The 141586-nt window shown below is 51.4% G+C and overlaps 2 protein-coding genes and 1 long non-coding RNA gene across 5 annotated transcripts; 1 reads left to right on the top strand and 2 right to left on the bottom strand.

Moving 5' to 3' along the window:
- Positions 1-23540: 23540 nt before the first annotated feature.
- LOC113986324 lies at positions 23541-45352 on the bottom strand. The gene is made up of 3 exons (XR_005566113.1): positions 45251-45352; positions 40780-40886; positions 23541-24057 (listed from the first exon to the last, which is right to left on the bottom strand). It is a non-coding gene; the product is annotated as an uncharacterized LOC113986324 (long non-coding RNA).
- Positions 45353-47876: 2524 nt separating this feature from the next.
- Positions 47877-66824, top strand: CTPS1 (CTP synthase 1). Its single transcript, XM_027717941.2, has 19 exons — positions 47877-47973; positions 48283-48459; positions 48866-49036; positions 49666-49766; positions 51430-51546; positions 52900-52983; positions 53230-53310; positions 54985-55136; positions 56599-56731; positions 58128-58216; positions 59094-59188; positions 59702-59764; positions 60337-60380; positions 61141-61237; positions 61488-61543; positions 61632-61728; positions 62011-62155; positions 64039-64129; positions 65238-66824. Exons 1-18 carry the CDS (start codon positions 47877-47879, stop codon positions 64121-64123), a joined length of 1884 nt encoding a protein of 627 aa, XP_027573742.2. The 3' UTR covers positions 64124-64129; positions 65238-66824.
- Positions 66825-68620: 1796 nt separating this feature from the next.
- SCMH1 (Scm polycomb group protein homolog 1) lies at positions 68621-138780 on the bottom strand. Of its 3 annotated transcripts, XM_027717937.2 has the most exons (16): positions 138688-138780; positions 123239-123345; positions 120207-120290; positions 117610-117678; positions 111806-111876; positions 110283-110517; positions 107456-107544; positions 106237-106480; positions 87819-88051; positions 87136-87262; positions 85913-86113; positions 85061-85246; positions 79089-79220; positions 73346-73546; positions 72181-72323; positions 68621-70341 (listed from the first exon to the last, which is right to left on the bottom strand). In XM_027717937.2, the coding sequence occupies exons 3-16, from the start codon at positions 120229-120231 to the stop codon at positions 70216-70218; spliced, it is 2082 nt and encodes a 693-aa protein (XP_027573738.1). In that variant the 5' UTR covers positions 120232-120290; positions 123239-123345; positions 138688-138780; the 3' UTR covers positions 68621-70215. The 3 variants fall into 3 exon arrangements, with proteins under 3 accessions (XP_027573738.1, XP_027573739.1, XP_039244149.1); XM_027717938.2 differs by lacking the exon at positions 79089-79220; XM_039388215.1 differs by lacking the exons at positions 73346-73546; positions 79089-79220.
- Positions 138781-141586: the final 2806 nt, after the last annotated feature.

The following is a 141586-nucleotide window of genomic DNA, read 5'->3' as shown; positions in this document are numbered from 1 at the left end:
AACGCTCACTCGGTGCTGGCGGAGGGGAACAGCGAGAGGATGAGTTTTTTCTTGCCTCGAGGCAAGATGGACAGCACTGCCAGTGCGAGGGGCTGCAGGACAACGGCCACGTTGCATCTGGAATCTCCTGTCACAGCTGCTGCGAGGCTGGAACTCGATTTGTTCAGTAACAGAGCAGAGCTGGAAGTCTCCTGCTCAGCACAGGCAGTTAAACACAACTGCTTCCAGAGGTGCTGAAAGGTGTCTGTGTGGTTGTGCTAGGCTCTAAAAATTAAAGGACACTTCTCCAAAGTGGTTTTTATTTCTGCCCTGAGGACAGGACATGTGTGCCAACCCAATCAGCTCACCTCCCCCAGCGTCTGGTTGTGCTGCTGTGTGCAGTGAGCTCAGCACGGGGCTGCAGGGGCTCTGCCCAGCACTGCTGGCACCTCCTGGGTGACCAGAGCCCCTCAGTCTCTGCGCCTGGTGCTTGGTGAGCCCCCGGGGGTGGGCTGGGGGTGCTGCAGCCGTGTTGGAATGTCACAGGAGAGTTTGGACCTGAGGCAGTTGGATGTTCCAGCCCCAGCTCCTCTGGACAATGAGGTTGGATAAACCTTGGATAACAGGTCATCTTTTCTTTCTCTCACAGTCTGATGTGCTCTCTGATGTACTGTTTTCCCCGAGCCTTTCTTTTCATTTTGCTTTCTTGCTTTGTCACAAGCCATATGAGGAGCAGCTGAGGGCACTTGGTGTGTGCAGCTGGAGCAGAGCAGGCTGAGGGCAGAGCTCAGCGGGGGCTGCAGCTCCTCCCCAGGGGCAGCTCCGATCTCTGCTCTGGGGGAGCAGGGACAGCAGCCAGGGAACGGCTGGAGCTGTGTCAGGGCAGGCTCAGGTTGGATCTCAGGCAAAGGTTCTTCCCCCAGAGGCTGGTTGGGCACTGCCCAGGCTCCCCAGGGCAGTGGGCACAGCCCCAAGGCTGCCAGAGCTCCAGGAGGATTTGGACAATGCTCTGAGGGCCAGGGTGGGAATGTTTGGGGTGTCTGTGCAGGGCCAGGGGTTGGACTCAATGATCCTTGTAGATCCCTTCCAACTCAGGAGATTCTGTGATTCTGTGATTGTCTGTACTCATTCTGAAATCTTCCCTAGAATTAGACCCAGATTGGTCTCACTGACTGAGTGGTGGGGTTTTTAGAAGAATTTATGAGAATTTGGTTAAGTGCATGTCACTCAGTTCCTCTGATGAAGCAGAGTGTTCTCCAGGCTCTGGATCTGAGCTGCTCTGGCTCTCAGGGGGCATCAATGAGGTCTCTGCTCCCTGAACTCCCAGCACGTGGATGGTTGGGCTGGTGATGAGTCACTGCATCATCCATTATGTGTGTTGTACAGTTACATTTTAAGGCAAAATGAAATAAACTGATATATGTGTAGCAGGTGAGAGGACAGTCAGGGAGCAATAACTTTGTCATTGATCCTGGTGTCGGCTGGCCTGGCTGATTCATGACTCTGACACCTCTGCTCCAAGGGTTCAAGACCCTACTACAAAATGGTGTCTCTAAACAGAAGGAGGGTGTTGGGACAAGTCACCTTACAGAACACATCATCCATCCAAAACTGAAAATCTCTGCTCATGGCGTGAGGAGACACAGCTGGAGTCATCCACCTTAACCCAGAAGAAGAAAACACAAAACTCTCACACAACCCTTAGTGCAGGAAATCAAAACACCATCAATAGGTGGAGGAAAGCAGTGTGTGGAAGCTGTAAATGGGGCCGTCAACCTCATCTGTGAAGGACAACTTGCAGCATCAGTGTCCTGCAGTAGCCACTACAAGCTGCCCAGCCAGTTTGCTAGGGATCACTCTGGGATGGGTTTTTTCCAGGGGAAAAGAACAGAAGTGCCTCTAATTGCATCAAAATATTCTAATGAAGCCAATGACTGAGACATACATGAGCATAAGTGTGCAGGAGTTTGGAGATCTTGTGCTACTTCATTAATGAGAGACATTACATATGTACGTTGACAGGACAAGGGGAAATGGCCTCAAGCTGTGCCAGGAAAGGGTCAGGTTGGACATCAGGAGGAATTTCTTCATGGAAAGGGTGGTCAGGCCTTGGCAGGGGCTGCCCAGGGAAGTGGTGGAGTCCCCACCCCTGGGGGTGTCTGAGGAAGGCCTGGACATGGCACTCAGTGCTCTGGGCTGGGGGACAAGGTGGGGATGGTCGCAGGTTGGACTCAATGGTGTTGGAGGTCTTTTCCAACCTCATTGATTCTGTGATTCTATTCTATGATTCTGTTGCAACAAGACAAGGGAAAAACATTTCAAAATGTGAAATCTGGCACCATTTTCCAATGATTGATACGTTTCTTGTTCAATCAGTGCTCAGAAATCCCACAGTCTCCAGGTGAATATTCCAGGCTTTTAAACTGGAAGCTGTCCCAGCTGGACCCAGGTTGTCACCATTACCACTGGGCAGCACAAACCCTTGTGGTTGTGCCCTGGGGGCAGCAGGGAAGGAACCAGTATGGGAAAGTGTCTCGGGGTCTCACTAGAACTCAGATGGATTTTCACTTCACAGTCAGAAACATTTTGCACTTTTGGAAGGTGCTCGAGTGAGGGTCACCTTGGCCAAGATAAGTCTCACCTTGGCCAGTGCTTTCCCTGTGACAGAGGCTGATGCTCAGGTTTGCTCCCCATTCCAAAATGCTCTGGCACAGCTGCTGCAGAGCATCCTCTGTTCTAATGAGAACATACACCCTCACAATCATCTGTACTGCCTTCCAATTAAAAGGCTGTTGCTCCATCTGCCTCTGTTTCTGCCCATCCCCCTGCTCAGACCCACAGCAGGGTCAGACTCCACACTGTCCTGCCTTCACAGGCACCAGTGGAGAGGAAGGACAAGGGTGGCTGGTTATTTACTTTGCTGATGGCTCTGCTTAATGTCATTTTGTCTGACTTTGGGTCATGCAGTGAGCAGAAGTTGGTGACTGCAGAGTGTAGAAGAGGAAAAAGACAACTCAGGCCCAGTTTAAATGGAGTTTTATTCTTGAAATAGGAGGAAGAGGAGGAGGAGAAGGAGGAGGAGGAAGAGAAGAAGGAGGATGTCCTTCTCCATAAGCCAGGGAAAATCTTCCAGGGTATCTCACTCACCACAAGTGCAGAGAGCATGATGGAGAGGTGATGTGAGACAGAGCCACCAAGGACATACATCTCCACTTCAAAAAATCTGTTTCCCAGATCAGTTCCTGAGCTCAGTTTCCCAGGCTGGGTGCAAGTCCTTCTCAGTCCCTTGTAGGGACCCCTTTGAGATCCTTCACTTTGCATCAGCAACATCAAATACACCTCAGACTGGAAAGGTGAGCTGCAGGACAACTTCACAGCCTCATGGAGAAGGTACTTGACAAGCAAGGGCAACTCCAAGCATCTCCCTTCCAAACAATCCTTGTAAGAGAGGCGTGAGATGCTCCCTTTTCCCTGCTCTGGGCTGGCTCCAGGGCTGGTTTGGGCATTGCCAAGGTAAAAGCAGCTGCTGCTCCCTTCGTGCACTCAAAGGGGGTGAAGTGTTCCCAGAGGGACCCTGTGGAGGCAGAGGAGGTGGCACTTGTGGCAGGTGACACTGACACTGGCACAGCAGGCTGGGCTTTGCTGCTGAGGATCTGCACTCATGCTGATGTTGCTGCATCTCTGGGTCCAACAGCTAAGGGGATTTTCAGGGTCCAACACACATTCAGGCATGAGCAAGGCCAGGTGGACACAAGTGGACAAGTCCTTTCTGTCTGGCTCCTGCAGCTGCACTGATCAGGGGTTACTACTCTGTGTGTAGGACCAGCCTTTTACTCAGCACTTTAATAAGCTGGTTTTATAAGGCCATGAGTCAACAGCCATCAGAGTTTGTCTTTCTTTTCTCCATGTCTTCATGCAGAGGTGCTGAAGTGTTCCTTGTTCTGTTCTTAGTGGGAGCCACAAGGAATGTGAACAGGGATTATTGCCTACACGATCACTGGCCAAGGTTGGCTTTTTATTTAAATAATACCCTTAGATATTTTTTAGGCATCACAGTAGAAGAGATGGTCCCACATAGCATCTGAGTAGCATTTGGCTCAGCAGTTCAACAGCTGGAGTTCCACTGGCCCCAGTTCAGCACCCAACATCCCTGCTCCAGGAGCTGTCCATGCAGCCTCCCAGTGCAAGTACAGTCCAGGGAACATGGGAAAAAACAGGAACAAACCACGATTTCATCAGGTCTTCTTTATTTTCTAACAATTATAGTCCCTGCAGCCTTCCTCCCAGTCACGAGAGACGGCTGCTTGCTGTTCACTGCCCACAGCTGAGGGGTGTGGGACCTGGCCAGTCCTCGCTGCCAAGCCCAGGGCTCTGCAGGGATGCTCAGGTTGCTGAGCTTGATAATGCTGGTGAGCACCTGGCCAGGGCCTCCTCCAGCTAATCACATCCCCGGATTAAGGGGAGAGAGACAATTACCCTTGTTTGTCTTGTCAGAGCACGGATGTGATGTGTGGCTGATAGTAACCGGCAGCCGCTTTGCCTCGGGGCTGCCCCGGGTGATAATTTACATAGTGCAGCTAAACCTGAAAATTCCACTAACATCCTCTTCTAATGAAGCTCCAGGTATCTCCCTCAAAGCCCCGGCAAGGCAGTATCCAGGCAACAAAGGTGGCTGTCCCTCCACGAGGAAGTGCTTAGATGAACAGCTCGAAAGGCAAAGGATGCTGCTAATTAACCCTTGGGGCAGCGCTGAGCTCTCTGCTCCTAACAAGGTCTGTGCATCCCTCGCAGCACCCTGGAAGGCTCCTCAGGCTCCACCTCAAACCTGCCCTCTGGATCCCCCCCAGCCCTGCAGCTTTGCTCTTTGAATGGTTCTTTGCTGAGCTGTGGAAGCTCAGCCGGGTCTGCCCTGCTGCTCCTTGTGCTCCAGCTCCTGAGCAGCCCCAGGGGCTGAGGAAATTCCCTGTGGAGTTGTCAATACAAGAGGCAGCAGGAGCAGAACTTCAGGGTAAGGCAGAACTGTCCCTTCAGCAGGCAGGGAGCGGGAGCAGCCCTGACCCTCCACAGCCAACTGTGCCACCAGAGAGCTCCTGCAGAGCACAGCTGAGGCAGCAGCTCATGGAGCAGGCTGTGCAGGGCTGGGGATTCCTGCTCCAGGATTGAAACCTGGAGAGGATCTAATAGGTATCCAAGTGCAATAACCAGTCGAGGTGGGGATCTCCAGGTCTCCACAGGCCAGCAGGAATTAGTGTCTCCACATTGGAAAAGCCACCCAGAGCACACTGAGCTGCTGAGACTCTGTGCTAAATAACCTAGAGGAACTGGGCTCAGGGAAGACTGGCATTGGGATTTGGGGCTAAAGAGAGGCAATGCCAGCAATTAACTTTGGAGCTGAGAATAGAACCTGCAGGTGCTTGTGTCTTAATGCCCTCCACAAAGAGATCCTCAGTGAAATGCATGGGACAGGAAACACAGGCTGGAAGAGGTGACATGAACACCCCAGGAGAGACCCACACACTGATGGGAACATCACTCGTAGGAAAAGGGCCTAAAACCCAAGAGAGTGATGCTCAAATTCAGGGAGGGAGGAAGGGAGGGAGGAAGGATGTGGCAGGTGGAGAGCAGGAGCTGCTGCAGCCTCAGATCCAGCTGCTGCCCCAGCTGACCCTCTGGAGAGGGAAGGGTGGCTGCAGGAGGCAGCAAATGGTCCCAGCAGTTCCCCTGCAGGGACATAGGTCAGAGAAGAGATTTTGGCCCGAGATCCATCCTCATGCCAGAGTCACCCAGGAGTGTCCTCTGCAAAGGAACAGAGAGGGAAGGAAGGAGCGGTTTTGCAGGAACTTTCAAGGCATCTGAAAATTTCTCCTTCTGCAGACTTCATGGAATTAGCATTGCAGGGCCTGCTGAGAGGGGGAAATAAAGCCCCTGGCCCATGTCTGGGGGGCTGAGACACGGGCCTGGGCTGAGAGCATGGACAGGTTTGTGAACAAAGCCCAGATTAGGAACAAGTGAAGTGAGAGCAATCACATGTTGTGAGGTTGTGCTGGTTTAAAAGTTAACCAGCAGGGGAAATGAACTCAACTCAAAAGAGAGATTATAAGTCAGAATAACAATTTAATAAAATAATACAATAAGTACGATTATACAGACAAGCAATTTGGTTTTAACCCACAAAACCCAAATGTATAACCCATCACCCTGGGGCATGAACAAAGTGGTGTTTCTTGGCCCCCCCTCCCCGAGTCCAAAGTAAAGGGAGAGGGGAAAAAAAAAACCTGCTGGTGGGAGAGCTGTTGCAGTCTGGTTGAGAGCGGTGAGCTGCAGTCTTCCTCTGGATCCCACGAGTGGTGGAAAGGTTCCGAAACTCCAAGTTTATATATTCTCAGTTCAGGCAGGAATGCTCAGTCCTTCCCTCAGAGCGGGGAATTCCATAAAAGGGTAGGAGGACAGGAACATCTACAGGCCTCTACTGCTAACAATTTCTGGGAAATGGCATGGAAGGCTATAGAATACACAGTTTTGGGTTACACCCATACCATGATGAGCTGCTCTCAGCTGTCCTAACTAGGACAGAGGTCCATCATGGGCAAAACTTCCCACCACAGTAAAATACGATCAGTGACTTGGTATAAAAATCCTCCAGCATATTCCTCACCTCTTTGACCATAGGGGAAGGAGAGAGGTGCAGCAGGCAGGGAGGTGGTTGTGACCCAGCTGGGTGTCTGCCTGGGAGCCTTTGGCCATCGCTTCCCCTTGGAACAGGGCATGAGGAGGGAAGGAGAGGCTCCAGCCAGCTCCTATCTGGGCAGACAAATCCATTTCCTCAGCCATCTGGAAGCTAATCCAGAGATCCTGACTACACCTGAGGTTGGAAATGAATAGTGTCACGAGCCAGGTCCTCAATGAGCCAAGTTTCAAGGCAGAGAGATTTCAGAGATTTCATTGATCAAATACTGCCAGCAACGAGCACCTTCTGTCTTGCCTGTGCAGTGTTTGTCAGGCCAGGCACAAGTAAATCACAGGACTGATACACCTTGCCAGGTCAGATGGACATGGCAGTGCCAAAGCAAGGCTTTGCAATAAGATGGCACAATAATTCTGCCTTCCAGAACTCCCGGTTGTAGGGAAGTGGGTCAGGCACAGTAAGCCCAGGAGAACTGGTGAGAACCTGATGCTTCTCTGAGTCAAAGCAAGGATGAACCTGAACACCCACCTGTGGCTACTGGTCAGAGCACTTGGACACAGCCACCTTGGGGCTCATGAGCCTGGGAGGGAGGGAAATAGGTTTTGTTTAAAGATGAAGTCTCCTCCTGCCACCATTGAGCTCTGCTCAGTTCCTGTGGCTTCTGCAGGGATCTAGAACACCCAGGCATCCAGAGTCGAAGCTTTAGGCACCCACAACATGTGCCTTGAGGCTGAACCATTCCTACTGCATTCACCAAATTGTTAATTTTAACAAAAATCCCCCAAATGGACAATACTTTGTGTCACTATTGCTAAAACAAAATGCTTCAATACTCCAGTTTGATATAAATCCTTTTGCTGTCAGATAAAATATTTTCTTCAACGTATATTTAATTTCCTATACACTGAAAACTAATGAAATAACGTTTTTCAATGTCTTGCTAATCCAAGTGGAAAAAAAAAGAATCAGTTCCTCATCCACCTCTATGAGAACACAGAATAGCCACTGGCAGGGCTATAAAGTCCCCCTTCAGTTAAGCCAGGCTCGGGGTAGAGTCATGGTGAATTTGGCCCTTGATCAATCTCTGGTAGCAAAAACCCTGCTTGAGCAGGGTGGTGGGACCAGATGATTCCCTGTGGTCCCTCCCAACCTGAACCAGTGATCCATGCAGCCTGTTATCAGATGCTGGTTCCTGGCCATGAGGACGGAGGAGTTCAGCCCCCATTTTTGGCAATATTGTGATTTTTAGGGTAGGCAGTGGAAGGTGTGAGTGGACATGTGTACAGGGAGCCTTCAGGTTTGGCAATCTCCAGGTGAAAGCCAAGCCCTAACCTTTGTGGATTGTTTCTTCTTTCAGTACTGATGGAGAGAAGAAGGAGGTCAGGAATTACATCTGCAGTCCTGCCGAGCCCCCTGAGCTGGATTTCAGTTAGAGGCACATATTTAGACCTAAGACATTAAAAGTTTTTCCCTGAAATCAGATAGTGCCCAGATGGAGGAGGAGATGCTGTGATGTGCAGTGATGATGTGATTGGGCTGTGCAAGTCTAATCGTAGGAGCCAAAGGGGCAAATGGAGCTTGAACAACTTTTCAGTCAGTGTCTCTGCACTTTACCTGCTTGACTTTGCAGCCTTGCTGTTCTCATCACAAACTTCATTTCTTAATTTGGACTCCACAGTGGAGACAGAAGGTACGTAGGTCTCAAGGAAAGATTCAGAGTGTGAAGGTGAGAATTTGTAAAGGTGCTCACAGACCACAGGAACAACCCTGACATGGGAGATGTTCCAGTTACTGTGCCCCCCCAGATTTCTCTTGGTGAGTGCTCCTTGGAAGTCCTACCATTGAAGTTACTCCTAACTTGCAAGGTGACTTATTAAAGGCATCAGTAAACTCCTCAGAGAGCCCGGGGGAAAGCACAAGCAGCAGTTCACTTCCTCACACCTGCAAATCCCTCCAGTGCTCAGCAAAGCTGCAGTTCAGCAGGACTGGGTTTGATGTTGGTTTTGGGAGGGGTGGCCTGGGGGCATCTCTGTGTGATGGAAGCTTGTAGCTCTCTCTTTAATCGGAGGTGAATTTAATTTCAGTAATGAGCCTGGCACATTCCAGTTCCTGATTAGATTTGCACAGTGATTAACCCAGCAGATATTCACTTGGCAAACTGCCCACTCCATTCCAGTTGTAGTGGACTGAAACAACTTCTGCTGCTACTCTCACATTGGGGAGCAAGGTCACCTCAAGGTCATTGTGGCAAGAGAAACATAGCAGGGCTCAAGCCATGGTTTTCTAGCACTGTTCTTGGGAAGGACTTGGCCAGCTCCTCTTGGTGGATCCCACTTGGACTGTGGTCCACTGTGGGCAATTTCTGGTGCTCCATGGGAAGGAAGCAGCTCCTTGGAGAAGTTTCCCAAGGAGATAACAGGGTTTCCCTGAGCCCCTGGGGATGCTGAGCATCTCTTGGCAGAAGGTGCTGAGCCTCTCTTGGCAGAAGGTGCTGCCAAGCTCTTCCATCTCCATGTCCTTAAGGTGTGCAAGAAGGTTCCTGTTGTATTCTTTGGTCAAGTCACTCTGTCCTTGTCTCAAAATCGGTGGAGCTGTGGATACCTCCGAGGACATTCCCACCTCTGGACTGACCTCAGCTCCTGTCTCAGAGCAGAGCTGGTGGGAGAAAGGGGCTGAGTTATAGCAGCATATCGTGCATGCAAAGAATCCCATCCTCAGAGCTGTCAGGAAAATGTTCTTTACCCTCACTAAATTCACTCTCAGAATAAAGCAGAAGCTACTTTAAGATGTAAAAGTCAACTGTTGGTTGGTTTGAACCACCAAGTGATTTTCACGTGTCTGCTGAGGAGCTGCCACTGCTGCCCCGGAGCAGAACAAGGTGAGGATCACTGTCCTCTCTGTGATCACTGCCCTGTCCCTCTTGGACAGCAGGTCCAGCTCTGGGGAGGTGGGACCATGTCACGCAGAGCAAACTGAGAAGCACATGAAATGTCAGAGGATTTCCTCTGTTGTAATTCCATTTACTGGTTGCTGGATGTCTCCACTATGATTATTACCTGGGCAGAGAGCAAAAATGGCCACAAACATGCTCTCAAATCTATTGCAAAATCCACAGTTGGCTCAGGAGAGACACAGGGTGGTGCCTGCTCACTCCACCCTCCCTCACACGTGGCTTATAATTTTCTTATGCTCACAAAAGACATTTTTTTCCTTCTTCCGTGGACTGTCTGAAAGGGAAATAAGACAGGATCAAGAGATTAGCATGTGTGGTTCATGTTTATAATTTGGCACTGATGGGATATTATAATGTAGTCCAGATGCCTGGGAAGATGTTTAATATAAGCCAGAGTGATTGACATGTCTCCATACAGGATCTGAAGGCTGTCAGATCTCAGGTTATTGAGTGTCCCACTTACTGAAAAACATACACGGCAGCTAAGTAGGGCACAGATCTCCAGTTCCCTCTGCCCGAGCCCAGACTGTCCCCTGGAGCTGCTTCTGGATGAGCTGTGAGGTGGTGCTGGCATTAGCAGAGGATATTGGCAGTTCCTAAAGCCACTAATGGCCCCAAACCTACAACTTGCTGTTGTGTAAAGGAGGTTTACTTTGGAAAGGACATTGAGTCAAGTGAACTTCAGTAATTCCTGTCAATCCACATCCCTGGGCTGCAGGAACAGCACAAGGACTTTGCCTCTTTGGAGGAGCTCTTAGTGCCCCAGCCAAGTGTCTTGGGCAGAGGCAGCAGGGGTGCCAGCAGGCACAGGTCATGCCAGGCTGCCTCCACCACCACCCTGGCCCTCAGCTCTGCTGGGTTTGCTCTCCTTTGAGGAGCCGCTGGAGTGGATCTGCCTGTGATCTCCCGTGGGGAGCTGCTCCAGGGGGCTCAGGAGAGCAGTGGAGGTGGCACAGTAGGAGAGAAGCTGTAGCACCCACTGACCCTTGAGTGTCAGGGGCACAGGGGACCAGGAGGGAACAGTGAGACCTCAGCCACACCAGGAGCTCCTCGGGTGCTCCAACACTGCAATGCTTTGGGAGTGTTTCTGCACCAGCAAAATATACTGCAAAATACACTGCAAAATATACTGCAAAATATCCTGCACCTGGGCACAGAAACAACTCTGTTAGCATTAGCTTGCTTTTCTTTTCATTGCAAAGGCCAAACTCTGTCAGTCACATTTCCACAGGGATGCTTTTACCTGCATCAGCAAAGCTTTTCTGGACCCATCTGAGCACCTGCATAGCAGGAGCAATGAGTCCAAACAGGTTGGATTCTGCTGCCTTTGGATCCAACCAGATATTTGGGCACCAGGCACATCAGAACAGATTTGAGAGCTGTGTCCTGAGGCTGAGCTCAGACATAATGATTGACCAGGGGTTGGTTGCTTTAACCATTCTTTCCAGGCTGACTTTGCCTTGCTGCAGCTCCACTCAGTGGATCCTGTTGTGAATTCTACTATGAGTTTAACAACCCAGAGGAAATCAATTTGCCATTTATCCACCTGTGTTTGTGATGAGCTGTATCCAGCTCATTTCTTTATTAAAGCCATTTGGTTGAGCTGTTGTAACACCCCTGTAAGTGAACTTTCCTGAGCCTTGAATCACTCCCTTATCTGGACACTTTCCATTTGGAGCCAGTGCCTGATAAAACTTCCGTGAGTACCATCAGAGTCAAAAATAGCTGATATTCCCCTTCTTGGAATGCCAACATTGTGATGGTCTCTCCCATTTGTGTTCTTCCCCTACTGCTGCCAGGAAACTGTAATCCCATAGATCCCAGCTCCAATCTCTCCTTCAGAGCCTCTTCCTCAGCCCTCATCCAAACCACTTTGCTTGGTGAAGGACAGCGCTGAGATACCTATGGACCAGATTAGTCCTCAGTTCATCCTTGGGTCAGGCTCTCCCATTCCTTCTTCCCATTTTCCAGTTGCATGCTGAGCCTTCTTTGCATCCTCCAGGTCCTCACATCCCTGCTAAGAGCTCTTTGTGATTGTTGGGCTAACGCTGTGGTTGTGCTCACACTCCACAGGTTCAGCTGAAGGCTGGATTTCCTCTCTGTGCTCAGGAGCTCCTGCACCAGGTGAGAAGGCAGCAATGGGAGGTGGAGTGTGGCTCTTGGAGGAGAAGCTCAGGAGGAAGCTGATGCTGATATCACACTCTCTTAAGGGGTCAAACACACTGCACCAGTATTTGGTAATTCTGGCTTTACTTTAGGTTTTTAAAGATCCCAGAGGACTGAGGAACAGTTCCCATAGGCACCTGTCCAGTGTCTGCTTTGATCTGCTTTGAAAATCCAACCTACATGACTCAGAAACCCTCAGTGGTAGAGGGCTCACGAGACTGATAAATTCTGACCAAAGATCCTTGCGCGCTTCTCCTGATCTCCTTGAAAGACAAAGAAAATTCATCCTGGGAGGACCTCTTTCATCTGGAAGAGGGTGGAATCGGCACCCTGACGCTTGAAACTGCATTTGAGACCCTGAAACTGCATTTGAGACCTCAGAAGCGAGGGTGAGAGTGTTCAGTGCCAGGGCCACCCTGGACCCAGCCCCACAGCCCCGCGCTCGGCTCCACCAGCACAGGGATGTGCCAGGGGTCGAGCTGTGCTCCTACATGGAACAAAAGACTTCAGCAGCACCTTTGCTGTCAGTCTCCTGGGTCTGTGAGACACACAACAGTGCCCTGTCCTTTGGATCCAACGTAATGGGCTCAGGCAGCATTAACTGGGAGCGGCGTCCCGGGGACAACGAGCAGGTGTCAGCCTGTTGAGTGAGAGAGGATTATTTTACTATAATTAATATTCTTATTTCTTATATTGTTAATTACTGACAGAAGCTCAGTGCTTTAGGGAACCTGCAGTAATGCCTCCATCCGTGCTCCAGATGATCCTGTAGACTTGGAAAGGCCTTGTCAGAGTTCATCAGGTTTTGCAGATGACTGGCTACACAGCAACCAGAGGTGAGTGGAAATATTACAGACACACAGGGAAATTAGTCTTGCAGACTAATCCCCATGAATCATTTTGTTTGCATTCGTGACCTCTTTTATTCATGAATATTTGGTAGAAAAACACTTCTTTCCAAATAAACACTTGTGAAAAACAATCATGTCCTAATTACTTGTGCAAATATTCTCATTTGAGTATTTATGTAAATATATTTGCCCATGTGAGCTCATATATCAAATTACTATGAATATGTATTTCCTTGAGAAAACACATAAATTGAAAAAAAACTTCTGAGTGTTTTTGTTGGCTTAGTGAGGGAGCAGGAAGTGCTGTTTGTTGCCTCTGACTGTAGCTGAAGTTGCAATCACAAGCACCAGGTTGAAAACCCTCAATCAAATGACAATACTGTGTCCTACAAATATTAAATTCACCCTCCAGAATTTCAGGGAAGGAAAAATGATTTTGTATATCTGGAATAAATCACCAGATAGTACTTAGGGAAATAGGATAACACCAGATACTCACAGTGAAAAGCATCCCAAATCCAAATGATCCAAACCTGGGCTCCTCAGGACAGGAGGGTCATGGAGTTCCTGGAGCAGGTCCAGAGGAGGCTGCAGGGATGCTGAAGGGAATCTCTGTGACCAGGACAGGCTGAGGGAGCTGGGGCTGTTCAGCCTCCAGAGCAGACCCTGAGAGGGGCCCTCCCCAGGGTGTGTCAGGGGCTGCAGGGAGGGGGCAGAGGACGGACCAGGCTCTGCTGGGGGGGCCCAGCAATGGCACAGCAGGAACGGGCAGGAACTGATGCCCAGGAAACTCCACCTGGACAGGAGGAAGAACTTCTTCCCTGTGCAGTGACTGAGCACTGAACAGGTGACAGGAGGTGTCCAGTGGGGGCAGGAGGTCTCTGTTCTTGCAGGGTTTTTATGTTCAGCTCAGCAGAGTCACAGCCAGCCCGACTCAGTGTTGGTGCTGTCCTGCCCCAGGCTGTAGCTTGGACTGGGGATGTCCCAACCAACAGGATGGGACACAAAGCCCTGGTGGCTGCATAGAAATCCTGCTCCTCCTCCTGCACTGCTGAGATCAGGGCAGGATTGGATGGAGAACAGCTCTCCTTCCAGACCCACAGAGAAGGTTCAGAGTCAGAGACGGGTCTCCATCCTTCAGTCCAGAGCCATGAGGTCTGTACATGTTCTGAATGATCCCATGTGACATTATGTGGAAGAACTAGACAAACTATTAAACACAAGGCCAGGGAGACCTGCCCAGCCAGTGAGACTATTTGATTCCCACTGCAGCCAGTGAATACGTGGCACTGACCATGAGTTTGTTTTCCACTGTTTTAACAACCCAGAGCTATGACACATTTTAATTTTGACTGCCAGAGCTCAAGGAGTGTTTGGACAATGGTCTCAGGCACACGGTGGGACTGTTGGGGTGTCCTGTGCAGGGATTTGATGATCCCCATGGATCCCTTCCAACCCAGGGTATTCTAGGATTTCGTGATCAATGGCACAAGCAGGACACTGACCTGTCCTCCAGACCCCCGCTCAGGTCCAGGTGCTGCTCAGTCTGTCTCTGTCATCATGGGCAGGCCCTTGGACAAAAGGCCATTTCTTTGCTGTTTCACTAAGAAGTCTCCAGGCAGGAGTTCCTCACTCACACATTTGTGCAACACCCAGCACAACGGGGCTCTGTTCTGGGGCTTTTCTGTCATTTTCTGCAACAGCACAAAGTTTCTATTGTCTTGTGTAAATACAGCTGCTCGTCCAACTTCCATAAAATTCACTTCTTCAGTATCAAAGGACTTTGGTTGGTAGGGTTCAACAATGACTGAATTTAGTATTGATAAACCCCTCAGTAAATTATGATTATATGTGTATGTATCTCTTTAAAATGATTGCAACAGCAAAGGGCTAACAGGGACACGCCAGGAAATGATCATGGTACCTTTCAGCCAGAATTTGGTCCAGCCTATCCAGCTAGAAACCTGTTCTGAAGAAAGAATTCTCTTTCTTGTCCAGACCTGTTGGCACAGTTGAAGTGCTGAAATGCTGATCCTGCCTGCCCTGTCTGCCCTGCAAAGGAGATTTTGCCCTGGGTTGGCTTCACCAATTTTCTGACCCACTTCATGTGAAACCTCTCCAGACTCTGTGGACTTTATTGAATCATTGAGGTTGGAAAAGACCTTTAAGATCACTGAGTCCAACTGTAAACCTGAGACTGCCAAGTCCCAGTCAACCATTCCCTAAGTCACACATCTACACATCTTCTAAGTCCCTCCAGGGATGGTGACTCTGCCGCTGCCCTGGGCAGCTGTGCCAGGGATTGACCACCCTTGCCATGAAGAAATTTTCCTTAATATCCAATCTAAACCTCCCCTGGTGCAACTTGAGGCTGTTTCCTCTTGTTCTATTACTTTTTTCCTGGGAGAAGAGACCAACCCCCATATGGCTACAACCTCCTTTCAGGGATTTTTAGGGAGAGGGAAGATTCCTCCAGATCCTCCTTCCATCTCCTCCTGTAGATAGGGCCCACATTTGCAAAGCCAAAACCAAGGATGAGTCAGGACTGCTGCTAAATGATGGGAAGTGGCTCAGGGAGCCTCTGGCAGTTCCCTCAGTGCCTGGGCTGGGGCTCATCCGGCCCCAGAGCCCTGTGTGAGTCTGACTGGTGGAGCAGGTCACTGACAATTTCCCTTTGGACTATGGGGGATTCATTCTGATCTCCAGCCCCATTCCTGCTCAGGGGGCTGGGTACCCTAAGAACTTGTTTCTTACATGAAACCAGACTGTCCAGGAAAGTGGACTTCCATGAAAGACATCCTTTCCTATTCTATTTCTGGTTTGGATGGAAGATCAATTATAATATTTTCTAGCTTTGGAAGAACCTACTGTCATATTTTAACCTTCTCCTAGTTCTTTTTTCATCTCTTCTTAGTACTTAGAGGTATCCACTGCACAGCAGTTCCTCACAAAATGAACAGGCTCTTGGCTCTTCTGCCACAAACACACTCTTCTCCACACTCAGGTCAGTGATGAGGCAGCTGGGCTCTTCCAGTTACAAGGAAGAAGGCAGGCAGAAAAGTTTCAGAAGTTGGCAGATTTCAGAAAAACTTGTGGCTGTTTAGAGCTTTTCTGATTGACAGTAAAGAAGGCAGAGAAGGGAGGGTCATGCACTCAGCTCCCAGCCCTGCAAGCCCTGCAGTCAGCCCAAGCTCCAGCTCAGATCCCGAGTCCAATCTGGCCATTCTGCCAGATGTGGCAGGCCAGGACTTTGCATCAAGTTTTGTCCCAGTCTCCAGGTGAGACAGAATTTCATCTCTAATTTTAATGTGCTTAAGATTTTTTCCTCTGCATGCCAGGTGAGCTAATGTATATTAGCTGTGTGTGAACATAACCACTTTGTATGAACAGAAAAAAAATACATTAAAAAGAAGTCCAAACCAAGATCCTGGCCTGCTTCCCTCTACTTGTTTGCAGTTTTGCTCAAGTCACTTTTGAAAACCTAGCTGAGTTTCATTCATTTTTCCTTTTGAGATTATGGGTGTGTTTAGACAGGATCAGACCAGCATTAGACTAGTCCAGACACAGAGAGGATAATCTTTTCTAGCCAAGCAATAGCAATAACATTAATTTATAAGTGCATAGATGCTCCTGTTCATTTATCTCCCAGTTGTGCTGCCCCCAAACCAGGCAGTTGCTCTGCCAACATTGGAGTTGTCTCGGCTGAAACATTCCTGCAGCACTGGCTGCACAAAGTTTATGGTCCCCTGTGAGGGAATGGTTAAAACCACTTAATTCCTGTGTCACTGAGGAAACACGAGGGTTTGACACATCCAGATCCACCTGCAGTTGCTGTTTGGGTCACACTGACATGGGAGGTCCTGGGTGTCCCATCAAACGAGGATAAACCAGAGCAGAGCTGAGCTGCAGTTCTCTCATGCTCTAGGGAGGCTTTGCTCAGGGTCCATGAAGCCTGGGCTTCTCTCTCTCCCCTGGCCTCAGCAGAGACCAAGACTTTCCCATGTGCCATAGACTGATGATGGTGAATGATGAAGATTCGCTAATGATAATTACTGAAATGTTGCAGGTCTGGGCTGACCCCTCAGCTGGCACTGCAGTGGGGGTGCTGCACGGGCAGTGCAATCCCTGCCCGCCCCCAGGCTGGGGGGTGTTTAGGTCATGGAATCCATCACCATTCCTCACTCCAAACTGTCCGTGGTGCCGCTGGGACACACGGGATCAGCCAGAGCCCAGCCCCTCCCCTGGAAGGTGGTTGCTGTCTCAGAGCACTCTGAGCACCAGTGTCAGAAGGTCTCAGGGGATGGGCCCCACACTTCATCCTCTGCCAACTGCACCAATCCATGGAGCTACAGTAAATGTCCTGGGAGACTGGGTGCCCAACGAGATGGATTTGTGGCCAAATCTCATGACTGAGAGAACCTTGGGTTGAATGTAAAACCAACCATAAAACACTTAGGCTGGTGGGACCTTCAGCAGTTATCTAGTGTTATCTTCTGCTCCAGGCAGGGATGGCTTCAAAGTTAGAGCAGGTTGCCCAAGGTCTTGTCTAGCCAAGGGCTTGGTGCCCTCCAGGCACTGGTGATGTTAGACAGAACTCACCTCCTTCACCAAGAGAAGGTGTTGCCATAAGCTCCTGGCAGGTACTGACTTACCATCTCTAATTCTTCTGTCCTGCAGTGCAGTGGCTGATGGTTAAATTAGTGTTTCCCATAAGTAAGGCCATTTTGCAAATTCTGGATGATTTTTCCTACTGGAAAACTGTAGGAAATGGACAATTAACTATTGTTTCAGTAATTTAAAGTGTTAATGAAAGAATATTTGATCTCTAACCTTTGCTGGAGGAACACTGGTGGGTACTTGCCTCTTACAGAAACTCATTTTCATGAAATGTGTAGGAATTTGATGTATTTTGGACCTTGATTTCTCTGTGTAACATGATCAGTGTTAGCCAAAACCTTCAAATGTTATTATATGAAGAAAGAGAAGAGGCAGGCACACAACACCCCCGCACGAAATCATCTCCTTCAGACACTGGGGTTATAATTTTTTAAATATGAACATGGCAAAAATGAGACAAACCCACAAATAATTTGTGTTGCTGAGTCTGTACTCTCTTCCTAGAAGTTCCAACACAACATTTTTTCCCAGCTCAAAGACCAGGAGGTCGTGGCATCTCAGACCTAGCCACATATGCTACATCACAAAAAGAAACTGCCCCTTAGCTCCTGGGGGTCCTTGAGCTGTCATCCCCACTCTGCAGCTCTCCCAGACCTTCCTACTTACTTGAGGTTGCTGGGTTTGTCTTTAAAAGGAGGAAACAGGCTGTAGTGCTTTGATTTTCTCCTCTAGACCACAAATCACATTACACACGTAGCCATTTGTACAATACATCAGACTAGGGGTATTTTCTAAATCCTATGGGAAAATGGCTTTAAAAAGCACACAAATGACATTCCCAAAGATGGACTGAGGATAAAGCAGACACAAGAAGTCATTCACCACCCCTCAGTGATAACACACTAGTGATCAGAGCTCCCAGCGGTGACTCTTCAGTGATGAGCATAAATTTAATTTGATTGCTGGGAATAATTGAGTGTTACAGCCCCGTGCTCATTGCAGTGATCTGAGCAAACATAATCGGAAGGGACACGTGTTTTTCCCCGAGTATTCCCTCTGCAGCTGCTGATTAACCTCAGCATTTGAACCTGGTGCCAGCTCTGGGGGAGGACAGACACACTGACCCAGTGGAGTGTGCAGGAGAGCCCAGGGCCCATGGGGCACAGAGCCCAGGGCAGGGGGCAGGGGCACAGAGCCCAGGGCAGGGGGCAGGGGCACAGAGCCCAGGGGCTGTGGGGCACAGAGCCCAGGGCAGGGGGCACAGAGCCCAGGGCAGGGGGCAGGGGCACAGCCACAGCCCGGGGGCTTGGCAGGCAGGAAAGGCTGTGAGGTCCTGCTGAGCCTCACCTGCCCAGGAGAGAAGGTGTGGATCACTGCTGTCAGCCCCGTGCACTGTTTCATTCTGAGGGTTTTTATCAGAGGTGTCACTGGCTGCTCCAGCTCCATGTCCTCCTGTGATGGGTTGTTGCTGATGGACCACTCAGCGCTTCTCACCAGCAGCAATGGCAGCACCACCTCCGTGGTGAGATGTCCCCATGCACCCCAGACATCCTCAAGGGAATGTGCATCCTGTCCTAGCTTCTACAGAATCATGGAATGACAGAACTGCTAAGGTTGGAAAAGACCTTTGAGATCGTGGAGTCCAACCATCAACCCAGCACCACCACTGGTGTTCACCACCAAGCCATGGCCTCCAGGGTCATTTTCACACGTTTTTTGAACACTTCCAGGGATGGTGACTCCACTGTTGCCCTGGACAGCCTGTTCCAATGCCTGCCTTTCCATGAAGAAATTTTCCCAAATATCCAACCTGACCCTCCCCTGGCACAGCCTGAGGCCGTTCCCTCTCCTCCTGTCCCTTGTTCCCTGGGAGCAGAGCCCGACCCCCCCCCGGCTCCCCCCTCCTGTCAGGGGCTTGCAGAGCCAGAAGGTCCCCCCTGAGCCTCCTTTTCTCCAGGCTGAGCCCCCCCAGCTCCCTCAGCTGCTCCTGCTGCTCCAGCCCCTTCCCCAGTACTGTTCCCTTCCCTGGACATGCTCCAGCCCCTCAATGTCTGTCTTGTTGTGAGGAAAATATTGAAAAAGCTATAGGAAAACTATGGAAAACCCAGAGGAAAAAAACCACAAACCTACAGCTATAGAAAACCTATAAAAAAGGCTAAAGAAAAAGGCTTCAGAAAACTCTGGGCTGCTAGATGGGAACCATGGGGACTGGAGTTGGGGTGGGCGTTGAGGACGGCAGGCTTGAACCCCGTTAGTTTCTGTGTTGCTTTCTCTGATCCTCTGGCCTATCCAGACACTTTTTCCTCCTCCTGATGTTCACACCCCACAGCTTTGTCTGTGCAGCTCATGGGTGGAATTCAGGCTGCTTCAGCAGGACAGTGCTGGCTCCGATCTGCACAAATTTTGGGAGAAGCATTTCCAAAGCCACCCGAGGGATTGACACTTTCCTACACCTGCAAACGGGCCTCAGGCACATTGGAGCTTAAAGCTGGGGAGCAACCATGGCTGGGGGCAAAGGCTGTGACAAAGACAGTGCCCCTAAATCACACCTGCATAGAGGAGGAGTGTAACTCATGGTCAGAGAAATCGCACCAGGGAGATTGGGGATAAATGATGGAGGACCAGGATCCTCTGGAAGGGCTGGAAGTGTTTAATGAGTCATTCAGCATGTTGACTTTATTCAGCAGGATCTATTCTTTGGGGTACATGGTTCTGCCATTTCTTTCATTGCTTCTGGGCCCAAGAGAAGAATTTTTGTCCATTAACAAAGGAACCTTTGAACCCCACAAAGGCAATTAAGGGATAGGATCAGTTTTGGCAGCAGCATTTTGCCGCTTTGTCAGGAATGTCTGCGAGTATTTTGAACAGAGACTCCCTCTGCCAGACACAACAACTGCTGTGGGAATAAAATGTAGTGCTTTCTTGGATAAACTCTGGTGCCAAGCAGGAGTAGAATGGAGCAATTACAAGCCAGGTATACCTGAATGTCTCTGAGACCTGCAAAGTGTGGTTGAGCAATAAATTCCCCTTCTGGGACAGTCCTGACATCTCCCTGCCTGGAGCAGAGCTGGCATTTATAAATAAGTCCTGAGCTCTTCAGAGCTGATAGTTTCTCTGCTGGGTGAGAAACATGTCAGAAGTAAAATATTTGCTCAAAAACATCCATGAATCTTTTAGTATCCCTTGGAAATAAGTGACCATCGCAGGGAGGGAAAGTGATGCCTCTTCTCTCCACAAGATACTGCAGAAGAGCAAAAATCCCTCAGGCAGCACATGGTTTTCCCTCAACTATGTATTGCCACTTGACTAAAATACAATTAAATTATGTCAGGCTTTGATGTAACAAAGAGGTTCTCTGTGTGTTTGTGTGGGTACTAACAGGAGTATTTTCACAAAGCTCAGGCTGATGGGGGGGCAAACACTTTCCTGGGCTTGCTCTGTGGTTGCAGAAGGGGTCTGGGCCAGGTGAAGGATCCACCAGCCCATCCCACGAGGGATGTGCAGAGGGGTCAGTGCCATGGAACACTCCACATGAGCCCTGTGGCTGCTGATGTCTACAGGGGGGATTTCAGAGGGTTTCTGTGTTGTCAGTGTGCCCAGATGTGGGAGCACATCTGCCTGCAGCACCTTCTGAGAGTGGAGGCCACGAAGCCCACAGAGCTCTGGCGTTTGTGGGCTGAGCTCTGGCTGGGGCACCAGGCACTGCAGTCAGCACCTTCTGCAGACTCACAAGGGCTCACACACCTCCTGTGCCATGGCCTTGGCTCTCTGTCTTGTGTCTGTGTTCTCTGGACACATTCAAACCTCCAAGAAGGGCTGGAGATCTTCCCAGGGATCAGCAGCAGCGGTTTGCACCTGAAACCCTCAAGCAGAAGAGTCCCACAGCACTGCAGAGCCTGCTGGCTCCACACACCAGCACAGCTGACTTGGCCCTTCCCAGGGGCACATGCAAGGGCTCATTCCTGTTTGTCACAGGTGTACAGATCTCCTCAAACAAGCCCACTGAGGTGCTGGCTTTCTGCAACGGGACCTGCTGGGTACCACAGGGCATCTCCATGTGGATCTTCACATGGCAGAGTGTGCCAGTGCCCCCCGAAGGGACCTCCACCCGGTTTTGAGAGCTGCCTTAGTCAGATGCCCATTCACAAGCCTCCTGCCCTCACTCTGACATGTGGATGTGCTTCAGAAGCATGTAGGAGCATCATGTCCTGCAGAGGCCTGGAGGGTTTATCATCAGCTTGTCAAAGCAGGATTTGATCACACTGTAGATGTGCCCTTTGCAAGGAGATTGGGGGGGAAGAGTTGAGTCACCTCCCATTCACGTGCATTCAAATACCAAAATGTCTATGAAACAACTCCAGAGATGCCTGTTAAATAAACATTTTGGTGGGAGCAAAGCTAAGGTGTTGGTGGCATTTGTCCCACCTAATGAGTGGTCACGTTTGGAGTTTGGGTCCTTTCCAGAGCCTGTGAGGAGAGAGACAGGCACTATCCCTGCTGTGGGATGGACTGGTGATGAGGGACAGTGGTGCAACCCCACTCTGTGCTGCTGTCCTGGAGTGGAGGGCACAAAAACCACATTGGGCAGCTCTCACACTCCCCTTCCTCTGCCAGGGCAGGTCTAAGCCCCACAAAGGAACAGCACAGTGTGGACTTCAGAGATGAGTCATTACGAGTAGAGAGGAAAGAAGATGAAGTATTTTTCATGCCAAAAATATCAATTTTGCAGCAGCATCTCCTCCTCAAGCACCATGAGAAAGTGAGACATCTTTACACCTTCCACCTAAGTGTGGTTTGCACTCAGTGCCCCCTCCAGAAGCTGTTTTTGCCTGGCCATGCTTTGGGGGATGAGTCAGGCTGCAGGGACACCTCAGAGCTGGGCCTGGTGCTCCCTGGTCAGCTCTGCTCAGCACCAGCACCTCTGGCTGTGGGTCCTCATGGACCTTCCCAGCAGCTTTGGGAAGCTCTCTCCCAGCAGAGAGAGGTGAGCAGCCACAGCCCCACATGGTGGCCATGGAAAGCAGACCCACAGGATCTCTGACAGCCTGAAAGGGTTAATGGGTTAATGGGTTCCTTCAACCATCAAGGGAAGCAGTGAGTCTAAGATGAACATGGAGCTAGTTCTGCTGAGACTGTTCCAAGTCAGCAGCAATCCCAGGAGTCCTGTGAAGCAACTGAACACTGGGGCTGCTTCAGGCTCACAGCCCTGGCTCTATGTCCTTCTCAACACCTCCAGCCTCAAGAGGAAGGACCAAAGGCTGCCAGAGGCATTGACTACCTGGTCAGACTCCTTGAGTAAGGAGCAAACCCACCTCCTGTTGCAGTGGCAGGAGAGTCCCTGTGACTGGGAGGAGAGAGGATGCCCGAGGTGAAGAGGACACAGCTCAGAGGTAAAGATGCCATCTGGCAAGGACATGGAATTTCCTCCAAGGTCTGAATAGCCTGTGCAGCATTTCCACTGCTGCACCTGCAGATCTGCTCCCAGCTCACTCTCCCAGTGCCCTGCTCTGCAGACACAGCTGCTCCAAGGCTTTTTGAACAGCTTGAACTTGTGTCCAGAAAAAGTGTCCACTGTGCAGGGATGTCATTGGAAGCATCTTGGACACTGCTCTTAGAAGTGTCTGTAGGTTTACAGAGGAAAACACTGCTACACTGAGTGCAGCAGCCCTGCCAGGGGCACATTCAGGAGCACAGGAGTAATCCCACCAGGATCAAAAGGCAGCACTGCCCGTGCCCTGGGCCAGGGCTCAGCCTGGAAGCAGCTTGCACAGGTACAGAGGGGAGCACATCCCACCTGGGGGATCCAAAGCCCCAGTGATGATTCCCCCACCCTGCAAGCACAGCAGGCTGTTGTTACTGACCCAGGAAGACTTTTCTTTATGATGACCTGTCACCAGAGGGATGTGTTGTGTGGTTTGGCCCCTGCACTGCTCCAGTGCTACAACCTGTAGTATTTCCTTGTTGTGTTTGTGTGTGGATATAGGTAAGAACAGGCACAAAACACCATGATGAAGAGTCTCAGCGTCCTCAGTGACCTCTGAGCAGGTCGCTGGGGGAAGATGCAGCTGAATGGCTCTTGGGAGGAGCAAAAAGAGTCCAGGGTGCAACAGTCCTTTAAGCCCTTTTAAGCCTCCACTGTTAATTGCTGCCTTTAGTCTGAGGCTCAGACTCCAGGAAAGCACCTTGACATGAATCATAGACTATTTTGCAGAATAGAAAAGATGCCAGAAGAGCAAAGTCAGAGAACCAGTGCACAGTGACAGGCTTCCAGCAAGTGTACACCAGTGGATCAGGCTTGGTTCTACCACCACTGGATGTGGCCCACAGTTGTGAAGCTACAGAAGAGAAAACAAGATCCAAAATAAATGAGGTGAGAAGTGAATGTGAGTACATGCAGGCAGATAGAGCAACCTTTGCTTTTCACATAGCATGTGATATGCAAAAAGGTCTAAGAAGGCTAGAGGCTGGTGGGGGGTCCACTAACCAAGTCATTAAAGTAGAAGCAAAAAGAGAAAAGAGAACAATGGAAAGTTTTGAAAGACAAGGGTAGAGAATGGCAGCAGAGAGCAAGGGCACTTCCTTCAAACAGCCATAAGGTGGGTCAGCCCCAAAGGGCAGACACAGCCGCCCAGCAAAATGCACCCTCAGAGGAATTCAGAGAGGAACTGTGGCTGGATTAATCCAGGAGCTTCTGCAGTCCAAACATGACACAAATATTAAATCCAAGGAAAATGTGAGACCCCAGCTGAGCCCTGTGGTTGCTCTTCCTGCGCTTGATTCCTCGCTGATCTGAGTCCTGACAAGGTCTGAAATCAGAAAAAAGAGAGAAGCATCAGCTGGATCACACAAATCATGGAACTGTGCAGGAGTGCTCAGACCCCAAGGGCACCATCCTGATGGCAGCAAGGCCTTGCCCTTGGGTGAGGTGGCACCTTATGTCTTCCCTCGCTCCCACAGACTTCACTAGGAGGATGTCCTTCCTGAGAATTACCTCCTGTCCCTCTCCCTCTATCACCCCTCAGACACAGTCCGAGGGACTGGCTTTTCTCTTTCTTTGTCTTGCTTTTAGTTTAGTGAAGCCAACACTAATTTCACTCACACTGGCTCAATATAAATACAATCCCACCAGCCATAACAGATTTAGACTTGTGGCAAGGCAAAGGGCATCAGGATCTGGTTGTTTCCTTAACTGTTGTTTTTCCTCTCTCCATTTTGAACTGTCTCTCATCGATTAGGAAAGAAGAGGAAAATCTTGTCGTTCCATCTGGACAAAATGAACCCAAACTCCAGCCCCCTACAGTTTCCTCATTTTCAGCCAGTGCTGGAGGATGAACCTCTGATGGATCTCTGCCTGCGCTCCAAGGACACTCCACCTCAGCCTGTGGAAGACTGGAAGGCCATTAATGGCATTTGGAGGGATGCAGTCCTGGGGTGAACATCTCTCCCTTCCCTCACAGCCCGATGTGGGAGCAGCAGTGCACAGACCACGGCTCCACAGCTCTCCTACAGAGCCAGCTTGTGTCTGCCCTGCCCAGAGCATGGGCTGAGGAACCTGGCACCAGGCCTGCCCGTGGACAGACGTGCAGCCCTGCAGCCCTGCCCTGTCTCCCTGCAGGAGTTGGTCCAAGGGGAATTTGGAGCCAAGTGAGGATGGATAATCAGTGAAGGTCAGCCTTGGAGGTTCATCCCGTGCAGCACGTCAGTGCTCTTGGGTGGAGCTCGTGTCCCACGACCACATAAGCTGCTGTGGTGATGTGTGAGCCCAGAGCTGGCCTGTGGTCAGGCAGCACAGCCCCTCTGCAGACCCCCTGGGTGGGTGGGAGCACCTTGTCTCTCTCACATCCCTGTGTCACACTCGGCACCGACCCGTGCAGGGGAAGAGCCTGGGTGAGCTCAAACATCAGCCTTGCTAAACTGAGCTCCCTGCTCACCCAGTCGCTTCATCCCCCACGGCTCCCTGAGAGCATCCCTCCCTCCTCTCCCTCCCCTCACCCCGCTCCAGGAGCATTCCTGCAGATTGCTTTGTGGTAATTAGCACATCGGCGGGGCTGCGAGTGCAGAGCGGGGAAGTGGAACAGGAGGAGAAGCTAACGAGGTCAGAAGACAGCATGTGGCATCCCCGCGAGGAGAGGGAGAGGATTCAAAACCTGCTGCAATCAGAGATGCACCTGCCTGGGATGAATCCCCGGGGCCAGGAGAGCGAAGGGAGAGGGAGAGCATTCCATGCTGTAACAGACGGCGGCGAGTCTTTCTCTCCCGTTTGTTTCAGAGACTAATTAGGTCAATGTTGCCCTTGCAGATTCAGCCTGGAAAGCTGAGTCTGCCCGTGCTGCAGATTGCAGGTCCTGGCAGGCGGGCAGGGAGTGGGCTGGCCCGGGGCACGGGGACAGCGGGCTCTGGGTTTGTACAGGGTGTTTGGTGCTCTCTGCCCTTCAGTACTTGCTTGATTTAAGAGGCTTTTCACCCCCAGATTCGTGGCAGAACAACATTGCCACTTCCTCAGCCTCACACTGGCAGGTTGACTGAGAGGCAAAGCAGATCTGCCTGTAAGCCCCCCATTGCAGGTGGTCACAAGGGTGACCAACACTGTGTCCCTGGGGCTGCTGTTCCCACTACACCCCCAGGCTGCCTCAGCCACAGCCTCTTTCACCGCGATGCTCTCAGTGACCCCGATTCTTTCATACCACAGATATTCTGGGAAAGTTCTTAGGGATCATCTCCAGAAACCTGAATTTAAGGAGCATTTTGCTTCTGTGTTTGCTCTCAGTGGTGAAACACTGAGCTACAGAGTAGAACAGCGGCCAAGGAATGCAGCAAAAGCAGGACGGGCCAGGAAGGATCAGCATGGAAGAGAGAGCAAAAAGATCCATCGGCATCCACCACACTGATCATGGGATTTCTCCAAAAAGATAAAGGTAAAATCAAGATGTTACATACCCTGAACATTTCACAATTTTATTTGACAGTAATATACAAACACAAGCCCTAAATCCCTGGGTATGAAGGTATGAAGCAGCTTGCAGAGGGAAGGAGAGAGGAAATTCTTTCTTACAGGGGTTATTATTGCCCAGAGAAGTTGCTGATCCTCCATCCCTCGAAGTGTTCAAGGCCAGGCTGGACGGGGCTTGGGGCAACTTGGTCCAGTGGAAGGTGTCCCTGCCCATGGCAGGGGGTGGAACAAAATGAGCTTTAAGGTCCCTTCCAACCCAAACCATTCTGGGATTCTATGATTTCATAACCCACCACTGTGAAATCCTTCCTGGCTCCTCTGGAGCACAATGGAGAGCAGAACTGCTCGCTCACTGGACACACCTGTGACCAGATGTCAGTTCCTATGTCAGTTATTACCCTTTGGGATGGCAGTGGTTCCCAGATCTGTGTTGGTGAGGGCTGAGTTCATGACAGACAGGCAGCTCCCAGCAATCCCATTCAGAAGGGCATTTAGCCAGGAGGTGACAATCCCTAGGCAAGTGCAGCACAGTGCTGCTTTATGGGGGAAAAGGAACTGAATGCTGATACCACTCAGATAAATCACCACAGGGTCTCCTGTCCCCTCTCTGTGCCCCTCTTGCACACCCCCGTGCCTGTGTGCACACACCCCATCCTCTCCTCCCACTTTAGCAGGCGCTGGTAAAGTGGGTCACCTTGTGGCCCCAGACAGCTCCTGTGTGACCCCTGTTCCTGTGGGAACACATCAGCCCTTCAGCAGCTGCCCTGCTCATTTTGGGCTGTGCTGTCCTTGCCTCAGCCCCCCGTGGTCTCCCACCCGGGCAGGGAGGGCGGTTGGTTCCCGCAGAGGTTCCTCCAGGCTCCAGTCACAGCATCTCCATGCAAATGACTTCCTGGGAAGCTGGCAGCGTCCCTTTGACTATTCCAGATCAAAGGTGCTTGCTCTGGAAATCAGAGGCAGGTTTTCTTCCCAGCTAGCTTGGCTGGTTGGCTGTTGGTGAGAAACACAGCCCAGGTGCTGACAAAACTTGCAGGGTCCAGCAGGAGCCCTTCACCAGAGAGATCTTCCCTCAGTGGTTCTTTATTTGCGCTCCCTTTCTCTCTGGACTTTTGAATCCTGAATTCCTTCCTCTCTGGCTCACAGTGGGGACTTGTGATAGGAAGGCAGATTCCTCCTTGCCCTGCCCCAACCTGTGGGACAGCCCCGAGGACTCAGCTCCTGGGTGAGGAGAGTGTCCCTGGTTGGAGCAGGATGCCCGTGGGAAAGGCTGGCACCTTGGGCCTTGCACTGATGCTCTTCCCCCTCCTTGCTCCAGGCAGGACCACAGATCTCTCTTCCAGCTCTACCCAGCAGGTCACGCTGCAGTGACAATCCCTGTTCCCTGCTACCCCCCCCTGCAAAAAATCCTCTCCCCACCTTCTCTCTTCCCTTCTCCCCTCTTTGCTCCTGCCCTGGTGTGGCAGGAGAGGGAGTAGGGACAAGCCAGAAACCCTGTAAGAACCTAATGATGGCTGTTGATCCCTCCAGCACTGACCTATCTGGCATTTACATTATCAGTCAGAAGCCCCACAGCTCCCCCAGCCCCACAGCACCTCCACAGTCCTACAGCTCCCCCAAAGCTGAACAGCACCCCACTGGTCCCAAGGGGCAGCTCCGAGCTCTGCTCTGGGGGAGCAGGGACAGCACCCAGGGAACAGCTGGAGCTGTGTCAGGGCAGGCTCAGGGTGGATCTCAGGGAAAGGTTCTTCCCCCAGAGGCTGGTTGGGCACTGCCCAGGCTCCCCAGGGCAGTGGGCACGGCCCCAAGGCTGCCAGAGCTGCAGGAGGGTTTGGACAACGCTCTGAGGGACAGGGTGGGATTGTTGGGGTGTCTGTGCAGGGCCAGGAGTTGGATGGATGACCCTTGTGGGTCCCTTCCGACTCAGGATATTCTGTGGTTCTATCATTTGCTGATTTGTAAGTGAGAACAGTTTAAGACTTTGATTTGTAAAATTCTTTCTCACATGGTTCTGGACAACACAGACTGCTGGCATCTCACCTCTCCAGGTGCTTTAACAGCCAATCTTACACACTCCTGGCCCAGGCTGTGCCCTCAATCTTGTGCCAGTAACAGTCAGGCCACGCCGTCCCAGCAGCTGGCACACTCTGCAGGGCTCAGTGACTCTGTGCCACACTCACCCCTGTATTTAACTGTGCCGTGGCTGAGGGTGGAAGGGAGTGATACCTCAAGAACCACAAACACCACCTTCTGCAGCTGCCAGCTGGGAGATCAGGTCCCCTCTGTGCTGCTGCTGTGTGCAGTTCACTGCTCTGCAGCTGAGGTGGGATTTCCAGGGATAGTTCATATCTCCAGGTAAACAAAGGTGACAGGGGGCAAACCAGAGCAGTTGCTTAAATGAAGGTGTGACCAACCTCCCTGGAGCACTGCCTGACACTTAGCCTGAGGGGCTCTCCCCAGCCCTGGTGAGTTCAAGCTCATGTGCTCACACAGGGTCCATCCCATGTGCTCTCTCCTACCCTGGGTAGGTAGCTGAGATCCCAGCTAACTACCTCTCCATTTCACAAGCCCTGAAACCCCTTCAGACACAGACTTGGGACTCCAGTACAGTTGTTTCCAATCCCATCCACTCACCCATGCTGCTTTTCATCTGGTTTGTTTAGCCTGTCCCCAGCAAGTGACCCATGAGGGGCCTGGCAGTGTTTGTGCTACTGCTGATTAGCAAATCACCGTGTGACCCGCTGGGAAAATCCAAGTCAAGTCCTTGTCTAGCTACTGACCCATGTAAACACCAAGAATTACTCCTGGGGCTGCAGTGACACAGGGCTGAGGTCAGGAGATTAAGCTCCAGGGAGTGAGCCCTGCTTTGCTGCTCAGTGACAGCATCTGCAGAAAGCTTTGATGCCTTACACTGACAGGCACCACCTTCCCTCCTCTGCCTAACTCAGCTTTCCCAGTCCTCAGGAGACAAGCCCAGAGCACCCATCTGTTTGATCTGCTCCCTTCATGGGTCTGGGAAACCAGCAAGAGGTGCAAACAAAACAAAAAGAGGTCAGAGAAGAAGCAGAGAGAGAGAAAACAAACACAAAAGAATGAGAGTCTCCCGATGCCAGGCGTGGGACATCACTGCTTTGGAAGCAATCCAAAGGGAAGAGGGCATCTCTTTTATCCTTTGCATGCTTGGAAGCAATTATTCCAGCCAACTGGCATTCCCAGTGCTGGTGATTCCCAGTGCTGATGATTCCCAGCACCCTGGCAAATATCGGAGCTGCACATGTGAACTGATGGCTCTCGGAGGGGACTTGCACCAGGGGCACAAAATGAAACAGTCTCTGCTCCTCCCGCTCCTTCTGCGTCTGCTCCAGTTATTCCACATGAGGGGCGCAGGTGGAAGGAGAGCAGCTCCTCTCTGATGTTTGCCAGCAAAAGGGTGAGTGGGGCACGTGAAGGGCCAGAGTGACCCAAACTTCATGGATACAGAGCAGGAGGAAAGGGACAGCAGGTAGAGCCCTGGCGTGGCAGGGGTGCACTCTTCAGGATCCACTGGATCTTCATTGGATCCACTGAGGCTGTGGGGTCCCAGCTGGTCTCCATCCCTTTGTCCAGAGGGTGATGGTGTCTGGTGCCTCCTCGCAATGACAATTTGGGAACACTGAACTTCAATCCAGAGTCTCTGTCCAGGAGAGGTGTCAGCTTGGTTTATGGTAATCTGTATTTCTGGGGTTACAGGAAATGGGAGAAAGGAACACAAAACATGGGCTTATCAGCTGAAATTCATGTTTTCTGGAGAAATTTCCTCACTTCCCCACGACTGCACCTGGCTGGGGAGCCAGCTGCTGGGACACTATTGCTCCTGGCACGGTGCCTCAGACAAAGAGGATGGATTTACTGGGACTTAGTGACATTAATAATAGATAGTTGTCCTGAAATAGTAGTTTTGACTCTATCTTCCAGCTCCATACCAAGAGAACACTCACTTCCTGGGCAGCCTGTACCCACATGGGTCCATAACAGAGCTGGGAACAGCACAGACCCACCTGTGCACCAGCTCTGGGTCCTGCTCATGTTGGCTCTGCCACACACACATTGTGCTGCCCTGGGTCTCTTGCCCTCTCACCTGAACCTCCAACCCCTCCCCATATCAAGGGGATAATTAATAAGACATGTTTTCCTTCACCTTCACTGTAAACTGATAACCCACCAGTGTCTCTTACATAGTGGAAACTCATCCTTCACCTGCCCCATGGGCTTATCTGATACCTGCTGCTCACCTTGGCTCAGCATAGGAGCTACCAGTGGGACTCTCCAAGGAGGTGGTTTCCTGGTTTTTGCTGATCTGGGTCATTCATAAATTTAAAGTTGAGTAAAAAGCTGTTTTGCCTGATAAATACGTGCACACGGGATTTGCTTCAGTTCAAGAAAAAGTAGCAATTGCTTTGACTAAAAGTTGCTTGGAAGAACTGTGGCTTATAGAAATTAGTCTTGCAACACCCCCAGCTTGGAGAGCTGCTTTCTGCCTTGGTATGGCACTGCTTTGTTATTCACCTCAGCACTCCGAGTTAATTGCAGAGCTCACACTTTCTCTTGGCTCCCTCACTTCCTGCTGTTTCATGATTCATTACTTGTAAATGAGTCCCTGTGGTTCCTGCAAAGCTGATTCCCAGCCTCACAAAATCCTCAGAATCTGTCCTTTGGCTGAGCTTTTGCTGCTCACGCCTGTGCCTGTGCCTGCTACTGGGGAAACTGTCACGGAGTCACAGGTAGTAGCTGCCCTTGGAAGAATTGTTTCCTCTTCTTGAAAAGACCTTTTCTTTGGAGGTTCCAGGGTTTCCATTGACTTTGGGACTGTGAAGTGAGATCCCTGCTGGGCAACAGCTCCAGGACAAAGCCACCCATCAGCTCCAGACAGGGAGATGGGAGTAAGATCTAGAGATGGTGCAATTGCACTTCCCCACGATCCCCACAACAGTCCACTCATGTCCAGTGTGGATCTTGGCCCAGAATGGTTCTCCTGAACCAGAACACCACCAGTGCCCAGGGACATCCTGATTGTGTCTCTAGGAAGAGTGATTTAAGCATCACCTCTGAACTAGAGCAATGACTGTTGTCATCCAAGATGGACAGAGAAGAACCATCCCAGACTGGAAAAAAAGGATTTTTTTGCAGTTTGCAATTAACCCCCCAATTTCAGGGTGTTTCTCCTGGAACAGATGAAGCACCTGCTCCAGGACTGTGCATATGGTGAGCTCCTGCCACCCAGGAGAGCAGAGCAGGCTGGGATGGGCAGGACACTGAGAACTGGCTTCTTTGCACCGGTCACCACGTTCTGAGTGGGAAAAGCCTCACCAGGATTTGTGTGACTTGTCCATTGCAGGACAGGCACAGCCTCCTCCATGTGCCTCAAACTCCTGTCCTGGGGACCACAGTGGCTGTGGGCAGGTCCCTGACCACCACAGCTCCTGGTCTTGAGGGCTCAATCCCAGGATCCAGTCACCTGACACCCAGAGCCTGACACCTCTTTGCTGTTCCCTGGGGAGGATGTTGCTACAGCAAGAGCTGCAGTCAGGGTGAACCCTTCCATCTGTCACAGTGGCTGATGCCCTCTTCCCCTCAGAATACCAGAGTTTAAATTTCTGGAGAATCATAAAATCCCAGAAATATTTGGGATTGAAGGGACCTTAAAGCTCATCTCATTCCAACCCCCCTGCCTTGGGCAGGGACGCCTTCCACTAGATCAGGTTGCTCCAAGCCTGGCCTTGGACACTTCCAGGGCTGGGGCAGCCACATCTGCTCTGGGCAACCTGTGCCAGGGCCTCATCACCCTCACAGGGAACAACTTCTTCCCAATATTCCATCTATCCCTGCCCTCTGGCAGGGGGAAGCCCTTCCCCCTTGTCCTGTCACTCCATGCCTATGTCCAAAGTCCCTCTCCATGAAGAATGAGGCAGTCATGGTAAGGAGCACATACTCCTATGACAATTTTTAGCACTGCAGAGATGATACACAAGACACAAACCAGCTCAAAGAAGGACTCCTTGGATCATCTTCCCTGGGCCCATCTCCATCTTCCCAGAGGTGAAGTTTGAGGCACAAAGGCAGAGCAGGTCACCCCGTGAAAGGTCCTCCCAAGCAAATGGAGCAGGAGCACAGGAATTCCCAGCATTGGCAGGGCACCAGCTGAGCCAGCCAGGCACTGGTGTGTGAGGACAGGATGGTGCCTGCCATGGATGTGACTGTAGGGACATTAACAGGACCACAGACCCCTGTTAGACCTCCTTGAAGTAAAAGGAGGAGGAGTTTGTGTTTTCACTAGACAAGAGTGCAAGGTAGGAGTAACCTTCTCAGCCCAGGGTTAGGACTGCTTCCAACTAATCCACCACCTCCCAGCAAGGAGTGAAGATCAGGGATCAGTCAGGAGTTTGTGACACAACCTGGCAGTCATTGGGGGCATCTTCCCTCTTCCTGGGGGAACATTTTAAAACAATCTGCCCAAAAAACGGGTATATGCACAGCTCTGCTGGTGAGTACCATGGGAATGGACCATTTGAGGGTGGGTGACACAGCCCTCTGTGCTCACAGCCGTGCCCTGTTCCTGCAGGGATGTGCACAGACTGCTTCCCCCTCTGGAGCAGGTCCCAGGCAGCAGACAGGCATGGCAGGAATCTTCATCTCTGGACCAGCATCCTTCTCCTTTGTAGTCAGACAATGACAATGATTTCAATTTTGTTTCACTTTCTTCCTTGTCAGCAACATTTCTTTTGTCCCTTTCTCCCTTTACAAATGTTAATTTCTGTCTTTGTCTCAGCTGTAGCTGTTTCTTATAGCTGTTCATTGTCTTTTGCCAACTGAAATGAAATCCTCCTCGATAGACAGATCTGAGAATATTACCATCATGCTGCGACTTGAAACAAGCACAGCTGCAGCAGCTGCTCAGCTGAAGAGAAAGAGACACAAGAACAACAGGACTGTTGGTTTGAAAAGCACCTCCAACCCAGAAGAGCTTTGGAGCCATACTCTGCCTGTGTTCATCAGTGGTGTTCCTTTATCATCTGAAGCCAGAAGGAATGCCTAGGGACAGAGCTGGGCAGGGTTTTACATTCCTGATGAATTTGCATCAGTTGGGGCAACGAGAGGACTGGGAACTATGGGCCAGTCTCCTGTCAGTGCCTACATAGGTCATGGAGCATGTTTTCTTGGAGTCCTTATCCAAACATGTGAAGGATGGAGAAGCAACCACAAAGAGCCAGAATAGGTTTACCAAGGGCAAGTCATTGTCAGGCAACCCCACCTTCCACTGCAGGCTGGGCAAACCTGCACGTGGGCGGCTGAAAACTGGCCAGACCACTGGATTTAACAGTGCTCAGCACAGACTGACAGCTGGTGGGCAGTGAGGAGGGAGTGACCCCAGGGGGACAGCAGGGTTCACATCTTCAACATTGAATGGTGACAGAGGGCTCACCCTCAGCAAATGCACAATGCAGAATTAGGGCTTGTGTCAAAGAAGGTGGGATCAACCACAGGGACCTGGCAACAGGACCTTGCAGGGGTCAACAGAAACCTCACCTAAAAGAGTTGCAAACTTGTGGGGCAGAATAATCCCGAATATCCAGTGCAGACCCAGCCGGACGAGCGGCACACTGGGAAGGGTCTGGGTGTCACGGTGAGCATGAGGTTGGGGGTGACCCCACAGGGTGAGCTCTCACTGCAGATAAGGGAACCACTGTGTCACCCTGGGGCAACATGGCCAGTGCCCCCAGTGCAGCCCAGTGACCACCCTCCTTCCTCAGCACTGCTGAAGCCGCTCCTGAAGTGCTGCTGGACTCCCACCTGGAGAGGGGATGTGGGGAACCCAGAGAGGGGCCAGTAATGGGACACCAAGGGCCTGGAGTACCACAAGAAGAGGTCAAGGAGGCTGGGCTGCATTAGTCCAGATGAGAGGGTAAAAGACAATGTGATGGCAGTGTGGGGACTCTTGAGCTGAAGTTAGAAACAACAACAGAGCCAAAATCTTTTTGCTGGGGTGGGGAGGCCCTGGCACAGGCTGCCCAGAGAAGCTGTGGCTGCCCCTGAAATCCCTGGAAGTGTCCAAGACCAGGTTGGATGGGGTTTGGAGCAACCTGGGCTAGTGGAAAGTGTCCCTGCCCATGGCAGGAGGGTGGAAAGAGATGAGCTTATAGGTGCCTTCCAACCCAAACCATTCTGTGATTCCATGATATTACAGGGGGCAGCAGGAAAAACACCTATCCAGCTAATATTGCTGAGGATCCATAGCTACATGTTGGACTCTGAATAACTCACACTGTTGTAGGAGCACCTGATTTCTGAAATGGTTTTGCTCATTGTGGATTCTCTGATGTCTCGGTAGGATTGTGAAATTTTGCCATGGGTGGAGCATTCAGAGTGCAAGCCTGGATTCCCTGGCATGCCTTTCAGAGGAAATAATTCACGTAGTTTAACTTTTCAAATGAAGCAATGTCACAGCTACCAGAGAAAGGCAATACCGCAATACTCTGTTTAGGCTTGGGACCTTCCTGAACTCCAAACTGTGGGAGGTTGGAGCATCCTGGGGATATGTGTCTCTACACACTCTCCTGGGAATCTTCTGTTCTTTGAGAGGATCATAAGAGGAACTTTCAGTTAGACCCAGAACAGCTCCATGGGTGTAATGAAGCATCTGCTCAGTCAGGGACCACGGGCAAGAGACACCTTAAATCCAGACTGGCTCCCTGCTGGTTGCACACACGACTGGGATCACTGGTCTCTTCCTCGGCCGTTCACTCTCTGCCACACATGGGCACCTGTGGGCATTTTATTCATCCTGTAGCTGACCATGCTCTGAGCAGGAGGTTGAACTAAAGACCTTCTGCCAACATCTCCCAGGGTCATTGTTTCTGCTGAAACCCCCCTTGACTTCCCCCTCTGCTCCTCCCGGAGGGGCTGCTGCCCTGGGTGATCCAGGCAGGGACCACGTGTAACATCCCTGCCAGGAACAGCCTGTGTTAGTAGGGACACACTCAGCACAGCCTTTCACCAATGGATCTTTTATCAATGGACAATGCCCTCAGGCACATGAAGGGATTTGTTAGGGTGTCCTGTGCAGGGCCAGGAGTTGGACTCGATGATCCTCGTAGGTCCCTCCCAACTCAGGATATTCTGTGATCCTGTGATCTCAAGACCTTTTACAAAAGTGTTGCTCAAAAACCCCCTTCACCACCGGGGAAGAGGGGGACGGGAAATGGCACAGAGTCATATCTCAAAAGGGGACAGGTGCTTTGACTTTTGGGCCAGCTGGTCCCTTGTGTCCAGATCTGCAAAGTGAACAGCAACCTGGATCCCTCCTCTGCTTGGAGCTGACCAAATTTATTGGTAGTTGGCATGTGCTGGAGAGCAGAAAACTGTGAATTGTGTTTGGAAAGTTGGCTCTGAGGAATTTTATCCCATTTCCCTGTCTCTTGACTCTCTTGACAGCAAATAACAGAAACATGGCTTGAGATAAAGTTTCAACAGATCGGTCTGACAACCAGTTTCTCCAGTTTAAGTACAGAATAGGAAGAAAACACCACTTCTGCTGGACCTGAACCTGCCATAATTCAGTTGGATCTGCCTTAATTTGTGTATCACAAGGAACAAGAAGGCTGGAGAGGGACTTTGGATAAGAGCCTGGAGTGACAGGATAAGGGGGAATGGCTTCCCACTGCCAGAGGGTAGAATAAGGTGTCCCTGCCCATGGTCTCATCAAGATGAGATGGTCTTTGAGGTCCCTTCTAACCCAAACCATTATGTGATTCCAGGATTCTATAAAAATGCAGACCTGCCTCTGCTCCCTTGTCTCAGGACTTTCCCGCTACCATATTGCCATTCACACCAATCTGAATAAGACCAGAATGAACCAGAAAAGGTTAGAGATAATCCTGTCAAGTTTTTGGTTCTACATGTTATAGTTCAGCAACTCAAATTTACCTGAAGGGCAGTTATTACCTTCCAGCTGCATTACATCCTACAGCTCCAGTGAGGACAAATGCAATGAACAAAGACTGAAATCTCTCTGGATATTGTATGACTTTGAGAATAAAAACTGAATATCTTCCTAGGCCACCGAGACAGATGGCAGAATCAGAGCACAACCAGCTGCAGCTGCAGAACCAGGACATGAAGGAAAAAAGACTTTTCAGCACTTTTGCTTCCAAAGTAAACTTTCTCCCTCAAGCTGAGTAGAACAGCACTCAGAGGCCTGCAAAAAGGGTACTGATCCCTCAAGCTTCCAGCAGCCACCACTCCAGGGATTTCGGAGGAGGTTGATGGTATTTAGTTGTTTACAGGACTGAGTCCAAATGGACTGGAAAGCTCAGACTCTGGGAAGCTGACTGATTATGTTGTGGTAACCAGCAGAATGTCTCAATTAATTCCTCAATTAAATCCTCAATTAACTTATCAGATGTAGGACAGGCTGAGCTGGACAAGGCAGTTGATGCCTCAGCAGAATCCTTTGCCAGGCTGGAAGGAATGTGGAAATGATTCAGGATTAAAATTCCTCTGGCCAATCGAGTTTGCCCCAGTGCAAGCACAGCAGGACCACAGCCCCCGGCGGTTGCAGGGACAAAAGCTGCTCTCTGATCTGCCCCCGTGGCACAGCCCCTGCTGGCTGCTGGACTCTTAAGGCCATGATCAGCCTTATGCTAGAGAGATCAAGAGGGAGAGATCAAATAAAGATGTCAGTGGTTCCCCCTGGAGTGAATATTGCTGAGTTTATGTTCCCGATGTTCCCATGGGCCGCTCCTGTTCCCTGTCTCCTCAAACAGAGGCAATGGATACCTGCAAACAACCCAAGTGTGCTTGCACAGAGCTCCCCTCTCTTCCTGACCCAGCTCCTTCTAGTCCTCCTGGCTGAAAGCAATCAGCCCTGTTGCCCCTCACACTCTGGGGTGTCCCAGGGTTGTGGAACTCCCAGCTGAGCTCTCAGTGTCCCTGCTGGGATGTGGGAGCTCAGTCCGCAGGTGCCGCCTCTCTTTTCTCACCTTCAGCCCCTTTGAGCTCTTTATGCTTTCATGCCCTTCAGAGATGGTCTCTTCTCAGCAGGGTTTGGGTTTACAACCTGCTCACACCTCACAGTCTGTCCCTGTGGGCAGGAATTTTCAACAAAACGAGCTGGAAGCAAGAGCTTGGCTGCAGCTCAGCAGGAGAGAGCACCCAAACCCTCTGACTGCACTTGAGAGTTTCTTCTGTAATGACTCACTTCGTGCAATGTAAGAAATTTGTAGCACAAGTGTGTGAATTTTTCTTTATTGACAGTTAAGCAAAAACAGTATAAAAATTAGCTATGAAGTGGTCTCTAAATGAAAAACCCATTACATCTCCATCAGCCCAGCAGAAACAGAGTGCAAATGGGTTTGTGTCAAGAATGCAAATGGTTTTATTACAGGAGTTTTGATTGAATTAGCTAGAAGCTCAAATTATCCTGCAATTGAATTAACTGAAAGTCACTGTCCTTCTCACACATTTCACAAAAATTTTAAAGAGCACTTACAGAAGGGTTTGGTGTCTTTAGGGCTGTATGACCTATGGGTGATTTGTCCTTTCCCATGAAGTGCCTTCTGAGCCATCCCACACTGTGTGGCACTCTCATTACCAACCAACAAAGCATGTATGCACGCAGAAAGGGATTGAAATGCCTCAACTTTTTTGCCCCTTCAAAATTAGAAACTAAATGGCAGAGCAGAAGGAAGAGGCCACCCACACAATCAGGTTCAAAGTGTAGGAGTCCAAAGAAATCAGTGCAAGAGAGTAACACACATTTCAGCCTGGCAGGTATCCCTTAAGTGGCTGCTCTGTGGGGCTGTTCTCACCCTTTGGGGTGGGTAAGGGGTGTCACTGGTGGTGACAAGCTGTTCACAGGCACTGTGCTGCTCAGTCATAGCGTGTGCTGTACTGCACCTGCAATGCACACAGCCACGTCTCACTTAGGATTTTTGTGTTTGATCTGGTGGCTCAAAGCCCATCCAGCTCCTGAAAGAACCACCCCCCGTCCTGCTGATCCCCTGTTCCTGTTACCTGCTGCAGACAGAGGATGGTTGTTAAAGGCAAAGCTTTTTGTCAGATGTCTTTGACTTTGGGCACTGACAAAAACACCCCATGGGTGTGCCCCTGGAGCTGCCATCCCTCTGGGTGGGTCAGCAGACCCCACGTGACTTGGGCAGAGCACGAGCTCACCTGCCCTGTGAGGTTTCCTTGCCAATTCGGCTTCACCTCTGTAGAAGTCCATCCAAGAAACCCCCAGGGCATTCTTCCTCTCTCTGTTCAGTGTCAACCTGCATTTCCTTCATTCTCTGTCTGGAGCCTTTGTTCCTCTCCTCCTCTCACCCAGCTTGCCAGAAAGAGACTCTCAGGAGTGACACTGTGGGACCTCATCTTTCTCAGCCAGAAACACTGACCTGCAAACAACTCTGCCTGCACATTTGCTCTTGTTTTCTCCAACCCTCTGCTCATGCTGGTGTCCCCTCACACCAGCTCCTCTGTTTGCTTTGCCCTTTGCCAGTGGAGCTCCTTCTGAGTGTGCTGAGCTGTTCTGAGCTGCTCTCTGGCCAAGGCCAGGTCCCAGGGCTCACACACATCGCTGTGCTGGCAGCACACACTCTCCTGCTGATGATCACATATGCTCTGCTCCGAAAATGGAAGAAGGATTCCACCATTTTACAGGCAAAAAAACCTGACGGAAAGGGACACCGGAGTGAGAGTCTGTGTCATCTGTTCTCTGAATGACAGTGACCTTGTCAGACTTGTGTTGTGGAGTGAAACACGGAGATCTGATCTCATCCCTTAACTCTGCCCGAAATCCTATGGGGCCTTCAGCAAAACACCGAGTGCCTTCATGCCTATGTCACAGGATCATAGAACAACAGAATGCTTTGGGTTGGAAGGGACCTCAAAGACCATCTCATCTTGATGAGACAGGCAGGGACACCTTCCACTAGCCCAGGTTGCTCCAAGCCCTGTCCAACCTGGCCTTGGACACTTCCAGGGCTGGGGTAGCCACAGCTTCTCTGGGCAACCTGTGCCAGGACCTCCCCACCCTCACAGCCAAGAATTTATTTTTAATATCCAGTCTAACCCTGTCCTCTGGCAGTGTAAAATCATTGCCCCTTGTCCTGTCACCAGGAGTCCTTCTCCCTCCTTTTTCAAACTTGTGGGAGAACCTGACATTCTCCCAGAGTTGTCTGGCTGATGCTGGTCCCTAAAAGGTATTTCTTGCACCTTGGAACCCCTTTGCAGCTCCAAACCTTCCCCTGTATTATTGGGACAAAGCAGCTCCCTATGCCTTGAGTAGAGCTGAATCCCACACTGAGGTGAGACTATTCCCAGAGGAATGGGAAGGCTAAAATATTCTCTGATTATGCAGAAATCACCTTTGCTACCAGGCAAGTGTTGAGTTCAATCATTACAATGCAAATATTGTCAGTACAGGTTTAGAGACAGGAACAGAAAGAGGAAGCATGTGGACAGAGCTTTAAGTGAGCTCCAGCTGGGCTGTTTCCTGTGATCAGTGAGCTCGTGGAACACTTACAATCATGTGGCAGAGAAACAGTATTTAAAAAAAATTCCAGTCTTTGGCACATCCACAGAAGCATCCTGAATTAGGGACAGGTGTAACTTCACATCCCCAAAGCTCCTCTGGGATTCTGGTGTTCCCTCACAGGGTTTCCTGTGACACACAAGTCTCCAGTGGATGGTCTCACCTGATTTACCAGCAGTGGTGGCCTCTGTGTGTGACAGCCCAGATGTGACCAGATTGGCTCCCAGTCCCCATGTGGGGAGAGGGCTCGCCTTGGAGTACTGGCTGGAATTTGTCATTCACTACTGAATATCCTGCACAGGGTCACACACAGACAAACACCTTTCCTATAGCACATACCTCAAAATGTTCCTCTTGGATCAAGGCTAGGACATGATGGGAGCCAAAAAGGTGCTGGGGGAACGCTAAGCCTGGTGTATGTTCTAATTCAAGGAAAAAGGTTACAGAGAGACACATCTATTCTTTTCTCTGACTTTTCTGTTGACAATACAAATTGTCTGGGAGAGATGTGACCCCTCCACATGTGTTTGGGCAGTGTCTCACCTCTTCCTCTGGACCTGGCACTCCTGGTTGGCACAAACAGCAGGCACTAAAGTAAACCTTGGCCACACTCTGTTTATGTATTGTACACTGCAAATAATGAGGCCAAAACCTGTTTTGCCTCTTGGCACCTCGGTGCTTTGCTGAGAGTTCCTGCCCTGCAGAGCTCTTGCTTCACCTTTGCTAAATCTGACCCTTCCCGAGTGACTGCATTGTCTTGCACTGCACTGACCCCTGTTCTGTGCCTGGCAGTGCCCTTCTGCTCCCCAGGCAGGTCCCACCCCAGCAATTCTGCCCATTTACCACACGCCCAGACAGACAAGCTGTCCTGCACTTCATCACAACAGCAAGACACGCGGGACTGACAAGGGCACGAGCGGCAGGGATGGCTTGGGTTTGCTTGTGGAACCTGCAGGCACACCCTGCCATCCCAGGGTGAAGTCACCTCCACAAACGTTCCTGCAGGTCTCTCACCTCGTCCTTCCAGCTCTCGGTACCGAGCCTCTTCTTGAAAACTTGGTTCATTACCACGACCATGACTGAAGAGCAGCTCTGTGAGATAATTTTATGTCTCCCTCTTGCTGTTAAAAGGAAAGGGAACAATTAGTCTCCTTGGTCAATAAGAACTGAAGGTGTTATCTGGCAGCAGATAAAATTTAAGTCTTGAAAATACAAACCCAACAATCAGTGCATGAAGATTTGGACTCTGGTCTGAGAGATACCAGAGAAATCCCCCAGATGAGGAAGCTCACAACATCAAAGAGGCTGAGGAAAATATGGAAATATGTCAGGCTAAAAACATTAGAGGCAGATGATTGAGTGCAAACCCCGGTCAGCTTGTTCTCTGTGGGTAGCATGATCTCTTTTTCCTACACCATTCTTTTTCTTGACCGACTCACTACAGAGTCCTTGTCCCAGCTTTCCCTGGTCACTCCTCCCTGGTCACTCCCAGAGGCACCTTATAAGACTACAGGAGTCACAGACCCATCACAGCACTGCAGATTGTTAGAAACCTAAATCTCATGGTTCATGTACCAGGGCCAGGCAGCCCTCCTGGGAGCAGAGGTAATTAAATTTTGCTCAGTCATGCAGGTAGAGAAACAGCTCTTGATAATCCTGCCTCTTGTCCTTGCACGCCTCCGTAACACCCCGTGCCTGGCAGCTGGCCTTGCCTCTCCAGAACCCATGAGCTGGAAACCCAGAGTGCTGGAGGAGCTGAGGACATCCCTTAGGCTTCAGATGGTCTGTCTGGTCTCTCTTCTCAGAAAGAAGGTGTCACAGAATCACAAAATCACAGGATGGTTTGGATTGGAGAGGACCTTAAAGGTCATCTCATTCCATCCTTCATGGGTAGGGACAACTTCCACTAGATGAAGCTTTCCTGGCAAAGCCCCCACCAGCATGGCACCACCCATCAGGGAAGCAAACTCCATTTTTTAAAGAAAAACATCTCATTCTGTGTCATTCATCAAATCTGCATAAGTCTTCCTGTAAACATGAGGCCTGCAGCTGCACTCTCACCATCCTGGCCAAACAGTGACCAGCAGCTCGACCAGCATCTGTCCCCCCTTCAGCAGCAACTGGCTCTGGCACAGCTCCATGTGCTGTGTGGAGGAGATGTAACCCTCACCGAAATGAGGGACCCAGGACAGGGCAGGGCCAGCCCCTCCAGTGCTGGACAGTCCCACAAGGGGGCTAAAGCTTCATCTCTCTGGGACTGCAGGTACAGAGGACACAAGACCACGAGTCACCAGCAGAGTCAGTAATGAAACCAGAGAGCTCTGACGGTCATGTTATTGTAGATAACAAAAGACTGTCCCAAAAGGATCAGAATCCTTGACTCCACCTTACACGTGAGGAACTGAGGCACAGAACTGTGACATGACCTCCCAGGGCTGAGGACTGAGAGCTGGTCTCAGTCCAACACTCTGTCCAAGGGCAGCACAGGCTTCAGCACACAGACTTGAGAGCTTAAATCCCCATCACACGTCTTCTGCACCTGTAGAACTTTTTCTTCCCTCTCACCTCTTCTCTGGTGATGCACTGCCCCACTCTCAGCCAGCTCTGCTCACTGCTGTCTCCACATCAGGTCACAGTTCTTTGGCCAAAGCATTCCCTTCCTAGTATGGATGAGCTCTGCAGCACCTCAGTGAGTTCAAGTCCTTTTCTCCCAGGAAAAAGGCAGCTCTTCGCCATGGAGAAAAAGAAGTAGATAGGAAGAGGTCTGAAGGTGAAAACCCCCTGCCTGAAAGAATCGAGGGTGCATGCAGTGCTCCAGTATCCGGTCCTGAGTGCAGCTCTGAGGTCACCACGGGTGTCACCACCGCCTGGTTGCCTCCCTTTGTTACTGTAGAAACTCTTTTACTGGTCCATTCCACCATCTAGTGGAGATCTCTGGAGAGGACACACACCAAGGCAACAGGGCAAGAGCTACCACAGAACACAGAACCATGGAACAATTAAGGATGGAAAAGACCTCCAAGATCGTCAGGTCCGACCTTTGCCCACCACGTTCACAAAGCAGATGATGAAGTGCCACGGCTACTCGTTGTTTGAACACTTCCAGGGATGGTGACTCCACTACTGCTCTGGGCATTCTGTGTCAATGCTTAACCACTCTTTCAGTGAAGAAATTTTCCCTAATATCCAATCTAAACCTCCCCGGTACAACTTGAGGCCATTTGCTCTCCTCCTTGTTCCCTTGTTCCCTGGGAGCAGAGCCCGACTTTCCCCTGGCTCTATCCTCCTGTCAGGGAGTTGCAGAGTCAGAAGGTCCCCCCTGAGCCTCCTTTTCTCCAGGCTGAGTCCCCCCCACCGCCCAGCCACTCCTCATCTTGTGCTCCAGAGTACTGTACATGTACAGTGTGCACTCCTTCACACACCCCTTGTTCCTCCCTCCTTCCTACAGTATTTTGTATTTTATTTAAGATCTGCCAAGACCCTTTGGTTACTCAGGGTAACCTGATGTATTTACTTTGCACTTAGATGAAAACTTGATCGAGTTCGGAGCACAAGTGTAGACTTGTAAAGGATTTGAGCACTTTACACAAACCCTGATTAATCCTGCACATGGAAACCTCGAGGAGCCATATACAGAAGATTCACAGGGAGTGTCCTGCAATGTGGAAGTGGGAATGGACAGTGTTTGCCATTTGCCAGTGACTCCACATTGCCCCTTTGAAGTTTATATCAATCATGAGGTGAAATCCAGTGGTCAGCACACAGCGGAAACCAAATGTAGAAGAGCTTCACCAGTGTGTTCCAAGGCCTGGCTGGCACTGCAGTGGCTTTGCTCCATGTGCTGATGGGAATTGGTTAGGAAAAACTAAAAAATGGAGATTATTACAGTCACCTCTACAGAAGACAGACCAGCATCATACCTCAGGTAGTACAGACCTGAATTACTAAGAATGAGCTTCCACTCCAAACCACCAAAGAAGCCTTTTAGAAGATATTTGGATCACAGCAGGAACTATTTCATCACCGCTTCAGCATCCACAGAGTAAGAAGTGAGGGTGAATCCGGAGTAGGGCAGATGACAATCATCCTCATGCTTTGATTTTGAGATGCCTGAAATATTCTGTACTTAAAAATCAGCCAAGATGCTTTTCACAGGTACTCAGAGGCAGAGATATCCATGGCACTTCAGCAGCACATAAAATGCTCAACCTGGAGGTGTCCAAAGCCAGGTTGGACAGGGCTTGGAGCAACCTGGTCTAGTGGAAGGTGTCCCTGCCCATGGCAGGGAGTGGAACTTTTTTTGGTCTTTAAAGATGGTCTTTAAGGTCCCTTCCAACCCAAACTATTCTAGGATTCTGTGATTCCAAGTGTCCAGTCTGTTCTTGGTGATTCCAACCTTCTCCTGCAAAGCCCTCTGCTTTGGGGAGATAGGTCTACCAAGGGATAGGTCAGGGTGGATGGGGATGGTGACAGGGATGTCCTCACCCACACCACTGCCATTTGGAGCAGGCACCAGTCAGAGGAGCATGAGCTGAAACCCACCCAACCCCATATGACTGAGACAGCTACTAAATGTAATATCAGACACCTGTGGTGATGATCAACACTGGTAACAATAAAGACAAAGTGTTTTCTGTGCAGTGCTGCCCAGTGTGGGGTGGCAGCCAGCCCTCAGAGCTGCCAGACTTCACCAGTAAGGAAGAATACAGTTACTCCAGTCAGGACATTTGCAGCGTCCTCTTAGCATGGTCCCTCCTGAAGATGACAGCGTGACCTATTGCAACAAGATTTTGAGAATGGGATTTCAGTTCAGGCAGTGAGTCTTTTCTCTACGACCAGTGAAAGAAGTGGCTAAGGATGACCCTGCACTGGGGTGTTTCTGACAGCGTGTATTGGGTTTGCATGGCCAGGTTTTGGTAGCAGGTGAACTACAGGAGTAGCTTCTATGAGAAGCTGCCAGAAGCTTCCCCCATTTCCTGCAGAGCCAATGCCAGCCAGCTGCAGGATGGACCAGCAGCAGCTGGCCAAGGCCAAGCCCATCAGGAATGATAGTAACACCTCTGGGATAACATATTTGAGAAGGAAAAAAAGTTGTCCAGATGAAAATTGCAGCCAGAGAAGAGCAGAGTAAGAACATGTGAACAGCTCTGCAGACACCAAGGTCAGCGCAGGAGAGGTGGGAGGTGCTCCAGGAGCCGGAGCTGAGGTTCTCCTGCAGCCCGTGGTGAGGCAGCTGTGCCCCTGAGCCCATGGGGGACCCCACAGGAGCAGGGCTCCTTGAGCTCTGGTAGGTTGGGTACATCAGGAGGTCCAGAGCAGGCAGTGACCTCACAGGCACCATGGTCTCACATGAACCCACAGACATGTCTGCCAAGGTACCTGTTTGTAGGACACCCCACCTCATCACCACTGAGCCAATTGGAGCAGCATTTTGTGCCAACATGGCACATAAAACCCCATCACCTACTTCAAAATGTTTGTGCACCTTTGTCTTCTCCATCTGATCATTCTCTCATATGCTCTTCAGCTGGAGGATAAGGGCCCACAGAAGCAGGTTTGGCCAACCTTTTGCTTGTAGAGCAGGGCTTGCATCTGGCAGACATTAATAATAAGCAATATATTAACATAAGAACATAGTAACATATTATGTAATTTATTATCACTGTCATTAACACAATATACATGTAACATCACAATAAACCTTTTCCTGTACCAATAGGCCCCTGAATAACAAGGAAGTTCAAGTGAGTATTTGAGGATTCCAGTCTATTCATTCCGTGCATAATCCCAGTAACACATTAACATTCCCCAGAGCTATGCCAGTCCTCCCAGCAATGCTTTCCAGTTAATTTGTTTTGTTGTTAATCAAATCCGGTTAAATAATCAGAGCGGATCCATTTCATCTCATTTCACATTTCTGAAAGGAAAATATTCAGTCTGTATTTTACTGAGAGCTGAAAACAAGGCACTCTGAGGGCAAAACTTACTAAGGCAAAATTAAGGGTGAGACACACACATACACACACACACACACACACACATACCTTCCCCCACTTCTCCTCCAAAAAGTTGATGCAATTTTGCATAAGTTGAGATATTAGTGATCTGACTTTTCTGGGTCACTGTTATTCCACACCATTTAATGCTTATAATAGCTTCCACTGAGTGTAGTTCTCTTCTGAGCGCCACAGGATGTCTGACCCCTGAGGCCTTAATGAGGCACTGAGAAAGGGATTTGTGCGTCCAAAAGGAGATGCTCACATCTAGGTTACACAACCCTCCCCAAATAAGGACTTGCCTTCAGCCACAAGGCATGAGTCTTATGGCCTACTCATGAAATGGGAAAAGCTGGGACATCTAGACCCAGCCCTGGGAGAGCTCAGCCTCTCTGTGCCTTGTTGGGATATGCCCTTAGATAGTGACAGCCCGAGCAGAAGGCAGAGCACAGACACACCCTCCCTGATGGGCACTGTCACCCTATCTCACCGTCCCCAGACTCAGCACCAGCATTCCTCAGAAAAGCTGCTGGAAATGTTTTTCTCTCTTAGGAGCTACTTGCAGAACAGAAGAAAGCAAGAGGGGCCCTTCATGGAGAAAGAGATCAGCATGGCCAGGCAATTCTGGTAGCAAATGCTTCCTGCAGGGCGGCCCCAGGCCCTGAACTCCTGTGCACACTGTGCAGCTCACTGTGCCAGCAGTGGGGGGAGAACCCCTGTCCCTGGAAAAGCAAGAGACAGCTCTGCCCACAGAGCTGATCAACACACAGGGACCATGTCCACGGAGAAACATGCTGGCACACTGGCAGAGGAGACCAACAATAACAGAATCCACCTCAGGAGCAGCTGAGGGAGCTGGGGGGGCTCAGCCTGGAGAAAAGGAGGCTCAGGGGGGACCTTCTGGCTCTGCAATCCTCTGACAGGAGGGGGGAACCAGGGGGAGTCAGGCTCTGCTCCCAGGGAACAAGGGACAGGAGGAGAGGGAACGGCCTCCAGCTGTGCCAGGGGAGGTTTAGGTTGGATATTAGGGAAAAAATTCTTCATCGTGTTAAGGAAATTTGCCAATCTGACCGTTCCTGAGACCCTCTGGCAGTCACACTCCCAATTCCAGGCACTTTTACTGCTGGGATCGAAGCCTCTCCAGTGACCCAAGGGAGTCACTGACTCCCCACACACCCAACACTCACACAGTCAGACCAGGTTTCCTCACCGGTTCCACCCCAGGTTTCCCATACCAGATCCTCAGATGCCTCGTTCCATAATGCAATTTATTCATGGTGCAGTAACACAGGAACAGCTCCGAGCTGGTGCCTCAGAGGAGGGACCCTGAGCAAAGGATCCCTGGGCTTTTATACCCTCACAATCCATGAGTGAGCAAGTCTTGCTCTTCCTCCGGAGTCCCCTGCTCCTGTGCCCCTCTCCATGTCCATCCACCTTGCTGGCATCACTCCTCTTCATGTCCTTTGTTATCCCAAAGGTTGGCAGTTCACACCTAGAGCTCAATCTGCATCTCAATCTGCAGGTTGCAAACTGAGCTACCTGCCCCAGAGGTATTCCTCAACAAAGGAACCAGAGGTATTCCTCAACAAAGGAACGGGCGGTCAGGTACTGAACAGGCTGCCCAGGGCAGTGGTGAAATCACCATCCCAGCGTGTGTTCAAAAAACCTGTGGATGTGTCACCTGGGGACACGGTTAAGGAGTGGGCTTGGCCTGACAAGTGACAAGAGGATATAGTCTCAAGTTCTGCTCGGGGAAGTTCAGGTTGGATATTCACTGAAAGGATTGTTCAGCCCTGGCACAGTGAAGTCCCCATCCCTGGATATGTTCAGAGAAGGTGTGGGCGGGGCACTCGGGGACACGGGTTAGTGGTGGCCCCGGCAGCGCTGGGGCCACTGTTGGCCCCACCGATGTTAAAGGGTTTATTCCAACCCAAACCGCTCCTCGGCTCCGAGGGCTCTGAGGGGGCCGAGGCGGGGCCGGGGGCGGGGCCGGGGGCGGGACCATCGCGGGGGCTCTGCCCCGCCCCTCCCGCCCTGGGGCGCGGGGACCGCCCCCCCCGTACTGCGCAGGCGCTGAGGGGCAGCCGCGCGTGCGCCGCGCCCAGCGCCGGCCTCATGCGCTGTCCCGCCGAGCTGCTGGGGGCCGGCGCCGCGCGCGCTCCGCACCGCCCGCACCCCCCGCCCGCGCCGTGCGCGCGCCCGGCGGACACAGGTGAGGGCGGCGGGCGGGACCATGGGGGCGGCGCGGGGGGGGGGGGGGCGCGGACCCCACGCGGCTGCAGGGGGGGACACAGGCGGCTCAGTGGAGCCGCGGCTGTGGCGGGAATTTGTGGCGGGAGGAGCCAGGAGGAGGGGACGGGAGGAGGGGACAGCGGGGACAGGCCCTCAGGGGCCGGGGGACAGGCCCTCAGGGGCGGGCGGGGTCGCAGCTCGGGGGTCGCTGTCAGGGCGGGGGTGCCGCGGGGTCCCTGTCGGGAGTGTTGAGCCCCGCGCTGAGGCGGTGCCGGGTGTGCCGGTCCAGGCGCGGGGCAGATGAAGTACATCCTGGTCACGGGCGGGGTGATCTCGGGCATCGGCAAGGGGATCATCGCCAGCAGCATCGGCACCATCCTCAAGTCCTGCGGGCTGCATGTCACCTCCATCAAGATCGACCCCTACATCAACATCGACGCCGGCACCTTCTCGCCTTATGAGCACGGTGAGCGCCCCGCGGGCGGGTGGCCCCGGGTGGGTGCGGGCTCTGCCGGGTGGTCCCGCGGCTTGGCCTGGAAGGAGCCATCCATCCCCATCCGTCGCTGCGCTCTGCACAAACCTCTGTGCCCGCTCCTGTCTGTGGCACCCCGGGCTGAGCATGCCCTGGGCTGGCCGGTGGGGCTGCTGTGCCCCAGCCCACAGCAGGGATGTGCTCCCTGCTCTGTTCCTGCTGCCTGGTTGGGGGGCTCCGTCCCCAATGCACTAGTCCTCTGTTGTATAAGGCTTTTAGTTTTATTTACCACTTCTAAACTTGCTGTGGCAGTCAGAGAAGGTGTTTCTTTGCCCTGAATTCTTCCATTTTTTCTGTGGACTGTTTGACATGTGTGCTGTGCCCGTTTGTGTGTGTGCAGGGGAGGTGTTTGTTCTGGATGATGGAGGGGAGGTGGACCTGGACCTTGGGAACTACGAGCGCTTCCTGGATATCCGACTCACCAAAGACAACAACCTGACCACGGGGAAGATCTACCAGTATGTCATCAACAAGGAGAGGAAGGGAGACTATCTCGGCAAAACGGTCCAAGGTAATGCAAAGCTTGTTTTCTGGTCCTTAGAAATACATCTTGTAGTTCAGTCCTGGCTGGATGTCTTTCATCTTCATTTGAGGCTCTGCACAATCCTTCATGTTGGGACTGTGCTGGCCTTGGGTCCAGCTGTGTAATGTAGCCAGTGATAACTGTGAGCAGATATACAGCTGGGGGTTGGTTGTAAGCTGGATAAAATGGTTATTGGTTTTGGTAACTGTCGTGTCTTTAGAGAACCCAGAGGATCTTTGAGGATCAGATCAGTCCCTTTCCTTCTTAACCAATCTCCACAGCTGGTTTGCACTAGGACTTTTACAAACAGTTAAAAACAGAGTAACTCTCTCTGCTTAGAGCAAAGAACAGTTTGTACTTGAATCTTTTAGCTTAAAGGAAGTGTTACTTACATGCGTTTAAATTGAGGCAGGATTCCATTTCCTGCCAAGGCCCTTGAAAGTCACAGCCAAGAATAATCACTTGAAAAATGCATAGTTCTTTAAAGACACAGACCCCTGCTCAAGCCATATGAGAAGCCCTGGCTGGTGATTGTCAGTAATTTGCTCTGTAATGAGTTAAGAGGGAGAAATGCATGCATGGCGGGGCTTTAATCCTTGCCTGGCTTTCTTTTCCAGTCGTTCCCCACATCACAGATGCCATACAGGAATGGGTAATGAGGCAGGCACGGATTCCTGTGGATGAAGATGGCATTGAACCCCAAGTTTGTGTGATCGAGGTTTGTACCTAGTAAAAAACTGATAATTTTGCTTCTTGTATGGAGTAAACTGAACCATGTGTGTATTTTGCATAGTAAATTTTCTTCACAGAAATGTTCCACTTTGCGTGTTATTGAATGGGTTAAAAATCTCCCTTGGTAACTTGACTTACTGGGACTAATCTTTTGAATTGCAGCACTCTCTGTGAGCAGTGACAGGACCCTAGAGAAGAACATGAAGCTGTTTCAGGGGAGGTTTTTGTTGGATCTCAGGGAAAGGTTCTTCCCCCAGAGGGTGCTTGGCACTGCCCAGGCTCCCCAGGGCAGTGGGCACAGTCCCAAGGCTGCCAGAGCTCCAGGAGGGTTTGGACAACGCTCTGAGGGACAGAGTGGGATTGTTGGGGTGTCTGTGCAGGGCCAGATGTTGGACTGGATGATCCTTTTGAGTCCCTTCCAGCTCAGGAAATTCTATGAATTAACCTCTAGAATGAATTTTAGCTCTTGTAACTTAATATGCCAAAGTCTGAGTTAATCGTGCTGTGCCCTCTTCTTCCTTGGTGGGTGGAGGGAGAGCAGGTAAATCTCCCTCTGGAAAGGGTTGTCTTTTCCTCTCAGCAGTAAAAGGAGCCTTGGAGTGACCAGTTCAAACGTAGACCTAGGACAGGGAATGGCACGAGTTAGCGGTGACAAAAACGTGCAGTTTCCAGTGTGTTTATGGAATGTTTCTGCTGCCAAAGGAGATGCAGTAGGGCAAAGACTGAGACTGCTGGGATATGCTGACACAGGAGAGGGAGCTTGTCACAGTGCCCAGGTCATGGTGACTTAGGGCTCTGCCTGCAGTTTGAGTGCCAGTGTGTGTGCCAGGATCACAAACCCAGGTCTGAAGTGCTTAGGAGACTCTGTCTCCCAAGGGATGGAAGGCTCCAAGTCTTGTCTTTGTTCCTGCCTTTGTATAAGCACACTGTATAGTTCCTAAAACTTAGCAGAAATTTTGCTTCTCAGTGCCACCTAATTTTCATAAATCGTAATTTTAACATCTAAATCTTTTCCCTGAAGAGAAAGTAGAGGTAAAGCTGATGTCTCTGGAGAGGTGCTGCCCATATCAGAAGCTGTTTTTCTTGTGGCTTTTTGATTTTTGGGGAAATGATGAAGGTAAAATAATAGTTGGAGTAGGTTGGAGGCTGTGGAAGTAGTGCACAGAGGTGGCAAATTCTGGTGCTTCGCATGGAATAGGATCACAGAATATCCTGAGCTGGAGGGGACACAAAGACTATCCAGTCCATCCCCTGGCCTTGCACAGACACCCCAACAATCTCACCCTGGCCCTCAGAGCGTTGTCCAAACCCTCCTGGAGCTCTGGCAGCCTTGGGGCTGTGCCCACTGCCCTGGGGAGCCTGGGCAGTGCCCAACCAGCCTCTGGGGGAAGAACCTTTCCCTGAGATCCAACCTGAGCCTGCCCTGGCACAGCTCCAGCTGTTCCCTGAGTGCTGTCCCTGCTCACAGAGCAGAGCTGGGTGCAGCCCCTTGGGAGGAAGCTGTGTTTGTGTTGATGCTCCTTTGGGGAATCAGAGGGAGGTGCTGGGGAGATGTTTGTGTGTTGTTATGTATATTTTCCTGTGCTGTAGCATAGAACTTCCAGGTGATGTTTTGGTACTAAATTCTGCCTGTGTGTGTGTGTTCCCAGCTCGGGGGCACGGTGGGGGACATCGAGAGCATGCCCTTCATCGAGGCCTTCCGCCAGTTCCAGTTCAAAGCCAAGAGAGAGAACTTCTGTAACATCCATGTCAGCCTCGTTCCCCAGGTAAAACATTTCGGGGCTCAGAGGCTTCCTCAGTCCAAAACTTGCTTCCTCAAATAGGTGTTTCTGGAGTGCTGTACTTCCAGGTGCTGTTCCTTTTGTATTTCTATGCAGAAATGCAGAGATTACGTGGTTACCTATTAAGTCTTACAGGAAGTGAACAGAAACTTTTAAAAGTGTGCAAATATGTAATAAAGGCTTGGGAGTTGCAGCAAGTGCAGTTTTGCATCTTTAACTGCTGTTTTTTTCTCTATGGAATTGTCTCCTAGCTTTTGCAGGTAAACTTGATCTCCAGGGCTGAAAGCTTTCATTTTCATTTCCTTTGCATGGCCTGTAAAGCTACTTCATGGCCATTTAGACATTAATAAGATTATATTCCAACCTCTTCCTGGAGTTCCATAATATTCTTGTTTCTGTTTGCTTTCCCTTTCCCCCTGCAAGATTTACATTAGCTGTTGCTCATGAAATATGCTTTGTTACTTCTGAAATTTGAAAATATAATATTTTGAAAGAAAATCTGTTTGGTTTTTTTGCCCTAGACCATATTTTTAATGTGATTTGATCTTTAACAGTAATTTCATAGACTCTCACATCTGACTGCTGTGTGAGCCGTAACAATCTGAGGGGCTCTTGGGTCAAAGATAAATCTAAGAAAAGGTATTATGAAGTGGTGCTTTGGTAAGAATCAGTTAATTAGGAATCACAAATCAAAACGAAGTATCTTTGTGTGCCAAGCAGGTGAGGTGAACTCCAGTTAATACCAAAAGCTTATGAATGTCCTTTATGCCATATAATGCCTGATATAACCTCAGCTGTATTATCTGCTCTGGTTTTGGAGACAATTTGCAGTCCTAGATAAACAAAAAAAAATCTCTAGTGCAGGAGTCATTGCTGAAAAAAATTTTCTGTGGTTATGCTAAATTTGGGAGAGCATGAGCATTCCTTGTGTTGGAACTGCATTTGACAGAGCAGATTGATAGTTCCTGGAGTACGGGGCAATCTTTGTTCTCTTCTCTCTCTTTCTGCTTCTGTCCAGGCCATGTGATTTACAGAGAAAAATATAAAATATTAGGTATTTGTCAGAAGCAGTGGATAAACCTCTGTCCCTCTCCTTCCCATACTCCAGTGCAGATCTGCTTACTGGGCAGAACTGGGACTGAGGTTTCTGCTGGTTGCTTTCAGTCTCGGAAATTAAAAAGGCAGCACACAGGGGTGCATAAGATTCATGTGATTTGTCCAAGAACTGAGGCAAAGCTTTTGCAAGATTAATAGAGTGGAGAGTCCCGATTAGCCTGATGAATCATTGCTGCATATCATCATCATCTGACATACCAAATCCTGCTGTTCTCTGCCCAGCCAAGCTCGACAGGAGAGCAGAAGACCAAACCCACCCAGAACAGTGTTCGTGAACTCCGAGGTCTTGGTCTCTCCCCAGATCTGGTAAGGTTTGCTCACGGCTTGGAATTTAAAAAGGCACTTCTGGCATGTTGCAACAACATTCTTGTCTAAGTAATGCTTAAGTTGAGAGCTCTTGTGTACTGGTGATAAAAAAGGAAAAGTGACTGAGTTGGTCTGTTTTTCCTCACATCAGAGGCTGCACAAAGTCAGCTCTTTTTCCAGGTTTATTGTATGAATGCCTGAGTACTTGTGTTGGGCCTCACAGCCCTGATGTTGCTGCTCTGTTAGATTGTTTGCAGGTGCTCCACTCCACTGGATACCTCAGTAAAAGAAAAGATTTCCATGTTCTGTCATGTTGAACCAGAACAGGTAAAGATTGTTTTCTGCACTTCCTTGCAGTGAATATTCCAGCTGTTTGTCAAACACTGAGGGGAGTTTTATCTGAGTGTAGTGGTTTTCTGTTCTAGCTCTGTGTTTTGGTAGCTGCATAATTCATGTACTGCTTTGTCTTACCTACCTTCCTTACACATGGACCTGGTGCTAAACCAATCCTTTCTGTGCCAGTACTCAGGTTTTCTTATAAAGTAGTGTAAGCTTAGAGAATTCAATGGAATCCAAGGTAATTTCTGAACACCTGTTTTGACTTTATTTATCCTTCCACTTTCCTTCTGTATTCAAGAAGAATGAGATTTTCCAGTATTTAGAGGCCAAAGAGTTGCCCAAAATTAGGTTTAAAGGATACACGGCTGTGTTTCATACACTGCTCTTCTGCCCAAGATTTCATGAGAAGAGATTGCACTGAGAAATCGAGATGGGATTTGGGAGCATTGCTTTACTTGAATGTTACATACGTGCAGAAATTCCATGTTAGCATGATCCTTCTTATACTGAGACTCAGAGCACAGTCTGGGGTGGACCTTGGAAAATAATCAAAAAGTCTGTAGGCTGAATATTAGCACTTTCCAATCCAACTGGAGCTTGAAACATTTTGTCTTTTTGTGAATGATTTGAGTGTCACTTCCCATCCCAGGTTCTGTCAAGTCATTTTAATTAATTTGCTCTACAACAAGACCAAACTTGAGCCCTGTGCATTCAAGCACTGCATTCAGAAGTAGCTGGCAATAATGTTGATGTGTCATCAGCACAATATCTACCTCGTGTTGGCCAGGAACTCAAAATAAGTTGGCCCTTGTCACTGTCTGGGAGGTTTAATGCAGCTCTATGTAGTGGTTGCTCTGACTGCAGTTGCATTTGGATTGAGCAGGAAACAGCCCTGGCTGCAGAGGAGGAAAATGTGCAGCCAGGGGGGTTTGACTGATGCAGTGTTGAACTCTGCTTTCATTTGAGTCAGGAGAAATGAGGATTTAAAAATAGTTGTGCCAGTGTATTTTGGATCCCTAAAGTACAGCCTCTTTCTTGATGGACAGGTGACAGTTGTCCAGAGCCATATTTTCCAAGGAAGCCCATTTCAGTGAAGTAGAACTGTTGATGCAGGTTTTCCTCATCGACCTAAGAATTCTTTGCTCTTAATTGTTTAATCCTAAATTGGATAAAGGACATCCTGTAAAATGTATTGCTGTATTGGGATCACAGATTTCCCTGGGTTTAAATCAATCTGGGAGCCCTGGTTAGGAAGGACAGTGGAAGGAAGCAGGAAGCTGGGCTTGTGGCAGTTTGGCTGTAGTTTCAGTTGGGATTCTGTATCCAGGAGTCTCTTTGAAGTGTTCTTTGAACTTTGCTGTGTATTCACAAAACTTGCCAAGCAGCTGTGCCTTTCCTGCTGCTGGATTACTGTGTTATAGCTCCTTCCCAAGGAGCTCCAGGGAGCAGTAATACCTGGGAACTACTGCAAGAGGGCCTTTCCAAGCATATGGAAACTAATATGAAGCTATTCCTGTGCTGCTCTGTTATTAAACACATGTTATTGCCTGGAAGTTTAGGTGTTTCTCTGCTAGAGACAGGAACACTCTGAATATCTGTCTAAAAACAGTTGCCCAGGCACTGAATTCCTGTGTTTTAATGGCACCTGTGCTTTATGAACAGGTCATCTGTGTTCATGATGTCTCCTCTATCTACCGGGTTCCTCTGTTGTTGGAGGAGCAGGGGGTTGTTGACTACTTCAGGCACAGGCTGGACCTTCCCATCGAGAGGCAGCCCAGGAGGATGCTCCTCAAGTGGAAGGAGATGGCTGACAGGTGAGCTGGGCTGGAGTTCAGGCTGTAGGTTGGTGTCTCTTCTTGGCTGTTGGTGGTGAGGGGATGAGTGTTACTTCCTGTTCCTCAGGTGTTCTTATGTGCTCACATTGTTCTTTCCTCTTTGCTCAGAGCCCCATCCAAACCTTGAATGTTTCCAGGGATGAGGAATCCTCAGCTTCTCTGGACAACCTGTGCCAGTGCTTCACCACTCTCACTGTAAAAACGTTCATCCTCATCTCTAGCCTAAATCTGCCCTCTTTTAGGTTAAAACCATCACCCCTTGTTGTAGCACAACAGCCCTACTGAAAAGTCTCTCCCCATCTCTTTCATAAACCCTCTCCCTCAAAGGCTGCCATAAGGTCTCCCTGGAGTTTTTTTTCCTGCAGGCTGAACCACCCCAGCTCTCTCAGCCTTTTTCCATAAAATCCTGTGAGACAAATTTCCTGAGGTCCTTATCTTGTGTTGGTGGTGTCCTGTCTGTGTCAAACCCTGTCTGAAGTAATTAAAAGCTGGACAGCTCTGCCCTCCCTTTTTATTCAGAAAACTCTCATAACATTACAAAGTGTCGAAATCTTTTGTAGGCATACGGAGACATCAGGAATGTCAATAAAAAGTACCTTTGAGTGTGCTTTCAGGCAGGTGAGACAAGTGTTTGGTACCTGTTCTGTCTGAGAATCCCTGGACACTGGATTTTTTTCTTGTGAGGAGTAGACTCCATGTTTGGGGGGAAATAGTGAACAGAGTCTTTTCAGTTGACATTCAGGCCCTTTCTGAAACCTTTGTCTCCTTATAAGAGATTAGTTTTCAAGATCTAGATGTTTCCCTTTATTTCTGTGCCTGACACAAGCCAAGCCTGTCAGTAACACTCCCTTTTGATGGGGAAAGCCCTTGGTACCCAATGGGTTGAAGGTAGCTGGCAGTTCTGAGATAAACACTAAACCAACTCTTGACTGTGGCCAGGAATGCTGTGTAAATCCAGTGCTGCCAGGTGCTGGGGAATGCAGGTGTAGGCAGCACAGCCCCCGGACTCCAGAATTCCTTTCTGTGTTTGCAGCTGCTGAAGTGAACTCAGTCAGCAGCACCGTGGGAAGATCCTGTGCAGTACAAACACACATGGAGTTGTGCTTTGATCCCCGTCACTGCAGCCTTTGAATGTAATACAGCTCCCTGAAAACACAGTTTGGTTTGGATCTGCTCAAAATGGCTTTTCAGCATAAGGAGAGATGAGTTAATTTATATGTGGCTTTCTGCAACTGCTTTCCTCTGTCGTTGCTTTGGTTTTGATCTTACTTTGATGTGTTTAAATCATAATTATTATAAAAGGTCACTCTTTCAGAGTTGTCAGCTCTGCTGGACAGACTTTGAAGAGCCCAGCTCTTTGTTCCTTGAAAAGCTGAACAGAATGTAAGTGAATCTCATCCTGTTTCTGATGGAATAACCCTTGTGTTCTGGTTTGCTGTAGGTATGACCGTCTGCTTGAGACGTGTTCCATTGCACTCGTGGGCAAATACACCAAGTTCTCCGACTCCTATGCGTCTGTCATCAAGGCCCTGGAGCACTCTGCACTGGCCATCAACCACAAACTTGACATTAAGGTGGGGCTGGCTCTCTGTGTGTAGACAAAATTCCCCCCCTCACCCATCTTCCTTCCACCTGCAGCGCTGCCCATCCTAATTCAGATACTCACAAACCCAGAGACAGGAAAGGAGAAGTTCCAAATTGTCCCTGGGTTACAGCATCTAAACAGCTGTTGTCAGGCCTAAAATGGCTTCAGAGCAAACCAGCCTCTCGTGCTGTGAGCTGTACGAGGTGTCTGTAATGGATGGAAGCTCCTCAGTGCTCAGGATTGAAGGAAGGCACTGTCTGCTTTAATTTCTGACATTTGTTGCAAGTGAGCCTTTTTAGGGTTTTTGCCATTAACCTTGTGGTATTCACAGCTTTTATATGCTCCTGCCTCAGGCTTTATTAAGGTTTTCATGCTGTTTTGACTGCATAGGTGCTTTTAGGGGTCTTGGTTGTAGCTGGATGCTCTGAAGAGGTGAAACATGTGTCTGTTGCCAGAAATTTTACTTTCATTTAAATATACTTTTTTTAGTGTTCATCAGTCTTATGTTGCCAGTGAGTCATTGAAATAGGTGGTTGCTTTATAACAGCACTGGTCTAGGTTTGGGCTACCTTTCAGCTTCCAAAATCAGTCAGTAGAGGTGAGAAGAAAAACAAGTAGGACTGGTGAAGTGCAAACCCTGCATGAGCAACTGTGGGTAGTCCCTGACACAGCTGTATCTGAGTGGTTCAGGAGGGGAGTGAGTTCTGCAAGCCTTGTATGTGGAGATCTTATGTTAAAGAACTGATTAGCAGTAGTTAGTTAAAGAACTGACTAGCAGTACTGCAACCTCCCCTTCCCAAAAAAACCCCAAAAAACAAGACAACAAAATGGTTGTTTTAAAGGGTTAACAGCCTGCCAGAACATCCAGAAGTTGAGGTACTGGAATACTGGAGATGAGACGCTGGAAAAATTGCAGGCGTTTTTTCCATGTCCATGGCACCCTTTAATTACAGAGGCCTGTGTTTTACCATATCCTATTTCTTCTGCAGTGCTGCTTGAAGAGGATGCATATTTGAGAGAGTGATCCAGTTTTTTCTTGCTGTGTGGTGGTTTGTGTCTGTGTGGCCCCATGTTCCCACCTCACTGTGCTCCATTCACACCTCACATTTAACATTAGAGTCTGGGATTCTTGTCACAGCAGAGCTGCAGAGAGGGGAAAAAAGAATCCTGGTTTCTCTTTGTGCATTGGTGGTAGGATGGTGGGGAAAGCAGTTTTGTTGGCTGACAGGTGGGAAATCAGCCCAGAAAAAACACAAGTATCCATTAGGAGACAAATGCAGAGCTCTCCAGGAGGAATGATGCTATCTTAATTTAATGAAAATTCAGGAGATGCTGTACACTCCTGTGGCAGTATCTCATCATTCTGTTTTTGGATTCCTTCCCAGTACATTGACTCTGCTGACCTGGAGCCCGACACGCTGCAGGAGGAGCCCGTGCGGTACCACGAGGCCTGGCAGAAGCTGTGTGGGGCTGAGTAAGGCTCTCCTTCCCTGGCCATTTCCTGGGAGCATGGCTGAGAAACCTGCTGTTATTGACAGCTTTGGGATCAAGGGCCTCCCTGGAGACTCTTTCCTTAGGCACTGCACCAGCACTGACGTGGCCCCACACACCTCTGGGGACACTGAGGATAAGATGTTAAATGGAGAATTGTTAAATAAGTGAGGGAGGTGGTGAAAGGCAGCAGTGGGGGAAATGATCAGTGCAGGTGAGGATGTGCCCAGACTCACTTGCATGATCAGGGGGAAACAGGGTGAGAGGAGATAAGGAGAAAGGAAAGGTCCTGATAAAGGCTGTAAAAGCCAGAGTGGGAATGGAAGGTGTAAATGGGGTATAAACTACTTTAAAGTGTGAGAAGGTAGGATGCAGAGGAGTGCCAAGACTTAGCACAAGGGGGGCCTGTTACCCCTCAGGGTTTGGGTGGGATCAGGAGAACAAAGAACCTCCTGCAGAGTTTGGTGTTAGGACAGCCTGACACTGCAGCCAGTGACTTCCTCAGCACAGGCCTGGCTGGGTGGTGTGTCTGCAAACAGGTTTGGTGCAGAGCATGAGTCCCACGACATGAACCATTCCAGTATGGTAACCTGTGTTGTATTTGGGATCTCTCTTGGGAGGGTAAAATTGGCATTTATAAAATATTTCGCTGACAGTTCAGTGACATTTTATGTGACTGTTCATGTGGAGCCATATGGAAATGGTGCTGCAGCCAGGCCCTGCCATGAAGGCTACTTCAGAGCCCTTTTCAGGAGGGAGGTCTTGCAAGTCCAAGTTTTTATGCGAGGGAGGTGGTACATGGGTTTGGGGGAAGCACACTGGTGAGCCCATGTGAATGGACTCTCTTCATCCTCATGCAGTGGAGTTCTGGTTCCTGGTGGATTTGGTGTTCGAGGAACAGAAGGCAAAATTCAAGCTATTTCCTGGGCAAGAAAACAGAAAAAACCCTTCTTAGGTGAGAAACATGCTTCATCCTCAAGAAGAAATAAAGCAAGGAAGGAGGTTGAATAACAGCAAGAGCTCCCTTGGTTTTCATTGGTGTGCAGTTGTGAGGGCTGAGGAGGACAGGAATCTGTGCTCAGCTGAACTGGGAATGCAGCCTCATCCCCAGTGAGCTCTGAAGTGGTTGGAGTTGGCTGGGATGGGTGACAAGGAATCTCTGTAATGAGGGGGTGGGAGTCTCAGAGGAAGTTTCAGAGGAGGCTGTAGGGATCTTGGCACCAAGAAACTTGTGACTGCATTTCAGTGAAATGGCTGTGGTGAGAGACTGGAACGGAGGTGTGAGTAGGGCGTGGGGAAAGGGAGGGCAGGGAAGCTGGTCAGGGCACAGACCCCTAAATCCCAGTCAAGGTCTGCCTCATCCAGGTGTTCCTCTGGCTCGGGATGCTCTGTGAAGGTGTGTGTGCTTTGCACTATGGGCTCAGAGGTGCTTGTCCTGATGATCCATGTGCTGCCCTTCCCTCTGCAGGAGTCTGTTTGGGAATGCAGTTGGCCGTGGTGGAGTTTGCTCGCAGTGTTCTTGGCTGGCAAGGTAATGGCACAAAACCCTTCCTGCCTTCTGCTCGTTTCTTGGATTGCTTGAGTAATACCTGTGATTGTTTTTTTTTTTAAATACCTGTAACTTTTAATGTTTCCCATCTCCTTTGCTAATTCAAAGGAGAAAGAACAATTGCTTTCTGAGCTCCACTGCTTGGACTGGGTGGGTCCCTGTTAACAAAATTCTGTTCACAGAGTGCTAAATTGAGTTCTCAGCCTGACTCTGAGTCTCACCAGGAGTGAGGGTGGGGAAGAGGTGTTTCTTGGAGCATTCTGCTCCTTCCTTCCCTACCTTTATTTCTGTATTTGAAGCTGTTGAATGTGTGTTTTTCCTGAATGACCCTTGTTGTTCATCAGTGACTGCATGAGGTGGGTTGCCCCAAGATTGCAGCCTCTGAAATGGATACCAGGCAGTGCTGACAGCCCCATTCCTGCTGCCTGGGATGAGCTCTGTGCCTGTGAGGGGCTCAGCACGGTTGGGGATGGGAAGCAGCCGAACCTGGGGCAGGTCTGTAAGTGCCTGTTGTGGTGTGAGGGAATTTGTAATTGCTGAATGTTATGTTGCAGATGCGAACTCGACAGAATTTGACCCCAAAACTGCTCATCCAGTGGTGAGTTTATGGTGATTTGCTTGTAATATCCTTACATACTGTGTCAGACTGCTCTGCACATCCCTGGGCACGTTTGTTCAGAGCAGCTGGGGCTGCCCCATCCCTGGAAGTGTCCAAGGCCAGGTTGGACGGGGCTTGGAGCAACCTGGGCTGGTGGAAGGTGTCCCTGCCCATGGCAGGGGATGGAACTGCATGAGCTTTAAGGTCCCTTTTAACCCAAACTGTTCTATAATAGTCATAATGAATTCCTTGGAACACTGGTGGACAGATTTTTGAGTCTGCATTTCTTAATCTGCAGACTCTGTGTGCCTCATGCAGTGTCCACCATAATGATTCTTCTGCTAGAATTCAGAGTACTACTAAAAAGGAGAAAGTCCTCAAAAACCAACCTGTGAAGTTATTTATCAAAGTATAAGTGATTGGGGGTTTTGTTTCTGTAATTTGCTGGTGTGTTTAACATGTAGTTCAGTAAATAGCACAGAACTGGTGTGTGGGATCTGTGTAGACTCTGACTTAGGCTGTTTCCTATGGGAAAGCTTCCTGAAAAGCCTTCCATATGTTCTGTGCAACCTTTACTAGAGTAACTTGGCCAACTAACCTAGTTCTATTGGTCTGCCTTGTCAAGACAATGTTTCTTGGGGTGGTTTGCTTGTTTTTTGCATGAATGTTGGTGGGGTTTTTTCCCTTTAATGTTTCAGAGTCTGCCTGGGACTGTTATTCCTCCCCCATTCCCACCTCCCTCTCCGAATGTTTTTCACAGGTCATAGACATGCCAGAACATAATCCTGGGCAAATGGGTGGGACCATGAGGCTTGGCAAGAGGAGGACACTCTTCCAAACCAAGAATTCAATCATGAGTAAGGCACTTCTTCCCTCTTCTGGAAATGTTTCCTGGGAATGGCATGCATGTGTGGTGGGTATGGGGAAGTTAGACCTGGGAATGTTAAAGCATCCTTAAATGGCAGGTGTTCAGACTGTTCCAGCAGGGAAATGGAAATGGGGGAATTTAGTCCCCTCCAGAAGTGTCAGGTGCTGATGGATGCTGTTCATATGGATGTGTTCAAACTTGGTATCACTGCTCTAAGGAACATCTTCCTCTTGGTGCAGGGAAGCTGTATGGAGATCATGATTTCTTGGAAGAGAGACACAGACACAGATTTGAGGTAAAAATGCTCTGGTAGGTATTGAGCTTTTCTGTGTGATCCAGACACAAGAAAGAGATCATGGCTTTTCTTGCCTCTGCTCTTCTAGGTCAATCCAGAATTGAAAAAGTGCTTTGAAGAACAAGGTCTGAAGTTCGTAGGGCAGGATGAGGAGGGAGAGCGGATGGAAGTGGTTGAGCTGGAAGGTGAGTCCTTAAGCAGTTGTTTTGTGGGTGTGGGATGGACAAGGGAAAGTGGTTGGAGGGTAATTGAGCAGGTTTTTTTGTGGGACCAGACCAGACTCTCTGAGTGATTCCATCCATGAAATGACAGTAAAAAAGAATCCCATGTGCTGTCCATTAGAGACAGAAGGCAGGATAGAAGTGACGCTTCCCCATCAGCAGGGCTTCAGCATGATCAGCATTTCAGCTGCAGCTCAGCCACAGGCTTGAGAGATGTGACCTGAATGTTTTGTTTGTTCCCCCCAGAGCATCCTTTCTTCGTTGGTGTTCAGTACCACCCCGAGTTCCTCTCCAGGCCCATCAAGCCATCGCCCCCATACTTTGGGCTCCTCTTGGCATCTGCAGGGAGACTCACCCATTACCTACAGAAGGGCTGCAGGCTCTCACCCAGGTGGGTTTAAGGACCCTGCTCAGCCCTGTCACAGGACAGTGCTGCTTCCTGCACAATAGACTGGAAAATCCTCTTGGCACAAATTTACTGGGGATAACTGGTGGTGTTGCAGCACCTCTTCTTTCCACTCTTTCTTTGAAGGCTCTTGTCTGGTGTGCTGGGGCTGACTGGGACCACAGAGCTGTCTCTGGCTTCAGGGAGAGGAGACCTGCAGCCTCATGCTGCAGGTCAGGGGTGTTTGGGGAAACTGAGGCAGGGCCTTGTCTTTTAAATGAGTGGAGACCTCGTGGCTTTTCCTCATGTTCCTCATACAAGTCCCAGGTACAGGTTGGTCTGTAAAAACTTGTTCCTGCTGCTGGTTTAAAGAACAGGTCCTGGTGGTTGCAGCTGACTTCTCCTGACTTCAACTTTCTTCGTTTCAGTTTGCAAAGCAGCTGATGTTTTGGGTAGGTTTAGTGGTGCAGTTACTTGTGCTGCTGCTCCCCAGTGCCTGCAGTTCTGCTCAGCACTTGGGCACTGAGCAACAAACACCCACCACGTGGTGGAGACCCTTCTCCTCCTCCCAGAGAACAGTGAGGAGCTGCTGAGTGCTGACAGGCACTAAACAAAAAAAGACTGAATGCCAAGGAGAATTAGCACTGACTGTGTCAAACCCAGGCAAGTGCAATGCCCAGAGGAAAGTGTTGCCTTGTGTGCTGAGCTGCAGTGCAGCTGCACCACGGGATTCCTGGTTGGTGTTGGCAGCAGGGCAGTCAGGTGAGTGTGTCAGGGGTACTCCAGGGGAGCTTCTTGTGTGATGGTCACTCACTTCAGTGAGGGTTGAGGGATATTTTAATTACCTGCTTTTGCACATTTGAGTTTGAAATGGCTCCTCACAGCAGAGGAGCTGAAGTTTTCTCTGTGCTGCAGCATCCCACTGCTCTGGGAGTCTCTTGTGTTGTGGTCACAAATAGTTTCGTGGCTGGCATGTAACCTAAAAGTATTGGTGGCAGTTCTAGGCCTGTGCTCCCTGTTCTTCCTGTCATCACTTTTTCCAGTGGGTGTCATTGCCCTGGGATGAGGCTGGGCAATGGAGCAGGGGGGCAGCAGGAGCCTCACGAGGCTCAGCAAGGGTAAATGCAGAGTCCTGCATCCAGGAATCCCTCACAGTGACAGGGGCCAGGACTGGGCAGGGACAGCTCTGCTCACCAGGGACTGGGGAACAGCAAGGGAATGGGAAGCAGCAGTGGGCAAGGGCAGTGAAGGAGGGACAGATGGACAGCATCCTGGGCTGCCTGAGGAGGGATGGATGCATGGACAGCATCCTGGGCTGTCAGAGTGAGCACAGCCAGGAGATGGAGAGAAGTGATTGTGTCTCTTGGCATTTGTTAAGAGACCCCATCAAGAGCATTCTGTGCAGTTTGGGATTGCCCAGCACAAGTCAAACATGGATCAGTTGGAGAGGGGTTAGCAGAGAGCTGCTGGGAATAGGAAGCTCAGGAGGATGGAGAACTTGGCCAGTGAGCAGAGGCTGAAGGAGCTGGCCTTGCTCAACCTGGAGAAGGGAAGGTTATGGGGGACCCAAGAGCAGCCTGACGACACTGGCCAAAATGTTATCAAAGATGAAAGCAGGATCTTTACAGAATGTGACAGTGATTTAATTAATTTCATTTAGAGTAACTTTGCCTTTCAAAATGCCTGTTACATGTGTAATCATCTTAATTGACAAACCTCAAAACGGGTGCTGACCCAGCCCTGTTTCCTAAGGGGTGGCTACACTGGGAATTGTGTGTGCTCTGCTGTTCCCCCTGAGCTGGCAGCACTCACACCAAGCCTCCTGCCTGCTGGTGCAGCTCTGGGTCCTCAGACACTTGTGCTCTCTCACCCACCCTGTGCCCCTGCAGGGACACCTACAGCGACCGCAGCGGCAGCAGCTCCCCCGACCTGGAGATCACAGAGCTCAAGTTCCCCTCAGTCAATCACGACTGATCCCTGGTAATGTTTAATGATCTCAGCCTCTTCCTTGGGGAAAAAATTACTTGCCCAGTCTTTTCTCCTGGCATCTGACTTGCACATTGTTTGGTGGAAGGCTGGCAGGCGGTGGGGTGTGCTGGTGCTCACACCCGTGTTCCAGCTGTGCTGAGGGGTGGGCAGTGCCCCTGGGGAACAGATGGGGGTGGTGTTCCCTTAGCAAACTGACACATAATGAAGTATAAATACACAGGCAGGAGTTTGGGATTAAATTCAGGTTAAGAACCAGAGCACCAGTGGAGCACACACTCCTGAAAATGGGGGCAGAACTGAGCAAGGGGTTCCTGGATTTAGGAAGCTCAGTATTTTGGAAGCAGTCTCTCACTGATGTCAAAGAACATCTTGGAAGTAGCTGTTCTGCCCATCTTCTGGGACAGCAGTTCTGTCAGACCAGGGGCTCAAGCTCTGGTCTGTAATGGCTGCAGATGTGAAAAATGGAGGTGCACAATCCAGGGAAGGAGGGGACACTAAAACCTGGCACTCAGACTGCACCAGCAGGACAGGCAGACTTAAATGTCAAGGGAGTTCTCCCTCTGTGCAGTAGATGATCATGGATGTGACCTTTTCCTGCTCTGGCTGGTCCGTGTGCTGGTTTTGGAGGAGTTGAGCAGCATCTGTGGACAAGCCTGTGGGGTGAGAGGAGGCTCCACTGCTGAGTGCCAGGGGACCCTCCTCCCCCTTCCCTTGGTCTGACAGGCACGTCCAAACTGCAGAGGGAAAGCAGAGTCGGCCCCTGTCTGGCACAGGAGTGCTCCTCACCCCTGGGCACAGGACTGGCACTGGATGCTGGGATCACTGGGTGCTGGGCTCTTCCACAGCCTGGTACAATACTTAAGAGCTGAAGAATTCTCCCTGTAAATTTTTATCCTAAAGACACCGTGAACCTTTGGCTCCCTGACAGCATCCTATGTGCTCTGGAGGCTTGGGGGCTGTCCCCAGATGAAGCTGTAGGAGAGGGGCAGTGGCAGTATGGGGTATCCCCAGGGACATGGCTCAGCCTGACTCCAGTGCTGTGCAGCTCCAGCCTGTGGCTCTCTCCTGTCAGTAACTCCTGCTCCTTTTCCCTCTCCAGGTGTGTCCTTGCTGCAGAGAGGAGTCTCCGTTCGGTTTTCCAGGCGTTCTTACAGCAATAGCTTCAACACCCTCAGCTTTGGGCTTTCCTGGCTTATGGGTTTATAATTTTCATTCTGAGATCCTGTCCCTTATTTCCTCAGCTCTTCTGTCCTTCCTTTATTTTCCATGTAGATCCTGGTTATTTGTGGAGGAGAGTTCACACAGGCTCCTCCAGACTTCTTCAGTTCCTTCAGTTTGCACCAGCTTGGAGATCAAAGCAAACTGGGGCATGGGGTTTGATGTGGGGGGGAATCCCATGGCACACGTCCTTCCCAGCACAGGGAATGCTGGCATCAGGGTGCCTTGGACACTGACAGTGGATTTGCTTTCTCCAGCCTTTCTGCTTCCTCCTCACTCTTTGCTTACTAGTGAAATTATGTGGATGGCACAAGTTTTTGGGGTTTGGCTCAGTGCCTGAGCCAGGCTGCGCTGCAGAGGAGGGCTCTGGGCTGGGCAGGCTCATGCAGCCTTTTTGAGGTTTTTTGGGGGGGAAAGAAGGATGATTTATTCTTTTTTGGTTTTGTTTTTTTTCAGTAGTATTTACAAACCTTTGGCACTGGTGCTCTCAGTGCATTCATTGCCACAATGAATTTGTAATCAGGAAACTTCTCCTGGAACAGTGTTACTCTGGAACACGATCAGCTCTGCCTGACGTGTCACTGCAGGGATGTGAGTAACTGGGATCAAGTTGGGGGGGTGGAAAGCAAAGCTGCCAGGAAAGCCCTGACCCGAGGGGTCCGTGCTCCTGGAGCTGCTCCTTGGGTTGGGACCCTCCCACCCCTTGCATCAAGGGGGAGGTGAGAACAGTGAACCACTGAACCACTTCCACTGCTGCCTTGAGCTGCTCCTGCTGTCCCTGGACACAACAGTTCCTGGTGCTTTTTCATGGATTGGAAGCAGAGCCTTCCACTGCCTTTTTGTACAGTCGGAGCCGTGTGTCCTGTGCTCCCGCCATTCCCAAGGGCTGTTCCTGAGGGAGGGTGTTCCCCATCCCCAGGTGCTGCCCAGCTCTGGGGCAGGGTGATGCTGTGCAGTGCTGAGGGATGGACTCCCTGGTTCCCTGCCTCGTGCTGCCGTGGAACACCGTGTTTGGCCGGTGGGGATCAAGAGGAAAGGAAGGAAGGAATGAAGTGTCTGCACTGTCTGAGGTGTCACACACTCAGAACTCGGCAGGGCCTGGGAGTCTGGGGAGAGCTGCACAGTCAGACCTGGCTGAGCCACGTAACCAAACCCTGTCCTGTCCCTCCTCAGTGATCTCCTCCCCAGCCCCCTTGCTTTAGTCCTTGGTTGTTTTCAGTATTCCCTGTAAAGCTGCTGTGAGCCCAGAGAGCTTTGAGCATTCCTCGTGTGCCAATTCCAGCTGTTCTGGAGGAATGATTGAGTTTGATGCTCTGGTACTGCCCAGCCCCTGCCCTTGGCGTGGGGCAGGGTGAGATTGTTCCTCAGCTGCAGCACAACTGTGTTTCCTTTCTCCCGAGATGTTTTTGTTTTGGCCAAAACTGTGCCACTTACTCGGTCATTAAATGCTCATTTGTAACAAACTGAACCAGGAGCCCCGAGCTCGTTCTGTTCCTGCCCTGCTCGGAGGGAGGGAGGGAAGGGACTGAGGGACAACTCAATTTTAAATGAGTCCTCTCTAAGTCAGGGAAAATTTGTGAGCTGCACTCACAGTGGTTCTAGATGTGGATTTCCAAAGGCTGGCTGAAATCATCTCCCTCCAGCAGCAGAGAAACCTGGGATGAGTCTGCAGGTGCTGCAGGGCAGAGGAGTCACTTCCTAATGGAAGAACGAGGCTGCAACTCCCCGGGAGGGTTTGTCCCTCCTTGCTCCACAGCTGGGGTTGTTGGCCAGACCCCCGTCAGGGCTCCTGCTGTGGGGGTGTGGGGAGGGTCGGCCCCATGGCAGCCCCCGGGGCACGGGCAGTGTACCCAGGGAGGTGGAGGCTCTGCTTTGGTGCCCACCCTGAGCTGCTGCATTTTAGCTCCTGCGCTGGGCAGGCAACAAAAACGAGCACTGAAAGTTGAAGATGCAGTGAAATGTTGCAAATAAATTTGGCCTCTGCAGGGCTTGTTTCAAGGGCTTGAGTTTGATGGCTGTGGGACCTGGCCAAGGCACCGCTGTGCCCCAACAGCGCCGTCCCTTTCAGCCCCAAACGTGGATGGGTCCAGCTGCCACCCGGGCTCTGCTGGTGGGGCCGGGACCCTGCACTGTGACAGCAGCCCCAGGGGTGAGTCTGGGCCAGAGGCACCTCAACAGGGACCCCGCGGTGCCCAGTAAGCCCTGAGGCTGCAGGAGAGACCCGGGGCTTCTGCCCCCTCACCTGGGGCTGGACCAGCCAAGACATTCCAGCACCCACCTCGCTGCCCTCCCTGGGGCTGGGTGTCCTCCCTCCCTCCCTCCAGCAGCCCCTCCGGGCTGTTCCAGGCGCAGCTCGAGCTGGGACACAAACCCCGGCTCAGCACATGGGGTGAGACCCCCCGGCCGCGGTGCTGTGGGGGAGCAGCCCCTGGTGTGGGGCCGGGCCGGGCCCCCTCGGCCTCTGCCCCTCCCGTGGGACGGAGCAGCCCCCCGAGGGCCCACAGGGGCTCTGGGCCGACCTGCCCCAGTGTGGGGTCCGGGCCACGGCACTGCTCTTTTGGGGAGCAAGGTGGGGGCTCAGAGCTCATCGTCCCCCCCTTCTCCTCCCTCCCCGTCTGGCTGCAGGGGCTGTTTGCCCACCCCGGTGCCTCAGGGCTGAGCTGTGCTGGCAGCGATGGGTTCAGGGGCTCGGCTGGGACTGCTCCTGCCCCAACACCCCCTTCAAGCTCCAGACAGGGACAAGGAGTCACAGAAGCCTCTGTCAGCACGGGCAGCACCGCGAAGAGCAAGAGGGGGGTCAGGCTGGGGGGACGGGAGGGGCTGGGCAGAGGTCGGGAGGGCGCGATGGATGTCATCCCATTGCCACCCTGCGAGTGCCTCCGCTTCCCTCAGCCCCGGAGGAAGGGCAGGGAGGGCAGGGAGGGCAGGCAGGGAGCCGCGGGTCTGTCCTGCACCAGCACCCGCTGCCTGTCCCTGCGCCCCCCATGGCAGGTGCCTGTGGGAGCCACTGCAGGGCCCAGCCCAGCGCTCAGTGCACAAACAGCGGGGAGGAACTTGGTATCCTTTTATTAATAAACAGATCAACGTAAAATAAGTGCAGAGGAAAGCACTGGCTGACCCTGCCAGGCCCTGGGTGCAGCAGGACCAGTGCGGGTCACACCGAGGGGTGTCCCAGGCCCAGCACGGGCTACGCTCTGTGACAAAAAGCCTTTTGCCTTTTCATTACTTTGGGCGTTGGGGTAATTTTTTTTTTTTTTTTTTTTTTTTTTTTGCAACTTTGCCCCTTAGGGGTAAACCTGACCCAGTGCAAGAGCCTGGAGGGTTGGTCACCGCGGGGGCCCGTCCTGCCGCTGGCCAGGGCCCTCGAGGCTGGCGGGGGGCGCTGAGCCGTGGCTCCGGATGCAGAGGGTGAGCTGAGGGCAGGAGGAGGAAGTGCTCGGAGTGGAGATCCCGTCCCAGCCCTTTGGTCACTGCAGGGGAGCGTGGCACGGGCGGGCCCGTGCTGGGGGTGTGTGGGGACACAGCGGGGTCAGCCCCCGCCTGCCCCACCAGCCCTGCCTCGGCTCGGCCCGCTCAGGGGTCTGGGCAGCCCCTGCCCCACAGGCAGCCCCGAGCTGGCACTGCTGCCCCGGGGACGGCGCTGGCACAGCCAGTGGCCTCCACACTCCTCGTGCAGCTGCAGGAACGTGTCTGGGACCGCGGGAACCGCTCAAGTGCCATCAAAAATAAATACATTAAACTGCCTGAGACCAACAGGGGCCCCGGGCAGGACAAAGCCCTCACAGGAAGAGCAACATCGGGACGGGTCACCACCCCGGGATCCTCTGGGCAGACCCAACACCCTCTCACACGCTGAGCTGGGACGGACCAAAACTCTAGAGGAGCGGGAGTGCCCCTGGGAAGACAAACCTTGGCAGCTCTGGCTAAAAATCACCAAGAGTTGCAAGTTCAACATAGGTAGAAAAATCATCTCATCGTTTTAAACACACAACTCCTTAGTAAAAAAAAAAATTCCAAAAGAGAAAATTAAAAAAAAATAAATGGTGAGAAGTATCAGCCGAGTCCTGCAGCATCCAGGCAGCCTCCAACACGTGCCAGGGGCACCCAGCCCTGCTCCTTGGCTCTCCCAGCTCATGCCACGCTCCCAGCCAGTGCCGTGTGGCCTTTCCAGTCTGGAATAAATATGAAAGCTTCCATCCCTAGCCTGGCGTGCCCAGCTGGAGCCGGGTCTGAAGCCAGGGGCAGGCAGAGCTGAGGGGGGTGAGTGGCCCCCGGGCTCCCCCCGGTGTGGAAGGCAGGGCCGGGGTGGTGGATGCTCCGAGCTCACCGTGGTGCCGCAGGGCACAGTCGGGGCACGGCCCCGCTGCAGCCCCCCCAGTGCCTGCCCCGAGCAGGCGAGAGGGAGGAGGTGGTGCCAGTGCCCAGTCCCCACAGACTGCCCAGAGCTGCTGCTCCATCCCGGGGAAGCAGGACCAGGAGCCCACGAAGGAGTGCTGGGAGAGACCCTCTGCTTCCAACAGGGCGCCCACGGCTCGAGTCTGGCGTGAAGCCCAACTGTGCCGGGCTCCTCCCGCTGGGGCCGGGGCAGCGGGACCCGGGGAGGGCCGGGCTATCGGCGAGGTGTCCGTCTGTCCCCTGGGGGGGCCGGGCTGTCAGCGAGGTGTCCGTCTGTCCCCTGGGGGGGCCGGGCTGTCAGCGAGGTGTCCGTCTGTCCCCTGGGGGGGCCGGGCTGTCAGCGAGGTGTCCGTCTGTCTGTCTGCGGTGTAAATGGGGTGTGTGCATGCGAACCTGTCGGCAGGTGAGCGCGGGTGGGGGTGGCCAGGAGCGGAGCTTCCAGGATCTGTCCTGCCAATGTCCTCTCAGAACTTGCCTTGCTTTAGCTTGTCGATGTGGTAAGTGAGCTTCAGGGCTGGCCCCAGCTTCAGCCCCATGTACTTCATCATCATGTCGCTCCGCAGCAGGAGCAGGGCCTTCCCGTCGATCTCCTGCAAGGGGGAACCAACAGCGCTTGTGACGCCCCTGGAAGCCCCTCCCTGCTCGCTGAGCCAGGACAACAGGCAGCAGAGGGGCTCGGTGTCAGCCCTGCTCAGCAGCATCCCAGCAGGGACATCTGAGCATGGACAGCACGGCATCCACCCTGCTCCAGCACAGGCCTCAGCCCCAGACCCCACGTGCAGCAGGGAATCTGCTGGGTGATCAACATCCAGGAGCATTGGCCAGAGGGGCAGCAAATCCTGAAGGGAGGTGGGGAGGAAGGAAAAGGGAGGTTTTGCTGACAGGGGAATGATGGAGGCAGGGGAGCAGTGGCTTGTTCCAGGGCACTGTCACCCCAGCACAGGAGTAATGGTGACAACAGCCCTGCCATGACACACAGCCCTGAGTCACGGATGGAGATGGAGGTGAAGGAACAGACCCTGAAACTCAGTCTGCACTCTGTGACTGGATATTATGAAAAAATTTCTTCCCTGAAAGGGTGGTCAGGTACTGGCACAGCTGCCCAGGGCAGTGGTGAAATCACCATCCCTGAAAGTGTTCAAAACCCTGTGGATGTGGCACTTGGGGACATGGTTTAGTGGTGACCTTGGCAGGGCTGGGGTCTTATTGGACTCTATGAGCTCAGAGGCTCTTCCAACCTGAATGATTCTGGGTTTCTATTCTGTGTTTCTGGAGTTCACAGCACAGTCCCAGCCACTGGCAGAGAGTGGTGAAGCTCCTCACCCCCAGCAGGCTGATTCCAACACAGCAGCTTCCAAAGCAGCTGATGCTTTACAGCAGAGTCCAGGTGTGCCCCACCTGAGGCTCGGGAAGGGATGGATCATGAGCTCAGAATAACCAGAGAACAGCTCTGTCCTTGGCATCTGCAAGTGGAAGTCTCCCAGTCCTTTTCAGTGCTCCTTTCCATCACCCAGTCCAGGCTGGGGCCAGAGCTTTGCACTGGACAGTTTTCCACGAAAAAATGGACTTATAAAAGAAAAATAAAAATCACCACCTCAAACAACAGAATGTCCTGCCCTATGTCAATGCCCAGTTAGGTTTCAGCCTGATGAGATCTCCAGGGATCTCCAGTACCAGGTTTGATCTGGTTTTCCCTTCTGCAGATAAAAGCAAGGTTCTCCCCAGGACTTCCAATCCAGGGCACTTCCCACCCTTGGCAGCTTTTGCATAATTAAAACAAACATTTTTCAATTACTGGTGGTTCTAAAATAGAGCTAATTAAAAAGAGTGTTGTATCAGCACAGCCCAGAGCAGGATGCAGCGCTGGGTGTTTGCTCCCAGGGCTCTTCCAACTTCCCAAGCAGCACCAGATAGAACATGGACTCAATCAAAACACAGAGGGAAGACAGTTCTGGCAGGAATCAGGACATGGAGCTGCCAAACCTCTTGTAGCTTTAATGGTACAAACTCCATGCTGTGTCTGCAGCTGTTTTACACTTACAGATGTGCACAAGGAGCAGAGCCTTAGGGGACTCCCTGCTATAGGAAACGGAGTTGAGCAGTGATGCACTCCATGAATCCCACTTGGAATGTGCTTCTTGACAGGAGAAATTTGCCATGAGGTGAGTATTAGGCTCCAGGGTGAGCAGGGTTTGTGTTTTCAGCACTGGGATTCAAAGCTGCCAGGTCTGCCCCTGAAGGGGTCTGAGTGAGGATCCCAATCCCAGACAGGGGATGAGCAGGATTTATGAGGATATTTTTATTAAGCACAGAACTCCAGCTGGTCCAAAGTGCTGCCATTTTCTGACTCTCCTGCGTTTTCCTTGTGTGCTGATTTGCCCCCCCCCCACGTGACACACACGTGTTTGCCCACAGCCAGAGGCACTCACGTGCTTTCGGAAGAGGTCGGCGTGGGGGCCCAGCTGCGGGTCGGACTCGCGGATGAACTGCATCACCTCCTCCACCGACCAGGACGAGGGGTCGCGGCCGCTCAGCCGGGACACGTCCCGGGGGCCCAGGTACCTGTCGGAGCCTGCGGGTGCAGACAGGGCTGTTATTCCAGCGGCCCACAGTAACTGACCCTCAACCTACCACTCAGCCTCCTCTCCCACAGCAAGGGCAGAGACACAGCAAGGATCACATCCCAGTCAGGCCCCACATCCTTGCAGCGCAGGTCTGGCACAGAAGCCTTATTCCCTCTCCTTTTCAGGGCAGCCTTCTATACTGAGCCCTTTTCCTCTCTCTCAACGCCAATTTCCCCCTGTTTGCCCCCCTATTCTCACTCCTCCTTGCCTATCAGCTGACAGCTCCCACCTCTGCAGAACACCCTCCCCACTCCCACGTCTCTCCTCACACACAGTTCCTCCTCCACTCCCAACACCTTTAGCACATTTAACACAGCAAAGCTGGTTTGTTTTCATTTTCTGACAGGTTGAGCCCACAGGTGACATTCCGTGGTCCCGAAGCACGGCCCGAGCTGACACAAGTCCTGTTCCCAATGTTCTGGCATCGGCACAGCCCCTTGTCCCAGCTCTGCCCTCACACGCAGGTGGAGGGAGGTACCAGCAGCCTGAGCTTTTGAGAGCGTTTTATTGACACCATGCACCCAAAATCACACTTTTTGCAACCTGATATGCTGATGTGCTGTACTGACCAGCTCAGCTCTCCTGCCCCTCTCCCTCCACACAGACAAGTGCTGTTCACACATCCCACCCTTCCAGCCTCCCCCTCAGCTCCAGCCTCTCCAGGCAGCTCTCGACTCCCTGGCCATTCCCGATCCATCTTCACGGACCCAGATGCCCATCTGTCACTTGGACACAGTTCAGCTCCTGCCTGCTCCTTCCTCTCCACCGACCTCCATGTCCCCCTGGTCACCAGCCACAGGAGCAGTGTCACTGTCCACAATGCCACCCGCCCAGGTGCCACCACATCTCACAGAGCTGGGGGGCTGTGCAGAGCCCAGGCTGGTACTTGCTGAAGTCAGAAAGGTGTAACTGGAATTAGGAAGGCCCTCTATTGCCACTGTGCAGCTGCAGGGCTGTTCTGAGCTCTTACCCCCAGAGCTAGGCCTGCGCGGGGCAGAGGTGCCCTGGCTGAGGCTCGAGGGCTGGTGCAGGTGCCTGTATCCTGGCAGGCGACAGTCTCTGGAGCTCCTGCTGTGGCTGGAGGAATTGACAGAGTTCAAGGCAGAGTCCATAGGGTCCACGCGAGGCTCCAAGGGCCCTGGGAGGCCATCTCCCAGGACAAAGGTTTCACCTGGAACGCACCAAGCTGCAGTCAGTGCACCCGAACCCCACGGCACAACGCTCCTGCTCGGGGGCAGAACTGCAGCACTCACTGGCTCTGACCCCTCTCACTGGTCTCCTCCACAGCACAGGGATCAAACCAGGCACTGCCTGGTGTTCACCTGGCAAACGTCAGTCCAGCTAGTGGGCAGTGACAATGGTTGGTGCCCAGACTGAGGCAGCAGCTCCTCTGCTCGTGCCACCACCAGCTCTGGCTCAGCCCTGTGCCCTGATGGCCCTGGACCCCTCCGTGGCAGGGCAGGCCTGCTCCATCGGCATGACAACAGACACAGGACTCATACATAGCCCTGAGCAGGGAGGGAAGGGGAGGTTCCCTGGGGGATCACACACTGCACACCCTCAGCATCAGTGTGCAAGGGACTGGCCCCAGCGGTTGGGATTGGGGTGTGGGACACGCGGGATCCCGGAGGGCAGCACCACATGCAGGGCTGGAGGGGCTGCACTGTCATGGCCAGGCAATGCTCCCATGCCATGCTGGTCCTCCAGCCCAGAAAGCAACATGCTGGTGACCAGCTGCTCATCCCTCCTGACCTCCTGCCCTTTTCCAGCCTAACCACGTCGGAGACCAATTCCCCGTGCTGGCACGTGCCCAGGAGGGACTGGGCTGAGGGTCCTCCCCAGGCAGGGTCCCAGGGCAATAGCAGCTTCCTCACCATTGAATTTCCAGCTGTTGGTGGCACTATTGGGATGGAAAGGCTGAGGAGACTATCCGGGGTTGTATCTGAGCGAGCAAGACCTGCCTCTGCTGTTACACTGTGACAGCATCACCTCAGGGCCACGTGTCTGTAGGTTTTACTATGGCACAACCAAGTCTCAGCCCATGTGACCCTTGAACCTCCTGAGTCATCCTTCAAATACCTGCATTCTTTCCTAGGAATTACCTGGCAAGTTCCTGCACCGAGGAGGAAAGCAGCTCCCACACTGAGGGGCAGGGCCAGCACACACCCCCGGCCAAGGCTGGGGCTGGGGCTGCAGCTCCCCTACCAGGGTCTGCAGAGACCCTGAGAGCAGCTCACAGCCCTGAGCTGCTGCCACTCCAACACACAGCAGGTGACAAGGGGCAAGAAACCTGAGCCACTGCTCTGGCCAGGCCCTGGGTTTGCTCCCTGGGGCTTCCCAGACCACAGGAGCAGCAGGAGAGAAGCCAGCACAGCAAAGCTGTGCTGAGCTGGGTTGGTGGTGAGGGTGCAGAGTCGATACTGCAGCCTGCGAGACCCAACAGCTGTTGAGATTTTCCCAAATTCCCTGCTGACATGGTAGTGCCAGGCTCCAGTGAAGGGAGGTGCAGAGTCTGAGCCTAACCCTGAGTGCTGCTGACACAGGGTCCCACCCGACTGGAGAAGCCTCTCCTGAAGGCACCTTATTTGCTGTGGTTTCTATGGGACTGTTCTGTGAGCTGGGGTCCTCTGGTCTCAGTGTTCTGCTGTCTGTGTTTGAGTAGAGATCCCAGAGCCAGTTCAGCTGGAAATACCCAGCCCTGACCTTCCAGAGCTTCAGCTCATAAGGCTATGGATTGGGAACCCTCTTGTCTGGCTGTTGGCCAGTTTGGTGAGGCCAGTGGGAGATTATCACCTGGGTAACTGCTGTTTTTCCACCTCGGGGGCTTTGTCACTCTGCACTTGAGGCACTGCTGCCTTTTTTTGCTTTTAGGTCTCTGGGACATGCCTAAAAACAGCAGCACAGCCCTGCAGTCTCACTAGAAACTGCTGGTGGTAAGACTGTACCCCCCTCCGGTGACCCGTCCTGTGTCACTCACTTCCCACATGGGCAGGTGTGTTCTCACCTGCTCTCAGTGCATAAAGGGTGGTTTTCTGACTCATGGCTTTTCCCGAATAACTGTGAACCCCTCCTGCACTCCCAGCATCCCATTTCAGCTCCAGGCTGGACACAAAGCCAGCACAGAGTGGCTGCTCTGGCCCTGGGGTGGGTGGAGATCCCCTGCCCAGTCAGACCCACCACTGGCTGTCCCTTACACCAGGGGGTCTCCACTGGAGCTGCTTCTGAGGAACTACACTTGGTCTCCTCTTCAACAGGACAGTTCTGCTTAAACCCCAAACGACTTGCCATTAAACATCTGGGAGAGGGTGCTGTCTGACTGCCAGGGAAGGGCAGAAGCAAGAGAGGGGGCAGTGGGCACAGCCCTGTGCACTGCCACAGGACAGGCTGTGGGCATGGGAACAGCTCCATGCTGCACATCTCCAGCCTCCAAGGAAACACAGCCCCCCCCTGAGGCGACACAGGTTCAGGAAGCCCCGGGACACTCACCCAGATGTGCTGGGTCAGGCACACGTGTCTCTAACTGCTCCCCAGGACCCCAAAGCTCTCCCCACTGTCAGCAGAAGGCCCAGCTTGGGGGGTTGGGAGAGCACATGCACAGGTTCATGTTGGTGCCATGCTGAGGATCCAAAACTCAACCCCAGAAAATACTTCACTCAACAGTCAACACACTGTTGTTATCCTGATGGGAATGTGATGCATTCTGCAAATATGTGATCCTGTTCTCACAGGAACTGCGATCACACACCCAGAGGCCATGGGTGAGGCCAGGCCTGGGGGCACCATGTCGCTTTGCCAGGAGGTGGAAGTGAAGGTGCACACTGACCCCCAGGTTCCCTATCCCAGCTCAGGGCAGTGCTTGGCTGGGCTGTGAACTTTGCAGCAGAGCTGGAGGCTTCCTGGCAGGGGCAATGCAAGAGAGATTGAGGGTCTTCTTAAAAATACAAGTACACAGAGAACTGCTGAGATGAACTGACACCTCTAGGAAGGGGAGAGGGAGATGAGGCAAGAGGGCAATGATTACTGTCCCTGTGAGTCATCTGCAGCAGTAAACAACATGCTCCTGGGCATGGGCAGGGCAAGACTGTGCTCAGGCACGATCTAGGATCCTTCACCCTCCACAGCCAGCGTTGAAGGAGGGAGGAGGTGGTTGATTCTTAGGCAGATTTCCCTACACCAACTGCTAGAGTTAACTAAAGGCTGGCAGTTGGCACATTGTAGGGAAACACACCACAATTAGTGGCGGAGAGGCAGGGAGCAGATAATTAAAGTTTAATTAAACAAATAGTGCTACAGACTCAACAGTGCCATTTTACTGCTAAAACACAGGAGTTTGGCCACAAGCACAAATCTGATTTGCACAACTACTGAACACCCACTGCTTCCAGCAAATGCTGGGGCTGTGAAGGCAGGTCCCCACTGGGCTGGGACTGCAGCGTTTCAGCAAAAAGCAACACAAATGCCACTGGATGCAAGAGGAAAAACAATGTAAGAGGTGAGATCCCCTCCTCGTCTCTCTGCTTTGCCAAAGGCATGGTGAATGGGATATCCCACTGCTGCTCACAGCCTTCCATTTGGCAAACTGGGAAGTGTTCAGGGGCTGCTGTCTGTCACTCTGCTGAAGCCAGAGTTCAGCTCCATGAGAAGATGTACCTTCTTGCTCAAGAAATATTCAATATCCAAGCATTTCAGGTGCATATTCTTAAAATATATCCTCTGAAATGCAAGTATTCCTGCCCACACTTCAATTTCCTGGTGGAGGAGGACGTATTCATTTCAGCTTTTAGCTATGGGATAAGAATGAATTTCTAGGTGGAATCTGGAACTGCACCTCGTTCCTCCCTGCTTGGACCAAGCACAGAACCAGCCCAAGCCGCTGCAGGAAGGTCACACACTGACAGGATCGCCCCCCTCACACACAGACACACTTTCTGCCCACTTGTCTGTGTTTTTCTGGAAGAGGCTGGAGTGTATTGCATCCAGATGGCACAACCCATTCAAAGGCCAAGGGATAAGTGAACAGACTTTGAAGCAGACCAAGAATCAATCTTGTAGACAACCTAATGTAGATTCTTCCTTGGAATTACCCATTATGGAAGCCTTCTCTATTCACTGACAATACAGAGTGTGCAATATTCACCACCCAGCTAAGGCACCTGAACCTTTGGAGCAGACCAGCACTTCCAGAACAGGCTGAATTGTGTGTCCCACCTGCTGGGGGAGGAGGAGGGGCTGGGCCATGCTAATGGTACCTCAGTGCAGTGGCTGATGGATCAGAGGGGAATGGCAAAGAGACCAGCACGGATGTGTATTTGGAGATGAGAAACAGGGGGCCTCAGGGAACAGTTTCTGACTTGTCACTGTGCTGAATAGATGAGACAGTCCCCACATATCACCTTGGGTTTCGTTTCAGCTCTGTGACAAACCTACAGTTGTTCTTACTGTAGATACTGAGGCCACTAAAAACTGTCCACCACAGAATCACAGACTGGTTTGGGTTGGAAGGGACTTTAAAGCCCATCTCATTCCACTCCCCTGCCATGGGCAGGGACACCTTCCACCAGCCCAGGTTGCTCCAAGCCCCGTCCAAACCGGCCTTGGACAATTCCAGGGATGGGGCAGCCCCAGCTTCTCTGGGCAACAGGGTGCAAGTTCAGAGCAGCTGTGCTTAGTGACAGGGTCACAGGACACAGTGATGGATGGAGAACAAAATCACCCACGGTCAGCCACCAGTGATGGCAGGCTGGGCACTCACACCTGGGATCAGCAACCCCAGCAGAGCCAGGGAGATGGGGATTCTAAAGGGACAGCAACAGAGCACGAAGCCATTGAACTGTGAGCCCACCCAGGAGTCTCCAGCACTTTTTCAGGGATATATTACAAAGAACTGTGATTAACACCTTGGCAGATTTCACCATCCATTAATTAAAAGGTGTCAGTAAGATTAAATCTCCAGTCTGCATTATGGAGGGTTTGCAGTTCAGAACAAAAGTGGAAGTATTTTTACTGAAGGTTGCTCAGTTCAGGGAGTCCTCCAGCTACTTGGACCTCCTGGAAATGTCCCACCTGCACATGCAAGGGACACCTGTGGATCAGACAGCAAAGAGGACATTCCAGCAGCTGCTGTTGGGAACATGTGGGCCCAGCACAACAGTGGTATCCCAAGGGACTCTGTGGGAAGCAGCAGCAGGATGTGAATGATCTGGCTGAGCCAGTGGAGCACATGCCAGTGAGACCCCCCCAGCTCTTTCAGGGAGGACTGTGAGGAACAAGATGAGATCCTGGGAAAGGGCAGCAGGTTCCTGGCTGTCCAGCTGCACATCAGCATCTGTACAACACACCCCAGCAAACGCTGAGGGAACAAGCCAGGGTAGACTGACTGGAGCAGCTGGGCAGTTTAAGGATGTTAACGCCATGCACGGCCACAGAAGCCAAATCATGGGTGATTAAACCCCAAATTACACGGTATGAGAGGATGACTATCAGGGTTAGAAGGAATTCCCACTGCATTCCACATGCCTTACGCATCCGTGTGGGGAACCTGTCTCACCACAGAGCAGTTCCCTTCCCTCTGGAACACCAGGCACAACCCATGCCAGGGACAGGCAAAGCAGCCCCCTGAAGCCATGGCTCAGTCTGGCACGGCAGAGGTGACCCTGCTGAGCCAGGACAGGGCACTGTGAACAGCCAGCTTTGGGAAGAGACGCTGTGCTCACCTTCCAAAGGGTGACGGTCATTCTTTGGTAACTTGGGGGAGAGAGGAGCAGTGTATGGAGGGGAATCTTGGGAATAGCGCTTTGTACCCCGGCCTGGTCCCTGCAGAGAGCCGTCTAACGAACTGCTTCTGTCTAGGAAAAGAGAACAAGCCCTATTTAGGAGTGGAGATGTCCTGGGAAATTCAGTTTTGCCAGAGTCCCTTGAGCTCTGTGTGCATCGCCAGCCCTGCTCAAGCTGCAACTCAGAACATCTGAGAGGGCTCAACAAGTGTTATCAGAGAAAAAGGGTGGCGAGAAACCTAACAAAGAATCTTAGCCATATTTTGCCATATTTTACCCCAAATATCACCCCTAGTTGACTTAATTCCATTTCTCCTCATTCTACCCCTTGGCTCATCCCACACAATTCCTGCTTATCCCACTGTTCACCTTTCAGATGCACGTAACACTTGGACAATTGGCAAACAACCCTGGGATGACTTACACACCCTCTGTGCCACACACAGTGCTGGATTAAACCCCACTCCAGTTTGCAATCTTCCCCCCAGTGCACCCCCCAGCTGTGGCTGCTGCTCCTTTCCAAGCACACCCCAAGGATGGGGCTCTCTGTGCCGCGCGGGGCACACGGGATGTCGGGATGGGCTGGGACAGCTCCTCGTACACACAGTGTCGGTGGGTGGATGGACACAGAATGGAAGTGCCAACACTGATGGGGACAGAGCCAGGTGAGCGACACAGGGGGTGGCAGACCATGTCCCAGCTGAGGTGACCCTCCAGCTGCCCCCTCCCCACATGGGCCACCGGCTCCCAGGCCCCTTCCAGTGAGCCCCCAGCACTGCACGCTGGGCACAGAGGGGTGGAATGGCACAGACACGTGCCAGGAGCCAATACCAGCCCAGAGCAGCCCCCAGAGCTGGCACAGGGTGCGGGAGGGGGGACAGGCACGGCGGGGACCGACACCAAGGGGATGCATCACACCCGACACACGGAGGGACAGGCGGGTGGGAAGCACCAGACAGGCACAGTTGAGCTGATTAAGGCGAAACACAATGGTAGAGAACAGGACCTGTTGTATCAATATCCTTCAGGGAAAGGAAAGACAAGCTGCTTGCCCTGGGACTCCATGTGAGTATGACCAAAAATCACTGTGACATTGTTAAAAAGACAAATTCCATCCTCAGGACAAGTCCCTGTAAGAAACATTTACTGCCCACCAGAGATGGGAACAAACGCTCTTGGTAATGTCTCTGGATATCCCTGTGTCACCCAACCTTCTTCACCCCACAGCCACAGAACCACAAGATGAGGTGATACTTTGGAAAGGTTTCATCAGGTTTTGGTTTAGGTTATTTTTTTAAAGTAGTTGATGTTAAAAGTCATGCAAACACAGAAGGTCAGGCCGTAGAAGACAATTCAGCAATCAGAAGTGAGGTTGGTGTAAATTCATGAAAGGATAAACCAAAAATAGAATTTTGGTTTTAAAGGACAAATTTTAAGAAAATAAGGAAATGGAGTAACATCCAGAGCTGCACTCAGCAGATCATTGGGGCAAAAAAGAAAATACCTTCAGTTCAAAGGTGCCATAAATGTCATGAATGTGAATCATCAGAGAGAGAATAATCTGAGAGGGAAGGACCCCAAATCTCAGTGGACAAACGCTCACTTTGAGAAGGATGCCAAGAACAAGCAGATCATTTAGTGGGATAAAAAGGCCCTGCTCAGCACAGAGCTGTGCACCTCAGAGCATGGGGACTGCAGGGAGGAAGGGAGGCTTTGAACTCATCCTGTGTTTTGAGACAGTGCAAAGGCAAAGATAGGCCTGTGCTTCAGCCACAGAAGGAACGAGCACAGGGGAACAGAGGGAGGGGACTCTGTGCACGAAGGTAAGGGTGAAGAGAAAAGGAAAGCAGGTTGTCCTTGCCTGCAGATGATGGGACAGCTGTGAGGGGCATTTCACATCCCTGACTCGGGAGCCTGGCGGGAGGAAGAGAAGCCCACCTGCCCATGCTTGCATGGTGCTGTGGGCCACCCCAAGGCCATGGGATGGACACCTTCACAGGCAGCCAGTCACTCACCTCATCCTGTCAGGTCAAAGTCACTCCAGGCTCCCACTCTGGGACACTGTGCCTTGCACTGATGGCACTGGCACCTCCTCCCTGGTTGCAGAGCACACCTACACACCTGGCTCCATCTGTGACACCCACCTGCACTCAGTGTATTTCAAGCTGAAAGAGGGTAGATTTAGACTGAATATCAGGAAGAAATTCTTCCCTGTGAGGGTTGGAAGGCCCTGGCCCAGGTTGCCCAGAGAAGCTGTGGCTGACCCATCCCTGGAAGTGTCCAAGGCCAGGCTGGATGGGGCCTGGAGCAACCTGGGCTGGTGGAAGGTGTCCCTGCCCATGGCAGGGGGCGGAATGAGAAGAGCCTTAATGTCCCTTTCAACCCAAACCATTCTGGGATTTACTTCCATCTGCAGCCAGGCTGAACACTGGGGCAGGGTTCAAAGGATAAAAGAAACAGGACAGGAATGAAAATGTCCACCACTGACTAAGTCAACTGAATGTTCTCAAACCAGGGATGTGAGGGCGCAGAGGAAGCCAATGATGGTGCACCTGAAACTCTGCAAACTCAGCAAATTGTAACAGAACTCAGCGACACACTACTCAGAGTGACTGGAAACACAGTGCCAACATTTGAAACAGAAGGTGAATGATTTTGGCAACAAAATGCCCATGTGTGACCTCAGCAGCACCGCAAGGCTTGTGGCAGGCTCTGAAGGAAAGGGCAGGGAAAATCCACACGGTACCTACCGTGGCAGGTGTCCACCAGCAGACTGACCCAACAGCCTCCCTACTATGGGGAAATCCTGATCTGTCACATGAGGGAACAGAGGTCAGTCTCATTTCCCTGGAATTCAGCAGATGTCAGATACAGAAAGCCACTGGCTGAGACTGAGAACATGAATTACCAGAAGCCTTGTTCTATGCACAGAAATCTGATTTTGAGAGGAAAGGCAGTTGGCAGCACTCAGTGACACATGAGGCTGGGGAGCAACTGCCAATGAATCTGCTTGAAGATCATTCTTGAACCCAGCGTCATTTAGTATTTTTATTTAAACCTTTGGTGGAAATTTTAGAGATTTACTGATGAAATCTGCTGATGTCTTCCCATGTCAGGCCAGACAACATAGCATTTGAAATTAGGCAGAATGAAGAACCAGTCAAGAGGTAAATCCAGCAGCCAAATGAAGATGTGCACTTGAAACACTGTCCCATGAGCTGGGAACCAGCAGGTGACAACAGTGGATGAGAAGAACAAGGTATGTGACCAGGACAGGCTGGTCATCATCTGTTACAAGGACGCACTGACTGAAAGTGGCTGTAGAGAGATTTCTTGTGACCATGGTGGTGCCAGTGCTGTGGCACCAAGTCCCCACGAGCTCCTCCCCAGAGGGCTGGGTGGTACTCTGATCACCCCATGAAGTCAAACCAACACTGGCTGAGGAGAGCAGAGAGCAGCCAAAAGGTGAGTTCCCCAGAGGGATACAACTGCTTTCCAACTACTTCCAGAAGAAAGAGATCCAAGTTGAGCTAAAAGACAATGTTAAGACCAGGAGACACAAATACCAAGTTGCCCAAGAATAAATTTTGGCTGGAAACTACAATATAGTTTCTAAATACTCAGCAAAAAACCTTGGAGCAGCTTCTAGTGGAAGAGCAAAATCTGTAACTCCAGAGTTAGTCAAAGCAACCCCATGTGCTGTGGTGCCTGTAACAGCAGGACCCAGGGCTCAGGGGGCCAGAAGGTCCCTCCAGTCCTGTGTTTTCAGATGGCTCCAGGCCAGATCTACCCATTCAGAACATTTCCCAGCCCAGGCACAGCAACCGAATCCTTGCAAACTACTGCTCCTGATGTACAACTTGACCTGTTTTCCCCTTGTTTCCATGATCATGCCTCACTTGGTAAGACAGAATGGCAGGACACAGCTGACCCAAGGGCTGCTGCAGACCTTCCTTCTGCCCCAAGCACACACACCAATTCTCCACAGCAGCCCCAGGGGTGCTCCTGGAAAGCCAGTTTGTTCTGGGAACTGAAAGCAGCTCCCAGCCCTACCCAGTGGCTGTTTACTGGAAGAACCAGCCCCATCCAATACATTCCCATCCTGCAGAGGAAGCAAGGCAGGACATGCAGAGCTGAAGATGAGACCATGGCACCTTGACACTTGGCATGATTTCAGGATGTACAACTGCACTCTCATTCCTCCATGACCAGCCCAAACCTCCCAAAATCGCCGGTACTGTTCCTCTGCCCTCACCAGAAGCCACTGTAACGTGTAGATAGTTATGTTTATCATCTTCTTTCAGGTGCCTGAGAAAGGTGTTAGATGACCAGATGACCAAGGAGCTCTGAGACGTCAGTATGAACTGCTGTTCATACTGGACAGGACTAGGTGCTGTCACTTCTCTAGACTGTGGTTAATTTTTCTTTAACCCCTGCAACCATTCAAGAGTTCAGGATGGGCAGGTCTCAGCATTGTGTCAGAACTGTTGCTCTGCCTGAGCTTCCCTGAATTCTGACTTACACTTCTCCACCCTGCCCGGCAGCCCAGCTCTTGGCAGAGCCACCACTGACCTCTCTGGGAGGCTGGAAAGCCTGTGTGTGAGCTACAGGACACTCTCATCCATGCCCACACCTGAGTCCTCTCCCTCCCACTCTGGTTTTGCTCTATCTCTCAACAACAGGGTATCTCCACACTGAAACATGGAGATTTCTCCTATTTGAGGGTTCCCCAAGGGGCAACCTCCACTCCCAGTAACTGATCATGCTGCTCCTGTCCTTGCATTTCCTACAGCTCCTCACAGCATAGCACAGCACAGCTCCCTGCTCCTGGCACTGCTGGCTCCAGCACGGCTCTACTCAGCCATGGAGGAAGCAGAGGATCATCCTCGCTCTCTAGACTCTCTCTAAAGATCCTCTTGCTCCTCCCCTCCCCGAGGCTGCTTTGTGAGGTGCAATGAACAAAGCACTGTGGCATTTGGCTGTTGCCCCTACACCTCATGTTTAGCAACTTCTTCCTAAGTGCTCATCCTTTTACATTCCAAACTCTTGCTTTTCTTGTCAGAGCCATAATTATTCAAAGGATTAACTTTGGAAAGACCTCAAAGAACACAATAGCTATTTGCTGACTGGGGAGGCAGAAAGCAAGACAGGAGAGGAGATGACCACTTGTCAGCCACCTAAGAGGGTGCAGACAGCTTTGATCCTCTCCACAACCGGCATTCCTAGAGCAGGAGCTCCCCCAGAAAGCCTGGAGGGGCAGCCAAGCCCCAGGACTGCTGCCACTACCCAGCACTGTGGGGGGAGCTATTGGGCTTGTTTTGGCTTAAGAGCAGTTTTGCAGCCTGATGACCTGCACTGTGGCATAAACTGTCTAGCTGGGGCGTGCCAGTCAGTGCAGCAGAGCATCAGCCATGGCAAGGACAACAAAACCACCTCTGCCTCGGATTGCTGCACGAGCATCACCGTGAAGGGCCACGCTGTCACCGAGGGCTGGACGTGCTGGCAGCGGGTCCACGGCCAGTGGCTCTAATTCATTCCTGATTCCAGTTCACCTGCTGCACGTTATCACTCTCATGCACTCGCTCACCTTATTCCTCACTGTACGAAGAAGTCACCATAATCAGATTACAGGGAGCAGGGAGAACTGGGGGATGAGGAGAGGAGGGAAGACAAGGAGACAGCACGGATGAGCGGAAACCTAGAGCGGAGATGGAAATCAAACTGACAGGCAGAAAATGCAGCTGGATTCCTGCAAGAGCCCTGCGGGCATGTGCACGACACTGGGTGTGATGTAATGAACCCTGTGAGAGGGCTCTGGAACACAGCCCTGCCTCCAGAGATAGAGATAAAATCTGGGTTAAGACATGGAGCACTGGGGGTCCCTACAGCGCCGCCCCCGCCCCAGCTCCTACCTGGTAGATACCTGTCGTGGTCGTACTCGTGTGAGCGCTGCATGTGGCTGTTCTGAGAGAAAGGCTGGTTCCCAAAGAGGTTGTCACTGCGCAGATTGTGGCACAGCTTCTCCAGGAAGCGGAGGACGTAGGTGATACTGTTTACTGCTGGCAGGTTCAGAGTGTGCTGTTCCCGATCAAACACAGCTGGAGACAGAAACAAACAGAGCCCAACACGTGAACCCCCCGCCGAGGCAGAGGCTACGCCCAGGGCCGCACAGCTCCTGGATCTCGGCATCGCTGGGCTAGTCTGGAGCCAACAACAGCCACTGCCTGGGGCTGGCACAGCGCCGGGACAGGCCGGGACCAGCCTGCTGCTCCCAGCACCGGGCGGGCGGCAGCGCGGGGGAGCCACGGTCCAGGGAACCGAAAGGACTCCAGGAGGGGCCTGCACTCCCAGACCCGGCTACACACGGGCTTAAAAGGACCATTAAAAACCCAAAAACTGGGGTAGTTCTTTTCTTTCCATGAGGAGCTGTGAGAATCCCCCCCGTTGTGCCTCCTCCCGGGGCCGGGGCAGCGCAGGGGATGGTCGGTGGGGCAGGATGGTGCCCAGGCTGATGCCAGGGCTGCTCACTGCCTGCTCACTGCCTGCTCCCACAGCTGTGCCCGCAGGCCATGGGAACTGCCCTGCTCTGAGTCAGCCACCAGCTGCTGCTTCACTGACACAGATGTGTGGCAAGAAAGAGAAGACAGAACTCTTCTGTCTGCCCCTGGCCTGTGGCTGCACCAGGCTCCAGGACAGACTTCTTCCAAGGAGAGAACTCTTGCAACGACCTCTCTGAAGGCAAAGTGCTGTGGGCCCATTCTCACCTGAGATGACCTCTCCCCCGTGGCCTTGTTTTAAGAAGGAGAAGACTGTTTTCTGATGATAAGCACAATCAATGCAGGCCTGTACTGCTTGCTGCAGGACAACAGAAGCTCGAGCTGGTCCAAAATGGTCTGGCAGCTGCTGAACTTTCTTCTTGTCTAGGTGGGGCCCAGTGCTGCCGTTCTTGTTCAAGTAAATGCAAACTGCCAAGGTGAGAAATGTGTTTGCCATTAACCCACTCAAGAAAGCAAGAAACAGATGCCTAAAATCCAACTTGAGAGATGCTGAGATTTTAAGATTATCCAATGGCTCACAAGGGGTAATCCACCACGACTGCCTGTCTGCATCCTCACAGCAGAGCTGCTTCTAGAGGGGAATCGCCTCCAAAACCTTCCTGCCTCATGCTCACTTTCCAAGCTGCTGCTGTTTCTCCCTGCAGTCAGGCTGTAAAGTGGTTTCCACACCAGCCAGGTCATGTTCAGAGGAGATGAAGGAATGCAACTCCCACTTTTTAGGGGTTCCTACAGTGTTTTCTTTTTAGGGAAACTTGGTTCTTTAGGTTCCTCTGAAAACTGGCGAATTACATTCTGGGGGAACAGAGGGCTCAGCCCATATCCAAAGCTTGACTCAACATGTCAAAAGCAGCTTTGCATTAAGACTTTCCTGGCCAGATTCATCCTCAGCTGCACTCACATCTGCAGCAGTGCACATACTCTTCACTGCCACTCCTCCTCCTCCCCTACTCCCTCCTCTCCCTGAGTGCCTTGGTATCCTGGCTGGACCTGGACAGACCACAGCCCTTTGGTAACTGCTCTGCCCCTTGTGCAGCTCCAGCAGCTGTGCCTGGCACGGTGTGGGAGAGCTCAGGAGCTCACAAGGGTCGCTGCACACTTGAGTGCCCCCAGGCATGAAGGGCCATGAGCAGTGTCCCTGGAGAGCTGTGGAGTCACCAACATGCACGTGGGAACTCAGGGAAAGGGGTCTCTGCACTCAACAGGGGGCCTTGCAATTTTCCTACGACTCCATTATTTCCAAATGGACAGAGAGATAAATGAACGGCTGATCTGGACTCAGTGCCTCTCTCAGGCCAGCCCTCCTGGAGCTGTAAGGATTGCTGGTTTACAGGCTAGGAAGAAATGGGACTCTCCTGGGGTGTCACTGTCTGCCTGCTGCAGTTCCTAACTGTGCAATCCTGTCAAGAATGTGGTCTGAGACCCTTCCTTACCTGTGGGAGCCTGCATGGCAGAGCTGGGGATTGTAGCAGCGTCCTGGGGCACAGTGCTTGTGTCTGGCTCTGGGGTACTGGTTGTTGGAGAGGTGGGTGCTGGGTTCAGCAATGTCCTAGGTTTCCTCTGCAGAAAAAGAGGAGATATTTCTCCTTTTATCCCTGCTCTCCTTTATCACCCGTGATCACTACACTCTCTCCTCTGCATCCAACAGACAAGGCACTGTGGAACATGACACATTTCTGATGGTGATGACGGGGTGTCCTAAGAACGTAGTAATCAATAGGTGTGTATTTTATAAACCACAATCCTGAAAAATAACAAGCCTGAGATCTGCCACCTCAGTTTGACTCAGACCAGCCACATACGAGGACGGGAGAACTTATTCTACCATTTGGCCACCCTGTCGTGCTCCCAGCATCTGCCATGCTACTCCACAGCCAGTGCACTTCCAAAGACACGGTTTCTTGATGGAAATGATCTTTAGGACACAGACATTCTCTACAGCTCTGGGGTTGGACTCTGAGGATGCTCCCAGCCCACATACCCCTTGGGTCTCCTACTTGCTGCAGTCACACAGCCAGAGGCTGAGACAAACGTGCACAAACACACGCATGCACCATCCCATGGCAGGACCTGCAGCACCTGCTGTTCACCCGCCTGCATCAGCATCAGCTTTTACCTTACTGCCAGGCTTGGGGCCTCTCTTTCTGGGGAATTTCAAAGGCTCCACTGACTTGGAGGGTGTAGGCATGGGGTGGTGGATTAGCGCTTTGGTCGTTCGACCACGCTTCTTCCCTGTTTTGCGACGCCTTTGCCCTTGTTGATGCCCCAAAACAGTCTTTGTGCTACTGTGCATGCTAGGTTTCTCCGAGTTTACTTCGGAGGCAGGTAAAGGGCTCTTTGGAATCACAACTGAAATAAAAAGAGAAAAAGCAAATATAATTAAATCAGGCGAGAATCAAAACAAGAGCAGCCTCCATCTTTATACAGAGTCACACGGAAAAACCTGGAGTACTCACAGCCCCCTGAGCGGGGGCACTGCCCTCCATGCCAGAACAAGAACCAAACACACAGATCCCTGGCTTAGCACTCGAGCTGTGGGACACTGGGGCTTGGCCTGGATGGGCTGAACTCCAGAAGGATCACGTTTTCAGCCATACCTTCCTTCCTGAAAATAACTGGCACCTACAGTTCTTCCTTCTGCGAGTGGTGACCTGCCAGCGACCACGTAAAAGGCTCTGAGAGCATTCCTAGGGAAGGATCAGCCAAGACCTGCCTGATAGTCAGGACTGTGCTGGAAATCCCCTCCCTCAAGGCTGAAGTCAAATTTGCTCTGTCCCTAAATATCCACTGAACTGCAGTGGAAGGGACCAGCTCCATCCTTGATGCCTGCAAGGATCACTGCTCCTGTAATAGCTCATCTCAGCTGGACCAGCTGTCCTCTCCTCTCCTCTCCTCTCCTCTCCTCTCCTTCAGGTACTGCCAGAGGCAAGTCTGTGCCTTCTTATCTTCTCACACTTTCCACGACAAAACCGGGTTTCTGGTAAATTTGCCCACAGATCCTCTAAATTTGGTCATTCATCTTTCCCAAGTCCTGCTAAAGGCTAGAGATTAGCTGGCCCAGCTCAGCAGACCGATATTTCCTTCAGTTTTAAAATTCTGCTAAAAAGAAACAAACAAACATCCTCCTGTATTCTGAAAAATGCAGAGTGACCTTTAGGATGTCTTGTTTCTCACACCTGGAAATCTCAATGTGTATTCAACATAGGGGCAAGGAGTTAGAAAGACACAAATACTTTTGAGAAGTGAGGGGCTTTGTAGTTAAGGAAAAAACTCTTGGCCAAGGAAACAGAGTGCAATAAAAGATTGATACCAGGATGGCACAACTGTGGGCACATACAGAGATTTTTAGGGTTTCTTTAATGAGGATTTTATGAGCAGTTACTGTGAGCAAGGAGTCATTCCCTTGGCACAATGAAGCTGTGGCTGCCCTATCCTGGAAGTGTCCAAGGCCAGGTTGGACAGGGCTTGGAGCAATCTGGGCTAGTGGAAGGTGTTCCTGCCCACAGCAGGAAGGAGATGAGCTTTAAGGTCCCTTCCAAATAACATGGTGCATGCAGGATCCAGCCCCACTCTGCTTGTCATGTGGGCAGGGTAAGATTTAGTTTGAATTTTATTTCCTTGCTTTTGTGCATTAGCATTCTGTATCAAAAGCTGGGAAGAAGCACACAGTCACTCAGAATCTGTCTGACTTCCCAAGTAATGACTTTTTTGTGTCAGGCTGATACAAGGAATTGTGGGAGAAACAGGGTTTTACTACTCCTTGTCTGAAATGTTAATATTAACAGCAAGACTTTGCTGGTAAGAAAATGAATATGATAGCTCAAGTGCTTCTTGCAGCTGATAGTTTTCCAGGAGAATCAGTGTCACCTGCTACAGGTGACATCTGGCACTGAGCAGGAAGGAATGGCACAGGTGGGAATTGTGGGGGCTCTGGCCTCGTGTGCACGGCTGAAATGTTTGCATTACAGGATTTATCAGAATCCCCCAAGTTGACAGAACAAGGATAAACCCAAGTAAAATGGAACAGGTTGCCCAGAGAAGCTGTGGCTGGCCCATCCCTGGAAGTGTCCAAGGCCAGGTTGGACGGGGCTTGGAGCAACCTGGGCCAGTGGAAGGTGTCCCTGCCCATGGCAGGGGTGGGACTGGATGAGCTTTGAGGTCCCTTCCAACCCAAACCAGTCTGTGACTGCATGATTCTAAAACATTCCATACTTGAAAGAAAATGTCAAACATCAAAAAGTGATGTGGAAGCAAAGGTGAGGGGCATTTCATTTGAGATGAAATGCACAATGCTCAGTGTCTAAACCAAGTGCCACAACGAGCTTTCTCTAACCTGGAGGAGAAATTGAGGATTCTACAGACAAGCAAAATCACAGTGATCTCAGTTTTTCCCGTGACAAACCCATAGAAATGGTGCATTTGGGAAGTTGGGATGCAGTAGGCAGAGCAGCTGGACTGCACCCTTGGCTCCCAGGCTGGGACCACATTGCTGGGAACCCAGTGCCAGGGAAAAAGAAACTGCTGCCAGGTGAACTCCTGGGGTGCAAGATCTCACTATATAATTTTATAGTAAAAACTGACTTTATCTTTTGGTGAAATAAATGCAAGAAACATCTGGTGCCCACTTCAGCTGTAAAGACAACAATGGTAATTTGCCAGGTTTAGAGAATTGGTTTTGGGTTTTGGGCAATAAAAGCCTGTAAGTGGGTGCAGGCAGATCCCACAATGGAACACCTCATGTCATTCATGTGCCCCTGGCAGCACATTCTGGTCCCTGCCTCAGCCACAGCTCCTGCAGGGATGCAGGAGCTGCCACAGCTCAGGAGGTTGTTCAACAGAACAGGGAAATGATGTGTAAATGTGCAGCCAGCTCAGGACAGAGACACCCAGCTCCATTGGTGCTGTGTGCCCAGCAGTGGTGCTGAGCACAGCCCTGAGCACAGCCCTGAGCACAGCCTGTGAGCTCCACTGGTGCTGTGTGCCCAGCAGTGGTGCTGAGCACAGCCCTGAGCACAGCCTGTGAGCTCCACTGGTGCTGTGTGCCCAGCAGTGGTGCTGAGCACAGCCCTGAGCACAGCCCTGAGCACACTGCAGAACAGGCACTGCTCTTCTCCCTGGGGCTGCTGCCACCACACTGATGCAATGCACATTTTTCTGACCCAGAGTGCTTTAATGAAATGAGGTCTTCTATTTCCACAATCCAACACCACTCAGCAGATTGCCTGGACTTTTGTTGGATTTTAACCAGAATGTGAGAAAACAACAGCCGGTGCTAATTCCTTTCTCTTGCCCTGCCCGATGCAGAGCTGCACTCATCCTGAGGAGACACCAAGAGCTCCAGAGCAGAGTCATCCCACCAGCTGCACCCACACAGCCACAGTGCAGCCCCCAAAACACAGGGATACTGCTGCCCATGCTCTGTCTCATCCCCCAGGCACTGGGGTGACTGGATGCTTCCTAAAGAAGTCTGAAGTTTCCCTTCAGTGGCCTGTTATTTTCCTGCAGGATTTCAAGCCCTGCTGTCACATGGACCTGGTCTAGAAGCACAGGATTGCTGTGGAAGGAGCAGTGCTGAGCACTCAGCCCTGTCTGCACCCAACCTGGCATCCACAGAGCTCCAGAGGTGGGAACAACTGTGCCCAGCAAGCAGGATTATCTCACAGCTCCAACCACTGCTCACATCTCCTTTAACTGCCAAAAGTTTCCATTTACTGCAACTTATTCATATTATTACTGCTTCTTAATTATTAAGAAACTAAAGCTATTAAAGAGTGTCCAAAGAAGGGCCACGAAGATGCTGAAGAGTCTGGAGGGGCCACACAAGGAGCAGCTGAGGGCACTTGGTGTGTGCAGCTGGAGCAGAGCAGGCTGAGGGCAGAGCTCAGCGGGGGCTGCAGCTCCTCCCCAGGGGCAGCTCCGAGCTCTGCTCTGGGGGAGCAGGGACAGCCCCCAGGGAACGGCTGGAGCTGTGTCAGGGCAGGGCCAGGTTGGATCTCAGGCAAAGGTTCTTCCCCCAGAGGCTGGTTGGGCACTGCCCAGGCTCCCCAGGGCAGTGGGCACAGCCCCAAGGCTGCCAGAGCTCCAGGAGGATTTGGACAATGCTCTGAGGGCCAGGGTGGGATTGTTGGGGTGTCTGTGCAGGGCCAGGGGTTGGACTCAATGATCTTTGTGGATCCCTTCCAGGTCAGGATCTTCTGTGATTTTGTGATTCAGCTGGAGACAGTGCCAGCCCAACAGTGAGCAGCTGCCAGAGACATCCCCACTTCCTTCTTCCTTGTAGAAGCCACTGAGAGGAGCCACGTTTTCAGAAAATCAAGCAGGGCCCCTCTTACTTAAAAAATCCACAGTTTGCTGTTGCTGAGAAAAGCAGCATCTCTCTGCCCCACAGCTTTGGTGCTCACCTGAGCTCTGAGCAAACTTAACCAACTCCAAAGCTGGCCTTGCTTTAGGTGAGGAGCTGAGCCAGCAGCCTCCAGAGATCCCTTCTGACCTGAATTATTCAGTGATCTGAACTCATGGTTAACCATTTCAGCTCATTATGGGAACAGAAAACTACTCAACAGAAGTTTTCTGCTGGCTGAACTGCCTTGTTTTGGGTCATACAGGCATCCAGCACCAGGGCAGACACGGAGCAGTGAGCTGGCTCCTCGCTGGGCTGGCTGGCATCGGATCCATTTGGCACAGTGAGAAACATTCCCCTAAACATCCAGGACCAAAACCAGCTGAACTTAGAGCCGAAGTCAGACACCACTCATGGTGTTATTGATCACTGAAGGATTAGTTTACACAAGAATTCTGAGCTCCCTGCCAACTGACACATGGCACAGCAGCACCTGCAGCTGCCCACCACACTGTGACTCAAACTGTCACCTACAGCAGGCTCTCACAGTTGCCATCCACACTCTGAGGGTAGTCAGAGAAAGCAGCATTTGTCACCTAAGCTTATCTCAGGCTTGGCACAGCTTGAAGAAGACAAAATTAAGTCCTTGGGACAAGAATTACAAAGCCAAACCATATAGGAAAATATGGAACAGAAATACTGAAGTTGCAGAAGGTTTCCTGCCTTTCTCTACTATTTACCAGCCCAAACTCCCCATCTCCATTTTCTGTGCCAAGAGCTCTGTACTCTCAGGTGCAGTTGGAGCTCCCACACTTCTCCCTGGAGATCTCAGTAGTGATCACTGCAGTGTCTGGAGGGGTAGGGGGTGGTTTCTGAGCAGCCTGAGCACAGCACTCGTGCCCATCCCAAAGCCCCTCTGAAGGCTGTCCTGCAGGCCACCCCTCCAGGGGTTCTTTGGTGCTCAGCTGCCCCTTGTCCCATCCTCAGCACTGTACAGGAATCAGAGGTGGGTTAGAGAGACACTTTTAAGAAAAGCAAATTTGCCAGAGAGCAGAAATCGTGAGATCTGGCTGAATCCTTCCCTGGATGAGGCATTTCAATCCTAGACATCCTGAAGGCTGGAGCTGGACAGGAACCAGAGCTCAGTGTCTGTCCAGAATAACTTGTGAAAGCTTCAAACCCCTGTGATTCTTCCCCAAGCAGAGACCATCATCAATGGCCACCATGAGCACAACTGGGACAGAAATACAGGCTCTGGGAAGGCTCCAGACTGGGACAGTCCTGAGCTCTCAGCAGGCATGGCAGACACAACACAGGAGAAAGGGTCAGAGCATGGGTGGGAGACATGGGCTCCTTGCAAGGACAGGGATTCAGAACAGGACTCCAAATCCTGGAATTTAAAAGTCAGAAGGCAACTATTGTGGTAATTGAGTCATTCCTGCAGGGATTCCTGCTCTCCAGCCTGGAACACCTGCTGGAGCTAAGGCTGAGGTCAGAGGAGATATCCAACACAGCAACACAGCAAGAGGATCCAAGAACTGCTGGATTCTACCTGTTCTCACCATCAGCAGTCTGAACTCCCAAAGATAGTCTCTTTTTACACAAGATTTGTCTAGTTTCAGCTTTCCACTCCTGAACTGACGTTCTTTATCCACCGATCCTCTGCCAGACCTCACTGGCCAGTGGTTACATGGCAGCACACAAAGAAACCCAAATCCATAGTCCCCAAAACAGTCTCCATCCTGCTCATCTTGACCATCAGGCTGCATTTTAATGTCTTTTTTTGGGCAGCACATTCACAGGCACATGAAGAGTTGTTGCTTCAAACTAAAGCAATGCCTTACACATTTACTGAACCTGAGACAGGCTCTGAACATTCATCATGAGTGTCCCACTTCTTAAAGGCTTAGAGATCTGCACGGTCCAGAGCAGCAGTTTTCTCATCTTAATTGCTGGCATGTGCTCAGATGAGCTCTGTCACTGCAGATGCCACTGTACACCCACTGGCACCAACTCTGGCATTTTTATGGTTGTTTTGTTTTTCCAGTTGCTGTATTTATAAAAATTTATAAAAATAAAACAATTGGGGAAAAAAAAGAAGTCTCAGGAGTCACAGTGATACCATCAACTGCCGTTTGCTATTTGCACAAGTCTTACATTTTCAGCTCTCACAGCAGCATTCCCATGTGCTCCAAACCACCCTGGCAATTACCCCCAGCTCTCTCTGAAGCAGCACAGAGGGATCTTGAAAGCCTTGTCAGGTGTTGCTGCACCTTGTCCCATGTCCTAGTGGTGCTGGGCTGCATCCCCAGCCTTGGGGACTTGCCTCAAGTGCCAGACCAATAACAGCACTGCAAAACAGCCCAAGTGTCCTACCTCTGGTTACAACCACCCATGGATATGTGGAAAAGAACAACTGGAGACTGCAGTCGGTGCTACTGGAGTTGAAGACCACAAACCCCCTATTCTGGACCTGCTGGGTCTGCTTACACCAATAAACACCAGAGCTCAGACCTCTCCACCCCCAAGTCTGCCCTTGGTGCCTCACCAACCCCCATTTACCCAGACACTTGCTGAACCCAAGGAGCTGATTCCACCCAAGCACAAGGTGCTTCTGGCTAAAACATTTTCCAAAACAAAACAGAGGCTTTATCCAATATCATGGCCCCCAAGAGGAATCTGACCTACTTGGGCAGTTCAATCCAGCTGCTGTAACAGAAACCTGGAAGGGGCTGGACTGGACAGTGCCCATGTGGATGGATGTGACACAGCCCACCTGCCTTTCCACAAAGTCTCCAAGATCCTCACCAAAAGCTTTTATAAAAACCTCCAGAGCCATGGGATAAGAGGAAAGGTTTCTACAGGGACAAATCAAGGATTAGAAGAGGTAGGGGTAAAGAACCATTCTTGCAGAGGAGAGAGATCTATGTGGGGAACACAGGGATGCACACCAGGATCTGTTCATCCATGAGTGACCTGGAGAGGGGATGAGAGAAGTGAGGAAGCCTTCTAATGATTCCAAGGGCAGATAGGACTATGGCAGCCTGTGAGCAGAGACTGAGTTTCAGGGTAAGAACACAGCAGGTGACCATGACACTGATAAATGGAAAGCAGTGAGTGTGGAGAAACCCACTGCTCCCTCCAGCTGCACAACACCGGGCTCGGAGCTGCCTCGTGCCCCTTCAGGACAGAGAACTTGGGCTGCAACGTTCACTGCACAAGAACATCAGCTCCAAGCACAGCAGTGGCCAGAGAGAGCCAGGGACAAAGAGTCCCCTTTGGAAAAATGAGAGATCACGACATTGGATGTCACCAGTAGAAACCAACTCAATAGAAATCCTCATTTTACTGGTTACAAATCAAACAAAAAGCCCCAGACCTGCAGCTGATTCCTGGAGTCTTGTTTCTACAAAATTGCAGCCTTTCTGGGGACATTTCAGCCAGGGCTCAGCTCTGCCTTGCTGAGACTCCCCCAGTCTGCCCTTCACTGGTCCTGTTAAAACTCTTTGATCACATTAAGCATTTTTGAGAGTTCCTTCACACTGCTTTGGCTCTTCTGCTTAGCACACAACATGCAACATCTTTTAATGGTTTTAACCAGTTTCCAGCATCATTTCAGAGGCAGTTACTCTTATTGTTACTTAGCAGTAATTGATGCTTTTTAGAGTACAAACATCCGTGTGCAGATACTCCTCAGGGAGGGGAAAAGTGCTTTGAAACTTGGCACAAGAAGTGTGGCAGGATGTGCCACACAATAGAGTATCCCCCAAAATGCCCCAGGGTCAGCACCGTCCCTGTTCTGCTGAAGGCAAAACAGAGAGAAGGGACTGGCTCCTGACCAGAGACACACAGGGACAGCCTGGGAAGAGGAAAGGTGCCCAAACTGTTGTCCTAAGGAAAAGCCATTTTCAGTTTTGTGCTGAGCACACAGATTTCCCCAGTCCCAAACCCAGGTCTTCACTTCTCCCCATACCGGAAAGAAAGGAACTGCTCTGTACCTGCTGGGCAGCATTAGGAAATGAATGGGGAGACTGAGTCACACACCTTTTCTGTAAAACCCTGCAAAGGCTGGTGCTTGGACAGGGAAAACTGTCCCATGCCCTGCCACTGGAGCAGACAAGCACATTCTCCCCCAACAGCAGCTCAAAGCCCCTCATCTCTCAGCGCATTTCCTGTGGAACACCTGCACAACCAGCCACAAACGTCTCGCTGCCAATTACACCTCTGGAGCTTGGAGGAGCAGCACATTCCTGCTCCTTCAGCCCCTCTTTTCCTTGCCATCCCCTCTGTCAGCTCCCAGAAGGCAAAGGAGCAGAAAGGTCATCCTGGGAATGAACCCAGCACAGGAGAAGAACTGCAGTTCTGGACAGCAGGGCTGGCTCGAGGGACTCAGTGTGCACACCTGGACTGCACAAAGCCCTCAGCAGAATTACAGCCCAGACTACAGCAGGGCTGTTATTTATTCTGTGTGTGCTCATCAGCCACAGAGAAATACTCACCTCTGTGAGCCAGTGTCCAGCAACCTGTGCAGCCCCAAGCTGGTGGCTTTGGCTCACACTCTGTGCCAGCATCATTTTTTATTTCTCCAGCACTCAGACTATTGAAGTCTAGGTCCAGTTCTCCAAGGCCTGTCAGATGTTCCTGTTCAGGTGCAGCCAAGAGCACAGGGGGCACCAGTTCCCCCAGCATGCCTGAGCACAGCTCCTCCTGCCAGCCCAGCTCCCAGGTTGGACAACAAGGAGCTGCAGAGACCCTACTGCAGCACATGGTTCAAGGGCAGAGGGAGGGAAATGCCAGATTTGTCTACAGTCACCCTCTTCACTTCAAAAATCAGCAGATTTCCTCCTGTCCCCACCCCATCACCTCTTATTTCAAATAAACTGGCTGCAACACAACCTGGGTTCCTGCTTGCTGTGATCTCCCTCTATCAGTGTCATCTTCTCCACTGCAAAAATAAAGCTATTACAACAGTGTGTTGTTTTAAGTAGCTGTGAAAGTAGCTTTGGAATTAAAACAGAAATTCTGAACTACAGAAAGCAGATGAGAACTGAGCTGGGCAGCTCCAGCCTGAGAAATCCATCAGCAGAGTTGAAACTCAAGCTCCTGATGGAGGGGATGCACCACTGGGTGAAAGAAGAGATAGAGGGACAAAATCAGGGAGCTCCAAGAAAAATGACAATGCCGATATTTACTGGCAAAGTCAGAGCAGAACCAATTAAAAATCTGAAGCTAAGCTCAGTACCCAAGCTTAATTTGATTACCCCAAAACCAGGCTGAGACCATCTCCATGGCAGTGCCTGTGGGCACATGGTGAGTACCCAGCAGCAATGCCAAGAGCCCACCTGTGACCCCTGGAGCTGTTCAGCAGATGGACCATGAGCAGAACTGGCACGTTTGGTCCCGACACAGACAACACAAATCAATTCACTTCCACACCTTAGGAAAACCATCACTGCAGCTCTGCCAGGCTTGGTGCTTCAAGAGGCCACAGAGCCCGTCCCCACAGAGGGCTCCAAAAGCACCAGGGACGACTGACACGTCTGGTCCTCAAGGAAATCCCAGAGTCAACTCTTGTCGAGCACCCAAGCCCCAGGCTGGGTGAGCCCTCAGCCTGGGCAGCACATCCAACCCACCCGAGCCACTCCTGCAGCAGCACAGAGAAACTGCTTTCCTCACACATTTACACCTGTGGAAGTTTGCATGGTTTTAGTGCTGTTTGTATCCAGTCAGCTCAAGGACACACATCAGTGACAGATGTGCCATGAAACCACCACGGCCACACCGACTGACACGTCCTCTGCCCCCGGGAGGGAACTGCCAGTGGATTTCCAAAACCCCCTGCTGGGAATGGTTCTGTACTCCCCCCATATTCAGGCTATTCAGGGCTGTTCCTGGGGTTTCTGCTTGTTCTGGTCTTCTCTGAAGCTCTTTTTTTAGCTTTGGCTTCTGGGTTAAATATTAGCAGAACACCTTCACCTTATCAGTGCACAAAGAATGAGGAGACTGCCAGGTGGGTGCAGTTTGTTCACCTTCTGTTCTTTTTAAAGCTGTTCAGAAGTTATAAAAATACCAAAGATCAAGAGAAGAGCATGACAAGCAGCAAAAGGTCTGATATTTGTAACAAGTGGGGCTGTGTGTTCAGGATGAAGTTCCCAGATTCCATAAAAACACACACTGTGGCAACACAGACCATTCACCAAAGCCAGGGTCGGAGCTGGGCTCACCAGCATTTACTTCCCCTCTCCAAAAAACAAGGAAAAAACAAAAAAATGAAGAACCCCCCCAGTAGGTCAAGAAAAGATGTTGATAATGTTCTTGCTCCCACAGAGTCACTGTCAAAAGTCCCACCACAATGGGGCTGTTTATCCTATATACACATGATCAAATCCTGTCCCACTAACCAATCACAACCATCCCACTGTGGATGCTCCAGCCCTGGAAGTGTTCAAGGCCAGGCTGGACAGGGGTTGGAGCAACCTGGGCTAGTGGAAGGTGTCCCTGCCCATGGCAGGGGGTTGGAATGGGATGGCCTTTAAGGTCCCTTCTAACCCAAACCAGTCTGGGAGTCACCGTGTGCAGCCTTTACAGGCCTGTGTGAGAAGAGTCATTCTGGCTCCTCAAGCACTTGCCCACATCAGAATCAGCATCCCTACAAGGGGCCAAGCTCCTGTCCCCCAGGGCTGGCCATGTGTGCTGGTGACAGGCAGAGACGTGGTGTGGAGCTCTAAATCCTTGAAGTGACGCTTCGTAATACTGAGTGTTTAAACCCCTTCATTTTGATGGGAAACTGCTGTCCCTATTGCTCCCCTAAAGATATACAAACTGTCATCCTGGACACACTTCAAGCTTATTGAACTCTGCTTCCAACCCTGGCAGCAGAGGATGGTTGTGCAGAGACACCAGCCCTGCCTGTAACCTGCAGCTTAGGACATCCTGAGTCTGACAATCTTAGACCCCCAGAAATAAAAGCCCTGGAATGCTGCTCTTCCTTGAGGTTGTGCAATTCCATCCTGAAAGCACTCAGACTTCGACCTGCACAGGCACAGCTCTGCACCATGTCCCAGTAGGAGTGTTGTTTCTGGTCAGAGATCCTGCAGAAATGGAGTGGTGACCCCAGTGCTATTCACCCAAAGAGAGAGAGGTTCCAACAGCAGGGTCCTGCTAAATCTCCTGCCAAGCCTCAGTAAGGCTCAGTTGAGATGCTGAAACTTTGTTTTGGACCAGGAAGCAGGGTGGAAAAGGGAAGGAAACATCCTGAACACAACCCAGCCTCTTTGGGATACAAAATACTTTAGAATAAAAAACATGAGGAAAAGTCAAGCTAGGAGGGAAGCCTAGACACTGCTACTAAGGACAGGCAGAGAGAATGAGGAAACTCTGCCCTTCCTAGGTCAGTTCCTCTTCTCAGGAGGCTCTTGCCAGCCCCAAGACATCCCACAGCAACCTCAGGTATCTGACACACCACATTCATGGTTCCCACTGAGCCACAGATTTGCTGTTTGCTGAGCCACAGGCACTGTCAACATCTCAAGAGGGTGGCAGGAACAACACATCCTCCTGCAGTGCTGGGCTCTCTTATCCAAGCCCGCAGACCTCCAACCCAATGCATATTCCAGGGCACACATCCTAACCAAGCCAGGATCACTGCTAAGAGCCTCTTCTCTGTGCTCCAAACAGCTCGTTTCTTCCCACAGCCTCTCACAGGCAGCTCCACCCAGGTACCACGGCTGCTCGTGCCTCAGACTCAAAGGTAACACCACGAACTCCTGTGTGTACCCTCCTCCCCCCATCAGTGCAGCAGCTCTACCTGTGTGGTCCCAAAACCAGCCACCCAATGCAAAGAACATCACCCCGCTTGATGTGTGAGCTCCAAACCCCAGCTCAGTCCTGAAGTGACAGTAATGACTATTTTCGCATCTCCTCCAAGCAGGAAAGCACATGAGCTCACCTGAGTGCTGCCCTGCCAGCTACCCCTGACAAGGCTCCTCCACCCACCACTATGTTCTCACCCTGAAGAAGGAAGAGAAACCAAGCAACATCCAAAATAAAGTCATAAAATACACATTACCTTCACCCCTGGGCAGGAAATCTAGCAACCGATCATCATCTTCCTTTGAGGACACCAAGCAGTCAACCAACAAATCACCCAGTGAGAGATGAAGAACTTCACGTGTCTCCTATGCAGGGTCAGCATCTCATAACCCCCGGAGTCCCTGCTCCTGGCACGCTCCAGCCCCTCGGCAGCACGGCTGAGTAATGCACAGCTGGTGAGTCCAGGGAGAATGGGAGCTCCACTTCAGCCTATCCCCATGGTAACTATCTAAACCCATTAACTTTTGCTGGCTCTGCAGGCAGAGGGAAGGCTCTGGAGCAGCCAGCCCAGGGCCAGGGAGCAGGGTGCTGACAGCCCGCAGCAGACCCATGCAGGCAGTGCCTGCTGCTAACCAGTGTCCCCAATGCCCTCGCCACAGCTGCCACCAGCCCTGGCACAGCAGCAGAGGACCTGCTCTGTATTAGCTCTGCTCTGCCCTGCTGGGCTCGGGGCATCTCTGCCAGCTGGGCTGGTGCCAAGGCAGCAACTCCACTCCTCCAAATTCCAGTGCTGGAGCTGCTTCCAGCTCTGCCCTCTCAGCCTTAACGCTTTCACTGCTGCCCCTCTCCCACAGCCAGCACGGAGTCACCCCTCTCTCTGTCACAGAGCATCCACAGGGGTGGAATAGGGAGTAGCAAACCCACTGGGGAACTCAGAGGAACTCGGCATCAGTTGGGGGCACAGCCCAAGGAGGAATGGCACCTTCTGAGTGACAAACACTGAGGACAGGGGTGTCCCTGCATCCTTGTGTTCCCAGTGACAGTATTTCCCTGCCCTCCAACAGTAACACAGGAAACACGGGAGCAGACATAAGGGACATTGTTACAGTGGAAGAGGGGTGTGTGTGTGGGGAAGGTCCTTTCATAGGTATGGACTGAATCTGGATTTCGCAGGACCTAGAAAATGAGCTGCTTCTCAAGAGCCCAGGGAAGACTGTCCTTGCCACAGCATCTCCCAGCAGCAGCACTGCTGGGATCGTGCACACAGCCACTGGTACTTGGCTGTAAGAGTGTCCTGCAAAGGTCTCACTTTTTGAAACAAATACCATCTAAAGTTCCTGATACTGTGGCAGAAACCCCAGAAAAATGCATGTGTTTCTTCAAAATTTAAAGCTGGTGTTTAAATAAGAGCCCTATCTGCTTTCTTGTGCAAAGACCCAGATCTTGCAGAAATTCTCAGCTGCCTGTGCCCACAATCACAGGTCACAGAAAGCCCCCATCCCGCCTGCCCAGGCCCTTTTCCCAGCCCTGTGCCTTTACCTGGCAGAGACAGACCCTCCAGTGCCCCATCTCCTCAGGTGAAGAGCTCAGAGCTGGAAGCTGCCTCACAGAGGTACCTGAGAAGACCTTGCTTTGCCTTCTCTTCCCCCAGGTGCTCACAACTCTCCATCCCACAAACCACTTCAGAAAGGAAAAAAACTTCTCATGGATCCTCTTCCAAAGTGTGCTTCCCTGACTACAAAGAACTGAACTTTCCTCTACCCTGTGATGGGTTGTGAACCCCCCATTTCCCATGAATTACAGAGGCAGACACATTTCTCTATAAGCCATGCCTTGGCTGAGGGGGATTTTCATCATCCCACCTCCCAGCTGAGGGCAGGTGGCCCCAGAAACTACAATCATTAACCAGCCTCTTATCTCTTTCTTCTTTCTTCTCACTGATTTTTATCACAGTTATTTCCTTCACAGTTGTTTCCCTGAAGCTCAGCAGCAGCACCTCCATTTCTGTGTGAGTCTCTCTCTCTCTCTCTCTCTTTCTCCCCAGCCATGATTTAAAGTAACTAAACAATAATCCTTATTCTTTAGGTCGATCCTAAATATTGATTTTCTGTAGTGCTCATAATGGAGAGGGACTTTCCAAAGCAGCTTCCCCAGTCCATGCTCCACTTACGGCAGTGACCTGAGAACAGGATAGTTTCTGTCCCGTTTAAGAGTCCACAGGCTCCTCAAGGACCACGAAGGTTAGAAAAAATAAAATGCATGCAAAAGTTTTCCAAAAGCACTGGGTCTGGCTGGGCTGAGTTAATTCTCTGCACTAACAGCTCGGGGACTGCTGTGTCAGGGCTCACAACTCACCACGGCTCAGCTCTGCTGGGCCAGCCCTGCACAGAACCAAGCTCTGCTCTGGCCTCACGGGCAGTGCCAGGCTGGGGGGGCACAGGGAGCTGGGAGGTGGCACAGCTGGGACCCCACTGCCCAAGGGATATCCCAGAGCACAGGGCCCCACGCTCAGCATGTGAAGCTGGGGGAAGGAGGAGGAAGGGGGATGGAGTGGTGGGGTTTGTTGTCCCCAGTGCCTGTCCTGGGGGTGCTGAGCCCCTGCCTGCAGTGGGGAGCAGTGACTGAGAGCCTGTTTGGCCCTGCACCTACAGCTTTTGTTTCCCCTGGTAAACTGTCTGTACCTCAGGCCCATCAGTTCTCACCCCTTTACCCTTCTGATTCTCTCCCCCATCCCCCTGAGGGGGCTCAGCTGCCCCCCGGGACAACCCACCACGCCTGACATACACTCCTTCAGTCTCTGCTTTCCTCCCAGATCACTGTTCTACCACACGCTGCTGCAGTGCACACACCTGTGCACTCTTTATGTGCATCACAACATTTAAACCTTGAAGCTCTGAGCTTGAGGAGCATCAGCCACCTCCTGCATGTACCTGCTGTGATGGCAGCTGGGTCACAGTGTGAAAGCACACAGACATGGCAGGGGTGGGTAACTCCTTCCCCACCCAACACACCTTCAGGGCCTTCTGTTGACAAAAAGCCACGTTGTTAGTAATGTGCACACCGTGTATTCTGGCCTTGCTTTTGTGTGGTGCAATATCTAAAGATGGGGAAACATCATTCTCTGCTTTGCCCTAATTCTAAAACTCTGCAACAGAAAACCCAAACTCTCTGCAGGAAGTTTGAAGGGTTTCAATGCCCCATGAACCTTAATTCAGCTGCTTTATGTCTTTGTGCTGTGATAAATATTTCTCAGCCAGTATTTCTCTAGGATGAGTGTCTGACTCAGCAAGAATGACCACGCAAACAGCTCTTCAGAAACAGTAAAAAAAAAGTAATTTCTGAAGGTGACCTCCCAGGTGCTGAGCAGCTCCAGAGCAAGGCAAGAGCAGCAGCTGTCACTGTCGCTGTGACTGCCCAGCCTGCCCTCTGAGCAGAGCTCCAGCCTCCAGCTGCAGCTTAACAGAGAGTCCACCTCACCTCGTATTCCTGAAAGCCCAGATATGTGTTTAAGGGTAAAAAGCACGTGCGTAAGAGGCATGAAAAGCCATGTAAGATGCTGTACACCACATGTGAGGAATGGAGTGGGGATTCCTGGCCAGTGGACAACCCCAGGACGCCCTGCTGGTGTGAGTGGGATGCCAGAGGAAGTCTGCTGCACACCTACAGAACTGCCCCTCCTTTTGAGACCTGCCTCCCCCCAGTGGTTGCTTGGCTGGTGTGGAGAAGCTGAGGATGCACAGGATGAGCTCTTCCACATTCCACCTGGCTCTGCAGCCCAGCAGAGCTGACCTCCAACCCTGGCCCGAGGCTGACGCGGAGACATGACCGGGACCCACCGTGTGAGGAGGCACTCCCAGAGCTGCATTTCCCCTGGGTCATGTGCTGGGTTGGACCCCCAGCTCCAAGGTGTGCTGCATCCAGACAGGAGAGGCTCTCCCAGCAGGCTGCTGCACAGCCAGCAGGCAGCAGTGGAATTACCAACCTGGCATCCAGGCTGCTCCTCCTCGCCACCTGACCTCCCTTTCCTCCCCTCACACACACTCGAGTGCCCCCAGGAAAGCTCCCCTGGGCATGGCTGGCCAGCCCCAGCTCTACTAGCACCCTGCCCACCCTGCCCAGCCAAGCAAACACTGGTGGGAGTGGGAAGCCCTGGAGCCTGAGAGAAGCTGTGCCTGGGAGAAGCCCTGCACTCCTCCACCTCCACTGGCGACCAGCAGCAGAGACAGATCAGAGCTGAATGAAGTTACCAGCAGTAAGTAAACAAGCCTGCCCTCTTTGAAGTTCTGCTTCCCTTGAACATGAGCTCATTCCAGGAGGCCTCTTTTTGCTCGGCCCCAGGAAGCCATCAGTCTCCATGGAGTTAACTCCTCACAGGATTCCTCAACTTCCACAAGACCTCACACAGTCAGTTCAGTATGTGAGCAGAGACTGGTATAACCATGACTGACCCCCTGCATGTCTCTCCAGGTCTCCCTCATTTCAGAGGAATTCCCACCAGGAAAGAGAAACTGCCTGACTCCACTGCATGGTCCTCCAGGCTCCAGGCTGGCACAGGAAGAAAGTTTATTGGAGCAGCACTCTCAGGCCTGGGAGGATCATGCTCAACCCTCCTCCAAAGCAGGGCTGAGGAGTGAGGAAACAAGGGAGGAATTTCATAAAGAAAAGAAGGTTCCCAGTACTCCTTTCTTGTGGTTTAATCCCACAAAGTGGAAGTCAGAAAGTCTTGGGCAGGAAAGGGAGGCGACAGCCACAGAGGGGGAAGTAAAATACCACACAGACAAGGCTGATCTCAGCTCCATAGCATTTTTGCATGGCTATGCAACCCCTGCCAACGCCTGCTCTTGTCTCAGGAGTTCAAAAAAATGGGAAAGAGAGCAGAAATCTGCCTGAGAGTGAGGGCTGCCTCTTCCTGAGAGTGGGGAGCCGTGACTTCGGGGGCCACTGTACACGTACGTGCAGAGTCGCTGCTGATGGAGCTGATGTGAAAGGGAGAACCTGTCCCTGCCACCTGCCAAGGGGGAAGCACATGTTTCCCAGGATGGCTCCATGTTGCCCCACCATGGGATGCTGGTTCTGGATGATTAACTGGGCTCTGCTCACTCACAGCTTCAGCCTCTGGCAAGGGGAGGCTGGGCAGGAACAGAGCTCCCCATGCCAGTGGCCACAGGACAGACGGACATTCCCACTCTCCTGGGAAGGTGTGCTCCTGAAACCTTCCACCCCCAGTCTGCTGCCAGGAAAGCTCCCGCCAGCACAAATGTCTTCAGCCACTCGAGCAGTACCTGAGAAGCACCCTGGAGAAATTAGGTGAGGGCTCCTGACCCCAGGGCGCTGCCGGAGGGGTGAGGCACCGGCTGGGAGGGCCCCAGCGCTCTGCAGAGCCCTCAGGGCAGCCAGCAGGCAGGACACAGACAACCAGCAGGAAGAGAGGGAGAGGCTGGAAACATCAAAACGCAGAAATACAAGATAAACAGGAATCATCCCACCCAAGGGGAGCCCCGGCTTGGCCTGCACACAGGCCATGGGAGATGACCCTGGGCCATCCTCTGCCACCGGCCTGGCAGCACAGAACACAGCCCTGGGACACAGCATGGGACACAGAACACCACCAGCCTGACAGGGCAGCACCAGCTGACCCTGGGTTTTCCAGAGGAACAGTCTCGTCAGAGAAATGCCTTTCCTAAGCAATCCTTCAGCTCTCCTGCCCCTCATTTCAGTGACAGGCACATGCAGGGCTTGCCAGCCAGCAAACACCAGAGGGATGTGCTCGGGCACAGTGACAGCTCCCCTGGGCCTAAACACAACTGCAATGTGAGCAAGCCAGAGACACGTCCCAGAGTCCAAAAAGTCACTGCTCAGGCCTTGGCAAGGCAGCAAGGCCCCCAGTCCTGCTCCTATCCCACAGTCACGGTCCTGTGAGCAAGGCAGGTACATCTGCTCCATACCTGCTCTCCCCACGTTCACAGCACAAGGCAGAGCAGGGAAACTGTCCCAGGTACAAACAGGCACATTCCTGCAACTCCACAGTTCTCATTATCCCAATCCCCCTGAGAAAAACTCCACGGAAATATGTGATTCAAAGACGCAAGAAGGACTCCAAGGAAATCCCTGGAGCAGAGCAGACCTCAGCAGTGTTGTACAGCACAGTCCCTCCCCAGAGCCATCATCCTGCCCATCTTTATGGATGGCTGCTCCTCGGCACCTCGAGCCAGGCTGCTCCAGTGCTGTGGGTGTGATCACATGTACCTTTCCCATGCATGAAGCAGCACAAGAAAGCCAGACCGGGCACCCGGGTGTCCTTGCTGCCAGTCTCTGCCTGTTGCGCTGCATTTAGAGAGCTGAGTGGAGGAGAAAGACAGCAAAGCAACAACGTGGGCCTTACCTTTTGTACCAGGGGGCTGCAGATTATCTCCAGTCAGCGAGCACCAGCCTACGGGAAAGATGTCCCGGGAATCATATCGGCACCAGTAATCGAAGGCACCTCTCCAGCCATCAAATGTTATGAGGACCTCAGAACCTCTCACCTCCCCAATGGTGGCCGGGCAGATGAAGTGAGGGTTCTTCCTGTCCACTGCCTCCAGCTTCATACCTGTCTTGAAGAAGTTTTGGGATGGAGATGGTGGTTCCTACAAGAAGAAGTAAAATATGTGCTCAAAGGGGACATGCCAGACCAGGGCTGTGCCCTCATCAGCAAACTAACCTTCACTGAAGGGAGTTAGTGGGCTGGATTTGAACCCCAGCAGGTGTGGGGTTCACTCCACAACACACTGGCTGAGCTACACAGCCCCATGCCCTTAACCAAGAGGAAACAAAGTCCACTATGGCTTGCTCTGCCCTCAGCTGGACCAGACCCAGGATGTGCCACGTGAACACTGTGCCCTACAATAGCTCTGTCATGCACCACAGGCAGAAAACAGAGCTCCAAAGAAAGAGCCTCCAGAGGATACCCTCACCTTATTATCTCAGAGCTGGAAACCCTGAGATATGACAGTGTCTCTCCATCATTCTTCCCCCACCTTCAGCTTTGCAAGACATGTGAGAGATCCACCATCCACCCTTATCTGGGGCTTGCTCTTGAGATCCACTAAAGCCTCTCCAACCATCCCATCCCATCCCATCCCATCCCATCCCATCCCATCCCATCCCATCCCATCCCATCCCATCCCATCCCATCCCACACGTCTCTAGCCAGCTTCTCTCTCTGACTGCACTAAGGGTGTGAGAACACAACCCATGAACTCATACTGTTGCCTCACAGCAGTATCTGCTCTACCTGCAAGCTCTGGCACATTAAAAAGTTTCAGAGAGGTGCTGACTTCTCCACCTTGCATTCCTCACTTTGAGCAGCATCTGCAGCCCTGGTGAAAAGCAGACTCATGTCTCAAGCCTGAACACTGAAGCCCAGGCCACTTGTTTAGCACAGCTCTGGCTGCATCCTGACACTGCTGGGGCACAGCAGGAGAGGGCACAGGTCTGTCCTAGAGCAGCAGCACCAAGGCAGAGCTGAGCAATGTCACCTCCCCTGGGATCAGCAGCTCTAAGTTGGGTGCTCTGCAGCAAGGGGGCCATGCCAGAAGGATCTGCACAAAACAGTAAAATACCTTGTGAAAAATCCGGACAGGAGCCATCTCTGCTCCATTCAGAGTCTTCAGAAGGAACATGGGCCAGGAGGAGGCATTCAGCCGGAAGCCTGAGGAGAAGGAAGCAGAGAGGGAGACTTTTAGGCTGTGGGGGCCACTGGCTCTGGCAGCACATGCCTGCTCTGATGGGAACTCACACAACTGTGATTCCACACCACCTTCCTCCTCATGCTGCAGTCAGGTTTGACCTTTTCCAAATACTCTGAATGCAAAGTACTGTGTTGTTGAAAAGAAACATCTGGAAACAGCTGTCTGACTGCAACATTCACTTATCATAACAAAAGCCTGCCCATGGAACATCCAGGCAGAGCACTTTGTGCCAGTGCTGGCAGCTCCAGGGATCCTGCTACAGGGAGACATGAATCAGCAAGTGTACACTCAGCCTATGGAATTTCTTCTTCAATAGGGAATCACACCTTCTGGGTGGCCTCCTCTACCTTTACTGTGAGCTGCAGGCAAGCTAACCTGAAGAAATAGAGGCTGTGACTTGGCTGGGAAACAGATTTAACCCCTACAGGGAAGGATGGCAGGTTTTGCCTTAACACCTTCTGTTAAAAAAGTAGAGAAATAACAAGAAGGGGCTTATGGGAAGAAAAAAACCCACAATTTCACAAGCTCTGAGTCTACAGCACTGAGTACAACTCCACAACTGACAGGAGGCCCTGGATATCACAAAGCATCTTCTTTGCTAACTGTGCATCTTCCTGCACAGGCAGTTTCTGCTGCTCACCTGTGTTTGGTCTGTGTTTGTGGGGTTTTGAGGGTAACCCTGGGACTGGACCTGGACTGAGAACAGCCCATGACGAGCAACATGGCAAAGCTTTGCCAGGGTTGCAAGGCTCAGCACAGCCCCTCTGCAGCCCTCAACAGTCTCATCAGCTTGGACACTAACCCAGACAGCCACGAGCTCAGGAGATGGGAGAGCTCAGCTCCCAGAGGGGCAAAGATAACCTTTTGTGTGAATCACAGAATCACAGAATATCCTCAGTTGGAAGGGACCCTCAAGGATCACCCAGTTCAGCTCCTGGCCCTGCACAGACACCCCAACAATCCCACCCTGGCCCTCAGAGCGTTGTCCAAACCCTCCTGGAGCTCTGGCAGCCTTGGGGCTGTGCCCACTGCCCTGGGGAGCCTGGGCAGTGCCCAACCAGCCTCTGGGGTAAGAACCTTTGCCTGAGATCCAACCTGGCCCTGCCCTGACACAGCTCCAGCCGTTCCCTGGGTCCTGTCACTGGAATTATCTATGTAAAGAGGGAGCAGCAGCAGATGTGTGCACATGGAAAACACTATAGGGAACACAGGAAATTCTTGCTGGATTTTCTCAGCCCTTGCACTCTGCAGGCAGGAAGGACAACTGCAGCACCAGCTCTGTTACCCATCTTTATGCTTGGTGCAAGATCATCCCATTCCACCCCCTGCCATGGGCAGGGACACCTTCCACTAGCCCAGGTTGCTCCAAGCCCTGTCCAACCTGGCCTTGGACACTTCCAGGGATGAGGCAGCCACAGCTTCTCTGGGCAACCTGTGCCAGGGCCTCCCCACCCTCACAGGGAAGAATTTTTCCCCAGTATCTAATTTAAAGCTGCCCTCTTCTCTGGTGTGAGGTTAAGCAGGTGACACAGATTAGAGCTCCCAGACCTGTCCCAGAGCTCATCCCTCACCTCCAGCACAGCCAGGAGTGAGTTTTATCTGCAGCTCCTTAAACTTGATGCTATCTGCTGGCAAATTCCAGGCAAGGTACAGGAGGAACCCACAGCTGCCAGCCAGGAGAGGTACCCGCAGCTGTTGGGCAGGACACCAGAGCTGGAACCTGCACCAGGGACTGAAATTTCTAAGAGCTGGACAGCAGCAGGCATGAAAGGAACAGAGAAAATGGCAGCTCTAGTGTTAATAAAATCACAGAACGGTTTGGGTTGGAAGGGACCTTAAAGCTCATTTTGTTCCACCCCCTGCCATGGGCAGGGACACCTTCCATTAGACCAGGTTGCTCCAAGTCCTGTCTAACCTGGCCTTGAAAATATTATTTGAGGATGTGCTAATTGAGAGACATTTATGAAGACACTAAAACTAATGGGCAGCAGAATGCAAAAGCAGGTTAATCTTGCTGATCATCAGGAAAGAATCAGCAAATCAGCTCATCATTTGGCTAGTGTCAAAAGAAAAGGAAAGAGTTGTGTGTTTAACTGAAGACTAGACTGGAAGAACTGTTGGACTGTCCAGTCTATTTATAAAGCTGTAGCCAAGAAAAATTAAATAAATAAGTGGGAACTACTGCAAGTGTCCCTTCACATGAGACAGGACTGAAATCACTGGGAACCTTTTCACATGTTATGTCTCCTGTGCAGGGAACCTGCTTTTGAGTCATAGGACAGTTTGGGTTGGAAGGGACCTTAAAAGATCATCAAGTTCCACCCCCCTGCCACAGGGACACCTTCCACTACCCCACGTTGCTCCAAGCCCTGTCCAACCTGGCCTTGAACACTTCCAGGGATGGGGCAGCCAGAGCTACCCAGGGCAACAATCCTGAGCTTGAGCTGCAACGAGGGCAAGCAGCTCACCTTGGTGCAGAGACCTCTTCCATCTACACTCTAAAGCATCCCCCCATCCACGTCACAGTGTCCACATGGAAATACAGACCTGGTCTGGGAAACATCTGTTTCCATATCCTATCTTCCAGTGTAGGCAGGGGCAGGCCATGGGCCTCTGTCCCAAGTACAGATCTGTAAAAACCCCCCAGTTTTGCCCATAGTCAGCGTAACCCTGGCTGGACAGCTGAACTCCAGCTCACCCAGGGGAGGCTGCAGCATCCCTCCGTTCTTCTCACAGTTGCCAATGGGCTGGATCTCGGCAGAGTCCACCAGGCGCCAGAAGTCGTTCTTGTTGTCGCTGCCGTCGAGGCGCAGGCGCAGCCGCGCGCCCGTCAGCCCCACCACGGTGGCGATGCACGTGGACGTGGTGTTCCGGGGGTCCTGGGCTTCCAGCTTCATACTGATCTTGAACTCGTTGGCAGGAGGAGTGTATGACTGCAAGGAGAGGAACGGGGAGCTGGTCAGAGCCAGGACTGCCAACACAAGCACCCGCTCAGGCACAAAGCTTAAGCGCTAAGGGCATAAGAACGGGGCCCAGCCAGGACTGAGGCGTCCTGAGGCGCAGCACAGGAACAGCACCACAGAAAGGTCAGCGAGCCCTGGCAGCTCTGTGACACACAGCACTGTCCTTCCACACTGCACCAGCTCAGCAACTACACTGAGCCTGTTCTCTTGGAATCACAGCATCACTGAGGTTGGAAAAGACCTCTAAGATCATCGAGTCCAACCATTCCCACAGCACTGCCAAGTCCACCACTAACCCATGTCCCCAAGCACCACATCTACACGTTTTCTGAACTGCTCCAGGGATGGTGACTCCACCACTGCCCTGGGTAGCCTGTTCCACGGCCTGACCACCCTTTCAGTGAAGAAATTTTCCTGATATCCAACCTAAACCTCCACTGGCACAACTTGAGGCCATTTCCTCTTGTCCTGTCCCTTGTTCCCTGGAAGCAGAGCCTGACCCCCACATAGCCCCACCCTCCTGTTATAGAGAGTGAGAAGGTCCCCCCTGAGCCTCCTTTTCTCCAGGCTGAGCCTCCCAGCTCCCTCAGCTGTTCCTTGTGCTCCAGACCCTTACCAGCTCCGTTCCCTTCCCTGGACATGGATCAGCCCCTCAATGTCTTCCTTGTAGTGAGGGGCCCAAAATAGAACCCAGAATCTGAGGTGCATCCCTACCAGTGCTCAGCACAGGTAGGGCTGCACCTGTTCTTGGAAGGTTAGCCCTGTTCTTGGAAGACTCATCCAGCCAACCCCAGACCCAAATAAACCCCTCCCTGTGCTACTCCCCTCCACCCAGACCCGTGTCCCATGGCAATTTATCCTGCAAACCCTGTACTCGGCAAAACCACCTCTGTGCTCACTGCCTGCTGCCCAGGGAGCTGCTATTCCATTCACAAAGATGGGTGAATTCTGCAGAAAATCTCCTTACTGGGCAGGATCCACCAAAAGCTGGATCACAGCCTACTCAGGACACTTTCTCCAAGGGCCTCTGCTCGGCAGAGTAAAGGCACACTCATGCTCCCATTGTGCATATCGAGTAAAATCTTCTGTTCTACTCTAAATGTATCTCTTGAATCTTTACTTCAGCACACTTGGATTTCTGCTAAGTCTCCAATATCCTTAAGGATTTTCCTCACCAAACCAGGGGCCTATCCCAGGCACAGAATTCGGAGGTCCCCAGTGGACCATCACCCTTGACCTTTCTTGTTTTCACCCTTACCTGCTTGAAGCAATGGGCAGGAGCTGGGATGGCACATGTCTCTTTCAGGTATTTCTCCCAGGTGAAGTGACCTGAGAAGTAAAAACAAAAGGAATCAAACAGGAATTGATGAGCAGATTTCTCAGAAAAAGAGCTGGCTGGACTCCTGACGCCGGCAGTTCTGCACTTCTCACAGAGGAGGTGCTCACAGGCAACATGTTTTCATCAGGAACCTCTGATGTTTGTGAGCACAGAAGATTTACAACTGCAAGTGACAGGCAGAACAAAGCCCAGCGCTGCCTTCGGCATCTTCCTGCCTCTGTGCTGCCGAGAAGGGGCTGCACAGAGCCAGGGTAACAACCTACAGCCTAATGGAAAACACCCAGCACAGATGGGAATCTGCAGGGTCTTCCAGACAACTGTCCCTTAAAAACCATTAATTAAACACATCACTCAGTCTGGGGCTTATGAACAGTCACCATGGGCTACAAGCAGCCCAACCTGGGGGCTGGAACAAGATGACCTGTAAGGTCCCTTCCAACCTAAGCCATTCTGTGATTCCATGATTCTAAATCAACAGGAACCTGCTCTGTAGTGACTACATGGTCCCCCTGGTCCAGCACACACAGCCCACCCAGCAGCTCGGAGCAGGGATCAGCCCAACCCCAGCAATCAGTACAGGCCAGCAAACAACTCCCTGAAGTGGCCAGGAAGTCCACAGCACGGGCAGGATGGGAGCAGGGATCCTCCAAATGGGGATTTACTGAGCTCAGCACCTCGCACCCAACACAAGTCCCCTTCCACCGAGTGCAGCACGTTTCCTCCTGCCTGCCCCTTCCACACGGCCAGCAGGAAGGGTGACAGCAATATGCCACCCAAGGAAACCTGTTATTAAATGAGGAATTAAAAGCTCTTGTGATCTGACCAAATCATGACTTTTGCCATTTACACTGAGCAGCTGGGAGAGGATCCTTCCAGGCTGACATTCGCTTGTATTCATCCCAAGGGCTCCCAGGAGGCCGCTGTTTGCAAAGCATTTCAAGAGCACCGGTGGCAGCACAATTAAAGTCAGCTACCACTTCCCCAAGTCACAGGCAAGTTCTTAATCAGCCTATTTTCAAAACAAAAGCTACATTAAGAGCCACTTCAGCTACTGTAGCACACACCACACCTCTGAAAATTCAGGCAGTAAGGTCAGCACACATTGCTTCAGAGCTGCCTTGTGGGCACAGAGGAGCCTTCATCATCTATGAGCTCCAAATAAATACAAGGAACACTGCTTTCTTGCCACCTCCCATGCAGATGACTAGCACACTGTTAAATATAGGGAAAATTAACAGAAAAAATACAGTTTCATTGCCACACTGGCTGAATATTGCTGTTTCCAGACTGACAGCAGCTCTCCATGCCCCAGAGTACTCCGTTCCATCCACTGGCACATATTTTCCTTTCAGCCACAGCCTCACATTGGGTGAATGAAGAAAATTCAGTGAGTTACTGCAATGATGTTCTCCTAAAACCAAAAATCTTTTGGTTTAATTGAAGATACAATTTTACATCAGTTATGTCAATGAAACTCGTTGTATGAATAAAGTGGAGGCAAAGCAAAGCCAGGCACTCCTGGCCTAGAAATGCCTTATGCATCTCACCCTTTAACTCTGGTTGCTGATCTGGGCTTATCTTAGACCAGGGTAGCCCTTCAGAGGTCCTGGAGCACAGGGGATGCCCAGGTGACAGCACCGGGCCCTGATCCAGCAGCTTGAGCAGGATCAGCTGTGCTTGACAATTTAAAAAAAAAAAAAACAAACCCCACCGAACCCTCCCCTCTCCTCAGCTGGCTTCAATCCATTTTAATCTTTCCACTTTTCACTCCCTCCACACCAAGTAAAGCCCTCCTGCTTCCCACAGCAGCTCACCCCCAGAGCCAGGATCCACCCTGCACAATCCCAGCAGGAGCAGGGAACTCTTGAGACAGCTGTGGGCCTCCAAAAATAGTGTTTGGACATGGAACTTATTTGAGATTAATTCTAGAGCCCATTGGGACTCAACCACCATATGAAGACACATACAACATTAGAACTGCAAGTTCTTTAGGGCCTGAGGGAATGCTGGAGCTGTGTCAGGGCAGGCTCAGGGTGGATCTCAGGCAAAGGTTCTTCCCCCAGAGGCTGGTTGGGCACTGCCCAGGCTCCCCAGGGCAGTGGGCACAGCCCCAAGGCTGCCAGAGCTCCAGGAGGGTTTGGACAACGCTCTGAGGGCCAGGGTGGGATTGCTGGGGTGTCCTGTGCAGGGCAGGAGTTGGATGGATGATCCTTGAGGGTCCCTTCCAACTCAGGATATTCTGTGATTCTCTGAGTCTTACGACTCATGGTTCTGGTGATTTATTTTGCACAGAAAAACAGGAGCAGCAGAAATACTTCTAAAAAAAGACTGAGCTGATACAGCAGCATTCAGCCTTCCCTCCCTCCCCCTCTGTTCACTACTGGCCATTCCCCTGCACAGATGGCACAACTAGCACAGGTAGAGCTTACACTTCTTTTTCAGGATTACTCTCAAACCAGGATAAAAACTGCAGACTGGAGGCTGTCATCACTGCTTTAGCATGAGAGGAGATCCTGCACAGAATGTAGGGAATGGGTTTAAATGAATTCAGTAATAGTATCACAATATAATATTTTCAAGCAGGAATTTCAAAGTACATTTAAAGTTAACCAAATATAATCAGCTTCAACCTAAGGACTGCAGGAAGAATCAGACAAAAATGGCATAACACTAAAGTTGGGGTTTTTTACAACAAAGCGTTGGTTGCCAATAAAACAGAAAAAGCAGGATGCATTGAGGGTTTGTTAACAGGGGAGCAGAACACAAGCCCTGAGCTCTGTCCTTGAGGAAGGGCATGTGGTTGAAAAGGGACACATCATGCCCGACCCTCTCAACCTCAGCTCTCCTGTACCCAAATCCTGCTCACCACACTGATCCTCACTCACTTTCCACACCCAGCTCCAGACAGGTCTCCCCTGGAGCTCCACACCAGCCGTGCTGTCAGGCAGGACACCATCAGCCTGTGCTGCTGCTGCCATTCCACAGGCTCCCTGGGGATGGAGGTGCAAGGCCAGAGGGAAAAACTGACAGTGTGCTGCCTGGCTTTCTCCTTAGCACTGACCAACTGTCTCATATTTTATATTCTCTCAATATTCTTATCCATATTGATAAACTGGATGCCTTATTGTGGAGGGACAGGACATTTTAGTATGCAAGATGCTTGTTTCTGATCTGGCCTGGGCATGTAACCCTGGTTCCCAAGGGTTGGTCAAAAAACACTGATGACTTTTCCCCACTTGCTAGTGAATCCCTTTGCTTCCTGAAGAAACATCAGCCAGTCCTTTTTCCTGGTGATGGAGCAGGAGTGTCCAAGGCCAGAGCTGACTGCAGGGAATGAAATCCTCTCTAGCCCTGAAAAGCAAAGGAGAATGCTTGCTCCACTGCTGCTGGCTTCCAGTACCACATACAAACTCTCCTACCAGCCCTAAAATCACCCTCTATTTCATCTGGTCTCTGCCTGCTCTTTCATGTTCCCTCCCTTGCCTTGCAAAACACACCACTGGAAGGATCCCCATTGGAAAGGACTGTTCCTCCAGATAACACATACAGAATCACATGATAAAATGGTTTGGGTTGAAAGGAACCTTAAAGCCCATCTCATTCCATCCCCTGCCATGGGCAGGGACACCTTCCACCAGCCCAGGTTGCTCCAAGCCCCGTCCAACCTGGCCTTGGACACTTCCAGGGATGGGGCAGCCACAGCTTCTCTGGGCAACCTGTGCCAGGGCCTCACCACCTCATAGGGAAGAATTTCACCCTAATATCATCTAATATCATCTAACCTAATATCATCTAACCTAATATCATCTAACCCTGCCCTCTGGCAGTGGGAAGCCATTCCCCTTTGTCCTGGCATGCCAGGCCCTTGTCCAAAGTCCCTCTCTGCAACTCATCAGATCTTTTTCACAGGAAGAAATGGGAGAGAAACACTTAATGAGAAACACCCCATTTTTGCAATAACATCTGTGAGCCAAACAAAAGCCAAGGACTGTGAACCTGAGTGACTCCCTGGGACTCGGCCCTGGAAATGCCACTGTCACTTGTCACTTGTGCTTGCCTTGGGGAAGCTCCCTGCCGTGTGCTCATGCCGAAGGGAGATATTACTTGCAGGCAGAGAGTCAGATTTGGGCTCTGATGTCTTAACCTTCAAAAATATTTACTCCAAACAAAACACTCTGCACACCCAAGGGGTCAAACTCCAGTAGTTGTGAACAATGCAGCCCTGCACCCTCATGTTTGGATTCTCTTCATGTTGCATTTAACATTGAACCTTTGCCCAGAATTTAAATGAAGATGGAGTTTCTGTTTATATCTTTAACTGAAGTCTGGTTTGGGCTCCATTAGCATTTTGGCTCCCGAGGGGTCATCAATCCAACTGAAACAATACATGTGCGTTTCAGGTCACATCTGTGAAGGAGAACGTGCCCTGCTCAGATCAAGGCATCCCATTAAAGTCTGCAGCCCATATGTGTGGCTGCCAAGGAGCAGCAAGGCAGCACATGAAAGCAGCCCAGTATGAAAAGGAGCAGAGCATTGTCTGGGCTCGCAGATCCTGGGCCACGGGAGCTGTCCCTGATGTCTGAACGTGGCTCCCGGGGCTCAGCTCTGCCACCGGCTCCGTACGGTTCCTGCCTGTCCCACCGTTCCCATTCCCAGGCACTCTGCCCAGCCATCAGTCTGCCTGCACATGCTCCACTGGGAACAGCTACAGCCCACAACAGGAGCCCCATCACTCCCTGTCCTACTCAGCAAAATGTGAGAACGTGCGAATCAAAACTAAGAGGTTTCAACCACCGGGACTGTCTGGTCTGCTCTGTTCCTCCTTAGAGGAGTCCCAATTCAGTGTTAGCTTTGAACAGAAATCCTTCCAGCCATGCCAGAAAGATGCTGCAGTTTCACCCCCTCACTGTATAGAATCACAGAATCGTAGACAGGTTTGGGTTGGAAGGGACCTTAAAGCCCATCTCATTCCATCCCCTGCCATGGGCAGGGACACCTTCCACTAGCCCAGGTTGCTCCAAGCCCTGTCCAACCTGGCCTTGGACACTTCCAGGGATGGGGCAGCCACAGCTTCTCTGGACAACCTGTGCCAGGACCTCCCCACCCTCACAGCCAAGAGTTTCTGGCCAGTATGCCACCCAACCCTGTCCCTGGCAGTGGGAAGCCATTGCCCCTTGTCCTGTCACTGCAGGCCCCTGTCCAAAGTCCCTCTCCAGCTCTCTTGGAGCCCCTTTAGGCACTGGAAAGGGCCCCAAGTTCTCTCTGGAGCCTTCTCTTCTCCAGGCCCCAACTCTACCAGGATGTACACCCCAGTTTCGGGCAGTGATGAGCTGCACAGAAGTTTTTGCAGGGAGGTGACCCCTGATCCTCACTGCTGCACCATGCGCTTGTCAAGCAGCCCTGTGCACCCCAGCCCCCCTGCAGCCCCCCTGGGCCACAGCCCTGGCATGCAGTGGGTGCAGGGTTGGCGTGCTGGGTCACCAGGAGCGCTGCATTTCACAGGAAGCTCCATTTCAGGTCAGTGTGGCCACTGAAAAACAGCCCATCCTCTGCCATCTGCAAATGGAGCAGGACGTGGAGCACAGGGAAACTGCAGTGGAGCCCCCAACACCCCATGGGCTGAGTACACACAGCCCATGTGAGCTGGGGAAGAGAAAGAAGGGGGAAGGAAGGAGGAGGAAGAAGAAAAGGGAGGAGGAAGGGGGAGAAGGGAGCTCTCTTACCTTGGTACTGGGAGGGAGACTCTGACGGGCGGCTGTACTTGTGCTTCTTACCATCTTTCCAGTCTATGGCTGAGACAAGAAACAGAGCATTTGTGTGAGGGAAAGGAGCCAGGTAATGCACCCTTCAACACTGCCTGCTTTACAGGCCCTTCAGAGGAGCAGAGTGAGCTCCCTGTTGTGCCCCCAGGTGACATGGATGATTTGCCCCCATCTCTGGGGTGTGCTCCCTTCCTCCCCACAGCTCATGCACATACCTGACACAAGGTACCTGCATTTGCACCTTGGTCCCTGCCTAGTCCCCACCAGCCACTGTTCTCCCCCAGTGATCAGCAATAAGAGAAAGAGCAGTAAACTGCTAGAGCTCCATCATTTTAGCCATGAGAAGAAGAGCTCGAGAGAACAAACACAACAGCCACTGAAAACGGCTCACATGGATCTTGGGCACCGAGAAGTGGAGCCTGAATCTCTCCTTGGGTATCAACTCCCAGTCATTTCCCACAAACAGCCTCGGCCCTCTCTGGAGATGGGGAGAGGACCTCCCTGAAAATCTGCACAACTGCCCTTTCCACGTACAACACCGGGTTTCCACGTGTCCTGCCCAGCTCAGAGGAGAGTACAGCAAAGCAGCACCAGCTCTGGAGAGCAGCTCATCTGAGCTGCCTTTGCTCATGACAGCTTTGGGCCTCAGAGTTCCAAAAAAATTAAAGTTCCCAAAGACAGCTCTGGAAAGGGACAGAGCAAGGAGCAGGGAATGCTCATCCCTGCCTCCAGCAGCCTCCAGCCCAACGGAGGGATGGCAGACCAGGCTCACCCTGAGCCACCTCCTCCACCTGCTGCTGCTTGACTGGGCACCCTGGGAGTGCTGCTGCACTCCAGCTCCTTTATTTTACAGAGCACTTTAGGGCTACTGTAAATGACAATTTGGCAGTGCCCTTTGTGGTGCCTTGCCCCCACAAAAAGCACTTCCTTGTGAAAGGAAGGACAACAAAAACAGGAAAAGTTTCAAAATCTCCTGACAAGCAGCTGGGAGAGGCAGGCTATGAGCTGCTGCTGGAGTGATCTGGGGTGTCTTAACGTGTCTGGAATTGCTTTTGGACAATTATTTTTGCAATCTTCTCTTCCTGACATGCTCTTTTTAGCACAGTGGACAGGATGGCATACAGGTTTTACAGCTCTGGAAAGTGATAGAGCAAGAAGCAGGGGATGCCCACCCCTGCCTCCAACAGCCTCCATCCCAACAGAGGGATGCCAGATCAGCATCCCTTAAATGAACATGAGGGACATATGGAGTGTGGCCACAGTGTCACCAGTCAGACCAGACAAAGAACCTCCTTGGAGAGACATAAATGAATGAAAAGGATTGAAGGACACCCTTCCTACAAATGCATTACCATGAAGGACAGTATTCTGCCACCTCCCTAAGAAAGCGAGAATAAAGGACATAAAGTATTTAAGTCAGAAGCAAAGAGCCCCCTGGGTGGGTAAGGCTCCCCTCAGTCCTGCAGGACAGCTCTAACAGCATCTGTGCACTCAAAGGAGCCTCTCACCACACTCTGCAGGTGAAGGTACATTTTGTTCTTAACCTTTAACATGCAAAAATCCTCATTAAGCATGATACAAAAGCAGCAGAGAGAGAGAGAGAAACACAAGAATTTCTGCAGACAAATAAAGAAACAGTGAAAGTTCAATGCATTATTAAAAAAGCAGGTAAGTAGGACAGAAACCCACGTGTGCACGATGCAGGTGTTGCCTTTGCAACCTATGTCACAGCACTGGCAGCACAGGGCACACAGCCAGGCTGGCTGGAGGCACCAGGCTCCATGAGCCCAGAGAACAAGCTGTGTATGAGGCTAAATCCAGTCAGCCCAGTCCACAGCCACACTGCTGACTAATCAACCTGCCTCCTTTATTGCCAAGCCCTCCAGCTGCCTCGCAGCAGGGTCTCCCCACTCCCTGCTCTCCTTCATTTATTTTCACTTCATTAAAGGACAAGCAGTGTTAGGAAGAGGCTAATGCTGCTGTAAGATGAACCACCACAGAAGCAAAGGAGACACTTAAAAAAAATAAGGGAGGAGAGAAATGGAGCATAGAAATCTCCTGCAATAAACCTTGGGAGTGTGGAGCAGATGTGAACAAAGAGCTGTGGAGGATGCTCTGTCCTCCTGCCCTCCCTTCCCCCAGCCCCGGGAGCGGGAGCGTGTGATGAGATCACTGCAGCCCAAGGCACAGGCAGGGCACAACACCAACGGAAATCAATAGTTCTGTGAAGCACAAGAAGCCAGAGCAGCTCAGCTGCAGGCAGCAGGCTCGGCTGCACCCTTTCTGTTGGGGATGCACATCCCAGGTAGCACGTGTGGGGCTGTGAGGGGCCGAGGGACACGAGGGAGCCTGGGACAGATTTCCTCTCCACAAGGTAGGCTGGTCCCTGGTTTCATGCCTCATTAGAAGGGGGAGGCCTGTGCCAGCAGAGCCAGTTTGCCTCACACTGGGAGCACTGGCAGATGGTGTGTGCCGTGGGTTCTGCAGAGCACCCTCGCTGCTGACACCGCACCCCAGCTCCCGACCAGCCCTCGGCTGTGCCCAACGTCACCGCTCACCTTTCTGAGGGCCTGGTTTCCGCATTCTACCACCTGCTGCTGTCCTGCCCCGGAACTGGCTTGCTCTTAGAGAACTGAAGGTGTCTAGGACAAAAGAAATAAAGATGAGAAAATTCCCCATTCTGGAGCACACTGAACCATGAACTCATCCCACAGAGGAGGAAGCACATGCTCTGTCACCCGGGGTTGCACAGAGCACTCACAGTTCGTGTCACCCCCTGAAACTACAAAACTTCCTCCAATTTGTGGACAACTTCAAATTCATGGCAGCAGGAGCAGCATAAATAAGCACAAAGAGCACATGCCCATCTCTGTGCTCACCCCACAGTGGGTCTGGAGCGTGTGTGTGTGGAAGGAGAGGCTGCTCCCACTCACTAACAAAGGGAAGCAGAGCTGAGATTTATGAAAGAAAACACATGGAAACATAACATTAATTCTGGCAAAGCAGCACAGCAATCCCCAGCTCTCCACTTGCAATTCAAATTGCTCATAGAAGTTCTGGGGAATAAGGATGAGAAACTGGACAATGATCCAGGAAATACTTTTGCTGTTAGCACTGCCCCGAGTGTCCAAGTTGTGCTGCAAATTCTTTTTTCCTGGTTGGAGGAAAACTGGCTGGACTGTCCCCAACAAGTAGAAGCGTTTGCATTCTTGTTATAAGCAAATATTCCTGAGAATCAGGGCTCTTGGGAGATGTGTGCTGGGCACATAGAGGGTGCTCAGTGCCTGGCACAGCCGCTCTCCCAGGGCAGTGCCCGCTGCACACACCGAGCCTCACCAAGGCCTGCCAGAAAATATCCAAATGAATGGCTGAGCCACAAACAAGCCCTCGGGAAAGGCAGGAAAAGCATGTTTTGACACTCCACTAACTAATGAAAGATTAATTGTGTCAATATAACTCCATTTTGTTCACAGTGGGGCAGTCAGGAGGAGGATGGAACAGGAAGCTGTCTCAGGACACAGTGCCGAGTCGCTGCTTAAAGGGTTATTTACAGCTCCAACTTGGCAAGAAGTTGGGATTTTGAAAACCAAGCTTTTTCCAAACCTAAGAGAAATAAAGACTTTAATTTTCTGCAACAGCACTATAAACTACAGCCTTTAGTTGCAACACTGAGCAATACTCTGAGAAGAAAAATACGGAAGGAATTAAATACTAAAGGAAAAAAATCCCTGGTTGTTTTTTAATCCACATCAAGAGGTGCACAGTAGTCACTTATTGCCTCTCTTCTAAATACTGTGTGTGTCTGTACACACTTGTGAAAGGAGTAAAGTTTCTTTCCCTTTCAATAGTGGAAGGTAACCCACATGTGAAAGATTATTTACAACATTTAAAGCTTCTTTTCATAATTTTCTTCATTCATTTTTATTAAAGACTAGCAGTCTGTCAGGAAAAGTCCTCCAGACATAAAACCCAGGCCGAAAGGTGTTACATAAAGGCACCAGACAAGCATTTGCGATCTCTGGCACTGCCCCTCTTCTGTCTGTGGGACTTTCTGAAGCGCCTACACACACAGGATTGTGGAAGCCTGTGGCTAGAGACGAGGGTACACTCCTGCACCCTCCACTCTCAGGCAGGGAATAACCCTAATGCGGCTCAGGGAGCACCTTCTCACTCTCTACAGCTCCCTGACAGGACAGTGGAGCCAGGTAGGGTCAATCTCCTGGGTAATCAGTGACAGGAGAAGGGGAAACGGCCTCCAGTTGTGCCAGGGGAGGTTCACGTGGGACATCAGGAAGAATTTTTTCACAGGAAGGGCTGTCAGGTATTGGAATGAGCTGCCCAGGGAGGTGGTGGAGCAGAGTCACAGTTGGGAAGGACCCAAAAGGATCATCCATCCAACCCCTGGCCCTGCACAGACACCCCAACCATCCCACTCTGGCCCTCAGAGCGTTGTCCAAACCCTCCTGGAGCTCTGGCAGCCTTGGGGCTGTGCCCACTGCCCTGGGGAGCCTGGGCAGTGCCCAACCAGCCTCTGGGGGAAGAACCTTTCCCTGAGATCCAGCCTGAGCCTGCCCTGACACAGCTCCAGCCACTCCCCTGGGTCCTGTCACTGGTCACAGAGAGCAGAGATCAGAGCTGCCCCTCTGCTGCCCCTGGGTTTTACTAACACAGGGCTTGGGAATTGATAATTCCCACTGATTGTAATTTATAGTTGCCCAGAGGAGCTGTAAAATCTCCACCCTTGGAGATATTCCAAATATCACCAGCTGCCTCCCCAAGCAGCCTGATCTAACCTTGTAACTGAGTCTGATTTCAAAGTCAGGCCAGCTCTGCATGTGGTGCTGGACAGACAGCCTCCCTAAGCTCCTTCCAACCTGAAACACCCAAGGATTTTATCTCCCTGACAACAGACTGGAAGGCAAGAGGAATCACTGTAAAGGTTTCACCAAGGCTGAAATGCCCCAGTGAGGACAGATTTCAGTGCAGAGGGAAGAAAGGGACTGGCAGCACAGGCACTCAGGCCACTGCAGGACAGGAGCACCGTGGTACCAAGGGACAGGGCCTTTGCTCCGCTCAGGCACTGCAGAGCAAAAAAACGTGGAAGTACTAAATAGTAGGAGATACAGTTTGGTATCTAAGGGGGGGGAAATGATCCATCCACAGAGACAGATCTGGAATGACCTCAGACACAAACATGCCGCTGCTGGGCACCCATTGGCTCGGCCCATGGCACAAAGGACACAATCTTACTGCTGCATGAAACGAAGCCTCTGAGATTCCCACAGCCCAGCACACACTGCAACGCTCCATCTCCAGAACCTGACAATTATACAGAACTGCACACCGGAGTTAAAACTCCCCTTGTTTTCAAAAGCTGTGTTTCTCCTGCTTGTGGAGATCAAGATAATCTCCCAAGCACGGACCACAGTGTTAGTGTTGGTTTCCAGAATTTATAGCCTGAAAGGACAGATCAATGTGCAAATTCATTTCGGCAGGATGCTACCTTAAAAATGGAAAAAGGCCAACTGATTTGCTGCCTTTAGTAGCAGATAAAGTGCCTTTCCCACAGTTTCAAACAACTTTCACTCACCGAGATATCAAAAGTGCCCAGGGCTCCACTGAACTGTCATGGGCTCTAGTTCCCCATCACTCCTCCAAGACAGCAGAGTCAGTACAAACACTGCGGCATAGCAAAACCTGAAAGCAGAGAGACAAAATGAAAAAGTTTGCATTTAATTGCAGAAAGGCTACGTTACTAGCTGCATTATTCATGTTCATATTTAATTCATTTAAAACATCCAAATTTAAATTTAAAGACAGCTGTAACGAACATTCCCACTTGCCATCGCAAAGCAGCGCAGAACTTGACACAATTTAAGTTCAGCTTGCAGTGAGTACACGGGACTGCGGCTCTTAAACACCTTTGATATGAGTAAGATCACATCAACTGAGCTGATAGAAACTAGTTCAGCTTTTGTAAAATGAAACTATCACACAAAGGAGGATTGAAAAGACTAGACCTGATTAGTAATGAAAAGGAGAGAGATCACATGAGAGGCACATAAAATAATGAGTAGCATGAAGGGAGTGAACTGGGGACTCCAAATTATCCCTTCCCAGGGCAGCAGAGCAAACCTACAAAACTAAAAACTCCCAAGTATATACCAGGGAGAAGGAAATGTTTATTGGAAACTAACAGATGTGCAACTTTGTCACGGAGGAAGTTGTCAAGAGAAGCAAACCTTTAAATAACCTTAAAAATGACAAAGACATCAAAAAGCAAATGAGCACTTATAATGGTATCAAAGTATAAGATGCACAGGCCAAAGGCACCCAGACCCCAAGCAAGAGCTGAGTGAAGGTGGGGTGCACAGCTGGACCCTGCCCACCACATCCCTGCCTCAGCTGGACCCTGCCCATCACCTCCCTGCCCATCACATCCCTGCCCATCACATCCCTGCCTCGGCTGCTGGGTTTGGTGAGGAAAAGCCAAGCCCTTGCCTGGCTGTGGGTACCGGCTCACAGCAGGAGGCAGGACACCAGCTCGAGACATGGTTTGTTCACACCCTGGTGACCCCTGTGCTGGGTTACACCGAGTTCCACACCTCTGAGGCATGGCCTCTTTCCTTGGGCAGCAGAAAGGCAGCCAGGGCTGGAAGAGTATCCCAGGGCATGCCCAGCTCTGAGCGTGGCTCCCTCTGGCAGCCACAGAGCACAGCCCACAGCACAAGCACTGCTGAAATGCATCTTAATCCAATTAAACTCTCACCCCCACTGCTCTTACCAACAGGCTCTTCCAAAAGCTCATCCCTAAGGGGAGACAGATTCAATTTACCTGTGCCAGATTGGAAGGGACCTGCAGGGTTAGAGAGGAGCCTGCTCCGCAACATTCTTCCCCCAAATGTGGCAACTGCAATGGCAGTAAAACAAAAATGAGAAAATGTGGGTAGAAGACACTGTCCCGTCTCTGCAGACCTCACGAGATGCATGTAATCCCTTTATCTCCAAAGCCTCCGCTCCTTCGGAGCGCATAATTATGAAAAGAGTTAAAGCTGAGGCTCTTAATGTCTCTTCTAGGCACTTCTTTATTCCACTCAAGGCACCAGTCACATCTGAATTATTTCCTGGGGTTGTTTGGACTTCCTATTATACAGGGATGATTATGGTGAACCTTGGGATGGAATCCAAGTTGGATCTCAGCATTACCATGTTTGATTGAAAGGGGAGCTGAAGGTTTGTTGACAGTGTGCCAAGCTTCAAACCTCGCTGGACAATGCTGCTGCCAGCAGGCCAGAGGCTTCCAGAGAGGAGAGGGAGAAAACTACCAACAGTGAAGCTGAAAAATGGTTTTATGAGGTCAGATGCATACCCCACAGATTAAGATGGGGGGGAAAAAGGGAACTGTGCATATTGCCAGAGGACTGTGAGAATGACGCTTCTTGGAAATCCCATGGGACAGCCACGAGAGAATCCTGATGGTTTCTCAGGATGCAAAGCGCCTGGAGTCATTGATTTTTTTCCCCACGAAAGCACAGGTCTGGAGCACCATGACCACTGCAGCCAGTAAAAATCCCTTCCATGTAACCTCTGCTTCAGCTGAGGTTTCCCCACAGTCATCTTTCCATCAAACACAATTAGTGTTTCCAGCAAGAAAGAGCTGTCCTTTATGATTCCCTCAGGAAATGCCAGGGCAGCACTGTAAGCTCCTGCCCATCGTGGGTGACGGTGCTGCTGCCATTCCAACCTCCCAGCTGGAGGCTCTGGCTGTGCCAGGTCCTGTTTCAGCTCCGTTCTGGAAGCCCATCTGTGCACCATGGGTTACATGGGAGCATCCAGTGGCATCTCAGCTCCATGAGAAAACCAGCACAGACACATGATAAGCAGATCATTCAGTCATAGAATTGGAAGGGACCCAAAAGGATCATCCATCCAACCCCTGGCCCTGCACAGGACCATCCCCAACAATCCCACCCTGGCCCTGGGAGTGTTGTCCAAACCTTCCTGGAGCTCTGGCAGCCTTGGGGTTGTGCCCACTGCCCTGGGGAGCCTGGGCAGTGCCCAACCAGCCTCTGGGGGAAGAACCTTTTCCAACCTCAGCCTCCTCATTTAACATCTTTTGCCATTTTTAATCTCTGTGGTGGAGAAAGAAAGGCACTTTCAGCCTACCTGAGAAATGAGAGGACTGTCAGTGCACGATCTGACACCTCTGATCACTTTTGGTTTTCACAGCACACTTGACTCAGATTTCTGCCTAACCTGTGGACACCAGAACTTTTGCTGGTCTAAACCCACAAACCCCAGGTTTTCCTCTCGATGCTCTGATGAGCTGACTGACCTCTCTCCTGGGCAGAAGCCAAAGACCAGCAGGCAACTGCCAGGACTGAGCACCAGGCTGCTCGGAGCCAGACATGCAGGCAAGGAGTCCTAAACCTGAATGCCAAACAAATGCTTATGTGGGACCTGAAGGAAACTCTCAGGAGTGGAGCAGCTGCAGAGTTTGAGGAGGGGAGTCAGAAGTTTTCTTGACCAATGAGTTAATTTCCTTCCATCTCCCTGTTATCATCCTCCTGGACAAGAGTGGAGTTTTAATTCTCCTTGTCTGTGCAAAGCCACATTTTTGGCAGCTCCAAACAAAGGCTGATGAAGCTACAGCACCTCTGGAAGCACCTCCCCTGATCAGGGGGAGGTGTACTGTACAATGAATGCTGGTATTTCCATCTGGAGTACTGATCCCCTCGTGGGAGCTGAAATACCTGATGGCTGCAAACCATTACTCCTCTTTCTACCAGAAGGATTTTGTGTCATTTCCAACATCTCTCTTTCTCTGGAACTAATTTTATCTTTCTACCATGTAAGAACTGGACTGATAAACTCCAGACTTCACGACAAGCTCCTCACAAACACATTCTTGTGTTAACACACTGAGGTGTCTCGAAGATGTGATCACAAGTAACACACTTCCTCAGCCCCTGAGCCAAGTCTCAGGGGAGCACATATTTTAACAGACAAAAACACGTGAAGAACTTGGATAGATCATGTCTGTACAATGAAAATATTAACTTTATTACTTCCTTTTGAACACCTTCAGGGTGGAAGGGAGAGGAGATGGGTCAACCTCCTAGAAAGTGGCAGCTGGACCATCAGACACTGCTGAGTTGAGCTCAAGGGATCGCCTTCAGCATGAGTGTGAAAACCAGGGACCAGTGGGAGGAATCATCACCATGAGGGAACCTACAGCAGTTACCACTGCTCATGACTGCAGAGGAAATGAAATAAAACCTTGCAGGATTCCAGTAAAGGTTTCCTTCCCTATCAAAAAAACCCTCAGCATGGGCCTTGGCTCAAACCAGAAATATCCTGATGTGTATCACTGTGAGCAGACCTGGCTCTCCATGAAGACTCAAGAGGCTGCAATAAAGACAAGTTTGGCCCACTCCAGGAACAGGATACCCAGGCTGAGAGAACTGAGAGAGGAAAGGGCTTAGAAGAAAAGCCAGGTGAGATAATCTGGCTCGAGTCTGCTAAAGGAAGCCCCTTAACAGGATGAATCTTCTCAGTACATGTTTACTGACGAGCTGGGAGTTACAGTCATCCTGCTCCACGGCTGCCATTTCTGTAGAGAGGGGGAGTGGGCCCTCCAGCCCCTCAAATCCCCCTTGGAAAGATGGGGCTTGACTGCTGTAAGAAATCCACACACTAGGGAAAAATCAGAACTGCTTTTGTTCTAAGACTAGTGTTGGTTTGTTTCTTAGAACCCAAACCCATTCCCCTCCCTCAAACAGAAAGAAAACAGTGCAAAACCTAAAGCCTTCCCATTCAGGACAACATGGAATCTTGGAATGGTTTGGGTCAGAAGAGACCTCAAAGATCCTCGTGTTCCAATCCCCCTGCCATGGGCAGGGATATACAGCACTCAGAGGATCCTGTGCTGCTCCTCCCCTGGCAGAGCCATGTTCAAGGCTTGGAGCTAAGGCCTGGGCTGCCTCCCATTGTCAGGGACAGGGAATGGCCCACCATGAACACAGACTTAAGCTAATCATACAAATCCCCTGTGACCACAGCTGAGGTTAAGGCAGCTTCACTGTGCTCCACAATCATTTCAGCGACCCCTTCATGGCTGGTCCTGCTGCTGAAGTCACTCTGAGGTTCTGTGTCGCTGTTGTTCCCCTGGGTGAGCAATGCCTGTGTCCCACATCCCCACGTAAACGAGGCCACCAGCACCATGGCTGTCCAAAACTGCTCTGCACAAGCTTAGGGAAAAGCGGCAGGTCTCTGTTTCTGGGTGTTAAGCAGAGACATTTCTGACCTGCACCACCACTGTACCTCAGTGGAGCTCTCCCAGGTGCACTGCAACAGCACCCAACAGGGAGGACTGGCTTTTTGGGCAGCTGAGGCTCCTGTTCCATATAGAACAGGACTTCAGTGCCATATGGCAAGAACATGCCAAAGCAAGCAAGTCAGTCTGTGTGCCTTAGGCTGCTGTTTCTGCCACTGAACCATCTGTGTCTCAGCTATTTGGTGTCAGCACAACTCACACAGCTAAAAGTTCAAGTCTCCTGCTTTTAGAAGAGCAATGGCCTGGGTTACAGAGTGGCATGGCAGTGCACCCAACATCCACTGAGGACACCTGGAAGCAGAGGAGATTATCATGCACGGGCCACTGTAGCCTGATTCCAGCCTGTTCTGACCATCCCCTGATGACCAGGGGCCAGGCCACAGGCCAGTTCTGCACATACCTGGGTTTCCTTTCATGGCAATCCCAGGACCATGGAGAGGTGTGGAATATGGTGCACCCCACACACCTCTGGGCTGGGTCATGCCTCCCCCACTGCCCAGGGACAAGCTGGAGGGTGCCCACCGAGGGCAGGGTGTGATGCAGACCCCCCCAAGGGGACACCCAGCCCAGGGGGCACAGCGGGGAGGCCAAACTGCTGCAGGCAGTAAAGGAAGTTTTGCAGCAATGGGGCTGTTTCAGTGTGCACTGAGCCCCAAGCCAAAGCCAAGAGCTATTACTGAAAGCAGATGGCTTACAGGGGACCTTGAAATGGGATTCTGCCTGTGGCAGTTACAAAGTCACCCCACACAAAAGCACACAATAGGATGTTTCAGTCTTTAAATAAGAATTTAAACAGGAGTACATTAAAAACCAGTGCATGGTTTCCATATCATCACCAGACAGGCCAGTAGAGCCCCCCTCCCACAGACAACCATGGCTGCTTTCCCAGACAGCAGTTACACATGTGATGGATGTGGCCCCAGAATGGGCTCCAGTGTGGAAATGCTGCACAGGTCAACATCCAGTATATATATCTCTATAAAAAAAAGTTTAATTAACCTTATACTTAATTCTCTACTGGACTGTATCTTATTAAAAAATAAGCTCTTTATGGGATGAAAGATATGGGAGGGGAGGATCAGGTGGATAAATATATACATGGTTTGTAATATTAACTAATGAAATAAATACAACTAAATGCCAGGACAATGTATTCCCTAGTAAGGGGAAACAGGAGGCAATCCAGAAAGGGCTCTGACTTCCAGTCGTGTCTCTATTGGAAATGTCACGACAGAGTGAACATCGATGCTGCAAGCAGGCTGTGAGAACTCCTCAAAGAAGATTTTGCATTAACTATTTCTAGTAATGTCAGTTTGACACAGTTTCAGCAGAACATCCTCAGGAGACCATAAGCAAGGAAAGGCAGCTTGAGGGGGAATAAAAAACCAAAGGGATGGTAATTAGGGGACAAAACAGAAATGTAAATGAGGAAAACCTTGGAAAGAGACGGGAAGGAGATGACCCAGTCCCTTACAATACCCTGTACCTCACAAGCACAGGGGAGGAGGATGATCCTCAGGGACAGACACATGGGGGCAAAGGTTTCCACTGAAACGGCAGGAAGGGAGATGAGAGCTCCAGGAGCAGAGGAGAGCAAACCAGCCCTGAGGAAAAGGTGAGAGGCGAAATCACCACTCTCTAATGAGCTAAATATTGAGATGTGGGGGATGATGATCATTACATACACCTACAATTACATTTTCCTTCTGCTTTCCTTCTATAACCAATCCTAACAATTAAATGGAATGCTTAGCAACGTCCCTTGGGAAAATACACTGGATGAAAACTGTCATCCTGAAGCCTCTGATGGCATCAAAGCAATCACTGAGCGTGTTACTGGAGTGTGCAAGGTGCTCTCTTCCCTCATCCAGCACAAAGGAACAACCTTCCCTGGAGTTAAGTATTTCTTAACTTCCTGGGGTCCAGCACCAACACAAGCATGTCCCTACTGACAAGGGGTGGGGGTCCCACGACTTCAGTCACACTCAAGGCTGAATTCTTCACAGATCCATATACAAACCACCATCCCTGACTGAACAGCCACACAGCCAACCTTCCCAAACCTTCCAAATACAACTCTCTCTGCCCTCCTGAACCTGCTCTCTCAGAGAAGGCAAGGTAAAATGATCCCTTTAGTATATATATATATATATATATATATAAATCTATCCTTAGAGTGACAAAACACAGGGTCTCCCTGCCAAGCAGCAGAGCCAGACTCACAGTCAAGCTCTCCCCTCCAGCACTCCCAGTAACTGATTCTTCTTGTGCAAACGGAGGACAGATGAGAAACAGTTCCTACTGATCTGCCCCATCTGCTAAAGAAATGAGAAAGATAAAATATCCAAACCCTCAGGGTATGGAGCAGAGCCACAAAACCTTTATTTACCTCTGCTAGAGCTGAAGAGGAGTCGGTCTCTGCTACTTGGAGCACCGAGACAGAGATAATCCAGCCCTCACAGGGGGAAAGAGGGACGTCAGGGAGGGTGAAGGGAGAGGCTGTGCCATTCCTCCTGGTGCCTGGCCCTCTCTGGCCCAGCAGCAGCCTGCCAAGGCAAAGGGCTGCCCGGGAGAACAGCTCCCAGAAACTCACTGTACCCCAAGGGAATGGTGTGTCAGGGCAGGAAACAAGCATCTTTGTTTTATTTTCTCACTCATGTAGAGAGATATTAATTTGTCTGTTTCTTAGGAAAAGGAAAGGAAATTGCAGCAGTGCAACATGTCAAGAGAAACCAGGCTCACTGAGGATGGGTATTAATTACTGCTTGCTATTTTTATCCTGTGTATAACTCTGGTCTCATCTATGACTTAAGGAGCTAAAATCCCAGGAGCCAAAACTGTGTATCTACTGAAATAGGTGAAAGATCCTTTACAGGGCGTAAAGTCTTGATAAAGAGAAATTCTAACAAGTGCCCATCAAAATTTCAGTCAATTTTAATAAGAAAAGAAAGAACAATCTAGCAGTACACAGAAATATTATCTCAGGAGAATTACTCCCAGAGAGGAAAAATCACTAGCCAGTTCCTGCAGGAAACCCTGAACAGATGGCTGTTAATTATGGAAAGAAAAAGTTGTTAGGCTGCTTTACATTCCTGAAGGGCCAAGAGTTTGGACAACTAAAAAGTATACTTTGAGGCCCTTCACTGTTTTCTGTACAACACACAGTAGATGCCAATAAAAAAAAACAACAAACCATGACCACAAGCAACCAAGAGTCCATCCTGCAGCTCTGCAAGTATGTTCAGTGTCTGCCAACGAGCTAATGAAAACAAGGCCCTCTTACAGACTGTATCTGCTCGACATTCAAGTACCTGCTGGACATTTTGTACAGCTTATAAAGCCATAAAATATCACAGGGCATTTACAGATTTTCCAGCTGACAACGATATGAAATAACTGAGCAGTCATGGAACACTCCGAGTCCTCTGGGCAGGCAGAGGATAACACTGAACAGACACTGCCACACACACAACTGGAGACTCTGCCAGCACTGGACAAGATGAGATCAAAGCTCCGGGTGATGGACAAGGAGCCAAGATTCCAAAGCCATCCCTTAGCCTCACTGTAATGCTGGAACAACAGCCCAGATCTACAGTGCAGGGCTTGGACAATGCCCAAGTGGAAGCAGTTCCTCCTGCTCTCTCCAGGCACAGCAATTCACTGCCAAGGGAGCCACTACCTCCTGCCATGCTGGGGACATGTGGATACAGCCACCCAAACCCCTCCAGGCTGGGGCTGTGGAAATGACAATGTGCACTTCCCCTCTGGAGGCACGGGAGCAGCCAGGAGATGGGCCAGCTGCCAGGGGTTATTGCCCTCGAGGTAGGAGTCAAGGGCTCCAGGTAAGCACCAAGGTGGTGGCCTCGCTGGATAGAGCTGATACCTGCTGCCAGTCAGTGATAATATCCTCTGGATGGTGTCAACTGGACATAACATCAGGCACAGCAGGGACTCTGCTACAGAAAAATATCAACATTTTATTGCACACAAGGACGTGCTAAGCACCAAAACTCGAAAGATTTAAATTTCCATAACCTAGGGAACAACATGGGAACCATGTATTATCCAGTTACTGAACTAGGAACCACTTCCAACACAGATGTAAACTAACAACAATCACAACATTTCATGGCTGGTGGCCCTTCACTACATCAGCAAGTCTCAGTTCTCCACCCAAAGCTGACACTCTAACAGAGATCCCACCTGAAAATACTTTTCACTGATGCCATACTGCCTCAAGAGTTATTTCCTTGAAGAGTGTGACTAATAACTTAGGACACCACTTGATGAGGAGGATGTCTCCATGGCCTTTTTGAAGGCGGGCACAAGCTCCCCAGATACCAGAAAATTTGAGTTGGACTCATGCCAGCCCAAATGCAGCATCCCAGCTCCTGGTTCAGGGCTGCCTCACCCTGGGCCTGCAGCCAGAGAAAAGCAGGGAGTTTGACACTGCCAGGTACCTCTCACCAGTGCCACAGGTCTGGAGAGCTGGTGTGTGCACACACAGAATCACTGAACGGCCTGGGATGGAAGGGACCTTAAAGCTCATTCCATTGCAGCCCTGCCATGGGCAGGGACACCTTCCACTAGCCCAGGTTGCTCCAAGCCCTCTCCAACCTGGCCTTGGACACTTCTAGGGATGGGGCAGCCACAGCTTCTCTGGGTAACAACATTTTGAACTAATGGTTTTTAATGACTGTTAATGACTAATGACTTTTAATGACATCTTCATAAAATGTATCACTAACTAAAACTCTTTAAATGTTCAAGACATGCATTTTGCTACAGAAGTATAAGACAACTGGGGAATTTGTGATATACAATTTTAATAAAACCCATGTCACCTCATGCACCGCATTTTCCGTGACATGAGCACAGATCCAGGACTGTTAGTCATGGCCAACACAACACACGGATCTGGGACTAGGGCTGCCCAGCTGCCACACATGTGTCATTAAATCCACAGCAGTGCCCGAGAGCCAGCAGATGCTCTCTGAGCACAGAAGGGAAAGGCAGAGAGGAAGATCAAACCCTGCACAATGATTGCTTTTACATTTACAGAATTTTTCTTCTCTTTGTTAGCCTGCCAAAGAGAAGGTGAAATGTTGAAATGATGGGGTTAAAGTGCAGCAATACCGGCCTGAAATCAAGCAAAGCTTCTTAATCTCAGAATAGTCAGGCACTGGAATGGATTGCTGAGGAAAAGTCAGAATCACCATCATTGAAAATCTTTAAGAAGAGTTTAGACAAGCTTCTAGGAAACACTACATGTAGGTGATCCTTCAAGGTCACTTCTAGAAACACTGAAACCACAAGACTTTCTCCATAAGCACCTCTCTGATCACACAGCCACTGCACTATTTTGATGGACTGCAGCATCTTTTTTAAGATTTGCTGGAACAAGAAAAAAAAAAACCAAAGCAACCACAGCCAGCATGCAGGGAGCAGCAGTCTCTGGGCTGCGGGAACAGTCACTGGACTTATTTTTAGAAAGTGGAATTGGTACAACTTCCTCTTCGGTCCTGACTCCATCAGCTCTTCTGCCTGCTCTTCGTCCCTTCGCTTAACTAATGTGGAGAGAGCAGAAGTTTCTTCTCCCTTATGGGTGCCACCTGGGCAGGAAAGGCAAAGGCAGGGAGACAGCCAGGGCAGGCAGGGAGGCTCCCACAGCCGGGAGGAGCAGGGGGAACACCAGCTGTCCCCCCACTCGCTGCTCACACAGCCCCACGCTCCCAGCACTGCCAGCGCGGGGGGACAGGGCTCGGCGTGGGGGAGAAGGCAGAGGCTGCTCCAAACGGGAAGGGAGAGAGGCCCAGGAGCAGGGATAAGGTGTGGCCATGGCACGGGGAGGTGTTCCAGCACTGCCTTGTCCAGGTGGGTGACAGTGGGGTGACTACAAGCAGCAGCCAAAGGGACCGTGGCTCACTTGGTGGAGAAACGCCGGACTTCGCCCCGTGCAGCCTCTGCCAACACTGAACTCCACAGAAGCATCCTCCAGGTCCCCCCAGGCACAAATCCCACTTTTCCCAGCAGGACACTTCCCTGGAGTCACGCATCAACAGCATTCTGGGGAGATCAGAAGGTGCACCTATTCCCCTCACCCCCAAGCAAACTGCAGCATGTGTCACTCCAGCAAGGGATGAACCGAACTTGTTCCCTTGTCACAACACCCAGGAGAAAGGACCTGGCACAGTGTCCAGTGAAACCCTGGAAGGGCCAGGAGAGGGGAGGAATAGCATGAAACTCAATGGGCAAAGATTGAGCTTCACAAATTTCCACTGGCATCTCTTTCTACAGTTTCCGCTGCTGAAAACAAACCCGAGCCACGGGGAGGTTTCTGGACTGTTCACACTGTCACTCTGGGTAACAAGCTCACTGAAGCTGGGTAACTCAGAGCTCACTGAAGCTGGGTAACTCAGAGCTCACTGAAGCTGGGTAACTCAGAGCTCACTGAAGCTGGGTAACTCAGAGCTCACTGAAGCTGGGTAACTCAGAGCTCACTGAAGCTGGGTAACTCAGAGCTCACTGAAGCTGGGTAACTCAGGGCGCATCAGCTGGCAGGAGGCACCTCCAGGAGTTCTGCTGCTGACTGTGCTAACACCATTCCATTTACAACATGTACAAAAAAACTTCTGACCAAGAAATGGAGAGGGGAAGGATGTATTTCAGAAGCACAAGCTTGTCCCAGGGAAAAACCAGTCCTGCCCTGAACTGCCATGCCAGCTGCCTCGTGTTGGTAATGGCCACATCGATTCTGCTCTGCTCTTAGTTCCTTACCTCCAGTGATGACACTAACCAGACCCTGGAGCTGCAGGGTGACTTCCCAGCCCTCAGGAAGCCAAGTGCTTTCGGCTCCTCTGCCGCAGCTCAGACATCACCCGTCCATCTGGCCTGTTGGACACGGCTGCCACGCAAACAGCCAAGGCAGCAAAACGGACGTTCATCTTTTCCTTCAGTTCTCAGCCAAATTCTTGATTTTTTTGCTCAGGATGAGTCTGCATAAAAGCGTGAGACTCTGCCCAGTGAGAGCAGCATAGACACAAACTCTGCTTAAACCCCTGCTGCAGAGGCAGAGACATTTGGTAGGTGTCTGAGTGAACCCTGCAGACTGCAAACCGTGTATCACAGCATCTAAATCTGCCAGAAGTGGTGTGTCAGAAATCTCAGTAAAAGAGCTAAGTATTATTCTGGGTTTTTAAGGGAATTTAATGTAGATAGAGATCTCTAGGAATTAAAGTTTTCAGCACCAACTCTCCTGCTCACAATTGAAACTACCTCTGAAATGCTAAGGGACATGGACACACAGGACAGAGCACAGCTTCACAAAAAGGACGAGGTGCTGATCTCCAGTGCTCAGGTGCTCCTACCAGATACTGGTCTGACACCACCAGTCCAGGTCACTAGGCCTGTTTGCTCCAAGCCCGTGAGACCTGGTGATACAGAAGGAAGTTTTCTTGTGCTTTCTGCTACTCTCAGACCTGTACTGTCAGCTTAAACACTGAGCAAGTGTTTTATAACAACCTCCACTGTTAGGTATTGAAGCTGAGTAAGAAGAGTTCTTCACAAATAAACCAAAAAACCCATTCCTTTAGGATTAGGTCCCGTTATCCTGCAAATAAAGTGAGATGAAATGTTCATGTTGCAGCTTGGAGTGCAGGTGCTACACCAGGCTGTAGAGCTGGGTGAGGGAGGGGTCAGAGTTACAGTTCTGCTACACTGAGAGTTTAATTGTGGGGATCATTTTTACCTTGGCATGTCTCTGAATTACATATATGCAGAAGCTTAACCACCTTGCAAGACAAACTGGCAGCCAGAGCTGCTGCTCTGCCCTCAGTGCATCTTGCCTCATTTCTCAGGGACCCCTCCTTGTTAGGAAACTTTTCAAACATAAATGGAGGCATAAACGACTCCAAATCTGTTTGTGTCACCGCAAACTGACTTTCAGTTGTAGGCAAGAAAAAGAAAAGGAAAAACGACTGGGGGCTACATGCAAACATTACTATTCAAGAACCCCAACTAACTCAGCCCAGCTCAGAGCCCTGGTCACCAGCACGCTGCTCCAGGAGCAGACAGGAGCTCAGGAGCATGCAAAGTCCTCTGTCAAACACACAGTTCAATCTGCAAATCTGCAAACATGTGATCTGCATTTCTTTTCACACAACAGTACTCAGACATACCCAAAATGGGGTCATTTGGGCCCATTATTACAACTGCTCTGCAGAAGCCCCACTGACACAGTCCTGCCCCGACTGACCACGGCGCTTTAGGCAAAGTGTGGATGGAAGCAGAGCCCAGCGAGGGGCAGAGATCAGCTGGGCAGACAAGCCCATGTGAAAAGAGCAGAGAAACAGAGCTTGGTCAGCTCAGGAAGAGAAGACAAAGTCTTCAAATGCTTCAAATTGAACTGCAGAGATGTAGGGAGTGGAGGGATGGAGGGATGTAGAGTGCTCTCCACGTGCTCTGGAGCTCAGAGAAGGAAGAGGTTTAAAGTGACAAAGATTTAGATTAAACACCCCAAAACCCCTCTCTAATGGTGAGGAGGCCCAAGTGTTGGCATACATCACCTGCACAGGATGTGGAATTGCCAGCAGGAAGAGCCTTAGAAGAAGAACCATTACTTGAGAAGGGTTTAGACTTGTGTACCTGACCTTAGTCAGTGCTGGGAAAAATGAGGACATCTCTGCAGGTCCTCTGTGTCTGAGGCCATGAAACAAAGTTTCAGAGAAAGCTTTAAATTAGACATAGGGCAGGGACACAGCTCTCGGAGCACTCTCACCCTAGACTGAAGCACAGCTACTTGATGAATAACATCATCATTTCATACCCCAACAGCATCTTTCACTTGAAGACACCTAATTGTCCTGCAAAATTCATTAAGTTTCTAGAGAAGTGCGCCAAGAGCTAAACTTTATAAAAATTTTAGGCACAGGAAAAGCAGGGGCACAGGCTCAGCACTTGCAGGGGGTGCCACTGGGCCTCCTGTTCTAAAGTCTGCATTTGCTTTCTTTTAATTAGTTAATCACCTGATTTATTTCATACCAAATATTTGACTGAAAAGCAGATTATCAAGGTGCAGAACTGTCACTTGCTGAGATGCAAATACCAAACCAGGAGGACCAAGGTGCAGCATATCTCTCTCAAACAAAACAGGCTCGAACCCTTAACTAAATAAATCCTTTAAATAGCACAGAAATACCTGCATTTCCCTTCTGCCCTTTTGTACGGGACTCCCTGATTTCCATCTGCATTTTCATACCATCTACTGGGCAGATCCTGAACTACCCGCTGGCACATGGAGGCCCTGCAGGGCTGCAGCCCACGGCAGCTTGACCCAAGCTGAGCCCCCCACGAGCCCAGTTTTATTCCCCATATTAACACCAAGCACAAGACAGTGCCTGGGATGAAGCACCATCCCATACCCCAAATATTCCTAGCAAGTGCATGGGGACAGCACAGCCTGGCCAGCAGAAGTGTGAGGGTAAGGAGAGGAAGGCAAGAGGAGGAGGAGGCCCAGCCCAGCCCACGCCGTTGCTCAGGCGCTGAACCGAGGTGGGAGAACATCTTCCCCCAATATTACTGGCTGCGAAGAGCAGCGACCACATGGCTGTTCCCAGCCACTCAGTGCACGCTGTTTACTATAAACAAAAACAGTAAACAGAAACTCAGCCAAAAAACCAAAGCCGGGACCCCGGACCTGGGTCTCCATACCCTGACTTTCCCCATGGAAATAATTAGTTTCACATTCAGCCGCTGAACCCAAACCACCCAAGGCCCGAGGGAGCCAAGCTGCTCAGTGCATCCCAAACTGGGGCCGCCTGTTTGGATTTGCCAGCTCTGCCTTCAGTCATCCAAACTGCTGCCACAGTTTCACACGGGAGCTTCAAAGAGCCTGCGGATTAAACCTGCGCGGCAGGAGCCAGCCGACACGGGGGTTATTTTTAAACATCTCAACTGTGCACGAAACGCTCGAATGTTGTCTCACTCCCAGCTCTACCCCGGCACCCGGCTCGGGGGGGCTGCGAAGGAGGCGCAGATTTTCCCCAGGGATGGTGGTTATGGGGTTTCTCCGGCAGGTCCCGGGGGTCACCCCGACACCTCCAGCTGCAGGATCCCGCGGGGGTCCCGCTCGGAGCACCGGGGTCCATCCCCACACCCCCGGGGTCACAGGACGGTGTCACTGAGCCCGCAGGGCTCGACGGGGAGGAAGGGCACAAACCCCCCGGGCACAGCCCGCAGGCGGGGGCCACCCCCCGCAAAACCCCGGCAGCTCGTCCCGCTTCCCCTTTCCTGCCGGGAGCGTCCGGCCGACACTGAACGGCGCCGGGGCCCGGGGGAGGCTCCGGCCGGGCCAGGCACCGCTCCGAGGCCTCGGGGCGAGGCGGCACCGCGGCTGCCCCAGGCCCTGCCCGGGGACACCCGGCAGAGTAACAAAGCCCTGGAAGCGGCTTCCCCGGGAGCCACAGCCCGGCCGGGCAGCGGCGGGGCCGGGGGGCCCGCGGGGCGCTGCCTCGGGCCGGGGGGGGCCGGGGCCGGGCGGTCCCCAGCAGGTGCGGGCGGTGACAGCCGCCCCCGGCCCGGGCACCGCGCGGAGGCGGCCGGGCCGCGCTGACAGGCGGGAGGGCATCCGGGCCGGCTGAGGGCCCGACCTTCGCCCGCCCCCGTCGCGCCTTCCCGGGCCGGGCCGGGCCGAGCCGCCCCCTCACCTGCGCGGCCGCCGAGCGCTGGCGCTGCTCAGTCCCTCGGTCCCTCAGTCCCTCGCCGCCGCCGCCGCCGCCATGTTCGCGCTGCGCAGGGAGGCGGGGAGGGAGCGGGGGGGAGCGGGAGGAGGGACCGGACAGCCCGGCCCGGCCCCGCCGCCGGAGCGGCTCCGGGGACAGCGGGGATGGGGGGGCCGAGCGGCCGGGCTGGGCTCGGGCTCGGCTCGGCCCGGCCCGGCTCAGGTTCGGCTCGGCCCTCACAAATTCCCCCCGACCGTCGCTGCCGACTCCGGACTGTCCTCCCTCGGGGACAGACCGCCGTGCTCACTCCGGGCACGGGGCAGACCCTCAGTGTCTTCCCTGTGGGGAAGGGACCCCCGTGTGCCCACAAGGGCCCCTCTAGGGCGGGGCAGACCCCCACCGTGATCTCCAGCCTGGGAACAGTCCCCCCGTGCCAACTCAGGACCCTTTGGACCCCACTGTGAGCCCCAGCCTGGGGACAGACTCCCCTGTGCCATCCCAGCACCGCTGGTGCAGGACAGACCCTCCGTGAGCCCCAGCCTCAGGATGGGCCCCCCGTGCCCACCCAGGACACCCACCCAGGACACAGGGGCACGGGGCAGATCCCCACCATGATCTACACACCTAGAATGGTACCCCAGTGACTGCCCAGGACCCTCTGGGCATAGGGCAGAGCCCCACTGTGACCCTCAGTCTGGGGATGGACCCTCTGTGCCCATCTGAGACCCCCTGGGTACTGCAGAGTGATGTCCATCCATGTCTGGGGCCCCACTGGAGACAGCCAGGCCCCACACAGCACAGCCAGGTCCTGGGGATAGGCAACCCCCAGATATTCCCTTTCCTCTGGTACTGGGCAGGGCCTCTCATGGCAGCACCGTCCCAGCTAGAGAAACCACAGGTGTACACATGTATTTGGGGACTATTTGGAATTTAGTGTCCCTAAATTCCCCCCAGGCAAAGTAAGACCCCTGTGACTCCCAGCTAAGAGGATCCCTTGTGCCACTGTTGTACTTCAGTACCTTCACGCACCATCCAGACAGACCCCTGTGCAAGCTGACCCCATGAGCACCCACGGACCTTGGTGGTATCTCCTGACCAGAGACTTCTCTTTGATGTAGAGCAACCAGAGCCTGCAACTGGTACCTGAAAACCATTCCCTGTCACCCCTTATCTTGGGAACTCCCAGGTAACAAGCAATAGAACAAGAGGAAGTGGCCTCAAGTTGTGCCAGGGGAGGTTTAGATTGGATATTGTGAAAAATTTCTTCATGGAAAGGGTTGTCAATCCCTGGCACAGGCTGCCCAGAGCAGTGGTGGAGTCTGATGTGTAGATGTGGCACTTGGGGACATGGGTTAGTGGTGGCCTTGACAGCACTGGGTGAATGGTTGGACTAGATCTTAGAGGGCTTTTCCAACCCAAACGATTGGTGGTTCTGTGTGACACGTGGCTGCTGCAAGGGCCACCTTTGCCCTCACATCCTCTCTCTGCTCCTTGGATTGCCCAGAGAAAAAAAAAACAACAAAATTCTTGTGTTCTCAAGATTCAGTTCACATCTAAAAGCTGCTCATGTGAGTGGTCAGTGGATCTGAAGGACCTCTGGCGGCAGCAGTGACTTCTCATGACCTGGGTATTTCACTGGGACATTGGAGGCTTCAAAGAATCACAGAATGGTTTCTATTGGAAGGGACCTCAGACCAGCCAGTTCCACCCCCTGCCATGGACAGGGACACCTTCCACTTGCCCAGGTTACTCAGAGCTCCATCCAACCTGGCCTTGGACACTTCCAGGGATGGGCATCCACAGCTTCTCTGGGCAACCTGTGCCAGGGCCTCCCCACCCTCACAGGGAAGAATTTTTTCCTAGTATATTTCCCTATATATTTTCCTACATGCCCTTGGAGTGACACAGGCATGTGACAAGTCTTCTCAGGGAGAAAGCGTCTGAACCATTTCCAAAGTACTTATAGTGACATGGCTAACGTTGGAGTCTCTCCCTGAGTGATTTCTTGTGCTGGGAGATTACATGGAAACTTGAGTGGTTTAGGTCAAAACTGAGGCAGAAGATCAGAAGGAAACATTGCTAGTGTGGACAGGGCTTAATGGAGTCTGGAAAGGTTGTTCCTAGAAAGCCCTGCTGTGTTTGGGGGCTTCCTGCAGTGAGTGGCTTTGTTACCTGTGATGGAGGGAAGGCAGAGCCAGGATTCAGCTGTTCCCTGCCTGCTGCCAAATCTGCGGAACCTCCCGGTCCTGGCTGGGAACCCGCACTGGGGCCGGCCAGGGAGCACAGGATGAGCGAGAGCTCTGGGGTTCATCGAGATGGGGGACCTTCCCACCACTGCCCAGGTCTTCAGGAAGGGCTGGAACCACCTCAGCCCATTCCTGTGCTCCTGTGCTTCCCTTCAGAGGAGTGAATGCCATGGCTGTGTTGGGCTGAAGGCTGCAGGATTCCCAAGGGACTGGATCTCGTGGCTGGACTCTGTCTGCTGAAGACAAGAGACACCACAGAGGTGCTCACACTGGCCTGGTTCAGGTGCTGAACTCGGTTCAGCCTCTGTAAGGCTGAAGGTCCTGCCCAAGGCCAAATAAGCTTCTGCCTGACCAGCAGCTGACTTCTGGGGTACAACAACTAGTCCACAGGTCTTCAACCCCCTTCTCAGGGGAATAAAAAGGAATTAATACTCTCAGAGCAAAATAAACCTGTATTTGCCTCTTTCTTCCCCCTCCCCCTCCCCCCCCAAAAAAAAAAAGGGGCATAGTTCATCAAACAGAGCTGTTCCAGAGCTGCTGTTTGGAGGCTTCTCATGTCTTCTGAACGGTGGCACTGACCATGCCGTGGACCAGCACTGGCCTGGAAAACCTCTTGTTCCTAAAATATTCACACTGAG

The sequence above is a fragment of the Pipra filicauda genome, unplaced genomic scaffold (assembly GCF_003945595.2).
Source record: "Pipra filicauda isolate LSUMZ 115617 unplaced genomic scaffold, ASM394559v2 scaffold624_size210082_pilon, whole genome shotgun sequence".
Classification (NCBI taxonomy): domain Eukaryota; kingdom Metazoa; phylum Chordata; class Aves; order Passeriformes; family Pipridae; genus Pipra; species Pipra filicauda.
The sequence above is the reverse complement of the archived record's forward strand: the minus strand, read 5'-3'. Positions and strand labels throughout refer to the sequence as shown.

Bases quoted from the DNA above. Each gene is read 5' to 3' on its own strand.
- SCMH1 (XM_027717937.2), bottom strand. From the start codon at position 120,231: ATGCGGAAACCAGGCCCTCAGAAAG. The intron at 117,679-120,206 runs GTGAGCGGTGAC...TTCTTGTCTCAG, and splicing joins GAAACCAGGCCCTCAGAAAG to CCATAGACTGGAAAGATGGT. The intron at 72,324-73,345 runs GTAAGAGCTCAG...CTGCACCCGCAG, and splicing joins GCGCAGGCCTAGCTCTGGGG to GCTCCGACAGGTACCTGGGC.
- CTPS1 (XM_027717941.2), top strand. From the start codon at position 47,877: ATGCGCTGTCCCGCCGAGCTGCTGGGGGCCGGCGCCGCGCGCGCTCCG. The intron at 53,311-54,984 runs GTAAAGATTGTT...CTTTATGAACAG, and splicing joins GTCATGTTGAACCAGAACAG to GTCATCTGTGTTCATGATGT. The intron at 60,381-61,140 runs GTGAGTTTATGG...TGTTTTTCACAG, and splicing joins CCAAAACTGCTCATCCAGTG to GTCATAGACATGCCAGAACA.